This window comes from Pristiophorus japonicus, chromosome 18 (genome assembly GCF_044704955.1).
Source record: "Pristiophorus japonicus isolate sPriJap1 chromosome 18, sPriJap1.hap1, whole genome shotgun sequence".
In the NCBI taxonomy this organism is placed as follows: domain Eukaryota; kingdom Metazoa; phylum Chordata; class Chondrichthyes; family Pristiophoridae; genus Pristiophorus; species Pristiophorus japonicus.
The window spans coordinates 24,819,875-24,964,053 of NC_091994.1; the positions used below are offsets into that span (position 1 = coordinate 24,819,875).

The window sequence follows — 144,179 nt, forward strand, 5'->3', positions numbered from 1 at the left end:
CATACAGGCTATTCTACAATGACCTTTATAGTGCGAGAGTTTGTCATGAAAATTACCCGAATATGTACTTTTATGTGCTTCCAGACCCGCATCAACAGCCAGCGACACAGTGCAACTTATCTCCCGACCAGCTCCTTTATAACCCTGCCGTGGAGCAAGGTGTACACGTGTCTCCGATTTGATTTTCTTTGGAATTTATTTATTTTAAAAATCGTGTCTTTATTTGGTTTAAAGCCTTTTTTTTTGGTTTTGGTTTTGTCTTAATTCCAGAGTGCAGTAGCAGGCACGACTGCTTGCCTACTATTCCCTCTGGGTCATGCTTTGGTAAAAGTGCTTGCAGCTGTCGCTGGTGGCCCGGGGGTGGTAGATGGCTCGTCCAGCCATCTGTCCATGCTGCGTCTGCGGGCGTTCATGAAGAAGTTGCTGACCGTGTTGAGCTCCAACCCCAGCTGCTGGGAAATGGTAATCTGCATTTCTTTGGATGGCCGTTTGTTTTCCTTGAATATGGCAATCAGGGTGCGGCGCTGGAGATCAGTGAAGACAAGCCGCTGTTTTTTGGGCGCGGTGGCTCGGTCCCGGTTTTGCTCTTGCTCTTTACGCTTGCAAGCTGGAAGAGAAAAAAACATAGAGGGGAGAAAAAAAAAACACAAAAGATTTTAAATGAAATCACAATGATCAGAGCGATACATTGAGGCTGTGGATCAGAGGCCAGTCGGATACTAGTTATTCCAACTGGAAGTAAACTCATTATGAGGGTCTCCTGCATCACCTGGGAGGAAGGTCACATAAAAACAGAAGGATTAGGAGCAGAAGTAGGCCCATTCGGCCCCTCGAGCCTGCTCCGCCATTCAGTAAAATCATGGCTGATCCTCTACCTCAAATCCACTTTCCCGCCCGATCCCCATATCCCTTGATTCCCTTAGTATCCAAAAATCTATCGACCTCAGTCTTGAATATATTTAATGACTGAGCATCCGCATCTCTCTGGGGTAGAGAATTCCAAAGATTCCCAACCCTCTGAGTGAAGAAACCTCTCCTCATCTCAGTCCTATATGGGCAACTTCTTATCCTGTTACTTGTTACTAATTTACTATTCATTGAACTGGATTTTGCATGAATAGCAGTGAGGCGAACAGCGCTCACCGTTATTTACGTGCAAATCGGACGGCATCTCCGGCGACCGCACATGTGCAGTTGTACGTGGAAATCCAGAAGTTCCTGTGCCCTGCTCCTCCAAAAGCTGTGCAAAAAAAGGCATCTCATTGTCTGGCTCACCATTCAAATACATTGAACGGAATGACTTTGCTGTACTTACCTCATAGATACAGACTAAACTCACTAAAAAAGTTAGGGCTTGTCCATTCCAGTCTAATTATCCTTTTAATGAAGTGGTAAGTCTTAATTGTTGCCAACCAACCTCTCTGGCACTGAAAATTAACTTTTACAAGTGTGGCGTCCCATTCCTCTAGATATTAGTTATTGCTGGAGATTTTTTTTAAATTGTAAAAAAACTAAAACTTTTTCGGTCTCTTTTATCTCTCTCTCTTAATCCAATCTTTTCTTGCCTATTTATTTTGTTTTCTGTACCTAATTTGACTTTCCAACTTACACGTCCTGGTTCAGACTCTGCGCTGCTCAGTAAGGATTCTTCAATCGGATTGGTTAAGGACACACACAGTTGCTTGTCCTGTTCACAAAGTTCGCGGATGACCTGTAGAGGGCACTATGCTCTTTGGATGGTTTGGCTGACAGGAACTTGCCGTGCAAAAGGCCATAGAAAATCTATGGGAAAGTGCAAATCTAATGAACTCATTCGCCACTCAGAGCAAAATCTGGCTGATTATGTTGAGCATTTGATAAGACTTGTGATATCATTCAGGCCCTCCCCAGTGAAATATGTGATACAGTTCAAGCCCTTCCCAGTGAAATATAAAACACACTTATTCTGTAGGTTATCACAGGTTTCCAAGTTTTCTTTGCAAATAAGACACTCAAGAACAATGCTGAATGATGGACTTCCTATATTATTCCCGGTCCTAGAAATTTGGCCCATCAATTTCTCCTTCAATATAGTCTGTCTTTGCCTTTACTGAAGAACCTTCATAAATCAACTTCACAGAACTCCTCAACAATGACAACCTTCACAGTATCAACAGAAAATGCTGGAAATCTCAGTGGGTCAGGCAGCATCTATGGAGAGAAGCTGAGTTAACGTTTCGGGTCTGTGACACCTTGTCAGAACCGAAACGTCATCGACCCGAAACGGTAACTCTGTTTCTCTCCAAAGATGCTGCCTGACCCACTGATATGTCCAGCATTTTCTGCTTTTATTTCAGATTCCAGCATCAGCATATTTTGCTCTTGCTTCACAGCATCAAGGTGCTTTAGTATTCGATTAAGCCTGTCGCTGGACCCTGCTTTCCACAATATCTTACTGATATTTGTGACTTAAAAAAAAACTATCTGGGGTTCTGTTTTAAGCCATGTAAACATTTACATTGCAGTTACAGTAAATGATCTTGAACTGGTGTGCAGTGAAGCTAGCCAGAAGCAGAAGTTATACTCTGCATTGCGACTTGCATCCTGCCCACCAGGAGATAACTCTGTGCTTGCGTGCTTACATGTATGCACAGAAACTCATTTCCTTGATGATTGTTTCTTAATGTTAGAAGATGAGGGAGGCAGCAATGACTTCCAAGTCGTGTTAAAAACACTCAATACTCAATTTATACAGTGCTCAAGAAATCCAGGCATGAGCACTTTTTAAATCCAGTTTCTCACTATACTGGAGTGACATTCCACCTGGTAAGAAGCCCACGCTCTAGGAAATGGTTTTCCGTAGAGGATCTCATTCTACTGGCTTTCATCAGGGGTCAGCAAAGGAGCTAATCCCAAGTTATAAAGCTACTTTCATATCAATGGACTCTTGAAACCACTTTGTATAAGTACTGAAATGGAAATATCGCTGTAACCAAGAAGAAAAAAAAAACTGCAGGAAGTGAAAGAAAGCTACGACTCAAGAAAAAAAGATCAGAAAACTGAATAAAATAAAACAGTCATGGCATAAAAAAAAATTGGAGTCAAATTAAAAAGATAAGTGGGTATTAGCAAACCTGCATTTACCGGGACAGAAAAGGTGAGCTTTATTCTAACTGTTCACCTTCTGCTGGCCCCGATCCCCATCTACATTGTCCATGATTCTGTGGCCCTTAAATGTTCCGCTTGTGTTCAATGAGAAAGTTAACTATTTTAGATCCATCGAAAGCAGGGTGTGAACTATCCTGTCATACTCATTGATTGTATTAATTTCAAGTCAATGGTCAGGTTGTTTTGCTCTGTACCAAGAGCTGCATTGTAAATTTACATACAAGAGCTGAAATTACTCTGTTAATTTGTAAGAAACATATTAGTGCATTTCTATGAAATTTTGCTAAGCGCCAGTATGATGAATCAGTAAACTATTAAAAATAAAGCCAGAATATTCAATCATTTTTTGCTGCTAAAATTTTTGAATTGTCCAGTAATTTGAATTTGAATTCAGTGACTTCAAATGATCAGAGTAGACTGTAAATGGATTAACAAATGTGTTAAAACAGTGCACACAGTTTTTCCAGAGAATGCAATATACATTTCTCACAAATGTCGCTAAAGTAATTTCAAGCCCATTGCTGTCAAAAGAATGACTCTTGTAACTCAACATTACCCATTCTTAGCATGTGCACCCAATACTTTCAGTTAGGCCAAACTTATGAACTGGGAAATATGCTTTATCAAAAACCCTGATTTCCATTAATATTAGACACGCCTCTTTGGGCCACATTGATTCGAGAGACATGTTACCATATTGGGGCATTAGTTCGGTCCCAAGAACAGCCTGCTCAGAAAAGCTCATTGCCTTATTGCCCATAGGAAAAAGCTTCTGACACAGAAAACACATTTTCCGTGACAGGATCATTACAATCATTTTTAATTGTAAATATTTACTAAAGATATAGCCATGTCTAATATTAATGGAAATCAGGGTTTTTGATAAAGCATATTTCCCAGATCATGTGGATTACCTGTTGTTACCTCAGTTCTTATTGAAATAGGGGAAAAATGACATAGTGTGAACAAATAGCACACCACATCATTGCACCTCCTCAATGTGCAGTACGAGTCTCCAATATTTTCATGAAAATAAAAGATTTCTGTTTTGATCATTCATAACCATTGTGTAAATTATTAGATTAAATATAAACAGACCATTTATATATGTAAGACATATAACAATTACAAGACATGTTTAATTGTTGGAGCTGATTCTCCCGTGTGCTGGTGTCAGCTCTGGCTCAGCAGTAGCACTCTTCCCTCTAAGTCAGAAGGTTGTGGGTTCAAGCCCACTCCAGAGACTTGAGCAATAAAAGTCAGGCTGACATTTCAGTACAATGCTGCAATGTCAGAAAAATGGAGTCCTCATATGCCTCCTCAAGTGGATGCACAATTTAGTTCATGGCACTATTTGAAGAAGAGGGGGCGAGATGGCCTGGCCAACATTTATCGCTCAACCAATGCCACTAAATAATAGATTTCATGGTTAGTTATCTCATTGCTGCTTGTGTGGCCTTGGAGTGTGCAGAATGACTGCTGCGTTTTCCAACATTACAATAATAACTGCATTTCAAAATATTTCATTGGCCGTGATCCACTTTGGGATGTCCTGAAGAAGTGAAAGGCGCTATATAAATGCAAGTGCTTCTTCTGGGTAGCTAGACAGGATTGGATTCAGCATCTGTCAGTCAACACGTGCGCAAAATCAACGGTCATCATAGAATTCCATTTTAATGTTGTAGAATTCCCACGAACAGTACCAATAAAATGTACAACTTATCAATTATTAGTCAGCAGAGAGGAGCACAGCCCTTTTGTTGGTTTAAGGTAAGTGTTAGCCCCAGTCAAGGACATCTATACGGGACAACTAAAGGTGCAAGTGAGCAGTTTAACCATGTCTGTAGCTCAATGATTTATGTGAGATTAAAACTTGCAGGTACAATAATCATGGAATGATAGTTTATTTTTAAAGCAGTGAATAAGCTACCATTAAAAGATTTCAACTAGTACAATACCTATCTTGTGCTGTAGTAAATGTTCTACTGATCTGAGAGTGGTGGCAGCAGATTCCGATTTATAGCCAGCAACCCAGAGTTATGTATGGGGTAGGTACCAGGAGATTGCTCTTTGCATGTGTATTCACACCTATGTACAGAGCTGAGCACCTGGCTAGTAAATATTTAATGTTTTGAGAGCATGGACAGGAGCACTGGTTTTCTTAAAAAAAACCCACCCTGATTAAATTTATAAAACTTCCCTGCATACGTTGTGAAGCTGGCTTGACACCGCACTAAAGTTATACACCACATATTGTCAAGCCCAAATAGTGTGAGGAGGTCTTTCTGTGGGGGTCTCAGGCCACTGTGTTCTGTGAACTGCTCGACAATGACCAAGAATGACAACCTTATTACTCCTATTGTTAGTTTTTCTAACACGACGTGAATTAGTGTTACTATTATGGTTTAGAATTCTTTGGCCATTTTCCGATAGAAAGGATTTGGGCATGAGATCTTTTAAAATGTATTTTGAGCAAAACCTTTTCTAATAAGGGTTAACATCTCAAGGTAGCTCCATGCAGATTGTGGATCCTTAGGCAGAAGAGTGGTAATTAAAATGCTGGCCGGTTGTTTCTTTCAGAGACCAAATGATGGCCAATTTGCTAATGCTTCTGGTCATTCAGAAAAACACCGCTCACCTCAGAAAGGCACCTAGCATCTTGCTGTTGAAGAACACTTTTGATCTCTGTAGATCAGAGAGAGGCTTTTAAAAATTCAGAAGTCAGGCTGCAGAAAGCTGCACTGGAGGAAGACCATTATCCTGCGTAACAGGACAGGAATATTGTCCTTTTAAGTTGAGTGAGGTGGCCCACCTATGTGTCTTAATGCTTGTGTGCTTGTTATTTTTATGAGAATATGCGCATGGCAGTTGCACCAGGCAAACTCTCACCATTCTCATTGGTCTGTGTGTTTTACTTACTGTGGAATAAAGCACATTGGCCTGGAGTTCCCTTCTGATTTGCACCCATGTTGGAAACTCCGGCCCATTCTGATTCAAACCAGGCGTCACCTCACCTAATGTTAATTGGTTCCACCTTTGAATAGATTGAAGTGTACACACGTATAAGCCATAGAGATCCAATCCAAATCACAAGGGAATTTTGTTTTTCAGACTCCCAGGTCCCTCTCCCCGTTCCAAGGAGATATAAGACAGTGGCAGGCATTTCCAGCAAAAAAAGGCATGCAGACCACTTGAGGGAGCAACTGACACCATTGACCCCGAAGAGATGATCTCTGGCAGGCACGTATTTGTAACAGCTGCATTTCTGCATAGCCACCACTGCCCTGAATGACGAAATACTGAAGTTTGGCAATGAAATCCAGACTTAAGGGACAGCAGAATAAATGCATTCCATTAGTTAGAAGTGCATTAGAGGAGGCAGGAAGTGATGCAAGCAATAAGGGAAATAATGAGATAAGGGAAAAAAAAGCCTATTACATTATAATTAAAGATAGGGATGAGTACAGGAAAAGGATAAAGTGTCGGCCAGTATCAAATATTTGACTCACTAATTCAGAAACAATTACAGCAGCCACCTCCTTTAATACCCTGGGGTGGAACTTTTGCAGGAGTTCTCCCAATCTACCACTGTAACTTTGGCAGAAACCCAGAGAAGCAGCACCAGCAGCTGTTTTCACCGTTTCTCTGTTTTTTTTTCACAGATCTCTTGAAGTTACAGTGAGGAACCGGAGAATCCTGGTGGAAATTCCTGCTGTTTGTTTTGAAGCCTGTCAGGACCTTGTACCTTGCGCTCTTTTAGTGTCCTTAGTCATGTCATTTGTGGGTGACGTTCAATTCTCTCAGCTTTTTTCTCTCTTCCTCTTGCCACAGCGACATGCATAATACTAATCCTGTAAGACTTTTTTCTGTAACATGGCTGCCCACTGAGGGGAAAGTCTGTGTGCTGCAAAATGCAACAAGAAACTGAAGTTCCCCAGACCACCGTTCGTATCAAACAGTGTAATTCCAGCTTTACGCCTATTATGTTTTCTAAAAGCATTCGGTAGCAAATGTAACTTTACAGATTGTTTATATTATCATATTTTTAATGGTTTTACCACAAAAAAGATCATGATCTTGGTGAAGAGAGATATGCAGGAAACCTACCAGTCAGTCTAGAAAGAGATATACATGCAGTTATCTTCTAACAAGAGGGCTATTCAATTCATAATTGAAGAAGTGGAATGTTTGAGTCCCAAAAGTTCTCCAATGGCAGACCTGGTGAATCACATATTGTTCAACCTCAGAGCAGAGAAGAACTCTCTCTCTCTCTCACAGCATTCCAAGCACGTTTATGAAGTTGCAAAGAAATAGACAGACTGGACTCTCGGGTCTCGCCTTCCCTTTCCATCCCACCCTGTTCCAGCTGCAATAAAGCCTCTAGATGCAGAGAGTTAATGAGCCAAATGTCCAATGGGTTTTACAAAAATGAAGTGATTCCAGAAGCCATTCAGAAAAAGATCCCAGAAGGAGAAGGATCCAGAATGTAGCTGAAAACAATCAACCAGGGGGGCTGTAGTTTGGTTCTGTAAATTGTAAGCACAGGGCCGTGCATTTCTCAAACATGTCTTCAATACATGGTATAAAGAAAAGAGACTGGATGTGAATTATGCAAGAAATGCGTACAATTTATACAAGTGGTGCAGCTAGCTGAGGTATTGGACAAATTAATATCAGCCTCTGTATCACCAAAATTCATTGTCCTGCTCTCAAATATCAGTTCATTTTCCATGCCAGGCATACAATGTAGCAGTTTGCAACACACGCCACAGGGATTAACACTGAGACACACCAAATTATACTGAGACAACTATGAATGAACTGATAACCTAGAAATTACTGAGAGAAGCTATTGTATGAACATTTAACATGCTCATTTCAAATTCATTTCCCTGCTACTTTAGATCAGTGCCTCTTTAAAAAAAGAGGAGTAACAAAGTTTGATATGACCGTGTTAAGTGTACCACAGTAACTTCTAGCTGACAACTTTCGCCGTTAGGTGTGCACTGTAGGGTGACTTCATTTTCTATCAGACCCATTTTGTAGGCAAACCTGGTACAGAAGTCACTCTTCATTTAAAAGAAATCAGGCACACATAACAGTGCAACCTAAATTCAAGATTTGTCAGTATTTTATAATTTGGAAATGGGTTCCTTGAGCTGGTGAATTACATTATTTTATACCCACTCTCAACCAGACTCTTGAGATAAACCACTTTAACAATCTAATTTGGTTGCTTTCAAATATTAATATTTTAAAAATGTGCTTTTCAAAATAGTCATCCCCTAGAATACTAAAGGATAAAGGTTTATTTCAATTTGCACTGTGTAGCCAAACTTCTGTGTCCCATCCCTCACAGGGAGAGTGGCTGGTATTCAGTGTTACATTAAACTCCAGTTCCTGCATAATTATTTTTTGTTGTAATTTTCAAACACTTGGAGCCACTTAATTCTGTGCTGAGATTGGCTTCTTGAGATTTGATTCTGTGCTCTAGAACTGCAACATCATTAGCCAAGCAGTTGTCACACATAGCAGGTAGCATCACAAGGGCACTATTGATGCAGAGGTAAGTGACTCCAAGTGTATATTTATTTATGCCGCATAAATACTGTGGCTCCAAGAGCAGGTCAGAGGCTGGGTATTCTGCGACGAGGTATTAACTCCCCTAAGCCTTTCTACCATCTACAAGGCACAAGTCAGGAGTGTGATGGATTGCTCTGCACTTGCCTGGATGAGTGCAGCTCCAACAGGGTTGTTGGAGGCCAATCATCTCAGCCCCAGGACATTGCTGCAGGAGTTCCACAGGGCAGTGTCCTGGGCCCAACCATCTTCACCTGTTTCATCAATGAACTTCCCTCCATCATAAGGTCAGAAATGAGGATGTTCGCTGATGACTGCACAGTGTGCAGTTCCATTCACAACTCCTCAGATAATGAAGCAGTCTATGCCCGCATGCAGCAAGACCTGGATAACATTCAGGCTTGTGCTGATAAGTGGCAAGTAAAATTCGTGCCACACAAGTGCCAGGCAATGACCTACAAGAGAGAGTCTAGCCACTGTGATACACTATGCTGACTTGGAAATATATCACTGTTCCTTCTTCATTGCTGGTCAAAATGATGGAACTCCCTCCCTAACAGAACTATGGGAGTATCTTCACCACACAGATTGCAGTGGTACAAGAAGGTGGCTCACCATCATCTTCTCAAGTTTCTCAACGGAGATAGGCAATAAATGCTGGTCTTTGGACAATTTCAGAAAAACCCTGTGAAATTCCTCCTTGGATCCACAAGTTAATCAAGCAAGCTTCAGGAGACCACAGGTACCCATTACAAATCACTAAACATACTTACATTACCTCAATTTCCTTAGGAGTATAGGACTGTACAGAATTGGAATCTACTATCTGCATCTATCAGATCAGTCCCTAACGTCTCAGACAGCTTACCCCACTTAACCTTTAATAGCCCTGTCTGTTGAACATTTATCTATAACTATGTTAAGATTTATAACATCTTCCTCTTCCACTGCCTCATTGAGTAGGCTATTCCACATGTTTACCACCCTCAACATGAAGAAGTTAACATAACTCTGTACAAACTGCTGCTTGCTTCAGGCTGAATCCATGTCCCTTGTGCTTGAGCTTGTGTTAATATCGAACATCTAGGATCTGGGTTATATGTCAATAAGATCATAAGATCATAAGATAATCTCTAACTGCACGTTTTGCAATGTAATCATCCCTTATACCCTTACTCTTCCTCACAGCTCAGATAATCAAATTTTATTTGGCAATGTAGCTGCCCGTCTTTGTACTCACTCCAAGACTAGGAGATCCATTTTGTGATATGGTAGCAGAGCTGTGCACAATAATCAAGGTATGGGAAGACCAGTACTTTACAAAAGCTAATAACATGGGACTTGTGCTCTTCCCCTCAAACTGTACATCATAGAATCCTTATGTCATTTTTATCACCACTGCACTGTCTTTTCCACTAAAATTCCCAGATCCCTTTCCTGCATTGCTTCCGATAGACTCGATCAATTTTGTATTCCTGTATTTGTTTTTTTTCCCAGCTTCATATTTTTGTCCTGCTCTACATTTAACAACATGTCCTACTTTTTGGTCAAATCCCCAAACCTGTCCAGAACCTTCTACAACTGGGCAGCTTGTTCCTATTATTTACAACCCAACCAAATTTTGTACCAAATGCAAACATGAAGAACATTGTTATTGTCCCTTCATCCACTTAACATCAAAAAGTGAAATGTGAGTAACTGCCTTCAATAGCAAAGCAACATTTGATCAAATGTGGCACCAAGGAGTATTAGCAAAACTGAAGTCAATAGCGGTCAACAGAAAATCCTCCAATGATTGGACTCATACCTGGCACAAAAGATGGTGGTCATGATTGTTGATGCCAAACTGTGCAACCTCAAAACATAATCGTAGGAGTCCCTCAAAGCAGCATCATTGGCCCAACCATCGAAAGGTGCTTCATCTATGAGCATCCCTTCATCTTAAGGTCAGGTGTGTGGTAGTTTGCTGATGATTTTACAGTGTTTATGCCCATTCACAACCCTGATGGTGAAATTGTCAACCTACAGCAGGACCTGGACAACACCCCCGCTGACAGTGGGAAGTAATATTCACAGCATCAAGGAAATGTGCAATCGTTTCCCCCTGACCCTCAACTGCACTACCGTTGATGAACATTAACACCATCAACATTATGGGAGTCACCATTGACCAGAAGCTTAACTGGAACAACCATATCAACAATGTGGCTACAAGAGCAGGACAGAGACTAGGTACTCTGTGAAGCGTGCCTCTGCTCCTGACCATTCAAAGCCTCTCCGCTATTTACAAGGGTCAAGTCAGGAGTGTGATGGAACAACACTCAAGAAGTTCAACACCGTCCAGGACAGAGCAGTCAGCTTGATCAGTGTTGGCACAGGAACTCCCGCCTTGCGGCTGTTACCGTCCCCAATCGGGCGGTACGCAATTTCAGCCCTTGTTATATTAAATCTACTCACTTCAGTTAACTCAGTTGTATCCACAAAAAACTGTAGTTGATTTGTCAAGCATTGTTCACCATTTTTATTATCATTCTGCCTTTCTCCTGCTGCTTTACTATTCTCCATTTTAAGATGTATTCAAGTCTATTAGCTAATTTCTTTAGTACTCTTCTTTGAAACCCTCCAGAGAAGGGAGCACTGCTCTATTTTAGTGTCCTTATTTTATCACTTCATTCTATATATGTCAGTTTTTCTTCCTCTTGCCCTTTAAATTTCTACCCCGTATGGGGAAGGCAGTCTCCAGATGCATGTGTAAATACTGACCCAAAGAAATCATTAAGAATATCTGCCATTTCTTAGTCATTCATTGCCAAGTCCCTTCGGGGAATTTCCACTGTTTCTCTAGTCAATTTTTGTAAGCTCTTTTACTCCGTCCATACCTTTAACTAAACCTGTAGCTTTATAATTCGGACGAAACTCTCTGAAACCCCACACCACCAGTGGGGCCTCGCATGTGCTGTACTGCCTGTCATTTTCCATTTGTTGATTTCAAATTGGATGTAAATTCACGGGCAGTGTCGTCGCAATTTTCTGGTGCGTGGACTGGAGCATATAAGGGCCTGCTAATGGGACGTGTCTCTGAAAATGTTGCACTTAATGCAAGACTATTTTTATGATCCCTTATTCCCTGCATTAAATGAAATAACTTGAATTTACATAGCACTTTTCACAATCATCAGAAAATTTCAAAGCACTTCTAAACCGAAGCATTGGGTTTTGAAGTGCAGTTGCTGTGATGTAGGGAAATCCAGAAGCCAATTTTGAACAAGGAAATGAGATGCAAGACGGTTTAATCTGGGCTTTCTTTGATGGCATTGGCTGTGGAAAGAATGTTGAACGGGCGCTGGAGAACCTGCTGCTCTTTTTCAAATAGTGCCATGGGATCGTTTACATCCACATGAAATGTCTCATCTGAAATACAACATTTCTGATAGTTCAATGCCTTACAGAGGGAGTGCTGCACTGTCAGCCCAGTATATGTGGTCAAATCCAGGAGTGAACCTTGAACTCTTGGGTTCAGAGGCAAGAATGCTGTCAACCGAGCCAAGATGTCACTTCCCTTGTTGCTAATGCCCTATCTCCTTATCTGAGCATTTTGTTACCCGATATAATGGGCCCAAGTTTCCACATGATTTGCGCCTGATTTTTAGGAGCAACTGGTGGAGACCGGACTATCTTAGAAATCACAATTCTCCACATTTTTCCACAGTGAAAACGTACTCCAAAGTAAAGTAGAATGGAGCAAGTGAAGATTTTTGTAGAACTGAAAAAACCTGTTCTACACATTAAAAAATCAGGCGCAGGTTACAAATTAGGCGTCCAGAACGAGGTGGGGGGGGAGGGGGGGGAAGGGAACTCATTAAATTCTACAATAAATCCTTATTTGTACCTACAAATATTATACAAATAAATCCAACCTGAATAAACATTTATAAGCAAAGAAAAGATTAAATAAACCATCTTCCTACCTGCGTGAAAGTGCATCAGGCACGGAGAATTCTGCAGTCAGCCTGAGGCGCCCGTTCTTCCCGCGGGGGGGGGGGGTGAGGCGCCCGTTCTGCCCGCGGGGAGGGGGGAGGGAGGGGAGAGGAGGCGCCTGTTCTTTCCCGCGGAGGGGGGTAGGAGGCGTCGTTCTTCCCGCGGGGGGTGGGGGGTGAGGCGCCCGTTCTGCCCGCGGGGGGGGGGGGGGTGAGGCGCCCGTTCTGCCCGCGGGGGGGGGGGAGGGAGGGGAGAGGAGGCGCCTGTTCTTTCCCGCGGGGGGGGGAGGTGCCCGTTCTGCCCGCGGGGGGGGGGGGGGAGGGAGGGGAGAGGAGGCGCCTGTTCTTTCCCGCGGGTGGGGAGGCGCCCGTTCTTTCCCACGGGGAGGGGGTAGGAGGCGCCCGTTCTTTCCCACGGGGAGGGGGTAGGAGGCGCCCGTTCTTCCCGCGGGGGGGGAGGGGTAGGAGGCGCTCGTTCTTCCCGCAGGGGGGGTAGGAGGCGCCCGTTTTTCCCGTGGGGGAGGGGGGAAGGAGACAGTGAGAAGGCTGCAAGTGCTGATGTGCTGATGGCAATGTGCTTTTATTAAAAAAATGTTCAAAAATTAAACAGCTACAAAGAACTACAAAAATGGCCAAGTGCCAATGTTTTTTTCACACTGAGCATGCGTGAACGCTCCGATGCGCACGCGCAGCGTTGCCGGCAGGAAAAAAACTAATTTAAATAGTACCCACCCCCTCCCACTTACAAAATTGGCGCGAGTGTAGGCTCCGCCCCCCTGGGCGCCGCGCCAGGCAGACAAGGAGCTGCAGAACGCTCCAGAATCGCGATTTTTTTTAGGCGCCGTTTTAGGCGCGAAAAACGGGCGCCCAGCTCGGAGGGGCGCCCGTTTTTTATAGTGTGGAAACTTGGGTCCATAATGAGGAGATTGCAGAACAAATACATTCTGTCTCCAAATATATTCCATTTATGGTTTTCATCTATCCATCTAACAGTGTATACTAATTGATCATTCTTAGTTCCTTTCTCAATGGGTCACAATAATAAAATAATTAAAAAGAAAAAATCATGACATTATATTCCGTTACTTAAAATTTTATAAATTAAATATGTAAATTCATTAATATTCTGAAAGCAAGCAGTGGATTGTCAAAGGAGGGCTACCATCAAAACAGAACACTCTCTGGTTGATAGTACATTCCAGGCCCTTCTCCAAACACTGAAGGTGTCATCTGGGGATGAGAAACAGCCTTTGCAATTGTTTAGGAACACCGTGGGTGATCTATAACTATAGTTTTAATGACCATTTGTTTGTGATTTTTATTAGCCTTCCTATTAAATTGTACACCTCGATTCCCAGAATACCAGTGTTAAAGTGTATTGATTGCTGACAGTTATTCAGCAGAAATGAAGGTTACTGCTATCCAGAGAGTGTTCTGCTCAAACCAGAGTGTAGGTTTGTGTGGCAAGAAGGTTAAAACAATGCCTCTTTAACAACCACACACATTAACAAGTCCATGATCATCGAAAAGCACTTCCTATTTTACATTGCGCTGCTGTATCTGGGGCTCACCCCTGTAAGGTACTCTTGATGTGTGTGGTAATTAAGTAAACCACAAACGTTGTGTATCGGTAGAGATTGATTCTGCACATGCGTGTTTTACTATCTTCTGACTGGCCCTGCTCCCATGGAGCGATTCGTCTGATAGCTTACAGATGAGATTAACAGCAGCTGTGGCTTCTCGAACTGCATTATGAGTGGTTGAAAATGGATACCGTCTTGGTGTTTGGGTATCAAAAATGTGGCATAATATGGTGCTTCCTAATCTTTGCATTTGTGATGCCAATTTGATCAATTTTAAATCCATTTAGCAATAAATGCTTTTGATATCCATTATCTCTTACAACACTGGCCAGTGTTGCACCAGCTGATGAGAGCTCTTGCCTATCCATCAAGGTTTATTTGGGGCACTGTGTCTCTCAGTACAGATCCACTCCCCAACACACATCGGCTCTACTCAAAGGGGATAATGCGAAACTCTCTGAACCCGGCAGAAAAAGCAAATTAAAATAATCTGAAGACAAATAATTTAATGTTGAAATCTGTCTTTTTTCACACATTAGGCCAGGAACCATTCATTTATTTCTAACAAGAAAACACTAAGCCTGGCTTTTGAGAATATACTGAGCACTTTGCTGATCAAGCTGTACACAAATCTTCCTGGCTCACTCTAATTACTGTTCTGAGAAAAATCAATTTGAGTGAGACGGAGAGCTATTTACCACCACTGTCTAACCTGTTCCCAGGCCATCTCATTCACAGCGTACATCACCCAGAGCAAATCAGTGGAGACTGTTCAGTATATTCAAAGCATTCTGTTTCCATCAGGGAAGTCAGACTTTCACATCTATAAATAGCTAGGGGTGCAGTACAATTGAAAACGTACAATATTGAATGGGTACTAATGTGTATGGAATGCTTTTACAATTTTCCTTTGATGCAGGAGATTTTCAATATGATTTTTCTTTTTTGTTAGTTATCCCAAGCTTTTGAATGGGAGCTAAGTGCTCCCATTCGAGGAATTATTTTACTTCTATGAACTGGATGGTATATGTGTGACTTATGTGGGACCAGAACAACTGCTGGAAAGAATCTCACACCCTTCCCAATACAACTGCAGTAACTCAGAAATTCAAAAGCATATTACTATAGACTAACTTTAGGCTTGGCAAAATGTTACAGGTGAACATATACCATTCTAGAGTGCCAACCCACTCCTGATCAGGTTGCGGAAGTCTACGGCAACAATAATTTAAAAGAGCTCTTTTCATTCCACTTTCTGGTCTACCCATCCACCAGCTTAAAGCATCTGTACAAATCCTACTGAATTTAGCTGCTGTATTAATTCATAGGTGTAATTTGTGTTACTAAGGAAGACATTCCAACCCATTTGAGGGTTTGCGTGTTGCTGCACAATATGGATGGTACACCTGGAGGGACAATAAAGTGACGAAGGCAGCAATTGATTGCCTGGAAGATGCAGAATTACTGTAGAGTTTAAGTTTGTGTCTGCAGGAGAAAAGAATAAGTTACTGGAATTGAGGTCAGTTAAGAGCAGTGGCATAGCATTGCATCCCGAGTAAAATTATTCAGATGAATCTTAGAAACATAGGAAGAGGAGCAGGCTATTCAGCCCCTATAGCCTGTTCCATCATTCAAATATATGAAAGGGTATGAAGTTGGGATACTTAAATGGTAGATACCCAATAATCACAGCAGAAAAAGTTAGGGCTTGTCCATTCTAGTCTAAGTTAATTTTTAACAGCGCGATAAGTCTTAATTCCTGTCAAACAATCTCTCTGGCACTGAAAAGTAACTTTTACAAGTGTGGAGTCTCATTCCTTCAGCTTTTAATTATTGTCGGAGAATTTTTTAAAATTAATATAAATAAAATATATTCATTTTACTTTTATCTTTGTCTCTCTTATCTTCCTTTCTTCATCTCATCTTTCTTTACCTCTCTCTATTTTGCTTTCTGTACATGATTTGGCATTGAATGAACTATTCTAACTTACACTTCCTGGCTCCGACTATGCGTGCCTCAGTAAGGATTCGTCAATCTGATTGGTGAGAGGAATATACAGTTGCTTGTCCTGTTCACGTACGTCCCAGATTCCTGCATTGTTTTGGATTTCTAATTACCGCAACTTCCAGTGTAAAAGCCCATGGAAAGTTTGTGGGCAAGTGTAAGTGTAATGATCGGTTAGTGCCGTTTATTCGCTGCTGGCCGCAAAACCAGGACTATTCCTTGCTTGTTCATTCACCTGTTTGTTTATGTTTGGTGAGATAAACAATAAAAGAAACTTTCAAGGTGGCAGCCAAAAAGAATTGTGTAATAAAGGTACTTGAATTAAGCTTGAAAAATAGAAATTGAAGTGTTGGATGCAGTATATAAAATTTAGCAAATAAATTCTGATTTGCAACTAAAATCTATCACTTGAAGAAGGACCTCTGCACAATTAAACAGCATGGTAGAGAATCAATAAACCTATAAAAGCATTTTAGGATCTTGCAAATTCAAACCGGTTTTAAAGGGGCACTGCCTCATGAAAGAGGGTTTATTGAGAGGAAAGAGTAGGGAGAAGAGATAGCACTGACAATGTTGAGGGAAGATTTATTTTGTGTATACAGAGGAACTCTTCCAATCTTGCCAGCAGCATGCTATGCTATAGTACAATTAGCATCATGAAATATGTACACATTTTCCCTGAAGGTAGTGCCTCTATAAGCTAATCATTTTTATTTGAATTGTTATTTAAATACATCTGGATTTTCAGTCGCATCCAGTTAATTCAAACTTCACTCAGAATTCGACAGTTCAACTCTGCTTTCAAAGCCTGGGTGATAAAAGTTGCTGGAAAGCCTATTGCTGAGCCATTAGGAAAATGCAAACTACAGACCACAGGAGAACTGGATACCTCAGACAGTCCTCCAGACTACCCAGTCAAGGGACATCTCAAACATGTAGCCACTAGACCAACGCAGAAACTGGATAGATTGAACCTATAAGAAAATGCAAAATAACATTTATAAGGAACAAAATAAACTAGCTGTCAGTGGTTCTGTTCAACACTGACATCATAAATCTGAAGCATGGATGCTGTTAGCAAATGATAAAGAATGGATATCAAGGATGGAGAGAAAGAACAAGAAAGATTCCATGAACCTAATTCCATGCACATTACCATGAAAAGTGCAATTTTATGGAATTCTTCTTTCCTCCCTTTTCTCAGCAGTTCTCTCTCCCCCACCCCCCCCACCCAACTTCTCTTGTACTAGATCACCCTATCCCACAGGTTTGCAGCTCACCGTAGTTGAATCCTGTTACTAATTTTGTAAGTGTACGAAAAACAATGCTTCATCGCAAGTGTGACAGGATTCACAGTGATACAACTGCAAACTGGTGTGGTGCTTCATGAATTTGTATAATCTTACCTGTGTGTACATGCCTGTGTCCACTTGCATTCTGTCCCAATTTCACTTAGGATTATTGAGGATATTCTGCAGTCTCAAGTTTGCTTATTAAAAGAGCATGGTCACCAGATTGAGGAGGAATTTTATTCCAGCATCATCCTGAACTGTAACTGTCTGCTGCCGGCCAGTCTAGAACACATCACACTAGCCTATAGAGGAACTGTAATTTCACTCATTGTCTGTAACATTTATCCTAAGTTATTCCATGGCAGTGTTAGAGTAGACACATCCAATGCCCTATATAGGAATAATGGTAAAAACTGTAAGACATATCAGTAGCATTTTTAAGAGTATGAATTTACAATTATTTCACTCTCACTTAACAGACTGCAAAATGTGTTGCTGATTCACTTCATGGTACCATAGTATTTATACATTACACTTTTACAGTGTTGCTATTCTAAATGCAGAATAGGATACCCCAGCTTCTTATGGTGAATTCACACTACAAATTCAACATCAGTGCAAAGCAGTTTCTGCTTTACATCAACACTAAACGTGCATCACGTAAAGTGAGTGTGAAGGCTGAACTGACTCTGAAGCAAAGCGGGCAAGATTCCCTTCTCCAGCGAATAGCGCTCCATTTCTCTGGAGGTTCCAGCAGTCCCAGCTGAAGTTACAGCAGGAGACAGGGAGAACCACTGCAGAATTTCAAGGCCATTATAGGGTTTTCCTGAATTCACTTGAGAGGTTGCTTCCTTAAAAATGTTAAGGAGGTTAGTGAGACAAGATTAGCCCCTTCTAAGACCATGTTGATTGCCACTTACCAAGTTATTTTTATACTAACAGTAGTATTTTGGCCAGGCAAAAACCATTGATCCATTGAGCATGCCCTTTGAAAACCACCACCAGTTTCATTACCATGATCCTGGAATTAATAGCCCTATGTCCCCTTTCCTAATTTATCCAGTCCCTTTTTAAAAACATGCCATGGTTTTCTGTTACACAATCCAATGTTAATTTGTTCCACAATTCTAGAACTAAAAAATGTTGCCTAAACTTCCTACTTTCTTTTGACACTTTAAATTTAGACTTGGAAATATATTGCCGTTCCTTCATCGTCACTAGGTCAAATCCTGGAACTCCCTCTCTAACAGCACTGTGGGAGTACCTTCACTACACAGACTGCAGCAGTTCAAGAAGACGGCTCATCACCACCTTCTCAAGGGCAATTAGGGATGGGCAATAAATGCTGGCCTTGCCATCGATGCTCACATCCCATGGACGAATAAAAAAAAATATCTCCTAGCCCTTGAATTTTATGTCCAACTAAAGAACTTTCCTGGATCCAATTCTCCATACCCTTGAAAATATTAAAGACCTTCATCAAGTCTCTCCACATCCTCCTCTTCGGCAGAAAGTCCTTGAATAAGGGGTTATGGGTTATGAGCAGTGGAAACACTAAATTGATTGTATCGCACTTATTCTTCATAGTCCTCTAATACCTCAGTGTATATTCGTAATTATCTCATAATGTTTCTTGGTTTTTGTTTGAAAGGCAATATTTCTGTGGTATCCTGTGTTGAATGGGGAAAGGATGGTTAACAAGCTGAGATATTTACTGCTGTGCATTGCACATCAGTGTCTCTAGGGGCTTAGTCTGTGGTTACTGGGTCCACTATTCAAATCAGGAAGCACCATAATATGGACAGCAGTGTGGTGAAGCAGTACATGAGATCAAACAGTGGTGAGAATGAAAGAAAGACAGCTCCATGCAAGGCAGCAACATACCGGGAAACATAGAGGGAAATGATCAAGAAAGTGAGTGAATAGTACAGGTTAGGACATTTATGCAAATAGTTTTTCAAAAGTAGCAAGTAAACCTATGCAAAGCACTCCATTACAATATGTTTGCTGTATTACTGCCAAAGAAAAAGACAGTCTTATAAAGATTGTCCATTGCAAAATGATCTGTAAACTATTATGTAAAGAGGAAAATTAAATTATTTCCAGTGCTGCTCATAAGAAAAAAAACATGCATTTATTTGGCACTTTGCCACAACTCAGGACAACCCAAACTGATTCCCAACCAATAAATTATTTTTGAAGTATAGTCACTGTTGTTATATAGGCAAATGCAGCAACCAGTTTACACACAGCCAGGTCCCATAAAGAGCAAATGAAATGAAGGACCAGTTATCTTTTTTTAATGGTGTTGGGTTGAAGAACGAATGTTGGCCAGGCTACCAAGAAAGCTCCCTACTCTTCCTGAAATAGTGCCTTAAGATCTTTTACTTCCACTTGAACTAACAGACAGAAGTGCTCCCTTAGTGCTACACTGAAATGTTTACCTACATTATGTGCTCAATTTCTGGAATATGGCTTGTATCTACAACTATCTGACTCAGAGGCAGGAGGTCTACCAACTGATCCAAGCTCTCACAAGCTTGCACCACAAACTAAGATGAGACCATTATACTTTGGTTGACAGACTTCATTCTGCAGTGTTTTCTGGTGTGATCATTTTACCAGTGCGTTCACTACACAGTGCTTTATTTCAGTGACATATTTGTGGATCGCCCGTGGCTGTGGAGTGACCTCAAGCCATTGGTGTATGGGGTCCAGATGACAATTCTAAGTCATTCTACTTTGTTACAGTTCAGGATGTGACCTCAATCGTTACTGCCTTTCCACCACCAGCATTTATCTATGATGACCATAAAATAATGCCATGGGATATGTATGTACAAATGCTCAACATATTTGTCTGAAATTTCCCATCGGTTATTTTACACAGGAGTTAACCCAAGGGTTAAGAATTTGTATGCTTGCACTCCACAGTGTGATTTCATGGCCTGTGGAATTAACTCTTTTCAGAAGTCAACTCTTCATTTATAATCATTTTGGTTAAGAGCCATATTTCCAAAGGAAAGTATGCAACGATTAACCCCAATGGTAATTTTTATTATTATGGACTAGACTGATACCAACTGCTGTGAGTGCAGTTCTACTGCCACGTCTTAGGTTAGTATGAAACGGTTTCTACATTGCAGTGATGCAGGGAATAACTTTAGTGCACTGTCAAGCTGCTTGTGTAAAGAGCTAAAAAGGTTCATAGACTTCATAAACTTAAGCAGAGTCTTCAGAGTTTCCACCTGCACTCTCATAAAGGAAATTTACCGGTCAAGAAGCAGAGTTCTGCGCACACATGTTACCACTCTTCGACAGAGCACTGTCCTAGCCATGATAGAGCAATTCCAGCAGACCGGATAAATTAGGTGTTGCCAGCCACAGATCAATTTCATTCCTATCAATCTTAGACTGGTAACTTAGTAAAACCATAGCCACAGTTGAAGCAGTTAAAAGGAAAATGGAAAGATTCTTGATTCCACTGACACCAGAGGGATGTAGAGCCAACAACAAAATGAAAGTGGTTTATGGGGGCCCTGAACATGGCCCTAAACAGTAGAGAGAGCTTGCTAGATGGACTAAGCATGATTTTGCACTTCTGATCTTTTTAATATGTAAATATCGCGCATTTGTGCTTTCTCCATGAATTCACTGCAGGGTTGAGCTTCTGCATGTAACAAAGAGTCAACGGATCAGAAAGTCGATTTCAATATGTAGTTGAATCCTATTGAATGCAGTTTATAAAGAAATGTAGCCTGACTCAGATAAGTTTTATACGGTGAGGCTTCTGATGAAGAACCTGGTTTGTTGGGAGCTTGGATCAGAGAATTAGACTTGGAGGTCAGTTGCCTCATTCTCAACGCACTGACCTCTGTGACCAATATTGCAATCCACACTCCCAGTGAACGAGACACTGCGTTGGGAGGCTTGCCTCACAAAATTGATCCTTATTTATTTTAAAACAGCAGTTTACAAATCTGTGTGACACAGACCATTCCAAACCAATCTGTACGGAAACAACAGAAAACATTGAACAAAAACACATTTTATACAATTGTGATTAAACTTGTACAATGCTGTCCTGATTCTGTCCCTAACACCCATTCGTTTTCATTCCTCAAGGGAATGTATATTTGTTGTGAATTATGAATTATTTCTTTAAATGTTTACCATTGCTTATCTACCATCATATCTTTTCATCTAATTTCATGATGCATGACTACCACTGCCAAATTATTACTGCTAGATATGGACAAAGGTTGAGAGTGAGAGAGGTATTACTTCATCATTGCAGCATTTTCAAACTGAAAGAGGAATTGCATTATGATTAGCCAATGAAGTAATGACTGTGTTTTCAACAGCGTGATGATGCATATGAGTCTATGTTCAACAAGGTTTGTACGACAAGCAATTATATGCTTTACACACTCAAAACTTGCTTTTTTTTTTACACATTGAGTACTATATCTAGAGAACAATAAATTTTGCAAGCAGACGGAATAGCAAATTCCAAGGTTCTTGATGTGAAAGTACTGTTTGTACAATGACGAGCATTCTGAAATGTTGATGTATCTCCCTGAATTCATTTGTTGTACTATTGATGAGTATAATAATGTGGCCCTAGGTCACATTATTATACCACAATGTTAACTATTCAGGGGTGTACCACTAACATCACATTGAATACAGAATCACTTATAATGCAAATATGGACAATGTAATCTGTGGTACTTGTTAGGGGAGTAATACTGGGCTGGAGCGGAAGTATTGAGTGGATTGCTGAGAATGAGTGCTGAGCCTCCTATTGCTTTTACTCTATATCAACAATACGGCATTGAGTTTTGCTCACCAAGTAACATAGAAATATAGAAAATAGGTGCAGGACTAGGCCACTCAGCCCTTTGAGCCTGCACCATCATTCAATATGATCATGGCTGATCATGCAACTTCAGTACCCCACTCCTGCCTTCTCTCCATATCCCCTGGTCCCTTTAGCCATGAGGGCCACATCTAACTCCCTTTTGAATACATCCAACGAACTGGTCTCAACAACTTTCTGACGTAGAGAATTCCATAGGTTCACAATTCTCTGGGTGAAAAAGTTTCTCCTCATCTCGGTCCTAGATGGCTTACCCATTATCCTTAGACTGTGATCCATGGTTCTGGACTTCCCCAACGAATTTTATATGCTTCTATGAGAACCTCTCTCATTCTTCTAAATTCCAGTGAATATAAGCCCAGTCGATCCAGTCTTTCTTCATATGTCAGTCCTGCCATCATGGGAATCAGTCTGATGAATCTTCACTGCACTCCCTCAATAGCAAGAATGTCCTTCCTTAGATTAGGAGACCAAAACTGCACACAATACTCAAGGTGTGGTCTCACCAAGGCCCTGTACAACTGCAATAAGACCTCCCTGCTCCTATACTCAAATCCTCTCGCTATGAAAGCCTACATGCCATTTGCTTTCTTTACTGCCTGCTGTACCTGCATGCCTACTTTCAATGATTGATGTACCATGACACCCAGGTCTCGTTGCACCTCCCCTTTTCCTAATCTGTCAACATTTAGATAATAATCTGCCTTCCTGTTTTTGCCACCAAAGTGGATAACCTCACATTTATTCACATTATACTGCATCTGCCATGCATTTGCCCACTCACCTAACCTGTCCAAGTCACCCTGCAGCCTCTTAGCATCCGCCTCACAGCTCACACTGCCACCCAGCTTAGTGTCATCTGCAAACTTGGAGATATTACATTCAATTCCTTCATCTAAATCATTAATATATATTGTAAATAGCTGCAGTCCCAGCACTGAACCTTGCGGTACCCCACTAGTCACTGCCTGCCATTCTGAAAAGGACCCGTTTATTCCTACTCTTTGCTTCCTGTCTGCCAACCAGTTCTTTATCCACATCAATCCATTACCCCAATACCATGTGCCTTAATTTTGCACACTAATTTCTTGTGTGGGACCTTAAAAAAGCCTTTTGAAAGTCTAAATACACCACATCTATTGGTTCTTCCTTATTCACTCTACTAGTTACATCCTCAAAAAATTCTAGAAGACTTGTCAAGTACGATTTCCCTTTCATAAATCCATGCTGACTTGGTCCAATCCTGTCACTGCTTTCCAAATGCGCTGCTTTTATATCTTTAATAATTGATTCCAGCATTTTCCCCACTACCGATGTCAGGGAAACAGTCACACCCTGGAGGCAGCGTGGCAAACAGCCATAAGGTCGACCCTTCAGAGATTTGAGAAAAGAAAGACTTGCATTTATATAGCGCCTTTCACGACCATCGGCCGTCCCAAAGTGTTTTGCAGCCAATAAAATACTTTTGAAGTGTAGTCACTGTTGAAATGTAGGAAACGCAGCAACCAATTTGTACACAGCAAGCTCCCACAAACTGCAATATGATAATGTCTAGATAATCTGTTTTTGTTAATGTTGATTGAGGGATAAATATTGGTCAGGACACCGGGGATAACTCCTCCACCCTTCTTCGAAATAATGCCATGGGGTCTTTTACATCCACTTGAGAAAGCAGACAGGGCCTCAATTTAACATCTCATCTGAAAGATGGCACCTCCAACAGTGCAGCACTCCCTCAGTACTGCACTGGGAGTGTCAGCCTAGATTTTTGTCCTCAAGTCTCTGGAGTGGGACTATGAACCCACAACCTTCTGATTCAAAGGTGAGAGCGCTACTCACTGAGCCACAGCCAAGACTAAAAATACAGAGGCTCTTTAATATTTAAATGAGGTGACTGAGTGAAGCCTTGACATGGTACTTTTCCTATGTCCGCATATAACATATTAAATTGTATAGATAAAATAAATCTCAAGCACTACTTCAAACCAGTAGAACAAGGGAGCATGATCTAAAACTGGTGAAAAGTCAATTTAGAACCGATGTCTGGAAGAAATTCTTCACCAATTGAAATGGTGATCTAGGGAAGATAATAAAGACAACAATCTTAGATTTATTTAAAATTCAGTTAGACATGATAGAGGATTATGAGACTTTTTCCTGGATGGATTATCTAAGAAGGGCTGAATTGCCTACTTCATTTATATTTATCTTATGATCTTTAGCAATTACAATGCTATATGCAATTCTGTCTGTCTATAGCCTCATGGTAGTCTTTTGTTGTCCTCTCTTGTAATTAAATTATAAGGAAGTGAAAAATTTAACTTGTCAATTTGGGAGACAGTTAACTTGTTGGTCTGGAGATTGTTGTTCATTCTATTCGTGGGCAAACTGTGGCTTACTGAAAAGTTTTGAAATAATTTACTCCTGCTGGTTGTCTCGCAGTTTGTGATCAGTGGGCAATACTCTGGTCCTACTCTCCCACACAGTTGGCCAGTTAATGAAGAAGGAGCAGCATTAAATCTTCTAAATCAGCTATGAGCTGCAACTCTTTTTGGGGAACAAAAATAAACGTTAGATCGAGTGCCCCCCAATCTGGGGGACACTCCAGACACTTAACTGCCCCCAACAGCTCTACAACTCTTTTGGGGGGGGGGGGGGAGAGAGACAAAATAAACATTAAATCAAGTGCCCCCCAATCTGGGGAACACTCCTGAGCTGCAATTAGGAACCTGTTAAGCACCTGAAGTAGCACAGGGAGAGGATTACGCGCCAATTTGCCGTAGATTTGGGCATTACTGACTGAGAAAAGCTGCTCTAATTGGCTAGGAGCTGCAAGCTCTTCTGCAAGGATATAGACAAAGAACGCAAATACTGAAATTAACTAATCCCCTCCCTCCCACCCACCCCATCCTTTCAGAAGTATGTGGTGCATGAGACATGGGAGGAGGTAACTTAAAAGAGCCAATCATCACAGATTTGGATGTGGTTGACCCATATACACTGCATCAGAATTTGCTGTAGCTAGACATCTGACAGCATCTGCCGTTAGTTAGACTTGCTCTTGCACCCACCAGCTCATTAAAATTTAGCCCACAAAGTTGCTGAAAGTGCGAGCTGATAACGGCGCAGCAAGGGAAACAGGGCATCTGGAACCCTAGTGAAAATGGACAATCAACAGGGTATCTCCTTAACCAATGAGATTTAAGGATTGGGAAATAAACAGTGGAAGGAATTAAAGGGGGTGAATTCAATGCCATATCAGGTACAGAAAGATAAATAAAGAAAGAGAGGGAAAGAAAGATTCGATTAAGAGAGAAAAAAAGACAAAAAGGAAAAATAAGAAAAATAAATGTTAAATTTGGCATTTAAAATCTCCCTGAAAAATTCAAAACCTGAAGGAATGAGACTTCACATTTGTAATAGTTAATTTTTGGTGCTAGAGAGGTTGACTGGCAGTCATTAACACTTACCATGTTGTTAAAAGGGTACTTATGCTTGTAATTACTAGCCCTAAATATCTGCGGCAGTTTAAGTGCGTATCTACCTCTCAAATACAGAAACGTCACGACATTCAAGGCAGGTCAATGGTGAGCCAGACATTTATTGCTGCTTTCTCAAAGCTAACGATGCAGCGACACAACTTGGACAGCAATTTTGGATATCAGCATTTAACCACGCATCTGCTCTCGCCTGAAGTTGCTGCACCATTTATGCATAAATAACGCTGAGCACCATTACCCTCACCGTTATTTTGACAGCAATATCTGGCCCAATGATTGGCAGCCTGCAGTCCAGGAAGACTTAAGAGCACCAGGCTGTCAATATCACCCTGCAGCCCACCAAGACACCTACTCCCTCTTCAAGGGAATCACTTAGAGGGAATAGATTAAGTGTCGCACATCTGTAACAAAGCACAGCACATCAGTCATGTTTTAGGGGTTTTTGTCTTTTTTTTTAAACAGAAAGGATTTGTGAATGTGGTGCTTTAAAACAAAGTGAATTTGTACAGATTTTTAAAAAGCAAAAGCTGCAGAGATAGAAGGTCAGACAAGCCAGTACATGGAATGTTGCCGCTCACAATCTATTTTAAACTGCTATAATGCTGATCAATTGTCTCATTCCAGGTTCATCCACCCAGGATGACCACTTTTCAGTTTGTTACCACAGGAGATATTTTCTTTAAACCCACACCCCAAGGGAAGAGGAGAGGATTTATTGACAAGCCAAGTGGAAAATATTGTTGAAGGTGCAGTCTTTTAGATGAGATATTAAAGCAAAGACCCATCTGCCTGTACAGGTGGATGTAAAAACTTTAAAAGAATTCACGCACAGGCATCTTCCACCCTTTAAAATGAAGTTCGGGACCTGGCATCAGTCACTAGAACTCGTTTTAGTGTGGACGCCAAGGCATCTTCGACTCCGAGGGACTGCCTCAGAAGAAGGAGAAGAAGAAGAAGGAAAAAGCAGGGAATTCTCCTCGTGGCTTAACTTTCATCTCTTAACTCATACCACCAAAGCAGATTAACTGGTCATTTAACGCTTTGCTGTGTGCAAATTGTCTGCTTGTTTGCCTGAAAAGCAATAGTGACCATATTACAAAAATGTAATTCATTGGTTGTGAAGCACTTTTGGATGTTCTGAGGATGTGAAAGATTCGATAAAAATACAAGCTAGCTATTTCTCATTCTTACGTGGGTACAATTAATCATCTTTTATATTCATAGAAAACCAGCAATACAGGTTGGACCTCTCTGGTCCGGCACCCTCGGGACCTGACTGGTGCTGGAACAGAGAATTTTCTGGTTTACCGGTACCTGGTGACAGTGACTCCTGGTGACCTGGTGACCTGGCTCCTGAACGCCTCCACCATGCTCCGGTGGCGAAACTCAGGCCTCGATCTCTCTCCGTGCTGGTTTGCTGACCTTTTTTTTTAAGGTCATGTCTCCCTCACCCCCTCCCCTCCCCAGCTCCAGGCAGATCAAAACAAGGTGAAGGCAGCTGTCGGGTCCCGACCCCAAAGCTGGATTTGCATGGTTTTTGTGCGCATGCGCAAATCTATTCAATCCAGTCACGGGGTGTGACGCGGTTGGGACCAACAACCCAGAAGTGTTCTGCGCATGTGTTGTGCAGAAGGCCACTGTGCAGCATTTAGTCATTGTCTACATTCTTCACTGAACAGCACGGGGAACCGGGACGCCACCCACGCCGGGACTGATGCCGAACCACGGATGTTTCCGGATTAGAGAGTCCTGGACTGGAGAGGTACAACCTGTACAACAGAACTGGATTCTGTCGCTGTTGGCCAGTAACAAATGCGATGAGGTCATTATCCCTCCTAAGTAAAGCAATCACGTTCTTTGATGCATCTGTGGGCAGCCAACAGGATAACATTTCCAATATAGCCAGCACTAGTCTGAAAGTAGCTGGAAGCATAGAAACTATAGGGCAGAATGATGTTGACTGATTTTGGTAGTGCCATCCGGATTGCAGATGTTGGCTGGTGGTCCTGCTATAACAGATCTATAACCTACTCCATACTCAATCCAGGTAGCTATGCCTGGGATAATATGTGATGGGTGGCATAGCAGTAGTTCTGGGCAGTGCACTGATGCCACATTCTGACTCCTGAGGCAGCGAGTGCCTTGTCCAGATCCTGTTCATCCACCCTGCCAAATTCAGTATCAGGCAGCACTGAGTGCAATGCCCATTGTGCAACATCTGCAGATCAACCTTCTGGCACAAGGACATGATTCTGCAACCAACCCAATGATGACACCAACAGAAACGTCTCAGAGCCCCACTGTGTACTGTACTCCCAATGTCCACTTTCACACTGTGTACTGTACTCCCAATGTCCACTTTCACACTGTGTACTGTACTCCCAATGTCCACTTTCACACTGTATACTGGACTCCCAATGTCCACTTTCACATTGTGTACTGTATTCCCAATGTCCACTTTCACACTGTATATTGTACTCCCAATGTCCACTTTCAATGAGGATAAAGAATGCGTTGCATGCGCAATACACAAGGCAAATAATAGAGTTCTCTTCCCCATACACTAGCAATCGAAAATGGTGCAATAAAGAACATTGCTAATTTTGCTACATCTTCTTCCTCCCTTACCACTGACATATGCTGACAGGAGTTTCCAGATTATTACATCTATAATATATTTTTTAAAAGATGAATATCAGAAATATAATTAAATTAAATGTTCTAATTTTCTATGTCAATGAGGTCAATATAGCTGGAATTTAATTTTTTTACTTGCTGATCTTCCACGGTGTTCATGGGTAGTCTCAGGTCATGAATACTGTTGTATGAAAACTAGCTGCCTTTAAGGCCACTGCTCAGGAAGTGGGAAGTACTTTAATTAGTCACATTCTGAGGTCAATTAGAGGCTAATTGCTGTGATAGCGCTGTAGATGGGCAGCTGCTTGTAAATATCCCACTCCTGGGCTTGGGGAGAAGCCATGATATCATGTTCAGAAATGCCAGTGGCAAATGAGTGGCTTTCCTTTTTTAAGATTTGTCAGTTCGACTGTGATGGCAGAATTGTGATATCTGAAATGTGATGATGGCATACTAGATGCAATAACAGAGCACTGTAAATATATGAATCTATTTCCTCTGCAAATCAGGAGTGATGAAGTAATTGCAACCTTTCTTTCCATTTATCTTCCCATCTCTCCTGAAGCTGGTACCTCTCGCTGTATATGAATCCACAGGTGCTGGCCATCCTCCCATTCTTCATACAGGCATTATATTCTGGCAAGCTTTCTACCATAAGCAGCTTGAGAACCATAAGGCCCTCACCTAATGATCAAATACATGTACTTTCCAGCACTTGGCAATGCATAATAAGTCAGGACTGGGAATCCATTTGATTTGCCCAAGGATAGCCTTAGTTCTGATGCCCATCTGTACAACCAGTGATGTAGTTTTACACGACTGGCCCCCCCCCCGACATTGAGAAAGAGAAAGCTGCAATTGCAATCTTTCAATAACTCTGTATGTAGAGATGTACAGGTGTGTTTTTCAGCAATGTTGTGAACCTGCTCCGCACCGGTTTCTCGAGCTCCAGTAGTTGAAAGAAAATGACAGAATGGCTTCAGGTAAAAGCAATTTCACAATATAAACAAAGCATTAAGTCACTGCTTCTGACTATTGCTTTGTTGCTGGATGATGATACGGATAGACCAGGAGTGAAATCAGCCTCCTGTACTCATTTGTATCTATTTTTTAAATAACCTGCTGTTGCGATTACTAGATACATTTGGTGCATTTTGTCTGCTATCTGATCACAAGATTAGTGTCTGTTAAGGGTCTGAAGGCATCCTTTGCTGCAGACATTCTCCTCACTAGTCTTTAGCTAATGATCCTTTTTTCATACAACATATCATCGACAGACTCCAGAAAGATCACACTTGTACACATATCACCAGAATATCAAATACAAGTTGTATACCATCCATGTCGGAAATATACTTGCCGATTAGACAGAGCGCCTTTTCTCCCTCTGCCTATCAACGGCACTAGAGAAATGCATGGTGACTCTTCCATCACCAACACAGCTTGTCTTGCAACCAAGTATTGGCACTGCTGCTATGACCAGTATACAAACAGCTGCACAGAGACATGCGTGAAGTGCACAGTACTGAGGTAGAGACAAATGAACTGTCTTCTTTTATCTGCTGTGCATTGTACAAAACCATTACTTGCATATAATATATGTTGGATATTATGAAGGACAAAGAAATACAAAGAACATTTTTATACTTTCAATATATTTAAAAGCCTGTAATCTTGTTATATTTTTTCTAAATTTGTTCCCGCATAGATTTAAGGTAAGCAATATCCGAACAGGGCCATCAATTTTATTAACTGTGCTCTAGTTTAAAGATGATATTTTTTCAACCCAAAATGTTTTATTACATATGACACAACTAGAGATCTCAACATATAAAATATTTTACTCTCCGCCTCTTCAATGTGTGGTGGTGTTAGCTATAATTAGAAAAATCAATATCAAAGACTGTCTTTTTGACAAAAAATACTTGCACGTCAGCATTTGAAGAAACAGCTTGTACGCCACTGTCAGCAGAGGCAAATGCTTTGCTTCCCACAGAGAAAAGTGCTCCTCTGGGATATGTACAGTGTCTTCCAAGCTCCAGATTTCCTTGTACTTCAACAACCAGGCCTGCCCTGTTAGTAAATAATTCATATCTGCAACAGAAAGCAACCAATCTAATAGCTACTAACTAGGTATTTTCTTGCAACGAAACAATATGGAGGAGGACAGTCTTTGTTTTCACTTTCCATAGTTAAACAAGAAAAAAAAGTTGCTTATTTTTCCTTCTTTCCTTTAATATGTTGCTCACACTTGTTTCCTTTAACCATGAGGACACGGCAGACTGAACCATAGAATTTGCCACAACTGCTTGCTTCTTTATCTGCTACAAGTTGACAGGAGATACAGTTGGGAAGAAGCAGGCAAGCTTCTCACTACCCCTACCCAACCGCCCCCTCCCCGCCCATCACAAACGATAAATGCAGTTGGCCAGGCTACCAACTAAGGACACTTATTGCAATGAATTGGAAGACTGAATTGCATCAGGTAGCACTTGGGTGTGAATGTCATTGTCATACCAAGGCACATTACATAATGTCACATCACTCATGTTGTCATAACGATACTAACTGTCTGCAGGATCTCCCAAACTCAATAGCACCCATGGCCTGTTGCATCTGGTTGCATATACCTTCAATTCTCCTACTAGTTGTGTACACTAGAAGGGGAAGGACAGGATGGTGGCTTGCACCAGCAATTAGATAGGACGACTTTAATGTACATCATTACATTCTGATGTGTATTGATTTTCCTGGTGCATTGTGGTGGCTTCAATGTTTATACTGTAGTCAGCATGTGCTCCAGTGGCAGACAATCGACTCTCTGCAGTTCACCTTCTCCATGCTAAGATACCACTTCTGGATGGTGAATTGTGCTTTCATGCCTCAACTGCTTGTGACAGTTTCTATTTTCATGAAAGTGTGCTGCCTATAATTCCTCATGTGTGTTATCTGTTCCCAGCACTGTACTCAGAATACTGCAGGATAAACAGTTATTACAGTTTGTAAAAAGAACACCTGATACTCCCCATTTTATGCCCAGGTGGGTACAAAAACTTCTCTCCCACTTCCCATTCTCCAGCTACATCACATATTAATACTGTACAAGATGATTAAAGATATAAAAGTGTTTTGTTTTATTAGTGACACAAGCTGATAAAATTATATTCACTTCAGCACGGTCATCCTGTTTTTTTCAGTGAGCAGTAACATGGCAAGTACTGGATCTTCGAGATGATTGGTGGTAGGTTCATCTTTACAGTGCAAAAGGCCTTTACCACATAACGTGAAAGTTGAATTATGTCGCAATCACTGTGTTGGCGAGCGTTAAGAGAAAAACAGTAGGATACAGATCTGCTTTAGAAATCTACACTTATTGATGAAGTATACCAGATCAGAGCCTGAGTCATTCTAGATCCAGGAAACACCGGAGGCAGACAGGAAAGTAAGGTGTACTTTTAATTAGGCTGCTGAACAAATATTTTTATCTAAGATTGCAAATTGGAATTTACAGTACATAGCAAACATATAAATAAAAAAAAACAAATGCACAGTATCCACTAATCATGTTTGCAGATAATGCATTTGTATTTTTCCATAATGAAAAGCCAGCAAGGTTGCAAAATCCCACAGTATTGTAAATTGTCATAGGTCCTATCAAGCTTTTCTTTCAAAAATATTTCAAAACTTGAGTGGAATCCTATAGGAGGTATTACAGAAACCTATAAGAATCCTTCGGACCTTATAGGTCAGGGTAAAATACAAACAACATGTATAATTTCTCATTATATCATTAAAATCTCCGTCTGGTCTGGGCAACAATATAATTGACTGGACCGACAGGACTGGTTATTTAAGCAAACCAGACTAACGTGAACATCTGCCGTACCTTTCATCTCTACCGTGGAGGATTTTAAATCCTGTCGGCCCACTCTTCCGGCTGGAGGATCAGCATACAGTGTGAGTAGTCATGTACAGGAGGAAGGATGAGAAGAGGGAAAAAAAATTAGTGACAGAAAAGTTTAGCTTGTACATAAAATAAAGGTTGTATTCGCACACAAAGAACACGCTACAGGAAGCAACCATTTAACCTTTTAGTTCCCTCAGGAATGCCAAACTGTTCATTTTATAGCAATGAGAATCCTGCCTGTACTCCGCACACGGCTGATTAGCAGCATTTCACATCACTTTTAAATGCTATCCATAAGTCAACCATCACTTAAATATAGTTGTCTTAATTGAAAGAGCAGGTGAAAGTACATGTGGCACACTCCCTAGAACCCAATATAACTCATTTCAATTGATGTTGTACAAGGAAGTCCATGACACCCTACCCTAGAGAATGCAACAGGTCAAACTCTTAACAATTAATCTTTTTTTTTAAATTCCTAACTTCAAGTATTTAAGGTTAATTTGAAATTAAAGCAAGACTTTGTCATGGTAGTCTGGTGCTACAAGGTATATATAAACTAGCTTACCTTTAAACTTAAGTTACACATATTGCTTATGCTTTTGACTTAAGGATCATTATATTTTTCCCTATCCAGCATTACATTTCAACTGTCCTTGCAATATTTGGTAAATCTTTTCTATATTTGATGATTCTTCTCAACTTCCTCTCCACTCCCTGCCCCCACCCTCCGACTTATGAAACAAAAACAAAGGTTCCGACAATCCAAGAAATCAACAACAAATCTTCACATTTTCAAAGACTTGAATAGGGGCATCTAAGATCAAAATGCTCTGGGGGTTAAAGTGATAACATTGCTATGTGGACAGTGTGTATGACACTGATATTTGCTGTACATATATAGAAAGAAATCACAGTCTGCTTGGATTTCAGATATCAGTAGGTTCAGTACAACTAAACCTAAATGATATGTGGATGAGCTGAAAGATCACTTTCTGTTATGGACAGTTTTTACAGATGTTTGAAGAAAAATCCACTTGGCATGAATAGTAGTTGGCGAACAGACATTTTCTTTGTGCAAGGAAACAGTGTATTTGAAGACTCCCATTAAGATTAAATTCACAGTCAATGATGAGGCATCTAGGAGACTCTATAGGGAGAGAGGGGAAATTGAAGAATGACTATGCTGTTCCTGCACATTTTTAAATAGTCACTTCAATAGCAACATGTGCCAAAGCTTGGGAACATTTGCTCTCTTGGGGGTGGGAGGGAGGATATTTTCTCTGTGCATTATGTGTAATTAAATTATAAAGAATTTGTTAAGACACAGTGCAGAGAAAGTAATCAACCTTGATTGAGGAACAATATATAAAGGAACCTGAAAAGGTGGGAGAACTAACCACTTGTCGCACTGAACTGACTTGGTTCAACAGACCATACACATGTAACACTGTCATGCCCTCTTCCTAACTGCTCTGATCTTATGAGGAGGTGAGTAACCACAGGCAAAATCTCCTGCCTGACCATTCCCCCATCCAAGGCAATTCAGCAAGAATCTGCAGGGCATCAACTGATTGTTATCACAGACACAAATAAATCATGACCAGTTTTATACCACAGCGATACTCCCTTGGTCCAAACAAGACTGAAATTATAGTGTTCCATGGAGTATGTTTATCCCTACAACCTTCAATCACTTTTGCAATCAGATACCCATCCAACTTCTTTCTAAATGAACCTATTGACACTTCTTTTGGTGGCAAAATGTTTCACATATCTGCTACTTTGTGTAAAACCTTCTGCTAATCTGGAAATTGCAGTGAATGAAGTTATCTGATGAATATTTAACATATTCCCATTATATTCTTCTCTTCTCTACTTTAAAAGAAGAATTACCCACTTATTATAAACTGATTAATGTCTGAATTAAAATAACAGTAGGAACTTGATATAAACATTAAGTATTTGTACAGTAGCATCGCTCACATTATTTTCCAGGCTATGCTCTTACTAATTTCTTATTCTGGTTCTCTAATCAAACTGATGTACATCAACCTGATTGCAAACATATTATTTTCTGCATCTTTCAACATTTTAAAGACTTAAATAATATCTTCTTTCCAACTGTCTCTTCTTTATTGAGAAAAAGTTCAATTTCAACAACTTATTCTTGTGTTGTATTTAAGTACTACTATCATCCTTGACACTTTCTGAACCCTCTTTAACACATCGATAACCTTTGGAAGGTGAGCTGCTGTCCACCTCTCGCTAGCTGCGTCTTTGTTCTACAGAGCTTCAACTGATAATATTGGTCTTTTCACCAAGAATGGAACATGATTCCTTCTTCTTCCTGCAGTGTTTGTTGACTAATTACCAGACAGGCATCTCATTGACAAAATTTCACTAAGGTTACATTGTTCAGAACACTTGGTTAGAAGATATTACCCCCCTCCCTCATATAAATTGTAGAACAGCATTTTGTAAGTGCTCCGAACAAGGCAGATTGGAGCGAGAGGAAAACAAAAGATTGTCACGAGTAATTTTTCCAAGTGTATTACTTTTAAAAAGTGGAAGAAATTATACCTTTCAGGAAGAAAGCAAAGAGGATCTAGTATTCAAAAGCTTAGGTAGCAAGCTTAGGTAACCAGGTAAATTACTGTAACCCTACCAACTAGGACACCTAAGATTAAATGCCCGTTTGGAATGAAATACACACTTGGATTTCTTCTAGAGGATGGCTTTCATTAGTTTTGGCTGGATCACCTATTTTAAGGAAAGACATCCAGCTGAGGGATTGCCTTTCTATATATGGTGAAACTGCTCAGCTGAGGAATGATATACATAGAGATTATTGCAACCATTTATACCTAGAAGAATGTTCAAGGAGTGGGGGGAACTATAGGAAAGGGAGAAAAAAAGTTGGGGTGGGAGGGAGAAATTACAAAAATTAAATTGTAGAAACAAAATAAATCTGAATGAGATTTGTACAAGGTCTCAAGCTAACAACAAAGCCCACAAAGAAAGAACATCTTTTACTTCTCTAAAATTAAAAATATTCTTGCAAAGATGGCTATGTGATCTTTCAGCTCAGCTACAGTTATAATTTATGTTTGGTTGCCCTACAAAACTGAAGCACAGTATTTACAAGAAATGTATTTTTAAAAGTTTTGACAAACAGTTGTAACTCTCACAGATATTGCTACATGCAAAATAAATTAAACTAGCTTACAGTCAACTCCATTTAAGAGTATAGCTGTTAAGTTAAATCCCATTTGAATATGAAGTTAGAAAGATTAATGAATGTGGGCACACTTTCTACGAATGCATCTGTTACCTGGGTATGAGAAGGCATTGCTGTCTACAGTTTCAGTCATTGCTACAATGCAAATATGGCAGATTCACAACCCGACTTTTCCCATTGCAGTAATTCACTTTAACAGCTCATTGTCCATCAACTGCCAGAGTAGTCAGTTGAGATGTCACATTTCGAGCAGGGATGAGAATTCTTACTTACTTTGGATTCAAATTTGGATTTGGACCTCAAAATTCAGACATTCCAAGTTCAAAATGTAACATAAAATGGCACATGGGGTTTCAGCAGAGAGTCTCCACTAACTACCAGAGAAATAAACATTTTGCATGGACAGCAACCCAAGGCCACAAGTGAAACTGACACAATGGATGGACAAGCGTTCTCAATAACACCGAGGAGACTAACACATTGGATGGACATCCATCCTTAATAACACCGAGGAGTAAACACATTGGATGGCCAACCATCCTTAATAACACTATGGAGACTAACACATTGTACGGACAGCCTTCATCAACAACACTAATGAAGTTGCCACGTTAGATGGTCAACCATGCTAATAATAACACCAGGGAGACTAACCCATTGGATTGCCAATGATTTTCAAAACCATCGGGGAGATTAACACATTGGATGGGCAACTATGCTGAATAATAACACCGGGGAGACTAACGCTTTGGATGGGCAGCCATCATCAACACCACCAGGGAGATTACTACATTGGATGGACAACCACTCCAAGATTACGGGCAAAATTGACTTACTGGATGGATAATCATCCTCAACACCACCAGGGAAATACATGGGATGGACAGCCATCCCAAAATTGCTACGGAAGCTGAAGATTTCAATTGATAGCCACACACTTCACCAGAACTTGACAAATCAAATGGTATGTACCATCAAACTAGCTGGGAAATAGCTTGAACAGCTAGCCTAGGAGTTCCTTGCCACATCACTAAAATACACTTGCTGGTGGGTCAACTAGGGAATGGAATACATGAGGATCATCTTGCCCTCTGAACTGAGCAGATGGGGGAAGGAGAGTATGTTGGACAATAATCACAAAAATAAAAATGGAAAAGCAAAGCATATCTGAATGAGATTTGTACAGGTACCTAAATCCTGAATCAGTAACAAGAGCTTCCAACAAACATGTTAGCTTTAATTCCCTCAAAATAAACATGTACAATATTCTGACTACAGTGAAATTCAGGCAGATGGAATAACAATCACAGGCGATTGTTTAAAAAATAAATATTTTCTGGCTGTTGGCACCAAAATATCAGAGAAATGGAGCTGTATGAACCTCTTTTAATGCATTGTTAATGACATTCACCACAAATTTGCCAGTGGATGTTTAAAATGAAAAATTGCTCCAATGTGCAAGTGTACTACCAACATTCTTATAAGAACTGGCCTAACTGAATGCAAATAACCTAAACTGGGCCAAAATTCTGATGTTTGCATACAATCCTAATTTGGATTCCAAAATCTATTGGGAGCTTATGCTTAATTCTAAGTTCTATAATTGCCAATGACTGTTTGAAAACCAGACCATTTTAAACCCTTTTGTTTGAACTGTAATTTCTAATAATATTTTTGTGGGACCTGATTTTATGGAGTTACTGAGCCCAAGTCAGTGAGGAAACTTAATTCAGCTACACTGAAAAAGACATAATTGTGGAGGCTGCTTGGGTTAATAACTAGCCTAGAGACTTCAGTTTGTGAACTACTGAGGGGTTAAATGAATTTTGCTTAGGCGTATTCAGAGTTATTAAGCTCCCCGCTTCCTATTTAATGTTTCCTAAAGCTATGCTAAATGCGAACTCTAATGGCTGCAAAGCAGACCATCCAAAGACGTGGTTGAAGCAACAGCTGAAATTGTGCTTAGGAAGCCAGAACAGCTGTTTATTAAGCAGGACTGCTGAACAAATGAAGCATTGCAAAGGGTCAAAAGTCAGGTTTCCTGAGCAGGTGCTGGATGCCTTACTGGAAGGTGCGTATGAGACTGGTGGATCGAACTCCACCCCCCTCCTGCCCTCCCCGACCCACCCCACCCCCCAGACACATTTACACAACCTCAAAACATCTCAAAGCGCTTTACAGCAATCAAGTAACTTTTGAAATGTTGTCACTGTTGTAATGTAGGAAACGTGGCAGCCAATTTGCACACAAACACGGTTCCACAAACAGCAATCTGATACTGACCAGATAATTTGTTTTCATGGTGTTGGTTAAGGAATACATATTGGCCAGGAGAACTCCCCTGCTCTTCTCAAAATAGTGTCTATGGGATCTTTTACATCCTCCTGAAGTGCTGACAGTGGCTTGGTTTAACATCTCATCCAAATTTATGAAATAAGAAATATGCATCAACAATTTGGGGCCAATTTTCCACATGGCCGATTTTTGACGCAGTTGTAGAGGTACATCCGATTTTTTAGTGGCCGACTGCGCCCAAAAAAAGCTGCAACTTTCACTGGAATAAGCTTTCATTTTGAAGCGGCGTTTACGGTGGAGCTTAAAGTTTGCGCCGAAAAACTGAGGTTGCCAGGGTAACGAGGGACACACTGAAGGACTGAGGCTGCAAAGTGAAACGTACAAGATGCAGCAAGACATGAGCAATTGTAGTGTCCCTAGTACCGCTGCTATCCCAGGCCACAAGCCTCCCCACCACCGGTGCCGCTCGAATTCCGGACCAAATGGCCCCCCCGCCCCCAGTGCCACTCCTATCCCGGGTCGCAAGGCCTCCCGCCCCTGGTGCTGCTCGAATTCCGGGCCGAATGGCCTCCCGCCCCCCCCAGTGCCACTCCTATCCCGGGTCGCAAGGCCCCCCGCCCCTGGTGCTGCTCGAATTCCGGGCCGAATGGCCTCCCGCCCCCCCCCAGTGCCACTCCTATCCCGGGTCGCAAGGCCTCCCGCCCCTGGTGCTGCTCGAATTCCGGGCCGAATGGCCTCCCGCCCCCCCCCAGTGCCACTCCTATCCCAGGCCGCAAGGCCCCCCGCCCCTGGTGCCTGTGCTGCTCCTATCTCGGCGAATGCTCCTGGAGCTGTATGGTATTGTCATTGCTCTGTGTCCTTTCAACCCTTTTTGTACTGCTCTTCTGTGTTTGGAGAACAAGATGGCCTTTAATTGTTGCAAAAAGACTCACACAGATGATGGTCCAAAGCAAATTAAGACACTGAAATCTTTTGAAGAGGCCACCCTTGAAATCATTGGCTGAGAACATAAGGGAAAGGAGGTCTGGTGAAGCCAGAGCTTTCCACTGAATCCAGGGCTAGTGTCATAATGTTCATGTCATGTAATTCTATCCTACTAAATGAGTGTCACATAGGCACAGAATGAATTGAAGCAGTGTCACACAGAGGGCTGGATTTCCCTCTTTTTGTGGGAAAGAGGCAGGGGTTGATTTTTGCCTGCCCCTCTCATCCCACTGTAAGCCCGACCCATTTTCTTGGGTTGGAGATCACTATCAAAGCAAGGCAGGATAATGGTGAGGCTCCTGCCCCAAGGGGGAGCCTTCAGCTGCAACAGAGGGAAATCAGGCAGTGCTGTAGTGCAGCACCCGAAGAGGCAGAGGGGGCATGAAAAAAAGCATGAGCCCCAAAGAAGAATCTTGGATGAAGTTTTTAGTAGTCCTTAACTGAGACCTACAAAGCGAGGTCTTTGGAGGATGAGGAAGCTGCTACTGGGCTCTCTTCCTCTATCCTGACATCTTGGGGGTTTCCTGCTGCTACCCCAGAGACTATCACCAGGCTTCTCCTGGTTGTTCCAGAAAGCAGTCAGAACGTGGAAGGGTGGCAGGAAAATATGCCTGGAACCCAGGCCCCATCTTCCCATTGGCATTTATAAGTAGTAGGCAGGGGAGGGATGGCTCGCAGTGTTCCTGGCGGGGTCTTGGGTGGAAAGTTATGGTCTGGGAGAGGAGACAGGTGGAGGCTTTACCATCTGATTTTCTGCCGCTACGTGCCCAATTTCAAGTGGGACTGCAGAGGAAAATCAAGCTTAGTATCCCGTGCAATGAAAGTAGTGCACAAAGCATTTAGTCAGTTTGTTTTTTCTGCTTGATTTGAAAGAATGGACAGCTGCCATGTCTAGCACCTTCAAGCAAATCAACCATTCTCGGCACCCTACATCACTGTCACCACCCCTGCCAAGTGTCAGCACAGCTACACACGTAGATAGCAACATTGAGAACTGAGAAAGTGGTTTGGGCATGGTTACTTTGTGGATGTGGACTACAGCTTTAGGAAGGTATGTAGCTGCAGCACTCCTCGCAAAGTATCTTGGATTAGTGTCCGGTGCACCAGTTCCCTTGCTGCATTGCTAGTTTGGCAGTTCATTTCTCAAAGCCTTTTCAATCTCTTGCTCTGTTGTGACTGCTTCATCCTATTTGAGCTGCAATGCTTCTTTGCAGGGCAAAGTTATGTAGTAGGTGACAGTTATTCATGAAACCAGAGAGCAGTGGTTGTTCTGTAAAGGTGCCTCCCCAGTCAGAGACATCTTAGTGATTTTTAACCAATAAGGGAATTAAGGGTTACGGGGAGCGGGCGGGTAAGTGGAGCTGAGTCCACGGCCAGATCAGCCATGATCTTGTTGAATGGCGGAGCAGGCTCGAGGGGCTAGATTGGTTACTCCTGTTCCTAATTCTTATGTTCTTACGATTGCCTTATGATCCCAATATCATGTTTGATGGTTATCCTCGCTGTGGCATGAGCCTCGTTGTACATATGCTTAACTTCTGCCATGATTGACACAAGGGTGGCATGAGCCATTACCGCAGAGGGTAGCCCTGGTCCCTCTGTAGGCATCCTCTCTTTCTAATAAGAATGCCACCCTTAAACTAGTTATCATGGGAACTCCCAGGGAAGCCGGTATTCACTTGCACAATTCTGCACTGGTGATCACATACCAGTTGGAAACGGAGAGCATCAAATCCCTTTCAGTTCGTGTAAGGTGTAGCATTGTGCACAGCGATCTGAATGGTAATATGTTTTCAATCAATGAACCCTTGGACTCTCAGAATGCCAGCACATCTTTGAATAGTGTTTTCAGGTTGCTGCTGTTGGTCAGTAGTGAAACAAGCAAAGCTGTTGACTCTGTTGAGTTGCATCTATGACCTCCTTGAAACATCTGGGGAGAACTAACTGGCTGACACTACACTTGGCCCCAGTACTGGCTTGGAAGGAGCCAGATACATACAAATTGAGGGACATGGTTACTTTCGCCCTTGGCAGTGCCATAAGATTCTTTCCACGTGCCTGTGTGCCACCTGACATCATAGGAGGCGCTTTCCTGCTTTTGCTGGTCTTTCTCTGCTAAATGAGGTGATAGAGGAACACTGAATTCAATGTCCATACTGTTGAAAAGGAGCGTAGCTTTCAGATGAAGTAAACAGGAGCTCATCTTGCAATCAACAGTCAAGCATACTGCAGCCTCTGCAGCAACACTTAGGGCTTGCAAGTGTGATGCGTTAGCATTGGAATAAAGTACGCCTTCTATTTATGTATTGTGTCAGCAATAACAAGATTAATTAACCTAACATATCTTTGCTGTTGTACTGCATAGAACCCACTTCCCTGGAACAGCAATTCAGTCGAATATGAGGGATATATGCAATACAGGTTATTCCCCAAATTACTGCTCAGTAACCCTTGAATAGCGCAGGCATTAGGGTTAATGGTGGTATTTATTTCTAGATAACTGTATTTACACCCTCACATTGTTAAGCTCAGTAACTCCTTTGTATTTACAGTGTAAGACATTGGAAGAATTGACAATCAGTGGCACTTTGTTCTCGCTTTAATACTGCATTACAAGACAACTTCCATGGTCTGTGTACCCCAGATAAGTGTATAATTTGTTTTGGTAAAATTCAGCTATACACTTAACAGGAGTGTGCTGCACATTTTTTAAATATATATATATAAATATATGGGCGAGCATTTCTACAGTGCCAGTTGCTAATGAAGGAATTTGTTTTATACAATGTCTGGGAAATTCAGACTCGTCAGTACCTGAGGATGTGCTTTACAACACCAGTGGCAACTCCTGAAGACTTCTTTGCATTGCGAGACCGTGTAGACACTGTATGGGGAGGACAAATTTCAGGTGACAGAAGAAAAATAGGTGGAGCCAAAGTAAATGTCCTAACAGTTGATTATTGCTGTGTTATTGTATTTTATAGTACTGTGGGTAAATGCTATTCCAAATAAAAGATACAATATATTACTCAAGCAATGATGAATTAGAAAGCATGCATTTATTGTGGGTTCCAACACACCAAAGGATTGTTTTGGTAGAAAGTGTAGCCAAGAGTTACAGGGAACCAATGACTATGAATGGGTGGAAAATCTCGTCTTGGTGTAGTGAAGGTTAAACAAACATACATTCGGGCCCAGTTACCATATGATTCAGGGTCTGTGCAGATTTTTTTCTTGATAAAATGTTCACACTTATCTTCCACTGCTCCCAGTGGGGCAGCTCAACTCTGATTCAGTACATTGAAGACTTTAAAAGCTATGTGAAGCATTTTGCCTCTCGGTCTTCACAACTGTTCTTTATATCTGTCCATAATCTAATAGAAGCCGAGTGAGGCAAGCAGCCTTAGCTTGGCTGCATATCAAACCAATTTAAAATTAAGCCAACACTGAATGTAGAGCCAACAGCAAAAGATTCCATTTTCTATACAAGAAATACAAATCTAAACAATCCCTGGCAAAAGTTTGAGTTGCTGTTGGCTGCTTTTACTTCCTCCATTCTCCTGTTTACAGTGCATTTTTAATGGTGTCCTCACCCAGTTTCTCTTTACCCTTAAATCATTCCGGGTCAGGACAATTGGGAAGATTCTAAGTTTGGATTTAAAATTTTTGTTCCCTTGGTAACACTTTCCTACCAGGCGATGGCGATATTGCAGTTTGTAAATCGCTTTTCAACCACTGTGCAATATTCCATGAAGGAATATTTCTTACACAGGAGTGAATATTCACACTGCCATTTGCAGTTGCCACTCTGCTCACGAAAGTAAGTAAGTTCACTAAAACTGAAATTGTCTTCTTCCTTCGCATGTTAGTGGCAAAGCAAATCAAATGTCAGTATCCAAGTTGGATATCCAGGCCAAAGTTTCCGGTGTAACAGCATGGATATCTTGTAGGCTGCCTGTAAATTTCCTCTGAGGGCAGTGCTCAGTGATGTGCTCCAGGGTCTGATTAGAAGCTCCACAGTCACATGATGGAGATGCTTTAATCTTCCACCTATGGAGAAGTGGCAGCATCTACCATGACCGGTTCTGAGGCGGTTGATGGTTGTCCATTGTTTGCGAGGAAGGATGGATCCTACAGGTTGTAATGAAATAGTAAAAAGGTGGGTGGAGGGCAGTGACTAATAGCAGTCTGGCAAAAAAACACTCATCTGGCAGATGAACGTTATTGAGCAACAGCCATAATGCCCCACACTTTTACAATTTTCTTTCTAAATCCCTCTGCACTGTCAGATCTCAAGCATCCTCAAAATCTTCATCTACAACACCTTCAGTCACCCATACTATCTCCTACTCTATGCCCATTCTCTTCCCTCTGGTAAAGCACCTTGGAATGTTTTGCTTTATTAAAATCATTATAAAAATGGAAGATGTTCTTAACTACAGTACTGTATTTATAAAGGAAAAAGGAAGATCTTTAAAGGAACACTGTTTCTGTTAAAAAGTAAATAGCCAACTTATTTTTGCTGTGGTTGAAGAGCCAGGCATAATATTAGTCCCAATAATGTTAAGTGCAAGAGTTGTGATGACTGATCTCAACACTATGGAAGCGGAAGGCTTTTTGTTTGCTACTGTAACAAAACCGTGAATGCATACTTTATACACGTTCACAATTTCAATAGCAAATGGAAGAAACATTCCCCCACTGTCATTGCTTTCTGCTTTGTAAACAAATAGAAAAGATTGTTAAACGGTTTTACGTCAAGACAGCGCACTGCAAGACAGGGATACTATGGTTACTAACAGCAAGGAAACAAGCAGCTAACAAATTAACTTCATGCCTGGTAATTTCTGCATTCCATGGACCACAAATGCTGAGGTTTGCAGGATTCCAAAGGTGTTCATTCAATTTGTGACTGCAAAAGATCAAAGATGCTTTCAGTGATGCTGGGCCTGTTTTTGTTAACCAGGCTCTCCGAATTACAAATAGCGGATGTAAACATATAGGCCGGAATTTTCCCCTGGAAAAAATGGGTGGGTTTGGAGCGTGGGGGCAGTTAAATTGTAAAAAATGAGAATCCTAATCTGATCCCGCGTCCAACCCACCCGCTTCTGGTTTTAACAGGGGGCAGGATGGTACCTTAATTTAAATATTATAATGAGGCTGGAAGCCTCTTTTAAACCTCCATTTTATATTAAACTGCCTGTGGACGGATTTGACACAATTCGTGAAACCCAGCAGTTAAACAGAGACAGGGCTGCTGGATCCAGGCTTGAGACCTACCTCTTGGATACAGGGTCCCTACCTAACCCAGCCTCCATGATTGGAGATCATCCCCAGGCTCCCGATCACCACCAGGAGGCCCCCACCACTCCCCCCACCCTACCTATGATGCTGAGGCCACCTACAATCTGGCCGGCCGGAGCATCAGCTGGGGGCAGGGGAGAGGAGCAGGGCCGGCCACCTTTCGAACCCCCCCCCGCCCCCCCGATACCCCCCCTCCACGATCCCCGACTTAGCCCATGCCAATCCCCAACCACCACCACCACCACGCTGCTCCCGCCGATCACTGACCCCTCCCCCATTCCCCGCCCATGCTGATCACCAAGCACCCCCCACCCCCCACAATCTCTGTCCATGCTGATCCCCTCCCCCCCCTGCCCCCTCCACGATCCCCGACCATGCCAACCCCGTGATCCCTCTCCTGGACCGACCCCTTGCTTTGAGGCCTACCCGCCCACAGCCAGCCAGTCTTTCAATCTGATTGGCTGTGGGCAATAATCCGAGGCCTCGCATTCAAATCAGACCCCGCCATCAAAGTTGGCATGGTCTGCGGGAAACCTGGCCTCTCAGGTTTTTTGCCCACCTTGGAGCTCCCCCCCTCCCCCCCACCCGCTGCCCCAACCGCGAGAAAATTCAGGCCATCAATTTTATAATAATACTTTTGAAAAACTTTGATGTAGATGTTGCTCAGTGAAAAACGGTGGAAATTCCATTTTCTTTCAGGGAAATTAGCAACTAGCTACAAAAATTACAGGAATGCTCAAGTTTGGAATGTGTGGTTACTAACAGTGCACTTTCATTAGTAGCAACAAAAAGCAAGCTGCCAATTGTGACACATTTGTCCTAACGGTCTTTTTATTTTGTCGAGCTTCTAATGAGCTACTTAAAGCAGTATAAATATCAATAGTTGTTATCAATGGCAGAAGTGGAGTAAACTTAAGGGAAATTCCAGGGGAACAGAAATGGCAGCTTCAAAAAAGCTAATTTGCCAACCAGGTCCTGCACATGCTGGTAACTTCGATTATGGAGAAACACAAGCAGGTTTCTGGTGGGAAAGATAACCATACATGTCAACCTAGAAAACTGGTAAAAGCTGACAGCTTTAAAAAAAAACACACAAAACTGGTATAGGCTCAAGAAGCTGACCATCCAAGAACAGCTCAAACAGATAAAAACAAGTACAGTGGAACAGTTCTGGGAAAAATGGTCTCTACAAACAGAAATTCCCTGATTGAAATGACAGTGCATGAAGTGACCCTGAAAATAAGCATAAATTATCACAATGTACATTATTCAAATACTTCAGACTCTTAACAGAAGGATGGCTACTGAATGTATATCCCTCTGGGAACCATCATCCACGTCAGTAGCATTTAGTGTAAAAACCAAGGTTCCTTTTGGATAAATTTTCGATCACACAAACCAAATACACTGTCTCCAGAAAATCAAGCTTGTTGTCTTTAGCATTCGGTACTAAATTTATTATTTATTTCAGCAGTTCCCGATCTTTCAAGGACTCCTCCATCCTTGGCAGTTAGCACTAATATATGAATCAATTGCCATTCTCTGGCCCATGGTCTCCCCAGTACAAGCCTGGCAACTCCCCATCCTCAGTGGTTTTTGAATATTTAGGATAAAACAATCATTAACAACCAGCTGGTAGGTCTGTCGGAAGTTAGTTCTAATTGTTGGATTGTGCACGCATTCCATTATAAAATGCATTCCCGGCGCCATGACCCGTGAGATTTCTCTCTGGGATCATTGTCATTTACATCCAAAATCTTCATTTAACATGATACAGATTGAAAAGCTATTCAATCATGGCCTCCAAAGAACATATGCAAGAAGACTTCGTCCACAAAGTTCATCGGTCATCTTTTTCCCCATTACAAACAAAATCCCAATGTTTAACTATAGGTCCAAATACTGTTTCCTGCTAATTACAAATGAAAAAATTAGACATTTATTTTTTTAATTAAACAATTCGATATGATCATCAAGAGCCTGGATGTGAGTCACATTAAGCCAGCAGTCTCTCATTGGAAATTAATGACCTTCCAGTCAAAATATTACAGTTGAGGTGGTCTCATTAGAGGAGTATTAAAAGATGTTCACTGAGTAGCACTGTCTTTGCAACATGAGCTTGCTTAGGCATAACATTCCTTCACTTACATAGGAAGGACAAAAACATAGATACATGAAAACATGAAGGGGAAATCCAAAGACACAAAATCTGCAGTGCATTTCTAGAGAGGGTCCTTTTGAACTTTTACATTCACTAATGTGTTCATATTTACTTTAGGCACTTTTATACTTCACAATTAATAGACTTGTAATCTGAAAAAAGGAAAATACAAAATGACATTTGGATTTTCAATCAAGCAACCCGACCATCGCTTACCGAAAAGTTACCTCAGCAGTCCTGTAATATTTGCACCTGTGAACATGCTCACAGGCTTGTGGAGCTGTTGCACTCTGAGTGGCTTAGCCCGTCACGTGATGTTCACAAGACTCAATAAAACCCCAGTTAGTTGAGTTCAGGTTCTCCACGATGAGGCGTGCGGTGGTGAGCCTGGTGGATGAACTGGTCGTGTTCAGTTTGATTGTTAAACCTTTGCTAATAAACCAGCTAGTTCTTTACAGCAAATGTGTAGCTATGAATTCTTAAGCAAAGAGCCCTTGAAGCAAATACACTACAAGTTTAACCACCATTGCTCCAGTTCACAGAGACACAGTACGCTTTAACCCAATTAGGCTGTTACTCTTCTTCCACTCTCCCAGTTCAAGCTGGCACGCTTCCCATTGATTTCATTGAACAGCAGCACACCTGAGATTTCCTGATCTGTAGTTCAAACCACACTTGCATCACAGGGTTTCAGAAAATGTATCCCTTTGTGCTAGTCAGTGCTAGTTAAGGCTTCCTATTCAACAAACTATGTAAAATATCTCATAATGCATTTTCTGATATACTACAACCCCTGATTCTTTTTAAAACGCATTATTAATGACTCCCTCACGTATAAAGTAACCTTGCAAAAATGTTTCTCAGATGGCAATAGGGGGGTCACCTGAAACTACATCAGCAGGCTGACTCTCACACTTGACTGGCATCTGCTTCTCAACTTGTACTAGCCTTGTGTTATTTATTTGAAAGGGAGAGGATATGCCAAAAATTACCAAAAATGCTTAAATGTACCTCAGGAACAGCACCGATATAATTTATAAAAATGTTTCTGAACTTGTCCAGTGAATACATTAGTAAAATGTGAGTGTCTATTATATACATATAATATATAAATTAATCTGTATCTCAGAGGATCACCAAGATTGGAACTGGATTGTTGCCATGTTCAACGCATTCCCAATCAATTCTTTCTCTCGGCCATCCTTAGAGTCAAATATTAAGCAAATTCCCCCCGTTATAAAAAGCCACTTGCCTGACCACCGCAACTGAGCCACCACACTATTCACTCTCTTATTTTCCAACCACTCACCCACCACCCACTCTCCACCCACCCACCACCCACTCTCCACCCACTCCCCACCCACCCACTCACCACCCACCCACTCTCCACCCACCCACTCTCCACCACTCTCCACACACCCACTCTCCACCCACCCACTCTCCACCCACCCACTCTCCACCCACTCACCACCCACCCACTCACCAACCACACACTCTCCACCCACTCTCCACCCACTCTCCACCCACCCACTCACCACCCACCCACTCTCCACCCACCCACTCACCACCCACCCACTCACCACCCACCCACTCACCAACCACACACTCTCCACCCACTCTCCACCCACTCTCCACCCACCCACTCACCACCCACCCACTCTCCACCCACCCACTCGCCACCCACTCTCCACCCACCCACTCTCCACCCACCCACTCTCCACCACCCACCCACTCTCCACCCACTCTCCACCCACTCACCACCCAACCACTCTCCACCCACCCACTCTCCACCCACCCACTCTCCACCCACTCTCCACCCACTCACCACCCACCCACTCTCCACCCACCCACTCTCCACCCACTCTCCACCCACCCACTCTCCACCCACTCTCCACCCACTCACCACCCAACCACTCTCCACCCACCCACTCTCCACCCACCCACTCTCCACCCACTCTCCACCCACTCACCACCCACCCACTCTCCACCCACCCACTCTCCACCCACTCTCCACCCACCCACTCTCCACCCACTCTCCACCCACTCACCACCCAACCACTCTCCACCCACCCACTCTCCACCCACCCACTCTCCACCCACTCTCCACCCACTCTCCACCCACCCACTCTCCACCCACTCTCAACCCACTCACCACCCACCCACTCTCCACCCACTCTCCACCCACCCACTCTCCACCCACTCTCCACCCACTCTTCACCCACTCACCACCCAGCCACTCTCCACCCACTCTCCACCCACTCTCCACCCACTCTCCACCCACCCACTCTCCACCCACTCTCCACCCACTCTTCACCCACTCACCACCCAGCCACTCTCCACCCACTCTCCACCCACTCACCACCCAACCACTCTCCACCCACTCTCCACCCACTCTCCACCCACCCACTCTCCACCCACTCTCCACCCACTCACCACCCAACCACTCTCCACCCACCCACCCTCCACCCACCCACTCTCCACCCACCCACTCACCACCCACCCACTCTCCACCCACTCATCACCCACCCACTCTCCACCCACTCTCCACCCACTCTCCACCCACCCACTCTCCACCCACTCTCCACCCACTCTCCACCCACTCACCACCCACCCACTCTCCACCCACTCTCCACCCACTCTCCACCCACCCACCCTCCACCCACTCTCCACCCACCCACTCTCCAACCACTCTCCACCCACTCACCACCCACCCACTCTCCACCCACTCTCCACCCACCCACTCGCCACCCACTCTCCACCCACCCACCCTCCACCCACTCTCCACCCACCCACTCTCCAACCACTCTCCACCCACTCACCACCCACCCACTCTCCACCCACTCTCCACCCACCCACTCACCACCCACCCACTCTCCACCCACTCTCCACCCACTCACCACCCACCCACTCTCCACCCACCCACCACCCACCACCCACTCACCACCCACCCACTCTCCACCCACTCTCCACCCATTCACCACCCACTCTCCACCCACTCTCCACCCACCCACCACCCACTCTCCACCCACCCACTCTCCACCCACCCACCACCCACTCTCCACCCACTCTCCACCCACTCACCACCCACTCTCCACCCACTCTCCACCCACCCAGCACCCACTCTCCACCCACCCACTCTCCACCCACCCACCACCCACTCTCCACCCACTCACCACCCACTCTCCACCCACCCACCACCCACTCTCCACCCACTCACCACCCACTCTCCACCCACTCTCCACCCACCCACCACCCACTCTCCACCCACCCACTCTCCACCCACCCACCACCCACTCTCCACCCACTCACTCACCACCCACCACCCACTCTCCACACACCACCTACCCACCCACCCACCACCCTCTCCACACACCCACTCTCCACCCACCCACTCTCCACCCACCCACTCACCACCCACCACCCACTCTCCACCCACCCACCACCCACTCTCCACCCACCCACTCTTCACCCATCCACTCTCCACCCACTCACCACCCACTCTCCACCCACTCTCCACCCACCCACTCTCCCCCCACCCACTCTCCACCCACTCACTCACCACCCACCACCCACTCTCCACACACCACCTACCCACCCACCCACTCTCCACCCACCCACCATCCTCTCCACACACCCACTCTCCACCCACCCACTCTCCACCCACCCACTCACCACCCACCACCCACTCTCCACCCACTCACCACCCACTCTCCACCCACCCACCACCCACTCTCCACCCACCCACTCTCCACCCACCCACCACCCACTCTCCACCCATCCACTCTCCACCCACTCTCCACCCACCCACTCTCCACCCACCCACCACCCAATCTCCACCCACTCTCCACCCACCCACTCTCCACCCACCCACTCTCCACCCACCCACTCTCCCCCCACCCACTCTCCACCCACTCACTCACCACCCACCACCCACTCTCCACACACCACCTACCCACCCACCCACTCTCCACCCACCCACCATCCTCTCCACACACCCACTCTCCACCCACCCACTCACCACCCACCACCCACTCTCCACCCACTCACCACCCACTCTCCACCCACCCACCACCCACTCTCCACCCACCCACTCTCCACCCACCCACCACCCACTCTCCACCCACCCACTCTCCACCCATCCACTCTCCACCCACTCTCCACCCACCCACTCTCCACCCACCCACTCTCCACCCACCCACTCTCCACCCACCCACTCTCCACCCACCCACTCTCCACTCACCTACTCACCACCCACCACCCACTCTCCACACACCACCTACCCATCCACCCACTCTCCACCCACCCACCACCCACTCTACAACCAACCATACACTCTTCGACCAATCACCACCTACTCTCCAATCATTGAATTAACAGTTTCTTGCTGGTTCGCACATGCTCAGCTCCAGGAGGTCAACCCATGCATGAACACTGCAAATTTGAGTGGATGCCGACATTTTTTTGCGCGGGTGCTCAGTGTTTGCGCATGGTCTCCTTTGGGCGCGAGCTCTGGCCTGGGTTGCAGAAACATTGAATGGGAGGGGAGGGGAGGAAGGGGCTGTTTCAGAGGGTGGCGAAGGGACGAAGAGCAGGTACACACCTACAAACACAGGATGAAAAGGGCTACCCCGCTATTCCCCAAACCCCCGTCCCTGCTTTCAAGTTTAACTTGGCGCTGAAAGTACATGTCTTGAGCTTTCACCCTGTTTTCTGGCCCATTGCAATCTCCAGATCATTTCTTGAGTTTACTCAGTTTCTCGACATTTTGCCACTATTGTAATCTGAACATGCACTGCAGTAAACGTGCAGGCACTATTTTCTGTCTGATCTTGCAGTCAATCTTGCCTCCAGCCAGTTCCCAGATTGTGTAGTGACCAGGCCCCACTTCCACTTGAACATCTAGCCTACTCTTGCTAGCTTGATTCCACAATATATTTTTCATTATTATTTGTTCTTGGAATGTGGGAGGCCTTAACCAGTTGCAATGGCTAATCAGTTCAGGTGCTGAACTCAAAATCCATTGAGCTTTCCCCGTGCTGGCTCAAACCCTGTTGGCAGCAGACTAGCTCAGTGGTTCAAAAGGTTCATGATAGACTGAGCCTTTGGCTTTGTGGTCACATTCCCACCACTAGATCAGCTCTATTGGGTGTATTGATTATAGGAGCCCATAAAATCCTGTCATCTTATAGGACTAACCACCCCTATCAACTGGTATAAAGATGGGCACGGTCATGGAAGGTGGTCATGGCATGGCCTGTCAGACATGTTTATCATTCTGTGAATCCTTAGACTACTTTACACTATTTTCCAAGGGTGTGTAAAGGAAGCACTTATTGCCCATTGCTGCTCTGAGTCAATCACATAGTGTGGGACTGGAGTCATGTGGACCAGACTGATGGCATGGTCCTTTCCCTGAACGACATTACTGAACCAGTTCGGCGTTTAACAACAAAACAACAGCTTGCATGGCAATTTTTTGGTGTCAGCCCACAAATTCAAATTTATTGAAATCATTTTGTCACAGTGGGATTCTGCTTACTGACAGACAAAAACGTTATATGTAGTATTAACTATGAGGAAACTGCAAAATGGCACAAAACTCTTTACAGTGCTGCGGATTATGTATGCATTCCAATAAACAAACCTGCTTTTAATTGACCAGCACCTCTGAAGTGAGTATTTAGTGTACTGACTTCCTGTAAGAATTTCACTCTAGCCCAGTTCCGATGGCATTTTATGCTTTTTACACCAATTCTTTTCTACCTTCCTCTCCTGAGGGGATTGACTCATCCTGAGGGGAAGAGGGGACAGAGTGTAGTGTAACAAAATTTGCAGCTGACACAAAGGTTAGTGGAAAAGCGGGTTGTGTAGAGGACACAGAGAGGCTGCAAAGAAATTTAGATAGGTTAAGCGAATGGGCTAAGGTTTGGCAGATGGAATACAATGTCGGAAAATGTGAGGTCATCCACCTTGGGAAAAAAAAACAGTAAAAGGGAATATTATTTGAATGGGGAGAAATTACAACATGCTGCGGTGCAGAGGGACCTGGGGGTCCTTGTGCATGAAACACTTTTTGGAGTTTACCTGCAAAACAAAAACATTAATCGGTGCCACCCGCCCTGGATGACACGGACATTTACAAGGCCCTCTTTTTTTCCTTTTTTTGGTTTTTTTTTTTGGGCACTAAAATCAAATTTTCCTTTTTCCAGTGCCCCCTATAAAAGGGGAGGGGGACACTAAACGCACCGGCAATTAAAACAAATTAAACTTTAAAACGTAAAATCAAATTAAAATTTGGTTGCCGGGCGTGATGATGTCCTTGTGCATGAATCCCAAAAAGTTAGTTTGCAGGTGCAGCAGGTAATCAGGAAGGTGAATGGAATGTTGGCCTTCAATGTGAGAGGGATGGAGTACAAAAGCAGGGAGGTCCTGCTGCAACTGTACAGGGTATTGGTGAGGCCGCACCTGGAGTACTGCGTGCAGTTTTGGTCACCTTACTTAAGGAAGTATATACTAGCTTTGGAGGAGGTACAGAGACGATTCACTAGGCTGATTCCGGAGATGAGAGGGTTACCTTATGATGATAGATTGAGTAGACTGGGTCTTTACTCGTTGGAGTTCAGAAGGATGAGGGGTGATCTTATGGAAACATTTAAAATCATGAAAGGGATAGACAAGATAGAGGCAGAGAGGTTGTTTCCACTGGTCGGGGAGACTAGAACTAGGGGGCACAGCCTCAAAATACGGGGGAGCCAATTTAAAACCGAGTTGAGAAGGAATTTCTTCTCCCAGAGGGTTGTGAATCTGTGGAATTCTCTGCCCAAGGAAGCAGTTGAGGCTTGCTCATTGAATGTATTCAAATCACAGATAGATAGATTTTTAACCAATAAGGGAATTAAGGGTTATGGGGAGCGGGCAGGTAAGTGGAGCTGAGTCCACAGCCAGATCAGCCATGATCTTATTGAATGGCGGAGCAGGCTCGAGGGGCTAGATGGCCTACTCCTGTTCCTAATTCTTATGTTCTTATATTTATGTTCACAGTTCCACAGATCCCGACATCCCTCCAGTACCTGCCTAAGTGTCCACTGTTCATGTCTGAGCCTAAACAATGTGTATAGGTAAGTTATTTGACTAAGGTGGGCATCACATAGCTCAATCTTGACCTCACTCAGTATCCTCACCTGATGTTCACGCATTCATACTTTTCAGCAGGAGTCACTTGATAGAATGCAGGAGCGGGAGCTTTCCTCGCCCACAGGAGCTGCAACCAGTTGTAGCAGTTCCAACCACTGAGATTAGCAAACGCAGCACAGAGCAAGAATTGAATCTGAGCCCTTCTGCTCTGTATGCCTTCGACGTGGATTGAATGGTACCCTTACCCATTGACCATTGAAGGAACATTTATCAAATAATATGGGAATAGAGCGGGAAAGTGGCGATGAGTCGAAGATCAGCCATGATCTTATTGAATGACAGAGCAGGCTTGAGGGGCCGTAGTCCTACACCTATTTCTTATGTTGTTATAATCTCCCTCATTAAATTACCAAAACAATTATCTGTTGTACTTTTTTAATAACCACTATATCAATCTATTGGTAGATAGAACCTTTTGTTCTGTTGTGTACTGGCCTTCCCTATTTTTTTTTTCCTGCCCCATACTGAATGAGAGGATTGATGTGGCTTGAAGACTTGACTGCTGAGCCTAGTGAGAATATGAAAAATCGTTGGCATATCTTGAAAAAATAATGTGTAGTAAGCCGATAATTAAAGTGTGTTGTGGGTTTTGGGTGGGAATTTTTAACTCTTCCCCATTGGGTGGGAACAGAGTGGGCAAGCAATTAAAATGGAGTGGCACCATTTGCCAGTCTGTTCTAGACGATTTCTGCTTTCTATTGATTTTGGCAGATGATGATGGGCCTGCAGAGTCAGGCGAGAGTCTCAAGCATAAATGCTAAGCAAGGTCCTATTAGGTCATTCGGACCCTGTTAGTATTTTAACTGGGGCCTGAGCGACAAAGCCACGGCTGCTTCCCTGCCAGGTCAGCTGTTGGTGGGAAAGATGAAAGGGCCTCCAAGTTATTCAAAAAAACGTCATTTGTGGGGCCAGGAGGAACTGGGCCCGACAAGGAAAGTCACGGTCTTCCGTTCCCTGACCCTCTCTTTCCCATGAGACCCTCCCGAAACCCCTTTCACACCACTTATATCCAATGTTTCCTGTCATTTTTGAATTGGGCCGCAGGGCCCATTTAACAGGCTGCATGGTCCATTCAAAAGTCAGCGCATGCACATTTTTTCTGATTTAAAAGCCAGCTCACTGGCTGCGCGTGATCCCTGGAGCTCCAACGGCCGTGCAGCTTAAAGGGGACATTGCTTATATCCAAGCCAGCAGGCAGCTAAGGGCCGCATGATCTTCCGCTGCTGGTACCCTCTCTGTGCTTGCTTCCTGACGGCAACATTTAAATGAGACCCAGACGTTTCTGTGTTTCGCAGTCACCCGGCCCACCCCACTATTCCCGATGAACATCCATCCCTCCGTCTTTGAAACAGGTGGTCCGGTTTGAAGGTTTCAAAACGTTGTTGAGTGTGACTGACTATGTTGCCAACTTTCAAAGCTGCAACACATTTTATGAGCTCATTTTGTTGTTTGGAAGCTTAAGCTTAGTGGTGGAAATGGCTTTAGCTATGGAGTGGTGGTGTTCAGCAGTGCTGTTTAATGGGAATCACCAGCGCTCCAGTGACTAGGTTTTGCAGCCTGCTCTTAATTAAAAAAACACATTAAGTAGTTCAGTTGATTTGTATCTTTTGACAAAACCTTCTCTAGGTTCTCCTTATTGACTCATCAGTGTCAATTTGTTCGTATTTTCATCAGCCATCAGGGGTACTGAAGAGTGGCTTTTGTAGGCAGTTTATAAATCTGCAGTGGCTATGTCAACGAGTGATAATGAAAGCACTTAAAGAGGTAAAGATGATGATGATGTAAAGATGGCTCCAGTCTGCATTGTACCTTGATGTACTCCCTACCATGCACTATACTCATTCCTTCGAGTAAGGTGGTTCAGCTTTAAATCTTTGCCTCAAAAGATAAAACCCAATTCAAAAGCACTATGAGAACATCAGGTACTATAAGACTCAGCCACTGTGCCAAACAAACTGCCAATTTTAGGCTTTCCTTTTCCTTTGCTGCTTCATTTTGCTTTTCTGCAGTATGTTCAGTCATTTATGATTAGTCGGCTTATTCGGGCAATTCGTGGCTGTGGTTCATGCTCCAGTTGGGTTGTACCTTGTTTACACTGCCTGGCTGGAATTGCTATTCTTTCCACAGAAACACATGATGTGCAGTTCTCTCAAATACCAAAGGTAGTGACTAAATTCTCTAAACATTCAGTGTAGTTCTGGAGAGGGCTTACAACGTATCCAGGAGGCCTCTAAGTGCTTTTAAAATCTGATTTGGCTCCACATTGGAGTCACTGTCCATGTGGCATGAAGTCCAAACGTTAAGTGACTCCCATTTCCAGGGTGCCGCACACTACTTTTCGCTGGAGTTGGCTTGGGCCCCGTCTTCAGATTTATAACGCAAGTTTCGTGCACTGTGAAGTGGAAACCACTGCACAACAACTTGAAGTTTAATGTGTAAATGAACCCTTAATTGAAAGGAATGTTTATTCTCAGTGTTACCTGTGGCTCAGTGGGTAGCACACTCTCCTCTGTTCAGGTTCCACTCCAAAGACTTGAGCACGAAACATCTAGGCTGACACTCCAGTGCAATGCTGAGGGAGTGCTGCACTGCCGGAGGTGCCGTCTTTTGGATGAGACGCTAAACTGAGGTCCTGTCTGCTCTCTCAAGTGGACATAAAAGACCCCATGGCACTATTTCGAAGAAGAGCAGGGGAGTTATCCCCGGTGCCCTGGCCAATATTTATCCCTCAATCAACATAACAAAAACAGATGATCTGGTCATTATTACATTGCTGTTTGTGGGAGCTTGCTTGTGTGCAAATTGGTGCCACGTTTCCTACATTACAACAGTGACTACATTCCAAAAATACTTCATTGGCTGTAAAGTGCTTTGGGACATCCGGTGGTCGTGAAAGATGCTATGTAAATGCAAGTCTTTCTTTCTTTACTGAATTGTTGGGCCATCCCAAGTATGTTTCAATCATCCCTTGTAACCTTTCTTTAGAAGAGCCACTTCAATGCAGCCAAGGAGCAGATAAATTGTGACATTAGGAAGTTATGTTCCAGTGACATCATGAATGAGGAATGGTGCTTACAACTCATTCATGATGTCACTGGAGTTGAACTTTATATTGTCACACAAAATGCTGCCAGGTTAGTATTGAGCAGTAGTTCCAAAGCATGCAGGAAGAAAGAAAGGCTTGCATTTATATAGCGCCTTTCACAACCTCAGGACGTCCCAAAGTGCTTTACAGCCAATGAAGTACTTTTAAAGTGTCATCACTGTTGTAATGTAGGTAACACGGCAGACAATGTGCACACAGTAAGCTCCCCCAAACAACATTGTGATAATGACCAGTTTTAGTGATGTTGATTGAAGGCCTCGGATTAATGTCCCATCCGAAAGATGGCATCTCCGACAGTGCAGTACTCCCTCAGTACTGCACTGGAGTGTCAGCCTAGATTCTTGTGCTCAAGTCTCTGACCTTCTGGCTCAGAGGCAAGAGTGCTATCAACTGAGCCATGGCTGAAAAGGAAGGCCAAGGGTTTGATTCAGAGATACTGAACTGTGTAAAAATCTCCTTTATTAGCTTTTTTGCGGATCTGTAAGTAATTTCCCTCGAAGAGAAAACATAAAAATGAGAGAAGATCACAGAAAAGGGATTAACAGCTGATAGAGAAATGCTTGAAAAAAGTAAGTTGGTCTAGTACCAAAAGCTCAGACTACACAGAGCTGTGACTGCCTGAAGTCACGATTGTTGATTTTGTTTGTCTCCTTTACTCCCCTATCCTGACTTTAAAAAAAAATCTCTTGCTTTAGTTGTATATATTCTTTTAAAATGCCTTTCTTGATTCATGCTCTCTCAGTTTTTGACATTTTTTAATCATTATTATGGCTTCCTCAGTTGTTCTGTTTCTTGCCTAATCCATTTATACATTTAGGGCTGGATCTTCAGTTATCTAACACCTCAGTTAGCAGCCAGAGGGGACGCTAATGAAGCGTAAGAGGTTACCGACCGGGAGTGCAGCGTTTAGTCCCCCCGACCGAAAATTCATTAGGGGCTCACTGGGGGCACAAAGTAGTAGTGCCTGGCTGCTGATGATCAGTGCGATCATGACATATTCCTGGTGCAATGCCCACGCTTGGGCCCGGTCGGAAAATCAGGCGTAGACGCCGCATTAAGCGGCCACCAAGAACAACGTTTGGAAAAACTGTGGGTACAGGCTTGCAGAGTCGTTAACTGGTGGCTAATCAAAGGGATGATGAAGCACTTCCGTCGGAGGTCACAGTCAATGCAATGTTTACACACAGCACACAGCAGACAGAAATAAAGTTTAGCTTTAGAAAAAGTGATTTTGAAAACTTTAATGGGTGCATTACTATGCCACACCTTTAGGACTTGGCTTTTCCCGGGATCTGAATCGGAGTTTGGCGCAGTAACTCTGTTAAATTTAGCACCAGCATTTTTGTTAGCGGCCCCCAGCTCTGGTGTGCAACGGCTGATGTAATGCCCATCAGCTCTTTGACCGATTCTGACGAATTTCTGGGCGGGAGGTGCAATCCTTTTCAAGGTGCTAAAAGTACCGCTCCGCCTGGGTTACCGCCCCAAATGAGGCGCGACTGAATTTCCACCCCCCTAATGTCTTCACTTTCCTTGTGCTTTGTTGACTTGCGAGTCTCCATACTTCCCAATTACAGCAGCGCAGAAACCAGCACCACAAAGGCAGCTAAGTGCTACAGCAGGATGCAAGGACAGTACTGGTGCAATAACTTGAGGGAAGAGACATCGAGAGGGAGAGATAGAACAAATAAACACAGAGGATAGAAAAGAGTGAAAGACACTTAACAGCTGTTTTTCTAATTGGACCAGAACAACAATGAATCACAAAAAAGTATTTAAAATGATAAAGTATCTGTATATCTCATTTAATGTGGCTGATGAGTGATAACATAGAAAATAATGGCTTCCTGGGAGTGATTACAGGGAATAATCTAATTTTAGGGTTCCGATTATATCATATAATGTCAGATTGAATCAAGGGAGAAAGAAAGTCTAGGTAGAGTACTTTTTGTTCTTTTTAATCAAACAAAATAGTATATGATGTTTTTATAATGCCGATTTTCCTGCAGCATCAAACCTTTACAGTCTGGTCTCTCTCCCTGCCAGGTCACTACAGTGATCAAGAACATGTTGAAATTAAGCACTGGGTGTTGCGTGAGAAAGTTATGGTGCAACAGGCTCTCTGATTTTCTCTTCCTCATGTAGAAAAGGTGAGGACCAATAGGCTTTCCAATTTTCTCTCTCACTCCCAGTAAGGTACTTTACCTCTGGCTCCCTGGAGCACCAGTTGATATGGGAATTATATATCATTCAATCGGGGGAGAAATTAGCCTGGTTTATGCCTCCTGCTAGTGCCTGTGGGGGGTGGTAATGGGATGCTAAGAGCTTACCGACCAGGCGTATCGAAATCACCGACGCCCGTGAATTTCCCTGGCAGTTTTGCACTGCCGCTAAGTCTTACTGCCTCAATCTCTTGTGCCTCATAGATCGTGATGTCATCCAATGCGCAGCACCTCGTCACCACCCAGGATGTAATATTCGCTTCCGCCTCTTGCATCAGCACTGGGCGTCAATAATGGCAGCTGCAGGAGGCGCTGTCACCTCGGCTGGCCACTTGGGGAGCAATATTTAAAGGCAGTGATGGTCAGGTAGGGCTAAATGTATTTATATCCCCATTCTGGTGTGCCTCCTGCTTTCTTTATCCCCCACGATTGCTCAGCACTGCACTCTCTCAGAGTGCTTGGGGCTGCTATGCATGTAGCACAGGTACCGTTGCCCAACACACAGCCTGAAGATTCCTTTAACGCAGCATTGGCTCTTCCCTTTAGAGATGGCAGTGCTGCCCTGAACATTGCTCTGCGCTCTGCCGATTCCGCCCCTCTCACTCCCTTTAGCGCTCTAAGGGAAGTGGTCACGCTTGATTTAGCGCTCCACTTCCCTCTTGGAGCGCTAAAGCGGAAGTTCCCAACAGAATCAAATCTTTACCGCCCGGTGATACTTATGCACTCCATGAAAAGTTATCGCCCCAAGCGGGGAGCTACGCAATTTCTAGCCCTAGTTCTGCATTTTGAATGGAACCTTCATTCTGAAAAGCATATTTTTTAATGCTACCCTTACTAAGGATGTATTACATAAAATATGCTTTTCTCTTTCACCATATTGGTCTGTTTAGCCCTTTGTAGACTAAGGTTATTCATTATCCCCCCAAAAAATCTTTGGAAGAATACTGCCAAAGAAAAACAGATGAGTTCTGTGCACTTTTTGTCGATTATATAATGCAATAAAACGGAATGACATTTATTTTGAAAGGTAATTATATAACTGCTTGAAAAGGGGAATATCAAAGGCTTTGGGAAGTAAGCAGGAGAGTTGTTCATGTGGAACGAAACACCAGCAGAGGCTTGATTGGCCAAATGACCCATTTCTGTGTTTTACTCCATTGGGCTAATTTTCCAGCCCTTCCCTCCCCAACACTGGACAGACACAGTATTCTCAATTGCACTGTACCTGCCCAGGTACAGGAGTGCTGGGATTTTCTATAATGACTTGGTAGCACCCCCGCCACTAGTCCAGCTCCGAGATGGGCGTTGTACTGCAACGCAAGGCAGGAAAACAGAAGTGCAGCCCCAGACCTGCAGCTACGTTCCTGGCCATCTGCACTGGGGTCCTCTAGCTGCTGCTGTCGAGCAGCAACAAGAGGCCTCAAGCCCCAAAGATTATCTGGGGGAAGCTGATGGCCATCTGTGTGACATCACTGACTCTTCTGTACTTTGCAAAATCCAGAAATGGAGTAAAATTGCAAAGTCATGTCATTCTCCTGTTGCTGTTCAGTGGGAAAACGGAGAAAAAAACAATCCCTTCTGAACAATGCATCAGCCATTTGTTTGATACATCTATGGGCAGCAAGTTGGGTGATACTGCAGAGTAATCGCTTTACCAGCTTGGAAGGAGGTGAAGCATAACTCTAATGTTTGCACCTGTGAGGATGCTCACAGGTTTGTAAAGCTGTTGATCGTGTTCCATGTCTATGTTGAATGTGTGAGGTTGCAGCCCCTATTCCATTATTTGAAGGGGCTGTTCCTCAAATTCTGGTTGCACTTCAGTCCCACACTCCTGGTCTTTGGGCACCCTGTGTGGAGGGGAGCGGGCAGGTCGGAAGGCCTCCTCGTAGAATTGCTCCTGGGCACCGCCAAGGGGGCCATCAGCCGGTCCAGGCAGCGGACGATTGAGGGAATCGTTCAGCCCGACTGCCTGCCTCTCTTCCGCGGTTACATCTGAGCCAGGGTGTCCCTGGAGATGGAGCACGCGATGTCCACTGGTACGCTCGCGGCCTCCCGCGAGAGGTGGGCGAAGGAGGGACTGGAGTGCAACATCACCCCCGGCAACCAAATTTTAATTTGAACCATGTAATGTCTAAAGTTTAATTTGTTTAAGTTTGTTGGTTTTAGTGCCCTCTCTTTAATCAGGGGGCGCTTGATTTAATGATTTATTGTTTGCAGATACAACAAAATAGTTGTAGAGCTGTTGCGATTTATTGTTTTTACAGGTGCAAATAAAATAGTTGTAGAGCTGTTGAACGGGAGTGGCTTAGCTAGCTATGTCCATAAGACTCCATAAAACCCCAGCCAATTGGGTTCGGGGAATCCACGAAGAGATATGCGGTTGTGAGCCTGGTGGATGAACAGGTAATGTGTGGTGTGATTGTTAAACCTTTTGCGAATAAACCAACTAGCTCTTAGTAGCAATGTGTTGCTATGATTCTTAGGCAAAGAACCCATGAAGCAAATACATTACAATAGCAGGTAAGGGAGGTAGATACATTGACCATCATTCACAGTGTTATCCGTTTGGTGGATGTTGTCAGCTTGCAGCAAATGACTGGTGTTTTGCAAGAGCTTTTGCGCTGACTTGGAGCCTGCAGAGTAAGCTGCCTTTGGTTTGTGCCGGGGCCTTCAGATACAGTTCATGACATAATGGAGTTTGCAGGCAGGCTGGCCATGGTGCCAATTGATTTCACTGGCACGCCTTTTTTTCATTTTGTAATACTTCAACCTTTACGTTTTACACTGACATGCCAATGGCACAGTAGGACATTGTACTCTGTTGTTTGCATTTGGATGATTCATTTCTCCATGGCTTGGAATTAAAGTTTGCATTTCAGAAGCCACTTGACAGGTTCCCTCTTCTTCAAGGATCTTCTTATTCTGCTGAACATTTTTAAATGCTTTATTGACTGTTGGCACGTCGATGATGTTGGAGACAATAATCCAACTCTTTCTCTATTAATATAATAGAATAAATCAACAAAATAGAAAAAAAACTCCAAAATGCTCGGACTCCACCAGCGAAACAAATAGCAAAGAAACAACAGAATTATCTGCATCCCTTTAAGAATTTCCATACCACTATCCTTTAATGCCAGGTTTAAATGGACAGGAACAACCCAGGGTGAGACTTCTTTTAAGCCTTTGTTTGTATGCAGGACCCATGTTTTAATGAAGCTCTCAATCATTCTGTGTAAGATCAATAGACGAGCGTTAAGCAGTCCTATAGGAATATAGCATGAGCAGAGGGGTTTCCCAGGACCTGCACACTCAAATTAAAATGAAAAATCTGGTCCCATGTAATGAATGGATTTTCAGAAAGAAATTCTCAAAATATAAGCATATTTTGTAAACACCCATCACAGAGACTTGCTTGATGGGCTGGTCATAGACCTCTGCCAATACTGGTCTCGAGTCAGGTAATTGGGACACACGCTCATAAGTTGCCAATACTGGCATCTCCAAACCATTTGGGACCTGTAAGCAGACCCCGCCCAATGCTGATGTCACTTTCCATTAAGATGGACACAAAAAAGACCTGGGCACGGATTTTGGTCTCTTTACCTGAAATGGGCAGGAGTTCCCTTTGCATTTTTAAGAAGGAGTCATGAAGGGTGCTGTGCCATTTTCTGGCCCAAAGGCATCCTGGCCGCCAAGTTCCAAGCACATGCTTGGAAACCTGGCAGGAAAGGGGCCTGAGATAGTCAGGAACACCTTTAAAAGGCAACAGATTTTAAATGAAAGATTATTTCTGGCCCGTGAACGTTTTGTGATGTTTTTGTACACTGCTGCCACTTAGATTTTGATGAACTTTTGTGCCAGTTGCCATTGTACTTTTTCCATTCCATCTCTTTTTATTAACACCAGAAGCATTGTCAATAGGGATCCTCTGAGCTGACATGCTTGCATGAAGAGTGGGATCTGCAACAAGATGGCCGGCTGCCTGAGAGGTGTGCGTGCCCCCTCGCTCCTCCACATCTGCAGAGAGGTAACATATCTTATTTCGACAGATGTTGTGCTGGTCGGGGTTCCTCTTCCCAAAGGAGACTGTATCAGCAGACACCCCCAGTGTCATCACTTTGAGATGTGACTAAAGATCATGCTGATAGGTTCTGAAGCACCCTAATTATAACATGCTATATGATACTTTATGAAAAAAGACCTGCTAGAGCGATCAGGAGCCAGTTTCGCCTGTTTGGCCATACTTGCCAAGATGCCACCAACCATTCTGAAAGCCCAGAAGAACTTACCTGGGAAGACCATGAGGAGCTGCCTTCTCAGGGTTTGGGTCAGCAGGTGGAACTGTGCCAGCTGCTGTAAGGACATTGCCTGTCACGCAGCAGAGGGCTTATAAACGTGCAGGGACAGGAACAGTCAGCTGTGGTGTGAAACTTGGCTGCATCATCTGGCAGGAACTCTTCATTGCTGACCTAAGGGATGATGCAGTGACACAGAGGACAGCCCTGCTCACAAGTATCTCACACAGCATCGCTTCAAAGGGGAAGCTGATTGCTTGGCTGCACTGTCGCTTGTCCACAGACAAATCACCGTCACTTGGCCACCTGCACCGAAAGGCCCCTCATCTTCCATCTTGACTTGCTACGTCTTCATTCCCTGCCCCTTCAGCCGTGATTGGTTGAGAGGCGTATTAATGCTGTCAAGCAGCTTTTTGATCCTTGAAACTTTAACCAGAGAAAGTGACCATGTAAAGCAATAAATAACACATTTTAGTATTTATGGAGAGTAAGAAGAGGAAAGAGAAGCAGCAGACGACAATGGATTGGGGCAACAGGAAAGCAATGATCTGGAATGGGAGGAGAAGAACCTAAATGGTATTATAAACTGGTGAGCTGCTTTTGCCTTCAAAACTGTCTTACCGGCCCACCTCTTCCTTAATAAAGATCACTTAAATTACTTGCAGTGGTTAGAAATGTAAAAAGTGGTTCTTCACGAGCTATGGCTATCCTCTAGCAACTTTAGAATATGGTTTTTTAAAAATCTTATAAAGCCCTCAACAAGCTGCTCAGATTGCAAAATGATGAAGCTAATCTGATAAAGAGCAACGCCATAGTAATCTGCATCTTAATAAGCTGAGTGCTAGCAGAGGCACCTAACCAAGCCTTTGTTACACTTGTGAATCTACGCAGCCCGATACGATCGATGGAATGTTTTTAAATCTCATGGCAACCAAATTAGTCGTTTGAGGATTTTGCACTATAAGTCATGCCCTTCACCACACATACAAATCTACGGGGAATTCAAGAAAAAAACGAACTGCAGAAATTTAAACTCTATCTCCTTTTAGTTATATTGATTGACTGGCAACCTATCATGTGATTGGAGATCACGTATCAATCAATACTATCCACAGTCTTGCACATATACAAGAAACAAAATCATAAACCCTTCGAGCTATCATTGATCTACACAATGGAAAAACTTCAAAATATCATAAACCATCAAACAATGCCACTCGGTGATTAATGGTCATTGCATGGTGCCCATTTTGTAGATTTTTGTCTCGTTGGCAATGAAGACTTTTGTACAGCTGTGATGTACCTAATGGTCATTTCATTATTGTCCATCGGTTCCAGAAAAACCAGGTGGCCAATAAAAATGTGTCTTAAAAAGCATTCTCATTCCCAGTGGGCAAGGTCAGGAAATGAGCAATGACAGCAACAAGTTACAGCAGCTCAGGCTGTTACCAATAGCAACAGCAATGTTCAAGGTGGTGCCATAACTGTAAGTACACCATATATTTCCACTGTCTCTCTTTTTTTCAGTTTCCCCCCTTATTTTCTCCTCTACTGAAGGTGCTGACATTTGCTGGATACAGTATGGCAGCAACCCTCTAATGGCTTGCCCAAGTGGTCAGTTATTATCTGTGAGCACTGTTGGCAGGCTATTCAACCAAAGACGGCATCACAACCAAATCCAATTCCTATTCTCACCCACATACTTTCCAACAGGAATCATGATCAGTAGCAGGAGAACTTGAATGGTTTTCCCCTTCATAGTCCAGGGTGCTGAGGGCAAATTAGTGCCTCTATCACTCCACTGTCTAGGATCAGCTAACTTAGTACAGACCAGAAATCAAATCTAAGACCTTCCTAAAATGTATGATTCAGTACTACATCAGACACTACATTCAGCCACTAAAATTTTCGAATATCAGAATTTGAGTTTTGAACTAAAAAATAATTTGCACTTATAGATATCAAAAAGTCCCAAGGCACTTTAAAAACAGGGCTCAGGTATGGAGGAAAATAGAAGAGGTAATCCAAGACATGGTAGAAGTGGTTTTGAGAAGGCTTTTGACAGTGGGGAGAGAGGTAGAAAGATGGAGGACTTCCAGAATGTGGGGTGGAATTGGAGGCTGTGGATCAGTGGAAAGTACAGAAGGGCAGAACCAAAGGAGTGGAGAGTGAGCTGAGATGCAGGGCTGGAGGAGGTTTCAGAGATAGGCTGGGGCTAGGTTATGGGGGATTTCATAGACAAGGAAAAGATCGATATTACCTCAATTCGCATCCATTGTAAGAAACAAATTAATATCATTCCACCTCTGCCTAAGAAGATTGTTTTCTACAGCAGGCAAAGTGTCAGCAAAGTGTCAGCTGTGGCTCAGTGGGTAGCACACTTGCCTGTGAGTAAAAAGGTTGTGGGTTCAAGTCCTACTCCAGGAACTTGAGCACATAAATCTAGGCTGACACTCCATTACAGTGCTCAGAGACTGCTGCACTGTCGGAGGTGCCGTCTTTCGGATGAGACGTTAAACCAAGTTAAACCAAGTGGACGTAAAAGATCCCATGGCACTATTTCGAAGAAGAGCACGGGAGTTATCCCCGGTGTCCTGGCCAATATTTATCCCTCAATCAACATAACAAACAAACAGATTATCTGGTCATTATCATATTGCTCTTTGTGGGGGCTTGCTGTGCGCAAATTGGCTGCCGCGTTTCCCACATTATAACAGTGGCTACATTCTGAAAGTATTTCATTGGCTGTAAAGCGCTTTGAGACATCCGATGGTCGTGAAAGGCACTATATAAATGCAAGTCTTTCTTCTTTTACAGGAATTCCTGATTTGCAAACTAGAGCATTAGTACTGTACACAGCATTATCGGAACAATATTAGAGCAGTGGAAAGGGTTCAGTGAAAATTCACTAGAATGATACCAGGAAAAAGAGGTTATAGTTTTGAAGAAAGTCTTGAAAGAGTGGCTTGTCACAAGAACAGAGGATTTAATGAGGTGGGTATCTAACAGAGGTTTTTAAAATGATGAACAGTTTGAGAAGGTGTATAGTGAAAGATTGTTTCTACTGGTTAATGAACCAGTAACAAAGGGCAAAGACTCAGCTATCACTAGAAGAATGAAAGAGAAAGTTAGGACAAATGTTGTCACACAGGTTATGAAAACAAGGACACCTGGAATTTCCAGAAGGTTCTCTTGTGGTGTTGCACAAATTGAATTGGATATTATGTGTTATGGGGCTGAATTCCTGCGGGAGTTATCCTGATCATCCTCTGTAACTTCACCAGAAGTTCCATTTTCCAGGGTTTCTGTGGCTCTTCTGCCAAAGTTATGGTCGATGATCAGGAGAACCTCTTCAGAAATTCAGCCCCTATATGATTTAACATTCCTGTCCTTATAAAACATTGTATAAGCCAATGTATGAGTAGTGCAACAGGAGATCCACTGGTATATAAGTTACATTTTTCATATAGCATTTCATACATTCAATTTGCAGGGTGACACATTAAATCTACCTGTAGCAGTAAGAAAATAATAAGAGTACTGTAATGTATGCCCTTGTGAGTATGCTCACAGGTTTGTAGAGCTGTTGCATTGTGAGTGGCTTAGCCAGTCACGTGATGTTCACAAGACTCAATAAAACCCCAGTCAGTTGGGTCTAGGTCATCCACGATGAGGTATGCAGTTGTGAGCCTAGTGGATGAACTGGTAATGTGTAGTGTGATTGTTAATAAACCAACTAGTTCTTAATAACAATGTGTTGCTATGAATTCTTAAGCAAAGAACCCATGAAGCAAATACATTTCCAGGTGCAATTTTCTTATTGGCATAAATAAGCAGTTTAACTATGATGATATCACTGAAATACAGATCAGCAAAGATCTCACAGAAAGTCAAGAAAAGCAACTACAGCTTCAATGCTTGCAATTTCATATTGCCGAATTATTTTTTTCAAAATGGCTGCACCCACCATTTCTAGTCCTGATCCAGTTGAATGTATAACTATCAAATAACAATAATATAACAAACACAAAATATTAAATAATCCCCCAAAAATGACTAAACTTACCCACATAGTTGTCAGAATTTATTTCACATTCCTAAACTATCATTTGTTTGCACAGGCCTGTGATTCATTTCTCTTCGACACTCCTTCTTTGCTTTTTCCACCTGAACATTGTTACCCACTCAATTCCTTTACAGTCAAACCCGATCACACATGCATAGCTTGGTGCCCTGTTCTCTGCACGTGTGCAATGTTAGAAATTGCATTTTTTTTGCTTTCTTTTAACCTGATTTTTGATATACATTATTAATATTTATTTTCTGCATTTTTCTAGACAATCCCCCATCTCCATTTCATATTCGGAGCGATGGTGCATGTATTACTGCCCAACATTTCACTGCTACACAGAGAGACAGAGGCAAAAACATGTGTGATATGCAATCATGTTCTGAGGGAGAACAGAATTGGCTAAACATTTAAAAGAAGTTACAAAGTCCAACTAGAGCAGGCAACAAAGAAAACAATAATAGTGAGGAGGGAAAAAAGCAAGTGACAAATTAGGAGAAAGAGCCAAAAGAGGAAAACAAAGGACGATTGGGGGGGGAAGGATCAGGAACCAGAGGATGGTCGGGGGCCAGAGAGGGGAGGCCGGGAAGGCCATGGGGGGAGGCCAGCGGCCTCGGGATGGAAGTTAGGGGGGAGATTGGATGCCTTGTCGGGAGAGATTGGGGGGGAGGTTGGAAGGGTTGGGGGGATGGTGTCCAATCATGGGGGGTGGATGAGGCAGAGATGCTGGATCCAAAAGATAAGTGTAAAGGCACTGACCTCCTGGATAAGGCTGTCCTCACCTCCCCTTAAGCTCGTGGGTACCCTGAGGCCCAGGAAACCCGACCAGCCAGAGTTAAATTTGAAATGGTAGATCACCATGAGGCATGTCGAGATTCTGTTTTCTAACTCTTTAACCTCTCATCTGACCCCAACCCACCTGTTTTTTAGGGTTAAAATTCTCCCCATATAAAGAGTAACACAGAAAGACTTGAAGACCAAATAGAAACACAAAGATTAGAAAGAGGGATACAAGCAAAGAGATAGCTTCATAAAGAGAAAGAAAGATTTTCTTTTAGTCTGTGAGCAATACCATAAGAAATAGAAACATAGAAACATAGAAAATAGGTGCAGGAGCAGGCCATTCAGCCCTTCTAGCCTGCACCGCCATTCAATGAGTTCACGGCTGAACATGAAACTTCAGTACCCCCTTCCTGCTTTCTCGCCATACCCCTTGATCCCCCGAGTAGTTAGGACTTCATCTAACTCCCTTTTGAATATATTTAGTGAATTGGCCTCAACTACTTTCTGTGGTAGAGAATTCCACAGGTTCACCACTCTCTGGGTGAAGAAGTTTCTCCTCATCTCGGTCCTAAATGGCTTACCCCTTATCCTTAGACTGTGACCCCTGGTTCTGGACTTCCCCAACATTGGGAACATTCTTCCTGCATCTAACCTGTCTAAACTCGTCAGAATTTTAAACGTTTCTATGAGATCCCCTCTCATTCTTCTGAACTCGTGAATACAAGCCCAGTTGATCCAGTCTTTCTTGATAGGTCAGTCCCACCATCCCGGGAATCAGGTCTGGTGAATCTTCGCTGCTCTCCCTCAATAGCAAGAATGTCCTTCCTCAAGTTAGGAGACAAAACTGTACACAATACTCCAGGTGTGGCCTCACCAAGGCCCTGTACAACTGTAGCAACACCTCCCTGCCCCTGTACTCAAATCCCCTCGCTATGAAGGCCAACATGCCATTTGCTTTCTTAACCGCCTGCTATACCTGCATGCCAACCTTCAATGACTGATGTACCATGACACCCAGGTCTCGTTGCACCTTCCCTTTTCCTAATCTGTCACCATTCAGATAATAGTCTGTCTCTCTGTTTTTCCACTAAAGTGGATAACCTCACATTTATCCACATTATACTTCATCTGCCATTCATTTGCCCACTCACCTAACCTATCCAAGTCACTCTGCAGCCTCATAGCATCCTCCTCGCAGCTCACACTGTCACTCAACTTAGTGTCATCCGCAAATTTGGAGATACTACATTTAATCCCCATTTAATGAGTTATATATTTATGTAAAACCTCATTCATTGGTTTCAACTTTAGTGTGGCATGAAAAATGATTTGATTCATTCCAATGCCTTTTCCTCAGATTGAGAGTGGGTTTCAGTAAAACTGCTCACTATAAATCACCAGTGATAATCCACTAACAGTAGCAATTTATTATTAACATAACTATTAAAATTAGTCGTGGTACAGTGTCTGTAAATGTGCCGATTGTATTGTCTTTCACTTACCAGAGACCAATTACTGGGGCATAATTCGGGATGTCAGAGGCACTAACCCAGTTCTCACCTTTGATCTCAGAGTCACTTTAAGCAGCAGCAATACTGATAGTAAGGAGACAGACGAACACATGAATGTGACTTACCTGTGTCTCTGAGCCTCTCTGCCTCCCCCCTCTTGTCTCTCCCTGTACAAGTAGTGAAACAGTTTGATTGAGCTTATGTGGCAATTTGGGAAGCTGATGGATCAAAAAGACTTTCAAAACACTTTGGCCTAAAAATTGACTCCCTTAGCACCTCCTGTTATCACCTCTGTGGGGGAGCTAACGTTGCACTAACAACTTACCGACCAGGCGCGACGAGATGAACGACTCCCGCTAAATTGGCTGAGGTTTGCGATGGCGGTAACACATTGCGTCATGATCGCCTGCGCCCGGAGATCACGACGTCATTGTCCTGCACATCGCCTCGGTAGCACCCCGGACCAAACTTTTGTTCCACCCACTGCAGCATTGCCGGGCGACAACACCGACAGCTGCAGGAGGCGTTGTTCGGGAGGCTGGGCACTCTGGGGGTGCACGTTAAAGGGAATATTGGTGTGGTAAGTACAAAAATTGTTCAAATGCTTATTTTCAATTGTTTCGCTTCCTCTTCGGCCACGATCGGTCCGCCCGGCGCTCTGCTGCAGTGCATTGTGCTGATTGGCCTGAATTGCGGCTGCTGTTGGGGCCCAACTCACCGGTCCCAATGCAGAGCCTGCAATGATGACCCTTCCCTTTAAGGGAGGGAAGGCGTCTCGAATCAAAGTAGCACTACCGCACCGCTTGTGTCTTTTAGCGCTCCAGGAAGGAAGTGGAGCACTAAATTTAGCGCTCCACTCCCTTCCTGGAACGCTAAAACCGAGATTTAAAGACTTCTGAGAAACATTAGCGACTGGCACTAAATTTTCCAGTGTTCAAAAGTAAGCGCAGCGCTAATGAATTTCTCTCCCTTTATTTTGGCATCAATAACTTCTCTGATCAATGATGACGACCTGGTCAAGTAAGCAACGAAGAAACTGCTTCACACAAATCTAGCAATAGCTGAGAGAAATTCAATGAAAACATCCAGGGAGAATTTCCACATCGCCCTGAGGACAGAAGTAAGACAGAAGCCCAATGAATAATTTAAAATACTTTGCATGAAAATAAAATGCAGCACTATATTAAAGAAAGGAATTTCTGTGTTATGGGCACTGGGTAGCACAGTGATTTAGAATATTGTCCTTCACCTTTGGGACCTGGATTCAAATCAAGGCCAAACTGATGAGTATGAGAATGCTATGTAAATTGCCACACAGTCTCACCCTAGGCCCTAGTGGGTGGGTACACACTACAAAACTGCCCATTATTTGGAACTAATTGACACTAAATGATCAATCTTATTCAGAAAGGTGACAAGGATGGCTGATGAGGGAAATGGAAATATTGCACTGCTGCAGTAGAGTGAACCACTCTTGTGAGATTAGTGGCAGGGCACATTTTGGAGCAATATAGAGGGAGCTCGATTCTACTATTCTTGACTCAAAAGTGTTTAATTTTGACACCAAGTATAAAACGATCATAAAAGCCAATTGTCCAACGTTGACTAGATGAGTGTAACAGTCACTTCTCCCTCCAAAAATAATCCACAGAATGCCTCAAGGGAGCCTTCATACTGGAATTCCTGCTCTTGCCAAAAGGCTAATGTTCAGAACTGCCGAAGGCAAATGATCTTTTCGGGGAGTTCTGTAAATGTTAGAATTTCAAAAACACGCACAATTGGACAGAAGCATAGGTGATTTGAGAATTTAGTGGGCTCCTTTTAAGACAGTTTTTCATAATGTACAAAAAGGGCAAAATTTGTGAATGGGCACTGCCCATGCAGAGCCTCGCCCATTGGGAGTGCAATAATGAGAAATCATGGTTTGCTCCCTATGATACTCCATCCATTGGCCAGAAAATTGTAGGGAACATACCTTCTATTCCCCATTGTGCATTTCTGGCAGATGAAGCTCCATACCAAGAGCACTATTCAAAAATCGGGCTTCTTATGTGAGTTATAACCTTTAGCAGAATTTCCGTTAAGCGGTCTTCCTCTTTTGATGAATACTAGAGGGCCCCTAAGAAGAGCACATCCCTAAACACAAACCAGTTCAGTCAACCCCAGCCAGTTAACAGAAAGATGGGAAGAATTTTTTTCCACAAAACACAATAAATAATTTACATGAATCCTTCACTGGAGAAAAGACAACTGCTAGCAGCATAAGAAATCAACACAATTCAAAGATATACTTCAGTGTTGTAACATTATACCTCCATTTTGGTGCACTGGGACTTGATGTGGTGTGAAAATTCCTCGGAATCTGCTGATGTATTTTCTTTGAATCAATAAGGTAGGTACTTAAATGTTACAAGTTCTGATGATTATCAGACGTATCATAATTAATGAATGGAAAATTATATAATGTAATGTTACTTGCAAGGCAAACAAAAGCAAATGGAGCTCTTGGCAGCAGCCTGGCCTCTCGTGTATTTAAGAAAATGCTTGTGCAATGAACTTATTTACAAAAGCTTTCTGTGTCTGCATTTATGTATTAATGATTGATTATTCAGAAACTGACTAGGCCATATTTACTGCTATTTTGACAAAAACATTAATTTAATTGGCATAGTAATGTATTGCTTATTCACCAAGGCAACTGCCGTTCAGCCAATTGTATTTAAATTAATTAGTGAGAATTGCTACTAATAAACTGTTAATTCAATATTTACTGTTTAATTCTGTGTAGGCCTGGCACAGTAAATACTCTTTCAGTGCAAGTGTTACCTCTTTGAAACCTTTGTGTGCTCATTAACTACTGAAAATACAATCCAAATTGAAAAATAAACTGCAGAGATATTTGTCTGAAACAAAGCTATTTTGCTTTAAACCATCTGAAAGATGATTACATTTGTTCTAAGGCATGTTCATATTATATATTAAATACACATTCAGATATATGAAAATATTGCATTTATCAACCAGACAAAGACACTAATGCACTTGCCATTAAACTATAACATCCACTTTCAGTTATTTCGGGGGTTCTAGTACTACCCTGTATTTCAGTGATGTGTTTCAGTAGTTATTATGCTATGTCATTTTGTTATATTCATAAAGTTGGAGAAACATTATATTGGAAATGGGAGTTTCACCAATTCATATGACTCATTGGAATGGAATAAATGAGTGTGTTTGCATGCTGAAATAGTTAGGCTGGTCACAGAATGTCAAGACCAGCATCTTCATCAACTAAAAAATTCTCAGTTCCTCCAAAGTAGACACACATCATGTATATTGCATTTAAATGCATATATAAAGTGTTTAATAAAAAGCCTACTTTGCTGAAGAATTGACCCATTATTTGCATTTTAAAAATGCACCAGATTTATCAAAGGCACGAGCTGCTTTCACTGTACGCTCACAAAGACATCGTCAATCAAGCATTGAAAGACGTGCAAAGGCCAATTTGATCACTGGGGCATGATTCATTGTGACAGCAAGAGCATGCTGATAGTTTTACGATTGAGATAGGTTGGTTAGTACTGAGCAAACTGAACTCTGTACTCCTGTGTGCACAGTGACTTACGCCTCTCATTATACCTCTCCTTAATTATTAGTTTTTTAAACAGTGGCACTTATCAACACCAATGACCATCAGTGGACCCCACAGAAGGTAACTTCAGGGTCACCGTCTGAGGTGTATTCGAGTTTGTGAACTTGCCTTATGAGCAAAAGTGGGCTGTGAATCCATGGCACAGTCTGTTAGAGCTTTAGTGTGCAATCCCACTCTATTCCACTCCATTTCATTTGCTTCTTAATTACGTCTAAAAGAAATAAAGTTGGACAACTCCAGTTTTAAGATCATTTCAGATCGCACCCAATAGTTACAAACCGACAATCTGTGAGAAACCTTTTATAGTACTTGAATAAATATTCCCACTTATGCTCAAGTAAGAGATCCAGTCTTAACTTGCTAATTTAAACTATTTTATAAATAATGTGGCCAGGAGTTTCCTCTACAGTAGAATCCTGCTGCAACTTCAATGGGTCAGGACTTACACCCACCCTTGATCCCAAGTCAAGGTCATTTATCAATTTTAAGCAGACGCCTGGCAGGATTCCTGGCTTTGTCAGGCAGCTTGCCTTGCGGAGGGAAGGAGGAAATTGCTCTGACAGGCCTCGGGCAGGTAAGGAATCTATGCTAGCTGAGTTTAAGCAAAGAAAGAAAGAAAGACTTGGATTTATATAGTGCCTTTCACGACTACCGGACATCTCAAAGTGTTTTATAGCCAATGAAGTACTTTTTGAGTATAGTCACTATGCAATGTAGGAAACACAGTCTCATTATTGTTACTAACGGGCATACAAATCTATCTCTAATTCAACACTATTTGGCAATTACACGCAGAGGTGCCACAGGATGGTTGGTGTGGAATATGGACAAAATGTCACACTGGTGCAGCAGGAGCTGATCGTCTGAAATGGAACCTGAGGCATGTTGTTGGGATACAGTACAGGGAGCTTTACGTTGCATCTGTGTATGCTATGCCTGACTTGAGAGTACTTGATGCTGACATTCGGTGCCTGAAATGGGAAGAGCTTCATTCTCCACCACTGACATTCTTCACCTTGATTAACACAAAACAAAATTAGGAGAATTTTTTTTTTAAATATTAAAAAAAAAGACTTAAGTTAAATGTAATTCACCTCTAGGGCGTTTGATATGCTGAACAATTATGGAATTGTTATGGAAGGAAATTTGAAGGTGTTCATTATTGATATTGCCACATCTTCAATGCCATTTTTTGGCATCCATCCACCATGTTACAAGGTGCACTTATATGTGTGGTCACGACTTAATACAACTATGGATATTAGGTTAATGAGGGTCGGACATTTCAGTAACCATGCACAACTGATTTTCTGGTTTAAGAGGTTGTGCAGTGATAGGGAGCAAAAAAAAAACTGTAATACTGCATTGAAGATAAGGCCGCCTGAGGAAAAGAGTGTTTGAAGACCAAGCCCTCAAAACTACCACCAAGCTCATGGTCTACAGGGCTATAGTAATACCTGCCCTCCTGTATGACTCAGAGACATGGACCATGTACAGCAGACACCTCAAGTCGCTGGAGAAATATCACCAACGATGTCTCTGCAAGATCCTACAAATCGCCTGGGAGGACAGGCGCACCAACATCAGCGTCCTTGTCCAGGCTAACATCCCCAGCATTGAAGCACTGACCACACTCGATCAGCTCTGCTGGGCAGGCCACATAGTTCGCATGCCAGACATGAGACTCCCAAAGCAAGTGCTCTACTCGGAGCTCCTTCACACCTTCAAAGCCTCCCTGATAAAGTGTGACATCCCCACTGACACCTGGGCGTCCCTGGCCAAAGATCACCCTAAGTGGAAGAAGTGCATCCGAGAGGGCGCTGAGCACCTCGAGTCTCAAAGCCGAGAGCATGCAGAAACTAAGCGCGGGCAGTGGAAAGAGCGTGCGGCAAACCAGTCCCACCCACCCCTTCCCTCAACGACTATCTGTCCCACCTGTGACAGAGTCTCAGGCTCTCATATAGGACTGTTCAGCCACCAAAGAACTCACTTCAAGAGTGGAAGCAAGTCTTCCTCGATTCCGAGGGTTGTTTATGATGATTGAAGATAAGAAAGAAATTATTATTTTAAAATGTTAACCCCTGGCAATAGCTAGATTTTGCCCTCGGGAAGAATTCCAGGCATGTCATTGTTAAAACTACCTCCATCCATTACTTCCCTGTTGTATCAGAAGTCTGTATTTCCCCTGTGCTTTGACAGCATTCTTTAATTCAGATCTTAAAAGAAGAAATTAAAATAAATTGACCCTTTCCTGGAAAGACTAAATAAAAGCTCTGGCAGGGCCAACAATACATTTCAGCTGGGGAGCCCCAACATACACAAATCGAAAGACTCCCTCCAAGGGGTGAAATTCCTCTTCTAATGGAAAAACAGAATATGCCATTTTCTCCATAATTAATGGGCCACTAATGAAATTGCAGGAAAGTGTGGCTTTGAACCATGTGATTGCTGAGAATAGAATTTAGTGGGTCACTAATTACAGAGAAAAAACAGACTTCCTCCCACTTTTAATTTAACAGCTTCGTTTCGTGTCTGTCTGAGCAAAGCTAAACATTGTACAAGCCATTCTGGGTCATAAGGAGAAATTACATTTTGCTTTTCATTAGAGCTAAGTACAGGAAGTTCCCGCCCATCTCTTCCATTTTTTTTGACTATACAAAGACAATAACAAATTTAAAAATATACAGACAAAAAGACTCACCTCTGCTGGGTTTGTTCTGATTTGATTGCAGAATTAATCACTTTTTTAATTTTAGGAATTGATTGCACCATCGTCTTTATCTGCCTCATTCATTGTTTGTGATGTGTATAGAGTGCCAAACAATCCAAGTGTGTACAGATGATTTCATAAATCAGCACTGAAGTTTCTTGACGAGCTACAAGCATTTGATAAAATTCTAGCGAACAATCTTAAAAAGGAACTTTTAGTCTTACCAGCAGTAGGTTTTGTGGCAGACTGAAATCCCAGGATGTTTGTGCACAGCCTGGTGTGTAATTGCCACAAAACACTACCATTTTGCTTAGTAGGGAAGGTTGCACTGGAGCAAACATCTTTGCCTACTGCAATGTGGATTTTTCCAGTACAACGTATGCCCTTTGTAGTAGTTTTAACAATTTTGGTTTTATAAATTAAAAACAATTGTACCAGCAGATGAAATAAGTGATGAGATAATTACATTGTGTTATCAATTGCATCTTTACACCTCCTGGAATGTATTAATTCTCAGGTAAGACAATTGGCCAGATCACAATGAGCATACTTACATTGCCAGTTTCATGTTGATGTGAAGCAGTTTCAGGGCAACACAACAGTAGCAGTAAAACTTGAGACTGATATTGATGAACTGACTCCAGAGTGCACAGAGATGAGAAACCAGCTTGAGTAGGTAATATCATACCTCATGGAGTATGTGTTGTATCCACACAATTGTATAATGTATGCATTGTAAATACACTCTGGTGCAAAGCTTCATTCTAAAAGTGTCCAGGCAGATCATTAGAGGCCATAGAGACAGTTTCAGCCACGCACCCTGAACGCCTATATAATGGGCGCCCAGGGTCTAATATGGCAGGCATTGTGTATCTACTCATTCCATGTTGGAAATGCGCCACTCAAGAGTACATGCAACCAGAGGGTCCCACCGGCTGTTTCAAGGCCCTTTGTCAAATTGATCTGTGAATGACTGCAGCATGCGCTGTGCTTGCTGCGGTCAGTTTCTTCAGATGCACAACAGCCAAACCAACGGCCTTGAAAGGAACTGAAAAGATAAGGAACATGTCTTACTTATCTTATTGTGGAGCCAAGAGGGATAAAAGTGCTCCGCAATAAAACCACAGGTCGCTGCTGGCCACCAATCCCACTGCAATTGCTTCCACTCCCACCGGACTCTCCTGCGACTAGCGAGCTACCTCTGGGGCCGTGACTGGCGCCCGCAGCTCAATTACACTATCCCAATAAAATTATATATATAATATCCTGTTGGATTCCACTGTTAAGAGCTGTAATTCCCTCTTTGGTAAAATTATTATCTTCACTGAATATTGTATATGACTTATTTCAGATTTCCAGCATCCGCAGTATTTTGCTTTTGTCTTGTATATAACTTCTTGGTTGTACATAAACTTGGTGTCATATTTGACCCCAAGATGAGCATGCAACCACATATCCATGCCATCACTAAAATTGCCTATTTCACCTTCGTAATATCGCCTGACTCCACCCCTGCCTCAGCTCATCTGCTGCTGAAATTCTTATTCATGCCTTTGTTATCTCTAGACTTGACTCTTGCAACGCACTCTCGGTCAGCCTCCCACGTTCTACCCTCCCTAAACTTGAGGTCATCCAAACCTCTGCTGCCCATGTCCTAACTCGCACCAAGCCCTATTCACCCATCACACCTGTGCTCGCTGACTGACATTGGCTCCTGGATAAGCAGCGCCTCGATTGTAAAATCTTGACCTGGTTTTCAAATCCCTCCATGGCCTAACCTCGCCTTATCTCTATAATCTCTTCCAGCCCTACAGCTCCCCGAGATCTCTATACTCTGCCAATTCTGGCCTCTTGACCATCCCCGATTTTATTCACTCCACCATTGGCATCCATGCCTTCAGCTGCCAAGGTCCTAAGCTCTGAATTCCTCCCTTAAACCTCTCTGCTTCTCGTTCCACCTTTAAGACATGCCTTAAAAGCTAACTCTTTGACCAAGTCTGTGCGAATATTTCCTTATGTGGCTTGGTATCAATTTTATTTTCATAATGCTCCTGTGAAGCGCCTTGGGACATTTTATTATGTTAAAGGCGTTATATAAATGCAATTTGTTGTTGTTATTGTCTGTTGACGCATGCTGTTTGTTCTGCAATACAGTTTTCTTTACAAAAAGTTATGATGCATAAGTCTTTAAGTATAAATTCTAATGTTTCACTGATTTGCCAAAGAGGGCATTACAGCTCTTAACAGTGAAATACAACAAGTTTAATTGAATCATCATAAGAAGATCTGTTAGAAGATAAAGCAGATAAAGGAGTGCATCTGTGATTTGGGATATTTGCAGAGTGCTGGCGTCTATGTGAGTTGTGGTTGGCGGTGGGGTGAGATGTGGTCTGTGAACTCGGGAGTGGTTGTTGGGCAGTAACATCTCTCTCTACTTGTGTGCGGGGGGGGGCAGTGGCAGATGGTCTTCGCGAATTGTAGGGGGGAGGATTAGGTGGAAGAGAGACTCTGAAAAGAGGAGCTAAAGGAGGAAGAATCCCTCTTTGAAGAGAAAGTGGCGGTCAGGTAGCTTTTGAAGAAGTGATGGTCTAGTTGGTCTGTTGAATATGGATAAACCTAAATATCACCTATTATTTCCTATTATTTTTGTATTAAGTCTATCAATTGTGAAGTTAAAAAATGTCCATAATTAGGCAGGAAGCACAATATTAATGTTAAAAATTAAAAACTTTCTGGTTAAGCATTCTCCAGACCACTTTAAAAATGCATGTAAGTGGGGATGGGGGAGGCATTTGGAATGATTGTGTACAATTCTACAATTATCTATGACCCTGGTGATTTATACAATATTTTCACAAGGTATTTTTAATTCCACAATTTCATTTACTTTTAATTTTGTTTCTCTTCTCTCCTTTTTTCTGGTTTGGCTGCAGCATGTCTTTTCCCACCATAGTCCTTAGTCCTCTGATAACAGGACCAACCACTAACAGAGAGCAGAGAGTCGGGATAAATGGTTAATTCTCTGGTTGGCAACCAGTAACTAGTGGGTTGCCGCAGGGATCAGTGCTGGGACCCCAACTATTTACAATCTATATTAACAACTTGGAAGAAGGGACTGAGTGTAACGTAGCCAAGTTTGCTGACGATACAAAGATGGGAGGGAAAGCAATGTGTGAGGAGGACACAAAAAATCTGCAAAAGGACATAGACAGGCTAAGTGAGTGGGCAAAAATTTGGCAGATGGAGTATAATGTTGGAAAATGTGAGGTCATGCACTTTGGCAGAAAAAAATCAAAGAGCAAGTTATTATTTAAATGGAGAAAGATTGCAAAATGCTGCTGTACAACGGGACCTGGGGGTACTTGTGCATGAAACACAAAAGGATAGTATGCAGGTGCAGCAAGTGATCAGGAAGGCCAATGGTATCTTGGCCTTTATTGTAAAGGGGATGGAGTATAAAAGCAAGAAAGTCTTCCTGCAGCTATATAAGGTATTGGTGAGGACACACCTGGAATACTGCGTGCAGTTTTGGTTTTCATATTTACAAAAGGATATACTTGCTTTGGAGGCAGTTCAGAGAAGGTTCACTAGGTTGATTCCGGGGATGAGGGGGTTGACTTATGAGGAAAGGTTGAGTAGGTTGGGCCTCTACTCATTGAAATTCAGAAGAATGAGAGGTGATCTTATCGAAATGTATAAGATTATGAGGGGGCTTGACAAGGTGGATGCAAAGAGGATGTTTCCACTGATGGGGGAGTTTAGGACTAGAGGGCATGATCTTAGAATAAAGGGCCACCCATTTAAAACAAAGATGAGGAGAAATTTCTTCTCTCAGAGGGTTGTAATCTGTGGAATTCGCTGCCTCAGAGAGCTGTGGAAGCTGGGACATTGAATAATTTAAGACAGAAATAGACAGTTTTTTAAATGATAAGGTGATAACGGGTTATGGGGAGCCAGCGGGGAAGTGGAGCTGAGTCCATGATCATATCAGCCATGATCTTATTGAATGGCGGAGCAGGCTCAAGGGGCCATATGGCCTACTCCTGTTCCTATTTCTTATGTTCTTATGAGATGTACAAGAGCAGCATTGAGTGCCGAGCCTTCTCATTTTCTCTCTATCCCTGTAAGGAAGCCCTTGACTTTAATTGGAGGTTCCTCCTGCTAGCATAGTTGAAATTAGAAGCTTAGCACACGGGGATTCATCTGCACAAACCCGTATCTGCTATTCCATAACACAATGCAGACGCCTACGCCAAATGGATTGTGTGTGCCATTTTAAATTCAAGCACATCCTCTGCGGGCAATGTTCGCCGCCCATGGTCTACCGGATGTCTTGGTCAGCGACAATGTCCCGTGCTTCACAAGCACTGAATTCCAGGACTTCATGGCAGGCAATGGAATCAACCATGTCAGAACGGCACCGTTCAAGCCAGCCTCAAACGACCAGGCGGAACGAGCAGTGCAGATAATCAAACAGGGGGTGCTCAGAATCCAAGCTGGTTCCCTACAAAGCCGCTTATCACACCTCCTGTTGGCCAATAGATCCCGACCACACTCGCTCACAGGAGTTCCACCCGCAGAGCTGCTAATGAAAAGGACGCTTAAAACCAGGTTATCCCTTATACACCCTACTATGAAAGAAATTGTTGAGAGCAGGTGTCAGTCACAATGTGACTACCATGACAGGAATGCGAGGGCGCGAGATATTGATGTCAATGACCCTGTTTTTGTCCTTAATTACGCTGCAGGGCCCAAATGGCTTGCAGGCACTGTGATTGCCAAAGAGGGGAATAGGGTTTTGGTAGTTAAACTTACCAATGGACAAATCTGCCGCAAATACGTGGATCAAACTAAAAGGAGGTTCAGCAACCCCATAGACGAAGCAGAAGAAGACACAACATAGAGTTTACTCCTCCACAGGTGACCAAACACCGGAACCAAGTGGAGGAGAGCCCAGTCACTTTGGGTAGTCCGGACAGGCCTGAGGCACCGCAAACAGCAGACACTCAAGCCAGCGCCCAACAACCGGAGCCCCAACTCAGGCGCTCTACAAGGGAGACTTAACCTGTGACCCCAATAAGACTTTGCGGGGGAGGTGATGTCATGTATTCAACTATCATTGTAACCCATGTATAAGCTGACCTAAGTTGTACACCTTGAGAACATTGACCACAAGGGGGTGAGCTTGTGGGAGACACTCCTAACCTGGACTTTCAGGTATAAAAGGGGAAGCTCCACCCACCTTCATCACTTGAGGTCTTGGTAATAAAGGTAACTGGTCACAGAGTGACCTTCTCTCAAGTATGGGCCTCTTGTGCATTTATACTGTATAGTAAGGACATATCAATCTTTAGGCTAAATAAGGTTATTAGTTGGTTTTCAAAGAATTTCACTATTTAATGTCCCATGATGGAAAGATTTTTCCCCTGATAAAACTGCTGAGAGAAGAACTATTTATTTCAATTCCTCAAATTCACAGCACCAATTTGAGTCCTTTGCAGCTTTCCAAATACATCTATGTTTTTTATATTGTATAATGACTAAAAAAAAATATTCTCACAGCTCTCCCAATGACTCATCTGGTTTATCTAGAGAGTAGCTGCAAGGTCCCAGATTTGATCCACAGTCCAGGCTGGGCTTAGCTGACCTAGTGGTGGTCGGGATATTACACTTAGCTTCATGGGCCCTGGGTAAGAGAAGAGGAAAAATAGGTTGTGATTCGTGCTTGCGATCCAGCAACCCTTCTGGAAGTGCGCATAAATGAATTTTAAGTGAGAAAAGATCGGGCCTCGGTGGTGATGACCCTCCAAAGTTGAATGGCTGGCTGACACTCTAGCCTGATGAAAGTTCACATGTGAATGATGACCATTTAGGCAAGGCACTGGCGGCAGGGGGGGCAACTGCCACCCATCCAACCATGCTCCAGCAATGAACCGATGCCTTCCGGCAAAAAGAAGGGGAAAGAATTGAGAATTATAAAAAATAATTATTCTCTGCCCATTTGTGTTGTGGAATATTATAATGCAAAGATAATTTTTAAGTCACATGAATTCTACAATGAAAGACACTTTAAGGCTGAAAAGAAAGAAAGACTTGAATATATATAGACTGCCTTTCACGACCACCGGATGTCTCAAAGCACTTTACAGCCAGTGAAGTACTTTTGGAGTGTAGTCACTGTTGTAATGTCGTAGCTAACTTGCACACAGCAAACTCCCACAAACAGCAATGTGATAATGACCAGATAATCTGTTTTGTTTTGTTGATTGAGGGATAAATATTGCCCAGGACACCAGTGATAACGCCCCTGTTCTTCTTTGAAATAATGCCATGGGATCTTTTATGTCAACCTGAAAGCAGACAGGACCTCGGTTTAAGGTCTCATCTGAACGACAGCACTTCTGACAGTGCAGCACTCCATCAGCACTGCATTGGAGTATCAGCCTAGATTTTTAAAAAATGTGCTCAAGTTCCTGGAGTAGCACTTGAACCCACAGTCTTCTGACCTAGAGGTGAGTGTGCTATCCATTGAGCCCACAGCTGAGTGTGGGGAGACCATTATCACAAGGAACGATAAGGAATCTGAATAGAGCCTCCTTTTTGGTTTGCTTCAAGAAACTCTTCCACATGCTGCCTACCTCTGTCAGAAGTAGGGACTCACAGCTGAAAGTTCACATTAATAAATAGACACAGTGCCTGAGCAGTGATAGCAGACAGGCTCACAACCAATGTTCCTCACATGGTGAGTTATCACTCTTTGGTCATGTCACTACCCTGAGTGGAGACCAACCAACTACTGATGAGCAGGGCAGGAAAATCGGGGAGACTGATGTTCTGACACTACATTGGCATGTTCTAATAGCCAGTTTCACAGTTACTTAGTCGGGGGGCTGGAGGAGATGTTGTGTGCTACAGAGACCCGAAGGAGAAAAGGGGAAAATTAAACATAACTGATTTCTTATTATAAACACATATTCTAGAAAAATAGCATTGGTACAGTAGAAGTACTGATGCTCTATATTTAATACAACTTGTGGAGTTCATTATTCTTGTGTGTGGTCAGTTATATTCACTGTTAAGTCTATTACAGCACCTCAGAGGATCCTCTATTTAACTCAAATATTATAGTTGTAGTTGTTACCATTTATTTTGTGCAGTCCTCAAAAAGCATGAACGAGCTTGGTAAAATTGGTTGTTACATCAGCAAATCGGGTTAACAATCTATTTGTTTAGTTAAAAAATAGTTGTTTTATCAAAAAAGCTCCTGCCTCTTACTGCCACGGCTCACACATTGGTCGCTTGGCTGCTCCCAACAAGAAATTAATGCCTTCAGGGAAATGGAAAGGGGGAGGAGAAAGTAGCGGAATAACAAATAGAAAGAGAACTTTTTTTTTAAAACTGCTGAAGCATCTCTTTGCTAAAAAGGGAACTTCTTTTTCAGAAAGCAGTCTGCAGAATATGTTGCTTTTATATGATGGCGGAACTTGTGGTAGGCCCAGAGATCGGTAGGCAGGTTTTGATTCAGAACTTGCATAGATCCATGCACAAAGGGCAGGGATTTCATCTACCGAGGCGGGAGAGAGGTGGGTGATGTCTGGGGTGGGCTGTTATCCCACTCTTGGCTCCATGTCGGCTTCCCTCATGACTTTCCCCTGATTGGGCTTGTTAAGCCCGCCCTGCAAGGTTCCTGGCCAATTAAAAGGAAGCGGGTCCGATGAGGTCATTTGATGACGCGTCATCAATCAGTTTCCTTAAAGTGACATGTGCACATTGATTTTGACAGTGGTGCTATCAGTGTGCTTCTGCTTTGAAGTTCTGCAAACACTGACAAGCACTGCACAAGGTGCACGGCTGCACTCAGGCTCTCCCATGACTTATAGACGGAGTCACAGCAAGCAGGTGGTTCTCTTCCCTTCCAATGGGCAGAAGAGACCTCCCCAGGACACCAACGCATATTGCACAGGACTGCAGTAGGGATGTGGTCAGGAGGAACTGGCTGCAGTGGTGCAAACCTTTCAATGATCTCAATAGACCACAAAATGTTACTACAAAGCCACACTCATCCTGCTGTGCCACTCATCACAACCCCAACACTCTGCCTTCCCTACCCTACTCCTGCACATCCTTACTCACACCAACTTACCTTGCACCTCCAACCAGCTGTCTCTAGCTACATTATCACATCCCCATTTCACTAGCCACCACTTACACTCACCCTCAACCTTGTCCAATCATACCAACTACCAACACATAAGCCCCACTCCTAGACCTGAGCAAACAATTTAGGTTGGCACATCAGTGCTGCATTTTAGACTGAGATGTTAAAACAAAGGTCCCATCTGCCTACTCAGGTCAATGTAAACAATTCCAAGGTACTACTTGAAGAAGAGCCAAGAATTCTGGTGCTTTAGCCAACATTCATCCCCAAAATAATTCCACCAATACAAATTAATGGGTCAACGGGTCACAATCTTACTTGTTATTTATGAGACTTTGCTATGTGCAATTTGGCTGCTGTGTTTGTCTACAACAGAGATAGCTGTGCAGTGTTCAATAACATGTTTCCAATTATGCTTTTCCTATTGCAGCAATTCCATTTTTCTTTTAAACAATTGGTTGTGAGACTTCCTTTGGCTCTACATTCCTGCTATTCATTTTCTGTTCAAAAGTAAGTGATCAGTTAAAACCTGTGCGTGGTTATTCCAAAACTCACCCTGCTTTGAACAAAGGAAATTCAGTTGTACTTCACTGAAAGTGGCTGCCTTAATGCATGTGCCATTATTGGTCTTTGAAGAGAGTGCTTGTACTGAATGCAAACTATAAAGAGATATTATTGTAAAAACTAACATATTGTACACACTCATACAAAGTACCACAATCCATTTGCTGGGTGGAATGAATTTATTAACAGTGCTGTACCATTTCATGTGCTAGGAGCTAGACCTTTTCCTTAGTAGCGAAAAACATTATCATGATGTTTAAGTTCCAAACTTTCATCAGATTCCTATTAGTTGCAACAAAGTCATGTGAATTTATTTTTGTTCCACTCTGATGGTTCAAACTCATGGTTGTATGGTGACCTAGAAGTTCAGATTTTGCAAAAGAAATCAGCCCAGAAAGTTAATGTTTAAAACATTCTGGCACAAGTGAAGAATTTATTAAAACTGTTTCTGTTAGCAATGTAACAATAACTTGCTCTTCACATAGAAGAAGCTCTCAGTATGCCTTACATGCGGAGAGATGGAAGCCTAGGAATTCAGTGGGGAATATCGAAGCCACAGTTCAAGAGATTGGTTTTTAGGAGACTTTTGAAAACAAGGAGGGAGGAACAAGTGAAATAGTTTTCAGTGAGAATGCCAGAGGCCAGAGTTATAGTTACTGAAGGATCACTCTCTGATGGTGAAGCAGAGGGATGGAGAACAAGGAGCAATCCAGAGTCAGAGAAGTTGAGGGTGAGGAAGAAATATATGATGAGAGATGTTTATTCAGTTAGGCTGGAATGTGGAACAAGACTGTAGAGAGAGTTGAAATTATAAGGACAAGAACCAACCTTGGATTCGATGGTAGTTGTAGGAAGGTAGAATATTGTCCATAACTATGTGGAACAGAATAATTATTTGGAAATGATGTTGCGATGTAAATGATGAATTGAATAGGACCAAGGATGGAACCCTGGATGTTCTGAATATTATCTTCATCCCAATGTGTAGGACAGGACAGATACCGAGCACATGGTAATACCAGAACTCATTGGAATTACTAAACAAATCCTTAATGGTAAAGGTGCACTGTTGGTATTTTCACTATCTCTGAAAGTGATACTTCACATCAGTAATAGAAAACACCAACAGTGTTGTGTTTCGGAAATTTACTGAAACTAAATCAATGATACTCAAAGAATAAAGAATAAACACACTGAACAATACGTAACTGAGAAATAAATTCCCTGATTGACATGGGACCTGCATGGCAGATGAGGGTTACGCAGCTTCAACTTCAGCAAGGGGACTGTTATTTTTCAGTATTCTACATACATAGGTACTTGGAAAATATTTATACAGTTTCTACTACACCTGCGGCAAAATAAAATACATTTTAGGGCAAGGTGATATTTATAACGTCAGGTAACCTGAGCTGATGAAATGCCAGCAATATTGCTTGCAGATGGAAATAACCATAGGTATAGCATCACTAGCATATTCCATTAGGTCACAGTCAATTCCTGTTGCTCTTGCACTCTTCATGAAGGCCTGCAACATAAATTCTCTCCAGTGCTCATAAACTCCAGCGCTCTCAGACTTCTGACAGATAAAAGAGTTCAGTGTCACTGGTAGGTTGGCCTGTATGTGCTTTTCTCTAATGGAACAGGATGGATAGGAAAAATGGCCTTTCTCATTCTCTATTACCGTATGGTTTGTTTGCTTCTCCTATTCCTGAAAATATTCATCTCCCCCACCCTGCCCCCACACCCTCCTCTCCATAAGGTGTTGATTCCTTACTGTGGTATGGTTCCATGGGTGGCAGCAGTTCTCTGACACCAAGTCAAAATGATTTTTTTTTAATGGTTCTCAGAATGTGGGTGACATTGTTATGGCCACATTTATTGCCTATCCTTAGTTGCCTTGATCAGATGGTGATTTGCCGCCTAATTTAACCCCTGCAGTGCTAGTCTATATGTGAACCTAGATGATTAATTTGACTGCGGAGCTGTCACAGCCAAGCTTGATCTGGTGTTCATATGACATCTATATACATGTATTTCCAGTAAGGGTAACTGGATTATGATAAAGAACAGGAATATAATTCAATTAAATAAATCTGGTATTAAAAAAAGCTAGTATAAGTAATGTTAATCATGAAACTATCGGATTGTTGTAAAAAATCCATCTGGTTCACTAATGTGTTTTAGGGAAGGAATTCTGCTGTCCTTAACCGGTCTGGCCTATATGTGACTCCAGACCCACAGCAATGTGGTTGACTCTTAACTGCCCTCTGAAATGGCCTTGCGAGCGGCTCAGTTAAGGGCAATTAGGGATAGGCAATAAATGCAGGCCAACCTACCAGTGACTCTGAACTCTTTTATCTGTCAGAAGTCTAAGAGAGCTGGAGCTTATGAGCACTGGAGAGAATTTATGTTGAAGGCCTTCATGAAGAGTGTAAGAGCAACAGGAATTGACTGGCCTTGCCCACATCCTGTGAACAAATTTTAAAAAAGGAACACTGGCCAATTTTCCTCTCTCTAACTCAGGGGCACTGAAACTGATTGTAAAGTGCCTACTGGCCCCTCCTAAGATTAACTAACTGGGAACAGATCAGGCCTTATGTTTTATAATTACTGGTCATTATTGGCCTGTGTTGTTTAGTTATATAAAGTCTAATGCAAACTTGAGATTAAGGCTTTATCCCTGGTCCAAAGTAACCTCTTTGGTCTAAAATATGATCAATAAGATCAATGTGAGCTCTTCTCTATAATTCTGAAGGAATAAATCGTTCTTCTTCTGAGAGCAGCAAGGAGCTATCATAGTCACATTCCTTAAATGGGAAAACTCCCATCATGCCTGCTTGCCTCCCAACAGGCCTAGTTTGGAATAACTTTCATCAACCTCTTCCATTCGTATGAACTAGCAAATGAAAATCATAGGCAGGGATGTCGTACAGACTCCTGAAGAGAAAGACATTTCCCATCCTACCTCTGACTGAAACTATTAACAATTTATTAATGTTCCTTCATATGAAGAAGATTCTGTTTAAGAAGCCTTCGTTGGAAACTGTCATCTTCCAGGCCCAACAGACAAACCTGCTAAGGTTCTCATGTTAATCACATCTAACTAATGAAAATGAGTAATCTTGATCATTTCAGGTAAAAAAAAAACTCCAGAAAGAGGACTGAGGAGATCTTGGGGAGGGGAGTAAGAACTAGCCAACCATTCAATGGCAGATTCATCAAACTGAGACCTCCCCTTCACCCTGCTCAATCCAAGCTATAGCTGAAAGAGGATTAAAAGTGATGTAAAGTAAGAGACTTGTGTAAAGAAGTTGAGGTGCAACTAATAGTGAGCAAGGACAGAGAGATAAATTTGACCAGTTAAATCCAAAATAGACTGTACAATTGAGAAAGTATTTCTAAGTACAGCTGCTAATTTCTATTGCAGTTGATATAAATACAAGTTGTTGTTGTTTTGTACCAGTTATATTATGGTCTTTGTAATTCTGCTGTTAGGAATGAGTGCATTTACCTACATTCACATGTATAGGTCTACTCCAACAGGTGTCACAGAAGCAGTATGTCGGTGGCATTCAAGGCAGTGAGTAAATGGAGTATGTTGACAAAATGCTATTCGGCAATCCGTTTGTGATCCTATTATCAGTAGAATAAAATGGATGTCGCGGTTTGTTAGAAAGCTTTTTAACTGTTTCTTGGCCTGTGTTGAAGCCAGTCAAGGCCGGACGACAGAGGGTCATCTTGCTCCCTCTGTAATGAATGCTAAAGGGTCCACAATGAATTGAGCCTGATCAGAATCTGTGTAAGGTCTCAGTGGAGAGCCTTGGAGTGTATCTCTAATTGCACTCATTTGATAGTCTTGCCCAGTTGGAACACAAAGACGTGGCGCGGAGAGATACACAAATGTCAAGCTAATGCAGTAGAGGGAGCTGTTGCGACACTGAGGCGGAAGTACATTGCTGGAGCAGTGCAAGTGGACCTCAGAATTGCAACTGAACGATGGAACAGGGAACCTGACAAAGCTTGATACCACTTCAAGTAAAGGGGTAAACATTCCATTCCCCGGTACTGTCATTCTTTACCTTAAAGAAGTAGCCATTAAAAAAAATCAATAATTAATGGATTGTCAACATTATTTTTACTTCACAATTGAATCCTGTTTTACTCTGCAACATCCGTGACTTTCTATGATAGTCTTCCAACTACCAAGACATCAGCTAAATCCTGCAACAAATTCAGGAAATATTTTCACTAATTTAAATAACATCTGATCTAGCAAATAAATATATATCTTAATTAAATTAATACAACTGAAAATTATAATCGAATTAAGCTGCATTTCTATAGTATCAGAATCGAAACAGATTAGCAAAAGCAATGCATTAATGTTATATTATGTAGTTTGTTGAGCTGGTACATATTCAAATAATTAAAATAGCTCTAACACAATCCAAAGGCCCAATGGCTATAATAAATAATTAAAATAATTTCGGGGAGTCTTCACCAATTTAAGTAACGACTTAGACAGGCCAGGAAAGTATTTGTAGGTTTCATTTATTGCAGTTCTGCGGGATTCCGTCTGATGATCATTCTAAAACTGCCGTCTTATTTTTCTGAACTTTAGGATTTAAATGCATTCCAGGCGAATTCTTGATTTATTCTGGCTGACTGCATTCACAATGCTTCATTTCGATAGGTTAAGCAGAAAGATGAATGAAAACCTGGGGTTTCGCATATTTTTTAGAACCTTTGGCTGAAACTCCTCCGAAAACGAAATTCAATTTCTCAGACAAAAAGATTATTGATGTAAAATAGCGAATGTCAACACTAAGCAGCGGAACAGGCTATAGTGAGGATATTTACTGGCGATTTGTGTTCGGAATTAAAATGTTAAAGTGGGAATCAGCTATCAGACCAATCTCACAATTCATACTTGGCGTGTGGCAATGTGTTCAATGGTCATACAGAAATGCGCCAATCTTAAAATACTTATGAATTATATAGAAAGATACATAGACAAATAATTGTTTTGAGTGCACATTGACATTTAGTAAAAAAAACACATGGATGTAGATTTTGTACAGATTTGCTAGAGAGAGATCACGTTCTTTAATAAATCTAGAAATCTGGGTTCAGGCCGGTCTACTGACCTTATCCCTCTCTCCAATTGGAAATGTTTTAAAAAGTAATGTTCATTTAAAATATTAAAATACAAAAGTTGGATTTAATAAAGTATTATATTTTAATTCTCAACACCGCACACACCCCATCTAATAAGATATCTAAATAATTCGTGGCAAATGAGATTTCACAGAACACCCAACTATTCCAAAGGAGGAGATTACCTTTTTCTCTCCTTTTTAACTGACGCACGACAGGCCTACAATGATGTAGACTTCTACCTGGAGTCAGTGTTCAGACGTTCAGTGCAGTGTCATTTCGCTGGAGGTGGTTTTGAACGGGACAATTTGTCTCGATTTAAGACAACGGGACTGGGGTCGGATTGCACTGAATAATAAAGTTCAGTGCGAAGAGTTTGGAATGTTTAACCACAGACAAGTATGCAAATAAAAACACACGGAAATCGCCTCAAGCTTTGGGTTGTAATTACAAATCGATTTAAAATGTTGTGTTCCCATTTCTAACCACAGAAATAGGCCACTGCTTTCTGGAATTAACGCTGGAATATCAGATTCTGCCTCCCATCCTTATTAACACAGCCTGATGAAATATTAAATATCTAATCTGAACGTGCAACAGAGAATCAGCTGATTTTGTAGGAAAACTGCAGGATTTTTTCGTTGCATTATAAGTGCTTATTGTTTTACATCCGAAATGTGCTGGCGCATTCTTCATATAAAATGGCAGTTTCTCTTTCTGGTAAGTTCGAGGCAAAATTCGACTGGTTCCTTGTGTGTGCGGCGCACGGCTTTCTCTGGTTTTAACTCGACTTTCCTTGAGCGGGATTGGGGAGATTGGGAGACAGATCTCACTGGTGGCAATCACATGCTTTGGGAAATTAAACATCGACGCAAATGAACTGGAGAAGAAACTCAAAAGCACGCACAGCCCTCCGCCGAAAAATGTAGACAATTCCTTTATGTGAGACGTTTGCCTAAGCACTAATTGATTTCCAGTGTATTCAGATCAGAGCTGATGGGCTTTCCTTAATATAGACATATGATAAATGTTACTGTCCCAGTTAAACTCTGCCTCCATAGGGAGAGCCCGATCAGATGTTAAAAAGGAACTGATTACACTGCCCATAGGCTGGATCAGCCAGATTTATATTACACTTCAGATCTAAACAGGACACGGTAGAATTCTAGTTGTATTTAATAAAATTTCACTTCTAGTATTTTGTTGTCAAGGACAATAAAGATTGCTGAATACACTGCCCGGGCTGCACTCCATAACACCAGGAGTCACTATTTTGCCAGAACGCCATTTTGTTACGGATGCCATATTAAAGTGTGCGTTATTTTAACATGTAGACATAAAATGATTCTATACAGTGTATGTATTTTATAATGCAATATGCATAGGGGTAACCAGACATTAATAAGTGGCGTTTAACTCGAGCATCTCTGGATGTGTCAGAATGTCACTTTCTGTGTGCTGAGCTGTTTGGGGTGTACAGTATTGCATCCAATGGATAGGTTTGTGGGGCATACTTAGCATTATATTCTTTGACGGAATTCGAATTCTAGTCGTTAAAAGCATTAAGAATGTTTGTAATATCATTATTTCTCAACTGTTGCTTCTTTATCTGAACCTCTCTGCCACGCTGGGGTGTTTTATTGTCGTTGGACGATGGTCAATAATGAACTACATTTGATACTCACTCACGCTGCCGAGTAGCTGAGAGAAACGGTAGCTACCATTTTCCGCATCGTTAAACGAGCTGAGGGGGATACCTATTCTGATTCATTTCACTAATATTTTCACGGCTGTTCATTCCCGATGTGTTGGTTACAATGTTTATCTTGAAAGAAAGTTACTATTCTCAGTGTTGAAACCACACACCGGAACTCGCATTATGTCCAAAACGTTAGGACACTCTACATGTAGTTTTATTTCCCTTTGGCTTTTGGAAACAATTTATAAATCAAATATAAATGTTCACGGGTCATTAGAGAAACGGTGTAACGCCGGGACTAAAAGGGACAGTGTAAGATTCAGAATAGTGTCTGTTGGTATAATTGGGTCTGAAATCTAAATGCTCATATGATTAAAATCCTTTTTAAATCGCAGAAATCACCACCACGCATGGCTGCAGCGTTTTCAACAAGGCTCGCCCGTTAACAGGAGGAATGGTTACTTCTGATCCCCGTGTTCACAGCAATTCGAAGCCCGGCCGGTTCACCTCAATAAATCCGGCCCACCGGCCCAGTCCTCCCAGACTCTGGCATTCCACACACGGCTACCTTCCATATATTAAAAGGATTGTCTTTTCACCTTGCCGCTGTAACAAAGGGAATCATGAGACCCTCCTGGGTAATGCTAATGGAGTGCTCGTTAATCGGATTTTAACAACTTTACACGGCTTTTCCGTTCTGCTTAACCAAATGAGGTTAGGTGCCGATGTTTAATCATGTCCTTGCAGTTTAATGTAAAACGGGGTGCGCTGCGCTGGGTTCGTGCCTGGGATTCGCTGAAAATACATTTATCTTTACCGTAAAAAGTGTCCAGTTGTTATCTGGTTTCTTTCACATGCAGTTTGTATTTGATGTGTTGTCATTATTGCAATCATACGCTAATATTCTGTTATTACTGTTAGTAATACAATTTAAAACTCGTATGTTTTCAAACTTAAATTCACCCGCTACGACATGGTTCCCAACACTTATCGGTGGCTAGTTTATGCTTGTATTACACAAATGTTATATTTTAAAATATATTTTAAATACAACACCTGAATTATTGTCCAGAATTTATTCCAATCTTTCGAAACCGTATTAATGTCCAATGCGAACACCCCATAATATTCCCGACTGGACCAGAACTCCGCGCGGTAAAGAAATACCGAGACGGATATCTGCTAATTTGTGAGACTATTTAAGCATTACAATTTTCAAATCATACGTCCTGCCTTGTAAATGATTAGTTCTTTGAGTATTATCAGAAACGACATTATAATCTAACCCCCAAAATAATCTAATCACGAACTAATGTGTCTCTACGTAGCCTAGTTTTACTAATAATTAACGCCATGTTTTATTGAAGTGGCCTCTCAGAGTAAACTAGCCCCTGTGTCTTTCACTTTTCCCATTTATTGCAAACCAAACAACAATTGCCCTTGTCTGTTTGGGCTGTGGTGGTGAGGAGATACGAACGGATGGCTGGCTGGCTCCCGCATTCAACAAAAACAGCCAGAATTAGACTGGAGTGTGTGTATATGTCTCTTTCTCTCTGCACCCCACACTTGACTCTGGCGCGGAGAATCCCGTCCGAAATGTTAATTTTATTTGTTCCATGTTGTTACTATTTAACTTTCGTTCCGAACCAGCCCGACTTCCACCAGACTCCTCCGAATTCAGCAATTTAAAGCCAGATAACAACTTGTGGCAGCAGCGACCTTTGTAACGAATTCCAAAGCTCCCTCCGCAGCAGTTTGATAAGAGTCGGGCAAACCCCATTAATTGAGAATTTCAATATCGCGCCCTTCACTTAAGCTGCACTTAAAACAAGACCTGCATCCAGCAGGCATTCTGCCTGGGCCTTGTCACACGGCGCTTTTTGTTTTTTTTTGTTCTACCAGAACATGGCGCTTGCTAGTTATAAATTGTATTACTCTAACCGAAAGATCTTCAGAAATCCTGATCATTAATAGACTAAGAATCTCATTAAATGTAGGCAGCGCCTTAAATGGTAAAATTAAAAAATTTCAATCGGTTCCCAACGAAAGGTTAGAGTGTGGTTCATAATGTATAGGGGATCAATATGCAAAGTGGGCGTCACTTGGATACATGCATATATTTATATCTCTCTATATATACCTACATATATATTTCTACATATATATATATATATATACCTGTATATATATATATATATATCTATATTTATATATATACCTTTATACCTATATATATATAACGTTTATAAGGACAGACCTGTCTATTTAAGGTTCTATTTAAAGCGTTTCTATGTTACTTTTCGCTTTCCCAGGCCATCTCTATCAGCACCCCTGGATTTACAGCGGTTATTGGCATTGCTTTAGCTCGCTGTATAATCCCCATCCTGGTAACATATCGCAACAAATGGCTGATAGGTTGTCAAAAATAGTTATTGATTTACTCTCTTTTTAACTACTGGTGAAACTTCATCAATCGCAGGCGAGTAATGGAAAAGCCAAACGGCTCTTTTTGTATGTGTGTGTGTGTGTGTGTGTGGTGGGGGTTATTTTTCCAATAGTTGTTGTGGCAACCGTTGGTCAATCGGGATGTTTGGGGCCTTTGCAGAACAATCCTGCCGACATCTTCTATGTAAGGCCGGAATGAACGGTTTTGAACTGGTTGAGTGTAGCCTAAACCCATTCTCAGTGGAACTAAAGCTGCGCTTCCCAGCATCATCCCAGCTGCCCGCCCTATGTCTATACCTCCAGCTTACCAACAAAAGTCGAGCCCTGCTGTAACGGGGCAGCTCTCCACCCCTCCGTGCAGCATGTGGAGAGCTGCTCCGTTAAAGTTAAGGAGCTGCTGCCAGCAGCAGATTTGATTTCGTTCACTGGAACAATAGAGATGTGTGGAAAGAGAATTGACTGCAGCGGGCGCCGATCGGCCCTCTGGAAAGCTCAGTCGAGATGGTTTGGGATTGCAGGCTTTTGATCACATTTGCGAGCAGAGAGTGTATCTCCCAGTAGCAAAGGCAGAACTGCTGTGTGATCAATATTGACTCAGTTCAAACTGCACAAAGCCCTCTCTCTCTCTCTCTCTTTCTCATTCCCTCCTTCCCTCCCTCTCTCCCTACTGCCGCAACACATCGCACCGCCCACCCCGAAAAAATGGTTATTTTTAACCACTGAAAAATCGTCTTAACCTACAACTCCTATTTGATAGTCCTAATGGACAATAATTTCACGTTTATAGATACCCCATTATTACTGTGTCGTTTGCGTATGGCCCAGTACGGACTAGATCCCTACATATATGCAATGCATTTGATGTGTGTGTATATAATGCGTGCCTTGTTAAATAATAGATGCACCTTTATGTGGAGGATTTGCAGACCTGCAAGTGTTCATGCTATTGCTTAAGTAGGACTTTCATTTGGAAGAAAATATCTGGGAAAGATTCGGCATACACAGTGAGAGATATGAATAAATATTATGGTCTGTAATATGTGATCGCATATATATGGGACTGTGCATAAATCTGTATACAAATCTACGTATCGAGTAATTATTGTGTATATCTATATGTTTACAATACCAGTCCTGACTAGGTAAAAGATTACTGCATTATCTTTCAACAATTCTTAAAGGAAGGCTCCAAGCAATGTAGATACTGCTGTCTGCAAAACACAAGGAGATCTGTTCATTTTCGTTCATAAATGATATCAAGCTCGCCACTCGTACAAACAGTCCACCAGCGTATAGTTCCAAGCACAAGTAACGCGTTGGAATCCTTTTAAATAATTGATTGTTAATCTACAGTCCACAGGCACGGGATAAGAAAGTGAAGTGGAAAGGGTTAGATCCGTATGCAAACGCCATTTCAGCGTCCAGCATGTTTATTGATTGTATATTTACCGACTCGCACAACCACATCAGGATGGAGGGTTCAATTAAGTCACAGCATCACTCCTGCTTTGTGCTCTGTCCTGCTCGTGAAATCTGTACCGGCTGTGGGGAGGGAGGCAATACATCGGGTACCTGAAAATGTGTACCACCTCACCCTGAATGCAACACGTATAAATGAAGCTCTTCTAAGTGCATCTTTACTAATGCCTGGGCTTCCTACCAACACTGAGTATTAAAGCGCCATTTAATGACTAAGAATTCCCCCACCACTCCCCATTTCAAACGTCTGTCATGTATGATCCACCGGATTTGATGTGTGGCTATATTATTGTTGGTGATATCGTATTTGCATAGATACAGTCTTAGCCAAATATATATAGCAAAACTGCTGCTGAAAGCAGATCCATTCTCCTTTAGCACGAACCGACCTACTCAGTCACCAGCTGCAATGAAACTCACCTTGTGTGAATCTAGAACTTTGTATTCATATTACCGTGTGACCTCAACACTAGAAATGTAGACTTTGGGAGGGTCGCTGGTGTACATTTGCAACCTTTATAATTGGTGTGGGACGTTCAAATATACAATTGACAAAACACCTGTATTACCACGGCGCAGGTCAAATTAGAGCTGGTGTCATTAAAAAAAAACATGCCTGGTCGTTTTAAGCGAGTGTTTGAGACATTGCTCGAATTGCGACGATTTTTCGCGCATCGTCTTCTTTTCCTTTACAACCCTAATGAAATCGTGTTTCTAAACGCATCGATCCTCCAAGGTGTCCCAATCATTGCTGTTTAAACATGCAAATAGACCATTACATCTATAATATCTGAAACTACCCTAACACGTTCATTTGTGATTTTTTCCCCTTTTCTGCAGTCTCACCATATGTAACATTATCTGGCCGTGTACTGCCGTTTCAAAATATTTGAACAACCCTAAAAATCGATTTCTTTGACTGTGATGAATTCCGAATTGTAATTCGAAGCTATTGATTTTGTGGTTTGAAACGCGAACAATTCTGTCTCCCTTACTACTGGTAAAGAATCTTGGCTATTGCTACCGTTCATATGCATATCTTAATATCACTAGTAGGACATTGCGCCGACATTCCCAAGCCCCTTTATGATCATATGGAACAAAAGATTCCAAATAGGAAATCAACAATTATTCTAGTACAAGTAATACGTTAAAAAAGGCCCTGAAATGTCTAAATCCCAAAGTACTTGCATCTGATCTGATTGTTGGTGCAGAGATTGGGATAACAAAGAATCTTGAATCAAGGATATCCTTCAAGGAAAATGTTACACACTGCATCACGTCCATCATCGTTCAGCAGATGAATATGTCCTGGCAACAATGCATACCACATATACTAATATAGTGGTTAGGCTAGATTATGGCACAGAGGGTTTATTACCATTTAACAGGAGATCTCAAAATGTGGTATAAGACTCGCCAAGTTCTATCAGCGCTGTGCTAAGAAAATAGCCACTGGAAAATGAAAATGCTATAATTAAAAATATATATCGCAGCTCAGTGGCTAGACTCTGTATTCTTGTCAAACGCTTAGTTTAAAATGTTTGCATTTCATTTCTGTATATGTTACTAAATCCAGTAACATTTACCTCCATTGTGCTAATTTGTCCCAACTCTCCCATACTACATTTTGGAACAGAAATAAAACACAAACGCTCGATTGAGTTTAACAACAGAGACACTTAAAAAGCCAATTCAGGATAGTTTAAATCTTTATTTATCAGAGTCTTGTAAAACCAATGCAATCTGCATTACATTAACTGCTTTTCAATAGCGCATTGACTGTAACTAAAAGATGCCTCGATTCGCACCTAATTAAGGGGCAGGTAAATTGTGGGACACGTGGGTCCACATGGATTATACACCTGAGGACAGTACTGTACTGAAGATTCGTGCTTCTACTTAATGGGCAGAAAAGGCGGCTAAATGTGTCAGAGAGGGTCCAAGAGATGGTGGGTACACTAAATACATTGTCACAATGACCACGCTAGGTGGCCCACAACTCATTTTAAAAGGCCATTAAAGCATGCATGTCATTCAGTTACAGAAATAAATAGTTCATTGTACAAATAGAATAGAAATTACGTATTTCATATCAAGTATATACACCAACTGTCCTTAATAAAACGTAGCGTGATATGAGTCCCATTCAAATTTCTCAAGCTATTTTCTACCCAATAATCAAGATAATATGTTACCACTATTTCTAAAAGCAAAACGCAGCTGGGATAATGGACACAATCCCTTTCTTTCAGTATGAATGAGTTAATCTGCTGGAAACAAATTTGCTATGTGTTTATCGATACAAATCATCTAATGGACAGAAAGAGTTCCCTCGATATATCGTATATGGGGGAGAATGGGAGATTAAATAAAAAATTGGCCTTTCTGTGTGACAGCAGCAATGTTTGGAACAGGTAACAGCACATCTACTTTTATATCTGTGAGGTAACTCTATTTCTGCAGCAGATAATTATTACCATATTTACATATGCTAAACATGGGGGAGGGGAAGAGAAAAGGACAATAATGGGGAAACCCCTGGGGATCCTATAGTAAAATAACGAGTGTGAGAGGAATAGAGAACACCATGAATGTGTGCGTGTGTGTGTAATGCGCGCACACACACACAATGTCAAACAGAGAGACAAAGAAATACAAAGCGATAAATAAAATAAGAGGAAAATTAATATATAAAAATTGTGGAAATATATGTTGAAACATTTCCTCCATTTTATATAAAGGGAAGTCATTCCGTATTCTACACAAAGTTTTCTGTATTTGTTGCGTTTGTGTGTTTTAAGTTTGCATTATATGTTTTAAAAAACCGGCATATAAAGAAATCGACTGAAGCTCTGTATACTGCCCGTCCTACCTGCAAGCCTTAGGGCAGACATTCTTTGGAATTCAGGCTCCTGAAGCCACTTCCACATCCTCCTGAAGGTCTCCCGGCCGGATTTGAGTTTACTCCAGGGTTTGGGGTTCCTCAGCAGGTCTGAGAGGGTCCCCTGCGACCGGCACAGGATTCGCTGTGCAAAAATGGCCTGGGGGATGCTGTAGCGCTTCAGCTCGGCTGTGATCCTCTGGGCCACCTCCTTGGTGTTGATCTCCTCGACTTGGTTCGAGCTGTTGCCTTGAGATCCGGACACCGACGCCTGACGATCGCGCTCGGACGCCAGCATGGAGCCGTTGGTCTGCCCGTGGTGATGGCCGTGATGGTGCATCCCGTTCAGATGGGCCATCATCCCGGCTCCTGGTCCCGCCAGCCCCCTGGCAAGGTGGTCGTCGCCCCTGCCGAGCATCGTGGCGTGCGAATCAAAGCCATTCGGAGACAGCATCTTCTCGTTTGCCATGTGTCCGCCGTAAGGGGTCAGGGGCTGCTGAGAGTTGTGCAAAGTGCCCAGTCCGTTGGAGAGAGGGGACAGCGGCTGGCCCATGGTCGCCATGTCCTTGTGGTAAGGGCTGTAGAGGTTGCCCATGGATGGCAAGCCCCTCTCGTCTCGCATGAGGGTGAAGCTGCCACTGACATTGCCAGGCAATCTCTGGTGCGGATGGTGGTGATGGTGGTGGTGATGGTGATGGGGGTGGTGGAATTTGTCAGACACCGTCGAGATCGGTGGCAGGTGCTGGAGGGGCGTCAGCGTGGTGTAAGTGCTGCTCAGACTCATCCCAGGTGGGCTCTCGCAGGACATGCTCATGGCGGGGTGCAGGGGGCCAGACAAGCTGTGCTCCGGTCGGTAGTCGCCTCCTTCCAGGATGGAAGCCATGCTCGACACCATGGCAGGCCGGCCGTGGGAGGTGAGGTTACGGTGAGAAGCCTGGCGATTGTGAGAACTGTTCATCAGGTCGCTTGATTGGGTCACGCCGTGGATATTCCCAATATTCTCCATTGTAAGCTCCATGTTTGCTGTACTGGTTAGGCATCAATACCTTACTCATCCGTTCGATTGAGCATTGTGTAGGCTCGGATTCTCGAATTCTGTGTTACGGGCTCGCTCCGATCGCCTCTCTGACTGATGTGCTGGTCCTAGGGCTGATGTTTAACGGCTGCAGATTGGGGAGAGACAGAGGGAGCCAGAGTGTCAGTGCGCAATCTCACAGCCAACCTTGACGTCAGCAGTCCCACATCTCATTACTGAACTTCCGGAGCTTTTCTCCTACCAATGCGTTCGCTTTATAAAACTGGAAGTTTCAGATCAAACAATGCACGATTTCAATTATCTAAGGATGCATTATAGGTTCAGAACTCCCTGATCTGATAACGGACTACAGCACCTCACTTTAAACTCGCTATATATAGCTGCGGGCTGACGGTCGGCTCCTAATTAACCACAGCACACAGCTATCTCTGGCTGGTTGATTCTAAGCAAATGACTTTAGACCTGGAATGAGTTGTATAACTGACAACGGGTATCATTATGGAAAAGAAAGTTCCATCTGTAACATTTACTGTATCAGTTTGATATCTAAGAAAAAACAGCTCAAATTGAATATTAAAACTTAAGGACAATATTGTTTGATGGAACAATTATTAAAATATTTAGGTAATTTAAGCATCTTAGAAAGAAGTACACGTTGGTAGTCAAAGATCATTGACTGGGCAATTGGAATCTATACTTTTCGAGATTGTTAAGATGACTGGATCTTAGGATTCAATATCAAGCCTTTTGATGCTTAAGATTGAGATAGTTGACATGTTTTTTGATGCAGAACACATTCAAAACTTTCAGTAATATTTCCTTTCAGTAACATAGATTACATTCTATCTAGCTAGCTATCTATCATGTCTTAAATTCAAACCAACATCCTTAGATATTGTAGTTTTAATGGGGGCACACGTAGCAAGTCTGATGGCAACATTTGAGCAATTTTAGTATATTTTACGAAGTGCTTTATCATTTGGGAGAAAGTCCATCACTTAAATGTTTACAGTTTCCTCAAATCTTTAGCCCGGGGCGTCGACATCAGTGCATTTATTGAGGTGTTGTGAGGCAGTTCATAATCACTGCTCTTAACACACCTCGATTGTTAATACAGTATTTGCCAACACTTAGGAGTCTTTTTACACAAATCTGCCACTGCTCCAATCAATCGTTCGAATATGAAACATTCGCAGCTGCCCCAGAAGTACAGATACAACACAAACTTCAAAATACCACCGAAAGGCCTATTTACTAACAACACTTGGCAGCATTTGGAGGAGCAAGTTATCAGTAACATTTTATCACTTATATTGATAGATGCCAGCAATAGGGAAATAACGCGCTGATTAAAATTGGAAAACAGATCTTCAGTTCCATCGCACGATACCAATCAAACAACTCACAGGGATATAAACTTAGCGCTTGATAAATTAACTTTTATTTGAACTTGGTGTGGGCGGGGATTATTTACCTTGCAAATACAGTGTTTAATTTGCAATCGGTTGAGAGTACCTAAGGGGCTGTATTATGCTGTGGTGTCTAACTGTTCTGCTTACTGCCCATTGGAAAACAATCCACAATTGCGCTCTCCCCATTAAAACCTGCTAATTTTGGCGGAATAGCTCAGTGGTTTTAGTGCCATTTGTAAACGCCAAATGAGTTGATTAAAACCTCCTGGCTGACGTGTGAAGGACAAATTCTGACCTGTGGTATTGGGATCGGGGCAAAAGAAGGTCTTTGGGGAGTCAGAGCTGTAACCAGTGGTAACAGCATGAAAATATTGCATTAAGGGACTTGCCGAGGATTTGCAACATAAAGAAGTACAAAAATCCAGATGAGAACGCTTTGATCTTGAATATACTTAGGTCGAAGGTTTTCAAACAGCTCCACAACTTGAACTGCTATTTACTGAACATTACAACAATAACCATACATTTTAACAGCACAAATTTCAGGATATGCAGAAGTCTAGAGCAACGGAGAATAATCGCAGATGCACTTATGTGTAGGATATTCTAAATGCCCTGGACACAGTTCCTACAATGCACGAGATTCTCTCACACTGTATTCGTCGCCCCTGTCATTCACCCACCCCCTCAAAGAGAAGTTTATAGAAACTCTTTTTTTTAAAAATGTGCTTCGTGTGGTTTGGTTTGAACGATGAGTGGTGAACGGGCTACTTGGAAATCTGACAGTTTCAAAATGTAGCCTCAACACGTTGCATTCCTGATTTAAGAACTGTGAGCTTTAAAAGTGAGAGGGATGGGCTGTAGCAGAACTTTTGATTTGCAGCTTGCCTCCACCTGTACCTGGGGTGTTTCTCCCTCTTAGGTTCTGTAGCTCAGCTTCCAGATGTGGAGACTCTGAATTTTTTTAGTTCAATTTGCTCATTAACAATTTGTTCATTTCTGTTACAATCAATATCGAACGCAGTACCAATATTACCAGACGTGCAGGCAATGCGAGCATTGCTTTCTTTATTTCTCCTCGATCATTTTAAACAGTGCAAAAGTGCTACTTGATTGCAATGAATTTGGCTCAATTAGATGCAAATCCAGGATAATGGTGATTCTATGGCAAGAATGTTATCGCTCCTGTTTAATTGTGCTGCAGTAAACTCGTGTGGTAGTCCCTTTCATCACTTGCTTCTTGGGAAGAGCAGCCAAACCCCTCGTTATTTCTTCGTCCCCCGTTTTATAATTAACAAAATATAATTTAGCAAGCTGAATGCGCTCTTCATTCAAGCAGGGACCTGCAACACCTCATTGCTTCGCCCAAATCGATAAGATATCATTAGCCAAAGCGCAGCCAAATGTGCTGAAAATCAGAGAACAGAACGGATAAAAACATTGGTCATTTCCCATTATTACAATAAGTTGTTTTTTTTAATGAAAAGGGGTAGTGCAACTTTGAACACTCACTTCATATTAAATGTCATTGATTTACAGTGTGGAATTACAGTAGGATGATATAATGTCAGTGAAAGGCCCTTGTTAGGCCCCTTTAAAAAAAAGGTTGGATCCCTATTCTGGTCCTTACTTCAAAAAGATGGCCATCACTTGGCGTTTTAATTAATTAAACTCTAATCATTAACGAGGCTACAGCGTGTCGCTGCATTTGCTGAACTAATATTTGCAAATGGGACATTCCAAAAGAAATCTAACGTTTTAAAACAATTTCTTCCTAAGAAGCTGCTGTTTCAGCTGATCTGATTTCTGATCATTGAGAGAAGAAATTCCGCACACCGAATGATTTCTGCAAAAAATATGCCTTGATGTCTTATTAGCATTCACTTAAAAGTACGGAGTTGTAATTGTTGATTCAAATTTGCATGTAACCGGACTCCTTATTTCTCCCTGTTTAAGTGATCGCAAGCTGACGAGGGCCCTGATAGAAACAGTTTGGTTGTGCTTTTTATCTCCTAACCATCTGGCAGCTGCGATGGCCCGGCTGGGTATTGATCGTTTCTCTCTGCTTGTTCGCCCTGGCTCGGGTTAATTCTTATCCGCCTCTTCTCCAGACCCAGCAAATTCATCTCGGAATTATCTGTGGGGGAGAAAAAAACCCAGATCTGCTTCAATTATTTCTTACCAAAAAGAACTTTCCCCCGGTAAGTAAACAGGTGTTTCCACGGGCTGTCGGTGCAATCCGTGTAACTTTCATTCGCGTTGTTCGCTTTCCCGCTGTTGCCGTGTCTAGAGCAGGGACATCGGGGTAATTCCGCACCCCGAGTGTTCCATCTTTAACTCTCAAATTCGGCCTCTACATAACCAGTCCAAACAAGTCGGAGTCAATCCTAGCGTTTTAACGCGAGACTGTGACTATGATAATTGCACACCCTTCATATTACACTGGGTATCGTTGGAAATGGAGACTGCATAACTATCTTAACAAGAAACAGAAATTAAACCCTTTTAAAATGAAGTACAGAACATCATATGCATCCATAGATACCCTGTTCTCCTGTATTTACATCACCTATACAAATTGCTACCATCTTATGCAGCAGTGCAATTACAGAGATTAATAAGTCGCCATTAAAGTCTCATTAATATTGCTGCATGTGATTCCCCACGAAGCCCGATTTTTTTTAAAGTTCTGTTGCACATTATTATATCTGTAAGTGAATTTCCATGAAATCGTTTGTCCACTATATACAGCTTACAAGTCCCAGTAGTGTTGGTGCTTTTATGCAAATAGCTGGTAAAGTAAGTGTGTTTTACATACAGCAACATGGTGATGTAAAACACCCACGTATACAGAGTGACATCTTAACCCGCCGGATGTTTATGTACTGTTAACACTGAGTAATTTGTAAAAAAAAACAACGGCGAGGAGAAATGTTTGCAAGTTCGAATCACGGTACAGGGAATTTATTGTACACTGTAGGGTAACTATCAAAGGATTATGAAATAGGGCTTGATCCATTTATACCTTGTTGTGATATAAGCACTTTTGAGGCTGTAATTAATACACGCAGGTAAGAAGTAGTAACTGTTCTTGCATGTTATCTTCAAGTGGCCAAAGATTTGGAGGCCCTCATTAATTCCACCTGACTTGGCAGCGTTAAGTATGGAAAGATGTTTGCTGGGAAACGGCTGAAGGAACTACAGACTATTTAGATGTGTTTATTTAACAGGATAAATGGGCCAGAGGTGTGGCCTTGTTTATCTCTAGACGCTATATAATATAACAAAAATTCGCCACGTTTTAGAATATTCATCATACAGGAAGTTCAAACGGCTTCTTTTATTAAAAATAAGTATGATACTATTTGATGTCCTGTTTCAATCAGGTCCTTCCCTTTTGTTAGTTTGTCTTTAGGCTGACATTGGGAGGGAAAAGTGAACATTTCAGTCTTCAGCACTGCCTCACTTTGTTTTACTTCTTTGGAACAAGTTAAAATAATTCTGTTAAAATAAAACCCCAAAAGTAATGAGGGCTCATATTTATTTAAAGCGTCGTTAATGTTAAAATTGCACCGCAGCATTTAAAGCAGGGGAACGCGTTGATTTCGAAAGCAATAGTTCCTTAATAAGTCACAGCCAAAATATTTTACTTTTGAGAGCACTGAATTCCATTCTCGATTTTAAAGATGGTGTGTATTAACTAACAGTGGGTGATTTAAGTAATGGGCGTCCCTTTCCAGCTATCGATCTTTTGGCATTTAGATGGTTCTTCGAGAAAACAAGGAGCAAAAGTACTCAGGAAAACGCTTATGTGACTAATATCGTCTTTAACACAAGATGAGTGCCAGTTTCTGCCATCCAACATGCTTGGGCAAACTGGCGCAATTCATAAAATATCACGCAACACGTGAAGCCATGAGCCAGGCCACATGTGCATATGGGGCATGTTTGAAGAAAGAAATACAAATAAAAGTTAAACGACAATTAATCGTGTTTCATGTTGTATAATTCGTAAAAGCTTTTTCTAACGCCTAAGGGAAGAGATTCTGTATCAATATTCAATGAAAAGTCTCGACAAATAGTTTTAGGTACAGAAACTAAAAAGGGAGCGAGAGCATCCTAGGGCCATGTGTATAACTATTAACACTCCATGTATGATATGATTTATAAAATATACATTTCATGCCAAGTGCAGAGATATTTCTATATATATCTGGTTAGTAATGGAAATCATTTTCCGCTTTTATCCCGCTGCAGACACTTTTTAAAAACATAGAGCACTTCTTGGTGCGTTCACCTGCTATGTCTTGTTGATAAAGATCTACACACTGTCGAAAGTGCTTTGCTACTTGATAAAATATCCATTTCTGCTGGAAATTGAGCCTTGTACTTTAATATCGACAGCGTATCTATTGACATTGCAGTGGACTTTCCTTGCCAACCTCCCTTCGTCCCCTTTAACTCCACGAATGTTGCCAGAAATTGTCCTCAGGTGGACCGAAACTAAGACATGTTTGCATCTGCAGAATTCCTGGGAAATATTTGAATGATATGATTTGAGCTGAGCGCCTATGAAATGTCAGATATTCAGGTTTGAGAAAATAGAAATGAGCTGCTTGTATAAAAATCAGTTCGGTCATGGAAGGGGGAGAAATGATTGTTCTGGTATTGCATGTACTTTCCGAGCAAGGTGCTTATAATTAAATATTACTGCATTTAATTATACGCAAGACTTTCAAGAATTAATCGGAATCGTAGCGAACATTATTTATTAATAAAGTCGATATATATTTTAATAAGGAACTAAGCAACCTCTATCTACAGAATTACTAAATATTCTTGTTGAAAGATTCTCCAACGTGTTAGCATATTCAATACACAAACCACAAACTCCACGAAGAGGCAGTTGGCATCAACAAAGTATCAAGGTAAACTCTTAGATCAGTGTGAATAATCTTTTTTTAAAGTATTATGTTAACAAGTTTTAAATGTTATGCACCAAGTATTAAACATTTCCCAGCAAAAGGGTTCAATTTATTTCCATGCATTATCTTTTAAGTAGAAGAATAATCAATGTGCGGGTTGTTGTGTTGCACAATGGGGTTCATTGCACAAATAACGTCGCAAAAGTATTGTATTTGGAGTTCTTCTATTCTACTGAGTCTGGACATAAAGGGAGAAATTGCACACTTATATTTTACAGATCAATTCCATTTATGTGAAGCCACTGAAGGATTTAACGGCGAGAGAAATGTTATCAAAACTTGATGGTTAGCAGTAGAAACTATATTATACCAGCAACTCGCATGAACTGTGCACTCATTTAGTAAATAGATACATAAATTACAAGCGCTCGCTGCAATTAAATATTTAACGTGTCAAGGAGTTAAACACTTTTAAAGTAAATATGAATGTGAATAATAAAGACTAGGGCTGTATCTTGTATTCCTGGTTTATTTAAAAAAAAACATTTAGTCTGCGGACATTGCGAATTGTCATATTGTAAAGACCAGCTCCGTCTGCCTTTCTCAATGTATTTAACGTCTTTGCATCTGACTAAAATAGGACTTATTGATTTTACATACAGACCTTTAGGCTGCATTTTTTTCACGCTGTTCTCCTTTTTGTTAAGGAAAATCAGGTTTTATTGGTTGTGCCTTAGAAAACCCTGGTCAGCATTGCGAAAAGAAATCTCTTCATAAATTAATCCGATTTCACGAATATTCTACAAGCATATTAAAAACGCTCACATGGAAGACAAACTGAGCATTCTAACTTTTACAGTATTAGCAGAACACTCTTCAAATTATTTAAATTCAAATGCTCAATACATTGACTTGAATTGTATGCTATAACAAATGATTAGCCAGATGTCTAATTGATTTGAATCCAGCAATACCGAATAAATCTATTGTTTAAACAGAACTGGTTTACAATGTGGTGACTTTGGATTCTCGTGGCAATGCATTATTTAATACCCTCTTATTAAACTATTTTAATTCATGCAGAGCATTCTGAAAATTGTTCTACCCGGGGTTTTGTAACTTCAGGATAACTAAGGGCTGGCTGCCTTATTCCACAGAACACAAAAACTGTAATCAAAATTGTGAGAGCGGCTATTTTCTCAATGACGGTCATTACACGTACCATAATGTGTTAAAATGAATGTTAACCATGCCAGAAGATTGTTCAAAGTCCACATTTAAAGGGGGATATTCAAACGGAACTTCGGATGGGACAATTGCACCTTTCCCAGATTTGCAAAATCTAATTGGGAGATAATACTTAATGAGGTTTCGCTCATTAAATTACAAAGGGATAGGGACGGGAGATCTTGGCTATAAAGCGCGAGAGTATCATGTTACTGAAAACCCTCCTTGTCTTTCTGAAACAGTTTTTAACGTACCGCCTCACTTCCATCTTCACACGAATAAGCGCTGGGTGAAATCACAAGATAGCACTCGTTATTTTCGCTAACAACTATTTGAATTTAAGGAGAAAATTCAAATATTTTAGTAGACATGACTTTAACAATTTCGCTGGGCAGTTGTTGGTTGTGATGTACGGTTGTCTTTACCTTTCTGCGTGTATTGAATAGTTGGTTAGGACAGAATTTAGATTCTGCTGTGAGAGTAAAATCAAAAGAATAGATTAAATGAAACATGAGAGAGAGCTGCAGCTTTTAGCGCCTACTGTGAGTTTAAGTTTTTCAGCTGATGCCGGAATGTGCGGCGAATATATTGGTTGATTATATTCTTCTAGCAGCAATTTTAACCTGGGGACCTTTGAAAGGGGCATAATCGGGGATTTTATAAGACGCTGTGAAACTCCTATCCTGGGAATTGTAAAATTTATAAAAATAGATAATGCCGTGTTTTTTTGGAGGGAACGATTCAGTGGCCAATCAATCCCTCGAACCCTTCTTTTTATAAACTCAAAGAAAATGTCCAGTACCGCTGCCAATGAACCTCCCACCCCATATCAAAACTGTCTGAAGCCTTGAAGTTCACTGGCTTCGAATGAGTACCACAAAGTTGATCAAATAATAATAGATTTCTATCCGATTATATTTCTGCTCACACAGCGACTGTGCAAACTTCGGCTCAAAAATTCAACATTATTACTACATTTTGTAACATTACCCAAATGAAGGAGATTTTAACGGAGAACTATGTAATCCCACAAGGACACAATTCCCAGCACTTCAAAGATGCTCAAAACTAAAGAGACCAGTTTTATCTGACCTCTTCTATTAAGTAATTCTTTTAATGCATTATTAATAAAACGAACCACGGGGGGTATTTCTTAACTCATATTCTAATAACCATGTGTTGCAATATTCTTCAAATAATGTTTCACATGTATTCTAACGAATGTGCATACTTGTATGTCCCGGCCGGGGGAGGGAGGCAGGTCTAACAGGAGATTCGTTCCAAAACTAGAAAGCTGAAATAAAAATTCTGTTGAATTACTACAGAAATCCAGCTTACAGTGTAGCTGCTCAATTTAATCAGTATGTCCTGTAAGAGGCTGATGGTGCTATTAGCTCTTTGTTTTTTTCAACTTTCTCCCCATTTCTAACTTTTTTTGTGTGAAAATGTCACACTAGGAGCCCTGCGTTTTTTTGCAGGTTTAACACACACAGCAGAAGCCATTGGAATCCTAACATAACTATGAAAGGCGAGTTGTTCAACTCTTTTTTTCGCTACTATTATTTAACCGGCGGACGGCAGAAGTGAAATGTATGGTATTATTAAATAAATACGTAAACATAGTCTGCAGTTTTAATGGCCTGTTTGCAGCCCTTCATTTTCAGATACAATCCGATCTGGTGTAAACTTGAAGATTCTTCACAACCGTGAAGTGCTTTCCGAAAAAAAAGTTCGAAATATTCTTTTGATTTATTTTAACTAATTTTGAATTATTTAATATCTGGAGTAAAGTTCCACTCGACGTTATTTCAACAATCCAGTGTAATCCAGCCATGTTCTCGGAATAGGCAATTGCCGTTTTTTAAAAAGCCTCCAAAATATATAAAAACAAACATGGACAAAAGTTTATTATTTGATAAACTTATTGAATCTATCTGATATAGCAAAGATAGTTGGTCAAAGTGTAATATTTTCTGTAAAGATATATTTTGCGAATTTTGCAGTTTCAGTTACACATGCATCTGTCCGTGCATAAACCGCGCACATATATCCACCTGTTACATATTTAGTAATGATAAAGTATCACACTTAATTCTAGCAATTGAGAATATCCGACAATAAGAATTCTGCTTTTAGAAGTTTTTAGAAGTCTCCTCAACCATTTCAAGATGAAAGATGCGTGTTAAACAGCGTGTTAATTGTGTCGTGACAATCAACACACGGGCATTGCAACATTCACAGGCGACTAACAATTTAGGCTGTAATACTAACTCTGGAATATTTAACTCGTAGCCAGATTCAACCACAGTTACTAACTAACTAACTAATTTACTAACATCTTCAGTAATTGCGTCAAACAAGACGGAATTAATTGCAATGTTTTAATGGTGAATTAAACAGTTGTAAATATTACTGGCTGCACTACACAGTTTGAACACATACATGACACCAGTGTCTTGTAAACTGTGATACGATAAGAAATAAGAGAAGAGAGAAACAATTGGATACAAATATCATTTGGAAATAAACAGAACAACAAGTGAGAGGAATCCTCATGATAAATTTACATTGAGAAAAATAAATCAAGCGAAATTCATTCTATCATAAAGTTGAAGAGAGAGCCTGCCGAGAAGATGATATCCGTTCTGGCAAGCGGGTCAAATCCAGAGTAAATCAACAGTTTCATTCTGATTCAGGTGAAAAATCTGAAATCTTGACTTCTTTTCACAGAGTGAATTTCGAACTATGTTAGTGGTCTCTCGCGTTACACAGCATACTTTAGCAAAACCGGGTAGAAGATATTTGGCAATTTAGGCTACACAGAAACTAGAAGCAGAAATGGATATCTGGCCCCTTTCACAAGACCAGCCCCATCTCTACATTGCACCTTAACCCTAATAAGACCGTGTTGCAGTTTTGAGTTATTTGAATCCAAAAAGGTCAGAAGAAAGCTTTTCAACATTTATTACCGGTATCTACGGAATAGTACAAATAGTGAGGACTCCTTTACAGCAAGGAAGTAGTCGGTTATTCATAGAAAGGCTGAGATGGCTGCAGTACAAGAAGCGGGCATCATTGTCCCCATTAATCACTCTCAGCCAAAGGTGTGTAAGTAGTGAGTTTTCAAATTGTGCGTTTCCTAGGAAGTCAATTAACATCTTCAGAATGTAAATACAGCTTATTTACCACCGAATGGAATGTCACACTAGATGTATTTCGATGATATGTGTATGCGGGGATCTACATATAAAACTCCTCACCATGCAGCATTGCAACACATTCATATTCAATATTGTTCAGAGGTATATGCAGAAGGAACACATTATATCTAATGTATTAGCAAAAACTAATCATACGAACTGGATCACCGCTGCAGTGGCCTTTAACAGGTGATTTGGAAATTATTTCCAGCGAGAGAGACATCTGGACGGGTAGCAATTTGATTAGGACTCGAGTGCTGATCGTATGACACGTTGTAAGTGTGCCTGGCATTTCTCTCAGTTTCATAAATATATAGCACATTTATTTCTCCTGTCAATGAAAGTGCTACAACGGGTACAAATCAAACTCGAACTTGATTCCGTTCATTTTCTAATTCCTTGCCTTGGTGAAATATATTTCACACCTGTTAGAAAAGCTCATTGTTTTCAAAATGAAATTAAGTGACAAGAATCGTGTACATTGTAAATAGATCAGCAACAATTGGGCTGGGCGCAGAGTCTGGACAACATGTTAAGACTCGGGATTCATGCAGTTATGTATTGGCTACACAGATGGAGATTTTGCATTGGTTGTTTGCGCATCTGGAGGAGAGATTTGCAGGGTGCATTTACATTGAAAGTTTAGCGTTGGTGGGAAGCACTGTCAATCCGGAGTCTGGTCCTCATCCCACTGATGGGGGACGTGACCCCCAGGATGTTGACGACTGACACCATTTCAGTTTGACACCGACACATCAGAGCATGCAAGTCCAGCCCGGTGTCAAACCTGATATGCACTTTGTAGACCTGATCTCGATTTAATTGTCAAGGGAGGAGGAGTTCTCTCATCCCTGTCCTCCAAACATCTGCATTGCGAAAAGTCGGTCGAGAGCTCAGAGCATGCTTGTAACCAGAGTTTCTCAGCGCACTCTCTTCAGAATTCCAGCCAGGCAGGAGACAAGCAATGGTTCTGCCTGGCTGGAACCCAAATGTTAGCTACTCGACAGAAGGTACTGTGCAAGGGCACCTTCATACTGCTCAGTTGCATATGATGTAGGCAAAAAAAGTAAAGAAAGCAATTGCATTTATATAGCGCCTTTCACGACTACAGGATGTCCCAAAGCGCTTTACAGCCAATGAAATACTTTTGAAGCGTAGTCACCCTTGTGATGTCCTAAATGCGGCATTAGGCACAGCAAGGTCCCAAAACAGCATCGAGATAAATGACCAGATAATCTTTCAGGTTGACGATCCTTTGTCAGAAGCCTTCATTCTGACGAAGGGTCATCGACCTGAAACGTTAACTCTGTTTCCCTCCACAGATGCTGCCTGACCTCCTGAGATTTCCAGCATTTTCTGTCTTTATTTCGGATTCAAGCATCCGCAGTATTTTGCTTTTGTGAAATCTGTTGTTTTAAGTGTCGTTGTTTGAGGTATAAATATTTTCCCCAGCACAAAAATCGTGGCCACTTCTGCCTTCTCAGCTTTGAAAGAGTGTCCTGGGATCTTTTACATCCACCTGCGAAGGTAGAAGTGGCCACGATTTGAAATCTCATCCGAAAGACCGACGGCAACTCCGACAGTACAGCATTCCCTCAGTATTGCACTGCAGTGCTAGCCTCGATTACGTGCTCAAGTCGCTGGACTTGAACCCACAACCTTCTGACTCAGTGGTGAGAGTGCCACCCACTGAGCCGCAAGTATAAAGATGATGATTACAATTACCCGACAAGTATGTGGCATTGTGCATATTCTTACATTGGCCCGCAATTTGCGGTGGGTAATAATAGTGATCAAACAGCTCGATGCGCTGTTATTACCCCTTTCAAACTGACCGCAACTTCAGGATTTCCATGTTAGGATGCACATGTGCTAAATCCTGAATTTGGGGTCAGTCAATCACTACTCCACTACTGGCTGCCCCCCCCTCCCCCCCCCTCACACACACACCCACCCCTATAGCGGCAATCAGTGTAATCAGTGAAATTAGTGAAACTGATGAAAATGTGGGTTTTTCTGCAGTAATATCGTTTTTAAATACTCCATTAAAAGTTAGACCTTGTTGGATTAGGTGTAACGGGGGTTTTAACAGCATATTGGCTGCTAAACAAATGTTATGGCTCTGAAAAGCTGCTTTAATTTTGTGGAGTGTCAAAATTCTCCATTATAATGAAAATGTAAATTTTTAAGAAACTTATAAAAAATTATATTTCTTTTAAAGTTTCTTCATATTTATTTCAGGTTTACCTTTTCCCCATGTGAGAGCCCCAATCTTTGTTTTGCTCCCTCTAACATTTTTTTAAAAACACAATAAAAGGAGCTTCTTCACTTCCTGTTTCCTGGCTCAGAGAATTCTGCATTGTGATTGGCTGCTTAGACAGCTTATTGACGTCACAGCAGCTCGCGCTATGAAAAAACCCACTAAACTGCACTAATCTGAATTGCACGTCGAAAAAGCCAAACTTCTTGCTATAGAGATTGTGAGATCTTTGTGGGCAGCTTTCGTTGAGGCCACTGGCGAACGTCTTTGCTTTGCTGCTCACCGCAAATTATACGCCATTACTTTTTCCCCTAACTGCACCCTTTAAAGCCAACTACGGAAACTGTAAAATTAAGTATTAAAAAGCTCCCAACTTTCCTGCTTGTTTATTTAGTGAGTTTATTTAGTGAGCAGCTAGCTAAGCCCTACAGATCGGAAACATCCCAGGTTCAATCCTTTATCTGTGCGGAGTTAGTTGATCTCAACTGGGACAACTGTGGTGGCAAAATAATTGAGTTCAGCATCACTGGGTTAGGATGGGGAAATTGGCCAAACCTTCCACACCTGTTTGCTATCCACAGCCCATTGCTGTAAGTGCACATGAGGATGTCAGGTGAGGATAGTGTTGGTGCTATATTTCTGGATTTTGATCATTTTGCTCTTCACTGAAAGCATTTTGGGATTGAATTATGTTTAAGATTTATATTTTAAAGCAAAGTGAATTTGGATAGGTTGAAAAAGGAAGGTGACAGGCTGTACGCATTGAAGAATGTGTATTCAAGTCAGGTGAGCCAGTTTGGAGAATGTCCCAACCTACGATCTATTTCAGACTCGTACAAGGAGGATATTTTGGGTCGTGTCAGGTGCATTAGGCAGAATGACAGGGGCATGAAGCAATTCATCAGTTGTTCCATTGTGGTCAGGGCGATTCTATTCATAGCACGAGGTGTCTGCAGAGAATCTACTCTTGGGAGAGGGATAGTCAGTTTGGTTGCTGGTGAACCTGTATGGAAAGATGTGAGAAACATTGATCCTCTGCTTCACAGGGTTAGAATTAACAGAAAAGAAGAGAACACCCATGGCAGGGGAAACAAAGTTTTGATCCAAGAACTTTAAGATACAGTTCCTGGCCTGAAGGTGGATGGAGCAAATGTGTACGGGATCAAGGTTGGCAATTGAAAATTGACCAGAAAGGAAAGAACGCCCAAAACAATTAAGTCAGCAAGCAAAAAGTGAGTGGGCATGTGGTTTATTATTTCCCCCATTTTTCACGGAGAGCAATGAGTTTGAGTTAAGTAAGGTTTTGCTTTGATTGTTACTCTATATACTCACATGCTGTCTGTTGAATTATGCAGCTTAATGATATGCAGCTGGCCTCATTTCTCCAAGTGTTTCTCAATTCTCCTGGTTGGCTTGGAGAAATGGGTGTGAAGGCACAAGCAAGATTGCCCACTTCAGGCCATAAAGGGATCCTATTGTTACACCCTTGTATTACACGATCATATCATTTGATATTGGGCAGTACAGATGCATCCTGAAGTTAGGACACTCAAACCACTTACGGGAGTGACCAACACTGCTGTATCCAAAAGAATATCTGAGACGGATCTAAAGCTTGTAATAGTAGGGCTCGGCTGTGATTCTCCCCATAATTTAATTACCTTGAAACATTTTTTGGGATGTCTTGCTCATAAACAATGACTATCTTGGTAAATGAAGAGTACCTGGTACCCAATGAGCCATACTCCAGCAAGATTTCAGAACAATCATGGAAGGGAGAATGATGAAGAAAATAAAGAGCCTAGATGGTCCACTTTAAAGGTCTGAATGGTAGAAAGGTGCCAACTGTCTCTTCAGCACTTTTACACAGACAGTTGGCTCACTTTATGAACATATTTTAGCTCCAAATTCAGTATCCACTATTGGGGAATCTCTGGTATTGGTAAGTATGAGTGAAGCTACCACACAAGGGTTGGGTTAGTGAGAAGGGTTTAGCCACCCAAATATTTTGAAAGCTGCTTTTACCCTCCTGCTGGCATAATATAGTTCAAGGTGGTTTTTAGCAACAGGAAGGTAGATGGAAGGGGGAGGAGGCAATAAATAGTAGTTGATCCATTCAGGTGATCTACACTTCTGCATTCTCACCATCAGATTTGATTAATTAGAAGTGGAAAAATGATTTGTTTACAAGTTCTTCTGATTAAGAAGTTATTTCCATTGAAAGGAATAGAAAAAAAAATCATTCAGAGGCAAAAACCATTCTGAAGCATTAGCAGAATTATTCAGATTGATATCAAGTGGAGTTGTCTGTATTACATATGGCAACATCAAACCAGTTACGGTTTTGATACTGTAAATTGTTGGAACTGTAATAAAAATTGTTGGAACTTTCTTTGTAACGCATGACAATATTAATTCTATATAATATGTGCTCAATAGTGGGAAACTGTACCATGTTGTAGAAAAAGTCCGTGTAAAGCTACAGTATATACATGCTTTTGGAGAATGCCATTATCAGCCAGCCTTGTTACATTACTACCTACATCATGATGTCCTTGTCACAGAATTGAACAGAACTTGCCCTTTGCATAACAGTTTGAAAAGTGGAATAAGCTGTTTTAAAATAAGCTGTTTACTATTCAGCCCAAATTGTGTACAACATCATAACTATTTCTCAATGAGCCTGAGGTAGTGATTAATCCTGGGTTCTACCGATGTTCATAAACTCTTTAAGTTTCATTCTTGTGGTTTATGATGTTATCTGATCAAGCTGTATCAGATGGAAAATGTGCTTATTTTTATCATTTAAAAAATATATAACAAGCTAGAATCATACCAGGGATGAGAGGGTTCTGTTATGTGGAGAGACAAGAGAAGTTGGGATTGTTCTCCTTAGAGCAAAGAATGTTAAGGGGAGCTTTACTTAAGGTGTTCAGAAATATATGGGGTTTTGATAAATTTCATAAGGAGAAACTGTTTCCACTGGCAGGAGGGTTGGTAACCAGAGGACACAAATTTAAGGTAATTGACAAAAGAACCAGAGGGGAGACGAGGAGAAATTTTTATGCGGCACGTTGTTATGATCTGGAATGCACTGCCTCAAAAGGTGGTGGAAGCAGATTCATTGGCCCAGAAATCCCAGTTTCTCTTTCCCGTGGGCGTTCAACTGGATTCTAGAAAAAAGATGCGCACTTACCTGAAGCTGCTGCACCCACGCGAGTTCTCGGTCCTGAGGCCTCCACTGACTCCGCTTCGTAGCGCATGCACGTCAGGATGTGCGCAGGGCTGGAGCTGCAGTCACATGGCTCTGGGCAGCCAATCAAGGTAAAGTATGTTCTCATTCATAACAACGCAAATTCCATAAGTTGGAGTTCCCATTATTATGAATGAGAAGCCCCACAAAACACACAAAACATGCAAATAAATGGAAAAAATACACTACATATTTAACATTAATTTAAATTAAAAGTTATTTATGTATTATTACAAAAATATATTTTTCCGATTTTTAAAAAAGTTTTTTAAATTATGTTTTAAAATAAATTTAACATAATGGGTAGGGTTTTTAAAAATAAAATGTTTTTTTTAAATTTTATTTTTTATGTTTTAAGTGTGTTTTAAAATTCTTACGCCTATAAAAGTAGGCTATGCATCTGCTTTTATCAGGCGCAAGAGTTTTCAGGACATCCATTGGGCAAGATATGGGTAAATACTGCAATCTTGCCCATGCGAATGTCTTTGACATGGAGATGTGTTGGATCTGTCAAGCTCCAACTTGACAGATTAGAAAAGCCGGTTTTCAGCGCATGCGCATTGTGCGCTGAAAACCGGCTTTTGCGACGCCTTCCCAGGTCCGTACACACTCCTTACGGACTCGGGAAGGCCGGGAATTCTAGGCCAATAACATTCAAAAGAGAATTGGATATATAATTGAAAAGGAAAAATTTACAGGGCTACGAGGAAAGAGCAGGGGAATGGTAGTAATTGGATAGCTCTTTCAAAGAGCCCGCATAGGCACAATGGGCCGAATGACCTTTTTTTTTTGCTGTACGATTCTTTAATAAACTGGTTGCCAGATGAACATTTTTGTCCAGAACTCTCTAAAATGAGCTGTCAATCAAAATCTATCATCAGTACATTTTTCAAACTAAAAGGGATATTGCAACCATCATCTTAATAAAGAAAACATGTTTGGTGCTCTGAACAAACTGATTGCATGTATACATAATGCAGTTATCCATTTCCTATTCTGTCAATTTATTTTCTGCAAAGCTATTACATCCTTTGAAAAGTATGATTGTGATGTCTGCCTTTTCTGATACATATTGTTTTGGTGTTGCTTCATAATAAGAACATAAAAACATAAGAAATAGAAGCAGGAGTAGGCCATACGGCCCCTACAGCCTGCTCCGCCATTTAATATGATCATAGCAGATCCGATCATGGACTCAGGTCCACTTCCCTGCCCGCTGCCCATAACCTCTTAATCCCTTATCGTTTAAGAAACTGCCTATTTCTGTCTTAAATTTATTCAATGTCCCAGCTTCCACAGCTCTCTGAGGCAGCAAATTCCATAGATTTACAACCCTCTGAAAAAAGAAATTTCTCCTCATCTCAGTTTTAAATGGGTGGCCCCTTATTCTAAGATTATGCCCTCTAGTTCTAGTCTCCCCTATCAGTGGAAACACCCTCTCTGCATCCACCTTGTCAAGCCCCCTCATAACCTTATATGTTTCGATAAGATCACCTCTCATCCTTCTGAATTCCAATGAGTAGAGGTCCAATCTAGTCAACCTTTCCTCATAAGTCAACCCCTTCATCCCCGGAATCAACCTAGTGAACCTTCTCTGAACTGCCTCCAAAGCAAGTATATCCTTTTGTAAATATGGAAACCAAAACTGCACGCGGTATTCCAGGTGTGGCTTCATCAATACCTTATATAGCTGTAGCAAGACTTCCCTGCTTTTATACTCCATTCCCTTTGCAATAAAGGCCAAGATTCCATTGGCGTTCCTGATCACTTGCTGTACCTACATACTATACTTTTGTGTTTCATGCACAAGTACCCCCAGGTCCCGCTGTACTGCAGCACTTTGCAATCTTTCTCCTTTTAAATAATAACTTGCTCTTTGATTTTTTTCTTCCAAAGTGCATGACCTCACACTTTCTGACATTATACTCCATCTGCCAAATTTTTGCCCACTCACTTAACCTGTCTATGTCCTTTTGCAGATTTTTTGTGTCCTCCTCACACATTGCTTTTCCTCCCATCTTTGTATCATCAGCAAACTTGGTTACGTTGCACTCAGTCCCTTCTTCCAAGTTGTTAATATAGATTGTAAATAGTTGGGGTCCCAGCACTGCGGCACCCCACTAGTTACTAATTGCCAACCTGAGAATTAACTATTTATCCTGACTCTCTGTTTTCTGTTAGCCAATCCTCTATCCATGTTAATATATCACCCCCCACCCTGTGAACTTTTAGCTTGTGCAGTAACCTTTTACGTGGCACCTTGTCAAATGCATTCTGGAAGTCTAAATGCACCACATCCATTGGTTCCCCTTTATCCATCCTGTTCGTTGCATCCTCAAAGAATTCCAGCAAATTTGTCAAACATGACTTCCCCTTCATAAATCCATGCTAACTCTGCCTGATCAAATTTTGCTTTTCTAAATGTCCTGCTACTGCTTCTCTAATAATGGACTCCATCATTTTCCCAATCACAGATGTTAGGCTAACTGATTTATAGTTTTTGTCGGCCCTCTTTTTTAAATAGGGACATTACATTTGTAGTTTTCCAATCTGCTGGGACCTCCCCAGAATCCAGGGAATTTTGGTAAATTACAACCAGGTAGGGTCACATCATTTGGATGGAAATTGCATATAAAAATATCTGAGACACAGTTGACATGGACACCACTACAACCCCTCCAAAATAGCTGTGAACGTTAATTTGACTTTTCTCTTTTTGGATGCTGGTGGACCTGCTGTGTGAACATAATCTTAAAATAGAGCTAAGCCATTTCAGAGTAAAATTGGGAAGTATTTTTTCCCGCAAAAGGTAGTGGAATTCTGGAACCCTCTCCCCAATAGGTTTTTGTTATTTAAGGGTATCAAGGGATATGGAACAAAGATGGCTAAATGGAGTTGAAGCACAAATCAGCCATGATCTAATTGAATGGTGGAACAGGCTTGAGGGGTTTACTGGCTTCCTTCTGTTTCTATGTTTTGTTTCTGTTTCAGATATCTAGAATTTGATTTTTTAATCATAGACACAATTCAAACTGTTAATTAGACAGCTTGGGTAAAATATTGTAGCAATATAATTCCTGAACAAATTAGAATGGAAACAAATATTTTTCTTAATTCATTGGTGGACAAGGGTGAGAATGATTTCAATTTAATACAAATGTACAAAAGCAAAATACTGCGGATGCTAGAAATCTGAAATAAAAACAGAAAATGCTGGAAATGCTCATCAGGTCAGGCAGCATCTGCGGAGAGAGAAACAGAGTTAACGTTTCAGGTCGCTGACCGTCAACTCTGTTTCTCTCACCACAGATGCTGCCTGACCTTCTGAGTATTTCCAGCATTTTCTGCTCCTATAATAAAATGTATATAAGGATAACGTAAGTACTGAACCCCTTTGTTGAATCTATATAATATTTAAATATACAAAAGCAAAATACTGCGGATGCTGGAATCTGGAATAAAAACAGAAAATGCTGGAAATCTCAGCAGGTCAGACAGCATCTGTGGAGAGGAAGCAGAATTAACGTTTTGGGTCAATGAAAGGTCATTGAGCTGCGAGGAGGATGCTATGAGGCTGCAGAGTGACTTGGATAGGTTAGGTGAGTGGGCAAATGCATGGCAGATGAAGTATAATGTGGATAAATGTGAGGTTTTCCACTTTGGTGGTAAAAACAGAGACACAGACTATTATCTGAATGGTGACAGATTAGGAAAAGGGGAGGTGCAACGAGACCTGGGTGTCATGCTACATCAGTCATTGAAGGTTGGCATGCAGGTACAGCAGGCGGTTAAGAAAGCAAATGGCATGTTGGCCTTCATAGCGAGGGGATTTGAGTACAGGGGCAGGGAGGTGTTGCTACAGTTGTACAGGGCCTTGGTGAGGCCACACCTGGAGTATTGTGTACAGTTTTGGTCTCCTAACTTGAGGAAGGACATTCTTGCTATTGAGGGAGTGCAGCAAAGGTTCCCGGGACTGACATGTCAAGAAAGACTGGATCAACTGGGCTTGTATTCACTGGAGTTCAGAAGAATGAGAGGAGATCTCATAGAAACGTTTAAAATTCTGACGGGTTTAGATAGGTTAGATGCAGGAAGAATGTTCCCAATGTTGGGGAAGTCCAGAACCAGGGGTCACAGTCTAAGGATAAGGGGTAAGTCATTTAGGACTGAGATGAGGAGAAACTTCTTCACCCAGAGAGTGGTGAACCTGTGGAATTCTCTACCACAGAAAGTTGTTGAAGCCAATTCACTAAATATATTCAAAAGGGAGTTAGATGTAGTCCTTACTACTAGGGGGATCAAGGGGTATGGCGAGAAAGCAGGAATGGGGTACTGAAGTTGCATGTTCAGCCATGAACTCATTGAATGGCGGTGCAGGCTCGAAGGGCCGAATGGCTTACTCCTGCACCTATTTTCTATGTTTCTATGTAAACATACAACTTGATTAAATTTTGCTGCTCTATCTTCCTCAAAATTATCCTAAAGATAAGAAGCCACATGATTAGGAATTTTATTGTCTTCCGTTTGTCTGAAAATCCTGGCTGATTTGTATAAGGGTCCCCCGGACTCATACTAATGTTTAACAGTTAACGGCAGTTAACATCATGCTTATGTGGGCTGTTAATGCTGTGTTTAATGAAATAGCATATAATAATATAATATCCTTAACTACGTTAAATTAAATTGGACTGCTCCCTAAATAAATTCAAAAGAAACACAATAAAGCAGTTACCCTCCCACCTCTCCATTAGTTTGAAAACTGCAATTAAATTTTTTCTTAACTGTTACTGTAAATAAACTTAAACAAGGTAGAAATGTTTTGGGTGGGAAATAGTTTACACATTTGTGATTTGTGTTGGCATGAACTGTAGTTGAGTACTAAATTGGTGCTGCTAAGGTTAATACCCCTGATTCACATGTGCTCAGACTCTTTATTGCTGCTTAATTACCACCAAGGTATTGAATCATTGAATAAATCTGAACTGCTGTTGAAAATTTCATCTTTTATATTGAGACTCATTCAACTGCAGACAGTGGGATTTTGAAAAATACAAGTTAAATTGAAGACAGGCAGTGTAAGATTTTTTCACCCTAATCCATGTGCACATCAATGTTTTAACTGCCTCTCTAGTGTAGTAGAGAAACCACTCATCTATATGATCACCGCCAGTTCAAACCAGGGCATTGTCTTAACTGCATCAGACACAAAACTGTGAAATCCAAGTTTATTAGGCTCTGCTGATTGCGAGTTCCTACCACAGTCTTTTTGAAAAATAAATACTGCCTTGGTTGTTTAGATATTGAGGTTATAATATTTTTTTGAAAACTATGGCCCCAAAAAATTAAATCCTTTTATTGTGGTAAACCATTCTGTTGCAGTCATGTTTAGTTTTTATAATACATTGTAGAAATACAGCTTGATAGAAAAATGCAGTACATATAGGAATTAAAATGGTATAGTTTGTCTTGTTTTCTCATAAAAGGGAAATATTAAACAATTTCTAGAGCACAGCTCTGAAGAATGGGAATGTATGACCCTTATCACCCAAATCCCAGTTTTGTTTATGTAACGCATTTGCTGCATTGAACATAAACAAAATCCGGGAACTGAAATAGTTATTGACCTTTTATCTTACCCACAATTCTAATTACAGGGCTGTCCTTTAAGCACTTGTCTTTATTAACAGGTTGACTCAAATGATTATTGCTGAATTATATGCAACACAAGCTAAGCTGTGAAATATCACTGCCTTTCTCCTTCACTCAGCTTCTCCTCACCTTTGATTTCATTTTGCCTAGTGTGGCATTGATTTGGATCCCACAGACGGACAAACTTTGTAACATAAAAAGTGAAAGGCAAGTTATACTCTTCCGATGAAAGATATTTCCAAATTTATGTTCAAGGGAGCTAACAGCTGCATGGATTGGTAGGATGAAGCTCAGCCTATAAATCCACCTAAATTAAGTTTCTGATCTTGACTGAAAAACAGCGCTGAGGGAGAAGTGCTAAATCTGAGGGCGAATCATTCTAATTGCTGGTCCAATTAGGCAGAAGCCTTGAAGCAGGTTGCCTACTTCACTCGGCTGGCAAATGGGGCATGGCATGGGGATGAAAGGATCTCAGACACGGGAAGAAAACAAACTTAAGAGCAAAGCAGGATTGAAGCAAAACAATTACAAACCATTTTTTGAAAGTATACGTGGATATATTTCCCACGGTGATGGTGGCGGGAAGGTGAATTGCAAAGAAAATGTTAATCGCACAAACGGAAGAGAAAAGGAATCACTTGATTTACATAATAAGTAGCTATTGCTGTTAATGTTGGCCTCCTCATTGACCAGAGGAGAAGCTAGAAATGCCGAAAGCTAAAGGCCTCCTTCAGTTATCATTTCCCCTCTTGGAATTTTACCAGGGATTTCTTTGTGCCATATTTAGCCACATGCATCTATTTCAGATATGGACCTATGCTGCATTTAAGATCCAATCTCTTCAGTATTAGGATAACATATTTCTCTGCTTTCTGGACATTGTGTAATTCTAAATTGAATATATATGCTGTGCATAAATTGGCTGCCGTGTTTCCTACCTTACAAAAGTGACTACATTTCAAAAGTAAATCAGTGGCTGTAAAGCACTTTGGGATGCCCTGGGGTCGCGAATGGTGCTATACAAATGCAATTTCTTTCTTTCTCTATTTCTCCCTTTTTCTTTCTTTTTCTCTTTCTATTCCTCCTTTTCTCTTTCTAAATTAACTATCAAAGCATACTTAAAATGCATTTTGAGAGTTGAAGATCTTTTAGGATCTCCAGGAATATTTAATATCAGTTGCATGCCTGACTTTGATTTTCCCTTTTAAATTTATTAGTGCCATTATTTATAGTTCACATAACACAAAGGGGATCCAGCTCTGTGGAGTATTGTTTTTATTACAGCCCAAGGGCAATGAAAATCTATCATCACTTGTTAAAAAGACCTTGGTTATTTCTGAATATATTCTACTAATATCTGTGCAGGCCAATATGTGCAAATGATTCTTCAGCTCATAATCCAAGCATCGCATGTGAAAACATGTGCTTTAAATGTATATGCAGGACATGGTTTGAACTCACCAATGGTTTCATGATATAAAATGTACTGGAATATAAGAATATGTTAATGTTATATTACATTTTTCATAAATATGAAATGTTGACCAACAATTGTTATTTCTATCTGCATGCCAGAATTCATAGATTTGCCATTTTATTTCTTAATGTGGAACTTTCTATGATGAATATGAGGTGTCAATTGGCATTCATCAGCTTTTCAAATTAATGACATCCGATAAAAGATTTCAAACACAGCCCAACATCTTTGGCACTGCCGAGCATTCTTAATCGTTTTCTAATCCACATCCAGTTTGTATGGATTGAATCCCTCCCTTTTCAGCTGAAGCTGCAGTTCAGCTTAAGTAACTTGTGAACATGTAATATTTTCCAGCTAACACTTCCATGATCTATCAAAGCTATACAAATATTCATGGAAGTTTCTGGGTGATCTCTTAGGACTCGGTATAGACAGAGGCTCAGATAAGTGATCTCCAGCTTCTCATGAGAGCTGAGAAATGAGAAATAAGGACCACAAGACATTAGCCAGAGGCTGTGTTGCTGACCTTTGTAGACCTTATAGTATACAACGTTTTCTTAACTTTTCTCCAATGAGGCAATGGTGTCAACCATATGAGTTAATCAATATCATCAAAGAACCAAAAGTTCATATCCTGAGGTCGTAAAAAGGCTCAGCTCTTCGGTGCAGAGTGTGTGAATGAATGATAAAACTAAGGCAGGCTCTTGCTTGAGAAACGAACTCAAAATCAACTCACCATATTGATTATAGATGTTTTGTGATGTGGTAATAAATAGGATACAAAGAGAAATATTTACAATGTGAAGTTTGCACTGAAATTGATTCTTGCTTTGCGTTTGGGCTCACAGAGCAGGTACAATCAAGGGGCTAAACTTGTGAGTAGTGCTGAAGTATGCATTTGGAACCGATAACTGAGCAAATACGAATGGAATTTCACGTACGAGGTTTTGATCAAACCTCAACTGGACCCTCCTGATTATTTTCCCTTCCTCTGTCTCTGTTACTGTTCATTGATGCCATTGACAATTTCAGCAGTACTGTGGAGTTCAGCATGGCCCTGCTGTTATTGATCGTTACCATGGAAATTGTGACCAGCCAATTGGAAAATGTACTAACGCATATACTTAATGAATCCGCAGGATCATTGTTTGTGATGAAAAAGAGATACTGCCAAAAGCTAATGTTCAGCCTCACATTGAAACGAATGTGCCTTATAAGGGAAGCTTTCTACTGTTTTCCTTTTCAAACATAATCAATTGCCGACTTCATATCTGCTATGCAGCAAACCAAAAAAACAATGCTCTTCACAAACATGCATCACAGACCAGCAACACAAGAAGATGGGGGTCTATCCTTCTATCCACATTGACAAAACTGAATGGAAGCTGCAAGGATTTAAAAAAAATCCTCATCTTGTTCTCATCAAGATGAGAGGTATCAACAACAACAACTTGTATTTATATAGCAACTTTGATGTGGTGAAACATTCCAAGGAGTATTCCTTCACAGGAGTATTATGAGACAAAAAAATTTTTAAGGAGCATCTTAAAGGAGGAAAGAGAGGTAAAGGGACGGGGAGGTTTAGGCAGGGAGTTCCAGAGCTTGGGGCTTAGGCAACAGAAGGCACGGCCACCGATGGTTGAGCGATTATAATCAGGGATGCTCAGGAGGGCAGATTTAGAGGAGCGCAGACATCTCGGGGGTTGTGGGGCTGGAGAAGATTACAGAGATAGGGAGGGGCAAGGCCATGAAGGGATTTGAAAACAAGGATGAGAATTTTGAAATCGTGGCGTTGCTTAATCGGGAGCCAATGTAGGTCACCGAGCACAGGAGTGATGTGAGAGCAGGAATGGAACGTTTTTCCACTTTTGGCAGTGTGGGTTTTCTGCTCATAGCCTCCTGTTGTGGAAGTGCAAAAACAGGCGGTGGGAGCAGAAAATGGGCAGAGACCTAGGTCCACCAGAACCAAACCCACAGCTCATTTTCTGATGGGATTGCTGTTAGCCAGGAGAAACACCTGACTATTTGTGATTAATTCTATGGAAATGAAGCAGTAATGATGGGCTGATATCTTGTGTTTCATTTTCTTTCATTTCCAATTCATTTGCAACCAGTCATATTCCTGTCCATATAAAACACGCAACCAGGGTTTGTAGGCAATACTGAAAAGACAGAAGTGAAATTAAAGAAATTATATCACAGCAGATGTATTTAGAGGTTTTGCAGAATCCTTGGGCGAGAAATTCGGTTTCGCCCCGTTTGGGGGGCAGGTAATACTCAAGAGGCACGAGACTCAGTGTAGGGACAGAAGTCTCTCCCCCCTCGATAAATTCAGGCTACCATCCCCTGGAAGGAAGTGGAGTGCTAAATCAAGCGCTCCCCTTCCTTTCTGGAGTGATAATGGGGCGGACGCCTCAGGAACCACTGGGCACTTGGCCGTGAAGAGCTGCCGCGTCCGAGGAGCCCTTCCCTCAATTAAAGCGAAGGGCCCACTCTGCCCACTCTGCAAAAGAAGAAGGCATTTACCTGGACCACCAAGGAGTGGGGGTGCCACGCGATCATCCCGGCACTCAAACAGAGTACCAGGCTGAGCGAGCGCGGCCACGACCCCGCGAAGAAACCGCATCAGCAGTGGCGAAAAGGTCATTTTTTTTTGCCATTGGCCACCTCGACTTTAATCTACGCCCCAATAGCGGCCGGCCGCCTGTTACGCATCCCCTGAACCTGTTGCTGTTAGCGCCCGGCGCAGCTGCACGGGGGGAAAAGCCAATTTTGGGGCTGGGACACTTAACGGGGCGATGCGCACAGTGATGACGTCACGATTTCTGGGCGCAGGAAATCGGGGAGCAATGCTGTTGCGCCACCGCTAAACTCCTGCCCAATAAGGTGGGAGTCATTAACAGTGCCACACCCGGTTGCAAACTCATTTGTACCCTATTAACCAACCCGCCCCCCCGGAGAGGGGGGGCGCTAATGGGAGGCGTAAATGCACCGAATTTCTAGGCCGTTCTTTATTAATTTTGGTAATTTTTTTGCTTCCTTGCTATTATTAACTATCACCTGACTGTGCTATTTGGTGTGGAGCAGCCATTTTGGTTAGGGCACCATGGGGAATTCTTCTGTACCCTTTGCTTTTTGAGCAACAGAGAATCACAAGGCTGCTTAGGCAGCATTGCAGGGGCACTGCACTTATCTACCATTACCCTTAAACCAATACAGACAGATGCACTCCTATCTCTACTGGTCTGAAGAACAGTGACCGCAGAGGCTTTGCTTGACAAAAGAAGCAGCCACTCAGTCCTGCCTCATGCTGCAGCCCAATCTAGAGCCCACCTCCTATCACAGATACAGCACAGAGAGAAAAAAGAAAGACTTGCATTTATTGATGTGTCTTTCATGACCACCGGACCTCCTAAAGTGCTTTACAGCCAATGACATACTTTTGAAGTGTAGTCACTTGTCGCAATGTAATAAATGCGGCAACCAATTTGCACACAGCTAGCTCACACAAGCAGCAATGTGATAATGACCAGATAATCTGCTTTTTTTGTTATGTTAATTGAGGGATAAATATTGATCAGAACACCGGGGATAACTCCTCTGCTCTTCTTCAAAATAGTGCCATGGGATCTTTTACGTCCACCCGAGAGAGCAGACAGTGGCGTCGACTTAATATCGCATCTGAAATATGACACCTCTGACAGTGCAACACTTCTATAGCACTGCACTTGGAGTATCACCTTGATTTTTGTGCTCAAGTTTCTGGAGTGGGACTATGAACCCACAACCTTCTGACTCAGAGGCAAGAGTGCTACACACTGAGCCACAGCTGACATCACTCCTGTGCCTACTGTCAGTAGTTGTAGAAGTTACAACTGCCGTGAAATTCTATGCTATTGAGGTAATTCCAGGCAGCCACTTGGGACAGCAGTAACATTAGCCCATCATCTGTGCACAGATTTATTAAGCAGGTCATGGATGCATTGTTTGCTGAAGCAATCTCATTACTTCTCAATGAACAACTGGCAGCAGCATGACAGGATACTACAACTTTACTGATGGCAGGATTCCCTAAGGCATAAGAAGTCATAGACTGCACCCATATGGCAATACATGCTCCTTTGAATAATGCCACCACCTACATTACCAAGAAGGGATGACACTGTGCAGCAACATGATATCAGTGAATACTTGTTTCCCTGGAAGTTGCCATGATGTTTTCATCTTGAGACAGTCAAATATGCCAGCATTCTTTGACCCAAGTCTCTGAGAGGCTTCCTTGAGATCAAAACTAGCCTCTGAAACCATGGTTAATGATAAATGTGTTGTTTCTCAGGACATGAGCTGAGCACCAGAGTCCCACTGGAGCACACCACTGGCATGTTGAAGGTGCAGTTCAGGAGCTTGGAGAGATCCACCCCGCAATATAAGACCTGGGCGGATATCTGTGGTACGGGGGTCAAAGTGGGCCTCATTTAAATTTACTGCCGTTGACTCCCGCTCGAGGATGACATGGAGACCAGCAGGTGGGAGTGGAAAATTGGTGAAGGGGTCTGAAAATATGGTCCCTGGCAAGGTAAGTGAACAAGGGGGTGGGGGTGGTCTGGGCTAATTGATACCAGAGAAGGAGTGAGGGAAAGCCTAGGCCACGAGGAGCCTCCTGAAATTTAAAAATGCAATACTTATGTGGGCCTCTTTTGGCCCGATGCAGCTTGCCACCAGCTTTTGGCGGTAGCTTGGAGACTCTGCACGATTTGCACATTTCCGAGTTACATTGTCATCGGGGTCCGACATTTCAATATTTATGAGGCTACACCTGCCTGTGATGGGCGACCTTGATGCTCCCCAAAACCCACGAGTTAAAATATCGGGGGAGTGGGTGGCGAGGACACAGAGGCTTCTGCCCGGCCTCCATTTTAAACCCCACCCATACCAGAGGGCAAGGTTAAAATCAACGCTATAATCTGGTTATAGTCTCAAGGATCCGCAAGTAATTAAAAAGGCAAATGGAATATTGGCCTTTATTGCAAGGGGGATGGAGTATAAAAGTAGGGAAGTCCTGCTACAACTGTACAGGGCATTGGTGAGACCACACCTGGAGTACTACATACAGTTTTGGTCTCCTTATTTAAAGAGGGATATACTTGCATTGGAGGCAGTTCAGAGAAGGTTCACGAGGTTGATTCCTGAGATGAAGGGATTGTCATATGAAGAATGGCTGAGTAGGTTGGGCCTATACTCATTGGAGTTTAGAAGACTGAGAACATAAGAACATAAGAAATAGGAGCAGGAGTAGACTATCTGGCCCCTTGACCTTGCTCCGCCATTCAATAAGATCATGGCTGATCTGATCCTAGCCTCAACTCCACTTCCCTGACCTCTCCCCATTACCCTTGACTTCCGTATCGTTCAAAAATCTGTTTATCTCCACCTTAAATATATTCAATGACCCAGCCTCCACAGTTCTCTGGGGTAGAGAATTCCAAAGATTCACGATCCTCTGCGAGAAGAAATTCTTCCTCATTTCTGTTTTAAATGTGCGACCCCTTATTCCTAGTTCTAGATTCTCTCATGAGAGGAAACATCCTCTCTGCATCTACCCTGTCAAGCCCCCTTAGAATCTTATACGTTTTAATATGATCACCTCTCAGTCTTCTAAACTCCAATGAGTATAGACCCAACCTGCTCAACCGGTCTTCATATGACAACCCCTTCATCTCAGGGATCAACCTGGTGAACCTTCGCTGAACTGCCTCCAAAGCAAGTATATTCCACCGTAAATAAGGAGACCAAAACTGTACACAGTTCTCCAGGTGTGGTCTCATCAACGCCCTGTACAGTTATAGCAGGACTTCCTTACTTTTATACTCCATCCCCCTTGTAATAAAGGTCAACATTCCATTTGCTTTCCTAATTATTTGCTGTATCTGTATACTAACTTTCAGAGTTTCATGTACAAGGACACGATCTTATTGAGGTGATTTCATTGAAATGTCTAAGATTCTGAGGGGGTTTGACAAGGTAGATGCAGAGAGGATTTTTCCCCTCGTGGGGGAATCTAGAACTAGGGGGCATAGTTTCAGAATAAGGGGTCTCCCACTTAAAATGGAAATGAGGAAGAATTTCTTCTCTCACAGGGTCGTGAACCTTTGGAATTCTCTACCCCAGAGAACTATGGAAGCTGGGTCATTGAATATATTTAAGGTGGAGATAGACAGATTTTTGAACGATAGGGGAGTCAAGGGTTATGGGGAGAGGTCAGAGAAGTGGAGTTGAGGCCAAGATCAGATCAGCCATGATTTTATTGAATGGCGGGGCAGGCTCGAGGGGTCAGATGGCCTACGCCTGCTCCTATTTCTTATGTTCTTATGAGGATCGTGGTTATGTGCTGCCTGCTGCACAACTTTGCCTAGAAAGAGGCCTCATCATGGAGGCCCTGGAGGTGGAAGGCATCCAAGCAGCAAAGGGATCAGACAGAGGGGTGGGAACAGCAGGGAACAATCCATGGCTGACTGTAAGACTTTTGTGCTGTTCTTGTACAGGAGGACTTCTCGACTTCCCTCTCTGTCCAGTGTGTTAACAGTCCTGTCTACATCTTTCCCTTCCCTCCACAAATAAGCTATTGTCTACAGTTCCTTCTATGTGTTCAAAAAAATCTCAAAACTCGCATTTATGTTACACAATGAAAACACCTTCCAAAAACAAAGTCAGCATGCACAATAGCTTAGTATCACCATCATTTTTATTTTTAACCCATATTGGGGAATGAGCCTATGGCTTAGTGGTACGATTCCCGCTTCTGAGTCAGAAGTTGTAGAGTTCGGGCCCCACTCCAGACAACTCTGGCAAGTGGAGACTAGAATATGTCTCGTAATATTGGGTTGGCATCCAGCGGTACTTGAGTCCAGTCGGAATGACCTCTGGCTCTGTGGTAGTATTTCTGTCTCTGAGTCAGAGAGTTGGGCATGGACCACATTCTAGGCAGTCAGTGGAGACTGAATTGCCAGCTCTGAATCCCGGATTGAAATCCAGCACAGGTATTTGCATCCGATGGGCACAGGTGGCTCCCTCCATTGTAATGGGTAGGTGGAGCTCTTGAGTCTTGGTTGCAGCCCACCGTGAAGGAAGGCAATGGGAACCATCTCAGCTACTCTTCCCTAGTGAGTGGTTCAAGAATCTCATGTGTGAGACTTGTGTTAGGACCTGGAGCAGAACACGATGGACAAAGTGTGTGTGTGTGTGTGTGTGTGTGCGTGTGTGCGTGCATGTGTGTGTTCCTACCACTGTGCCTCCTCCCTTGTTGCCACTGTGTGATGCATGCATCCTGAACCCTAATCTAGTGCTCCTCCTAGATGCTAGCTGATTGGTCACATGTGCAGACACTAGAGAGAGCTGATGGGAGGTCTGGCACGTGCTGCTATCCTGAGAGATAGCATCATCATCTGTGCGTCTTCTAATCATTCCATTAGTACGGGTACTGCATGACTACTAGTCTGTGAAAACTCAGACCTAATGGTCGTAACGAATTCAGGCCGATGCATTTCTGCAAGCAATTGCCAAGCTTGTCCTTTTTAAAAAGCCAGCCCCAGTCTGGCACACCAGGCCTCTATGGCTGAATACTGAGGAAGCTACCACTGTCCATATGGCATTTGTTGAGGGGGCCTCTGTTATGTATGCAATAAAAGGTACAAACTGAGTACTGTTTAACTGAAGAAGGTACAACTTTGTTCTGCTTTATTACGGCCCAAAGTGCTTGACTCACAAAATGGCTGGCCTTTTATACCAGAGCAGCACCATGTGCGTGCTGCTCAATGGCCTCCAACAATGACAACAGCATGTACATGCATGACAATACCCTCCTCTGAGATCTTATCACAGTCTTTCGCAGGTTGAGACGGTCCGGTGCTTTAGGCTCCCGGGTTGATCGTCTCAGTTTGATTCTGCCCTTGGGTGAATGTGCGGAGCCTGTTGTGGCTGGTAGCTGGATGGCTGACTTGTTGGGGGTGGCAGTGGCCATGTCAGGAATTGCAAGTCCATTTTTATTGAACAAGTCCATGATGGAAATTCCAGGTTCACTGATGACCCTTGAGTCCACTGAAGGCTGCTGGTAGGTTGGTTGGTCATCGACGGTTTCTTCGTCCAACTGCTCTGGCGCGTCTGTGTGTCTCAGCTTTGTTTGATCCATGTGTTTCCTGCAAGTTTGCCCATTCTTGAGCTTAATAACAAATACTCTGTTTCCCTCCTTGGCCATGACCGTACCAGTGATCCATTTGGGACCCTGACCATAATTCAACACATATACAGGATCATTAGCAGAAATCTCGCATGACACAGTTGCGCGATTATGGTACCCTTGTTGACTCTGTCTTCCGTATTCAACATGATTACTTAAATCCGGGTGTACAAGAGATAACTTGGTCTTAAGACCTCTTTTCATCATGAAACCCCTGTGAGTGTGTGGGGTTTTGTCCTGTAAGTCAGCAGTATGCAAGACAAGCGAGTCTGCAGTGACCCTTGACTTACTCTCCTCATGCTTTGCTTGATAATTTGTACTGCACGTTCTGCTTGCCCGTTGGGTGCAGGCTTGAACGGTGCTGACCTTACATGTTTTATGCCGTTAAGTTTTACAAACTCTTTAAACTCCTGACTGGTGAAGCACGACCCATTGTCGCTCACCACTATTCCAGGCAGACCATGTGTTGCGAACATGACATTGAGATTATCTATGGTTGCCATGGACGTGCTGGATGTCATGATTATGCATTCTATCCACTTCGAATAAGCATCCACTACCACTAAAAACACCTTGCCCAGGAAGGGACTTGCAAAATCTACATGGATCCTGGACCAAGGTTTGGATGGCCATGATCACAGACTCACCGGCGATTCCGCTGGTGCTTTGCTGAGCTGCATGCAGGTGTTGCACTGATGCACGCATGCTTCCAGCTCAGAATCAATTCCTAGCCACCATACGTGGGAACTGGTGACAACCTTCATCATCACTATACCTGGATGTGTGCTGTATAACTCACGCATAAAATTTTCTCTCCCTTGCTTAGGCATTACAACTCGATTGCTCCACAATATGCAATCAGCTTGAATAGACAGTTGGTCCTTGCGATGAATGTATGGTTTGGCCTCCTCGTACATTTGCTTAGGTATGGCAGACCAATCCCCTTTGAGGATGCAACCCTTTACCACCGATAATATCGGGTCTTGGCTGGTCCAGGTCTTAACTTGTTGAGCCGTGACAGGGGTACCTTCACTCTCAAATCCATGATTAACATTACATCTGCCGGTTGTGGCATTTCCACCTCCAGTGTGGGCAACGGCAACCGGCTCAAAGCATTGGCACAATTCTCTGTGCCAGGTCTGTGGCGAATGACATAATCATAGGCAGATAATGTCAGCGCCCACGTTTGGATGCGGGATGAATATGGTATGTGGTATTGATATCTTTGCTCTCGGAAATGAACGGCTTCAGATCGATGTCTAATTCGAACCTCAGACTGAACAGATATTGATGCATCTTTTTAACACCGGACACACACGCTAAACCTTCTTTTTCTACCATATTGTAGGCTCTTTCTGCTTTAGACAAACTTTTGGATGCATACGCGACAGGTTGAAGTTTCCCCGACTCATTGGCTTGTTGTAACACGCAACCAATTTCATATGACGATGCGTCACAGGCCAAAACTAAACGTTTACATGGGTCATAATATACCAGCAACTTGTTCGAGCAAAGCAGATTGGTGGCTTTCTCGAAAGCTCTGTCTTGCAATGCGCCCCACACCCAGTTGTTGCCTTTTCTCAATAGCATGTGCAGTGGTTCAAGTAAGGTGCTCAATTTAGGTAGGAAGTTACCAAAGTAGCTGAGTAGACACCAGAACGAATGCAGCTCCGTCACGTTCTGAAGCTTGGATGCATTCTTGATGGCTTTGGTTTTCAGGTCAGTAGGTCTGATGCCATCAGCGGCGATTTTCCTCTCGAGGAATTCGACCTCCGGTGCCATGAAGACGCACTTTGAGCGTTTAAGTCTGAGTCCCACTCTATCCAAACACAGTAGAACCTCTTCCAGGTTGTTCAGATGTTTCTTGGAGTCAAGATCGGTGATCAGGATGTCATCTTGGAACACGACGGTTATGGGAACGGACTTCAGTAGACTTTCCATATTCCTCTGGAATATTGATGCAGCCGAGCGAATTCCAAACCGGCATCTGTGATAAGTAAACAGTCCTTTGTGCGTGTTAATGCACATAAGTCTCTTCGATGTCTCGACCAACTCCTACGTAATATAGGCCAACGTCAAGTCCAGTTTTGTGAACGACTTCCCTCCGGCTAGCGTCGCAAACAAGTCATCAGTCTTCGGTAACGGATACTGATCTTGTTTCAAAACCCTGTTGATCATAGCCTTGTAGTCTCCACAGATTCTGACTGTGCCATCACTTTTCAGCACAGGAACAATGGGGCTGGCCCATTCATTAAATTCGACCGGTGATATGATCCCTTCGCGCTGAGTCTGTCCAGTTCAATTTCGACCTTCTCCCTCATCATATACGGCACTGCCTGAGCTTTATGATGGACGGGTCTTGCATCTGAGTCCATGTGGATCTGCACCTTGGCTCCCATGAAGTTGCTGTTACCCGGTTCGAACAGCGAGGGGAACTGGTTCAATACTTGGGCACATATATCTTCCTCCGATGACAACTCCTTTATGTCGTTCCAGTTGCATCTGATTTTCTCCAACCAGCTCCTGCCGAGCAGCGTTGGGCCATTGCCTGGAACAATCCACAGCAGTAATTCATGAAATACACCAAAATACGACACGTTAATTTGTGCACTGCCAATCACCTTTATCAGTTCTTTGGTGTACGTGCGCAGCTTGGCGTTAACAGGGCTCAGCCTGGGCCTCACAGTCTTATTAAATGCCCCCTCATTCAAAATCGATTGAGTCACCCCTGTGTCCAGTTCCATCGATACTGGTACCCCGTTAAACTTCACTTTAATCAAAATTGGTTTACTCTTGGTTATGAAAGAGTACACTTCCTCCTCTGGCATTTTGGATTGCGTATCTGGATCCGCGCTAATCTGACTCTCATCCTCCACATGGTGTGTCGCAACTCGCTTGCTCATCTGCAGACACTTGCACTGGAGATGCCCCACTCTCAGAGAGCCTTTGCAATTATATTGCTTAAATCGGCACTGCTCACAACGCCAATACGGAAAAGTCGGATACATTCCCGCTGGCGGAATTTGGGCAGCCACAGGTTTCACGAAGGCAGCCGGATAGATCCTGCCATGTGCCGCTCTGCCGAATGATGAATCATTCGCGAACGCAGCCGGATAGGCCCTGCCATGTGCCGCTGTGCTGAACGCCGAATCAATCACATTTACAGTACTTGCTGAGGTTCAGTTCTTCACCGATATTTGCTTTAAACTACATACATGATTGAACGATCTGGATGGTCCTTTTTAAATCCAACCCCTCCACCGCCGGAAGTTTGCGCAGGATCACCTCGTGGTTGATACCGATAACAAAGAAGTCCCACATCATGTCTGCCAACACCATCCCGAACTTGCATGGTCCCGCTAGACGTCTCAGGTCAACAACGAATTCCGCCACGCTCTGGCCCTCCGATCGAACGTGTGTATAAAACCTGTATCTCGAGATGATGATGCCGTCATGTGGCTTGAGGTGCTCCCGTACCAATGTACACAACTCAACGTACGTTTTCTCCTTTGGATCATTAGGCATGAGTAGATTCTTTATCAGACCGTAGATCTTTGAACCGCACACAGTGAGGAACACAGCCCGGCGCCGATCTACATCGTCGACCCCCTTCGATTTGTTGGCCATGAAGGACTGGTTCAAACGGTTCACAAAGTCTGTCCAATCTTCTCCCTCTACGAATCACTCCAAAAATCCAATCGTGCTCATTTTGCAAACAAAGGTTCTTGTATTCTCGTCGCCAAATGTTATGTATGCAATAAAGGTACAACTGAGTACTGTTTAACTGAACAAGTTACAACCTTGTTCTGCTTCATTATGGCCCAAAGTGCCTGACTCACAAAATGGCTGGCCTTTTATACCAGAGCAGCACCTTGTGCGTGCTGCTCAGTGGCCTCCAACAATGACACCAGCTGGTGGCTACAAACAGCATGTACATACATGACAGCCTCCACTGCAGATATCTCTGGAGGAGCCACTTGTTCCATATTGTTAAATAGTCCTCCAGTGTGCTGCACTGTTGACTTCTGCACCTAAGTCACCATTTGTAGCCTGCACCAACACTTGATGCTTTGCTATTATCATTCTTTTAAACACAGGGTCCGTGAACTGCAGACCTCCAGGCTGTCCAGTCAAGAGTCGATGCCTCATGACCTTCTGCCAGCACCTCCACAGATGCTCTTGCTCGCATGCTCAGTGTCACCTAGGACAGTCCTCTTTTTCTTAAACTCTAACTTCCCCGGGATGGGGCCAGTGTTTAGTAGCAAATAGAGTGAATGACATTAGCTCCTACTGACCTACCTCTTTGACCAAGCTTTCGGTCACATGCCCTAATGTCTCCTTTGGCTCGGTGTCAATTTTGTCTGATTACGCTCTTGTGAAGCAGCTTGGGACATTTTATTATGTTAAAGGCGTGATACAGCTGCAAGTTGGTGGTGTTGTTATTTGATCATATAATCTAGGCCGACACTCCCAGTACAGTGTTGAGGGAGCCGCTACAATGTTAGAGCTGCTGTCGTTTGGATGAGACATTAAAGCGACAAAGTGATTATCTGCATGAACATTTTTGTGTCCTTCTGTGCATGTGCGTGGTCGGACCCGCCCCTTTCTTGCGCATGTGAGCTGGCACCGCATTCCGGCCGCGCATGTGCAGCACTCCACAATGCAGTGCAGCATGGCCCCCGCTAGGTTCAGCTCCGTGGATCAAGGCCCCAGAGAAGCTTGGATCGAAAGGAGGGAGAGAGGGAGTGGGGGAGAGAGAGAGAGAGAGAGAGGGAGGGAGAGAGAGAGAGGGAGGGAGAGAGAGTGAGGGGGGGAATTCCCTTCAGTACCTACCTTCTATAACAGGTATGTTCTGCAGGGAATTTAATGGCCAGAGTGATGGAGAGAGAGAGGGAGAGCGAGAGAGAGTTTGGGGGGGGGGTTAGAGAGAGAGAGGAGGAGAGAGAAAGGGAAAGGGACGGGGAGGGGAGAGAGAGAGAGAGAGAGAGGGAGAGGGGGCGAGAAAACAAATGGACATACGAGAAATGACGGACAAGTAAAGACCATCTAGTCCATCAAGCCTGTCCCACACAATTGTGATATCTTGTGCATCACAATATATACGCTCCACCCAACCTGAAACCTTGTGATCTCCTGGGAGAGGCAAATAAACAGATTTAAAAACCCCAGGCGAATTTGGGGGACAAAATCTGGGAAATTCCTCTCCAATCCATCTAGGTGATCGAATCAGGTCCAGATCACTCTGGCCATTAAATTCCCTTCAGTACCTACCTTCTATAACAGGTACGTTCTGCAGGGAATTTAATGGCGAGAGAGAGGGAGAGAGAGAGAGAGTTTGGGGGGGGGGGACGGGGTTTAGAGAGAGAGAGAGAGAGAGGAGGAGAGAGAAAGGGAAAGGGACGGGGGGGACAGAGAGAGAGGGGAGAGAGAGAGCGGGGAGAGAGAGAGAGAGAGGGGGGGGAGATAAGAGATGGGCTAGAGGGAGAGAGAGAGAGAAAAGAGCAGAGCGGGGTAAAAGGACAGGGGGAGAGAAGGAAGGGAGAGAGAGCGGGAGAGGAGAAGAGAGAAAGACTGGGGAGAGAAGGGGTGATCGGAGGGAGGGGGAGATCGACGGAGCGAGATGGAGAAAAAAGGGGAGATCATAGGGAGGGAGAGAGAGGTGGAAATCGGAGGAAGGGGAGAGGGAGCAATAGGAGGGGGAGAGAGAGAGAGAGGGAGAGATCAGGGGAATGAGAGGGGGTAGAGAGAGAATATCAGGAATTCAGTGTGGGGGTGGGGGTGTGTAAAGAGTACAGAGAGCACAGTGAGGATGGCAGAAGAACGTGATCCAGTTCTAAAAGGGGGGGGGGGGGGTTGAGGGTGAAAAAGCAATCCAGATAGTAAGACTGGACAAAATCCGGAAGGCACAACACTGTCACTATTCATTTCATACCCAATAAACCTGTTAACAATCCAAGACCCACACACAATGCGCCATCTATGGGGGGGGTGGGGGTGGAAGGGTGGGGGAGCGGTGGAATTGTGGAGAAGGTTAGGAGAAGGTTAGGAACTTATTGGGGGGAGAAGGTCATGAATCCGTAGAAGAGGAAGCCGGGGGAAGTGGGGCAGTGGGGGAAAAAGATCAGGCACGGGCGGGAACTTGGACGGTGCGGGGGTGGGAGCAGGAACTTCTTTGGGGGGGTGGGGAGAAGGTCTTAACCTATGAGAGTGAGCCCTTACTGTTCCAAGTGAGCTCTGTCTGTCTGGAGTTGGCAGTCAGAATGGTTCAGATTACAATTTGCAAAGAGAAACTGCTGGGTGTCTTATCCTCCAAAAGGACCAATCAGCAATCAGGACTTTTCATCAAGGGGGCCCAATTAGAGCTTAAGGTGTTACAAATAAACGCATCCTTAAACCAAGGCTGTTCTCTCAGGTGGACATTACTGATCTCATGGTACTATTTCAAAGAACGCAGGAGTTCTCCCTGATATCCAGGTCAATATATATCCCTCAACCAACATCACTAAAAACAAATTATCTGGTCATTATCATAGTACTGTTTGTGGGACCTTGCCGTGCGAAAATTGGGTTCCGTGTTTCCTACATTACAACAGTGACGACATTTCAAAAGTACTTCATTGGCTGTAAAGTTTTCAGGGATGTCTTGAGGTCATGAAAGGTGCTATATATTTGTTGCAGCCACCTCCTTTTACTGGACCTGAGTTTTCCTTGATGTCCTCCACCTGTTGATGCCAAACAGATCCTCCCCTGCTTACTTAAATTCCCGCAGGAGCTGTGACATCTACATTGGTGAAGTGAGTGTGTGGGGGAGGGGTCTCAGAGAAGGCGGAGAACTGCGTTCTGCAGCAAATGGTTTGACATTTTCCACCAATGGACGTCCTGGTTTGCAGCAAACAAAAGTTTTTCCGATGATGCCTGTCTCTTTAAGCCACCGCGATTCTTTAAAGGTCTTGATGACTTGTTTTAGCCTAACAAAAAAGATGTCTGAAGTGATTCTATTCAGTTTTTGGCACAAAAAATGGATATTGTTGAACAGTTGTAGCAGCCTTGTCAGTTGTGCTATACTTTGTGCACAGTAGGGATTTGAAACAACTCCGATCAGCTTATATTCACTTCAGGCAGAAACCAGATCAGATCGATATATAATAAACCTGCTCTGCAGGGGAGTTGTTGCAGGCTGCTTCAAGATCTACTTGTTTCTTTGTTAGAATGTGTTAAAGAAAGTTAAATTTAGCCATTTGGAGTTGCAACAAGGTTTTAGTTGTGCCTGGCGGCAGTTTGTCTGTTTACCTTCATGGCTAAGGAATGTTGCAGGGCACAGGTAGCTCCCAGGGCAGGAGAAACAATAAATAATAACTTGATAGAATGTACCAGTGCAGCAATCCTTATCTGGAACACTCCCTTTGAGCGACATAGAGAAGCCAAGTTCCTCTTAATACATTAATGTGAAGGAATTAACAGACAATTCAAGATTTCCCTGCAATCTTGCCATAGCATTTCCATTTAAATGTCTAAATTCTATATGCCATACAGTGTTATTAAATTCTAAATTCTATATGTAGTGTTATTAAGCTATAAAACAGTTGTGGAGAATGTTCTATCCCTCCGTAAATTCTCCACCAGGGTGAAACAGATAAGTTTTGGGTGAAATTTGGCTTTGCTTCATTTTTACCATATCATACTGTCTGTCCACTCTGTGTTAAACTGGGAATAAAAGCTTCCTAAACAATTGCAAAACCTGCCAATATTATAGAGACACTCTACTTTAGAATCAATGGCATCGCCTACTTAATCTTCAATCCTGTGCAAACTTTAAAAACATAATTTAAAACCACACACAGGGTGGAAAACTATTTTCCCTTTAACTATTCACTCAGAATACAATTTGTTGTACAAGGGTCTTGTTCTTCATTGTATGAGCAAAAACAATAATGACTCCAGTATACATTGGTGAGTGCCCCAATTTATAAAGGAAACCATCTCCGCATAGTTGTAGTCATGTAATGCAACATAAGGACATAAGATCACAAGAATTAGGAGCAGGGATAGGCCATTTGGCCCCTCGAGCCTGCTCCGCCATTCACTAAGATCACGGCTGATCTTTTACCTCAACTCCACTTTCCTGCACTATCCCCATAACCCTTGATTCCCTTAATATTCAAAAATATATCGATCTCTGCCATGACTGAGTCTCCACGGCCCTTTGGGGTAGAGAATTCTAAAGATTCACCACCCAATGAGTGAAGACATTTCTCCTCATCTGAGTCCTGGTCGATCCCTTATTCTGAGACTGTGTCCCCTGGTTCTAGATGCCCCAGCCAGAGGAAACATCCTCCCTGCATCTACCCTGTAAGAATTTTGCATGTTTCAATGAGATCACCTCATTCTTCTAAACTCTAAAGAATATAGGCCTAGTCTACTCAATCTCTCCTCATAGGACAATCCCCCCATCCCAGGAATCAGTCTGATGAACTTTTGTTGCACTCCCTCTGTGGCAAGTATATCCTTCCTTAGGTAAGCAGACCAAATCTGTACACAATACTTCAGTTGTGGTCTCACCAGGGCCCTATATAATTGCAGTAAGATGTCCTTGCTCTTAAACTCAAATCCTCTTTTAATAAAGGACAACATATCATTTTCTCTCTCAATTGCTTGCTGTACCGGCATGTTAACTTTCAATGATTCGTGTACAAGCTCACCCAGGTCCTTTTTAAGACCATCATTTCCTAATCTCTCACCATTTAAAAAATACTCGTTTTTCTATTTTTCCTATCAAAGTGGATAACTTCACATTTCTCCACAATATATTCCATTTGCCATGTTCTTGCCCAACGGTATTATTCAATGGTACAATCCACATTACACACTACACTGATATGAACATTTGGCAGGACCCAGAGATAAGAGGGTAACACTTGGCAGAAGATCGAGAAGCTATCCAACAATTGCACCTCAGCTTTCTCTTCCAAACTGGGCTTGAGTAGAACTTGTATTGGAAATGTAATTGAAAACTCTGTGACTAGAAAAAGTAGATGCAAGATGAAGAGGTGAACAATGGAACACTTCTATTGCCATAAAGGTGGATAAATATAATGGTATGCAAAATCAGCTTAACTAATTTGGTAAAAATTGCATTCCATTAACTAAATCATTTTAAGCTGACTCAGTTTTAACTAAAGTAAATATATCCTGCAGGCAATAGCCTTTAAGTATTTGAAGTACTGAATTATGAAATTTGCACCACTTTAAAACATAAACATGAGGAACAACTGCAAAATTGTGGTCATTTGAGGTAGATACCTTGAATATAATTCTCCTTCACCGAAAGTTTCAATGCGACATGGAATCATAGGCCCCAAGTTTCCACATGATTTGCTCCTGATGTTTAGGAGCAACTGGTGTAGAACGGAGTATCTTAGAAATCGGAATTCTCGACATTTAGTTTGCTCCAGTTCTAGTCAGTTAGAACAGTTTCACTTTGGAACAGAATTTTTTTTTTCAAAAGGGGGCGTGTCCGGCCACTTACACCTGTTTTCAAAGTTTCGTCAGTGAAAACTTACTCCAAACTAACTTAGAATGGAGTAAGTGAAGATTTTTGTACGCTTGAAAAAACCTTGTCTACACTTTAGAAAATCAGGCGTAGGTTACAAATTAGGCGTAGGGAATGGGGGGGGGGAGAGGGGGGGGGGGAAGGGAAGTTATTAAATTCTACAATCAATCCTTAGTTATACTTATACAAATATTATACAAATAAATCCAACCTGAATAAAAATTTATAAGCAAAGAAAAGATTAAATAAACCATGTTCCTACCTGTGTGAAAGTGCTTCAGCCTTCGAGCTGCTGTGCTTCAGGCAGGCCTTTCATGTTGGAGACAGGCAGGGGTGTGGCGTCAGTGTCTCGACGGCAGCAAGCTTCGAACTGAGCTGCAGTGCTTGAGGCAGGCCTTCATTCTCTTCGTGGCTGGCTGCGAAGAAGCAACACCGGACGGACCCGAGGCCATTTGGCCATGAGATATCAGCGGCGTCAGAGGCTGGCCGGCAGCCGAAGAATCAACACCTGACACACGCAGCTCTTTATGGTGCTTGAGGCCATTTGGCCACGCTTTAGGGGCGGCGTCAGTGGCTCGACGGCAGCCGAAGATACAGCAGCAGCCTTCGAGCTGTGAGGGGGACTGAGGCCATTTGGACAGGGAGAGGCAGCCACATCAACAGTTTTATATTTAAATTTGCAGAATGGGTGCTGCATTGTCAACACCACGTATTATTGCAAAGTTGAATTGGCACTCTTATTTCTCCAAACACACAGTCCTTAATTTGCATGCACCAATGCAGCACCAGTTCTGCAAGTTTAGCAATGAAAAGCTGAACTCACTGATTTCAGCAGGTGATTTATTCAGCAGTGCTGCTAAAAGCACTCCCTCACACACAGAAATATAAAAAAAAATTAAATTACAAGCCTTTGCAGGGGTCCAAGAAACAAATCTTCACTTTTTCTGCAGTCTTTTTAAAAATGGCCGAGTGCCAATGTTTGTGTGAGACTGCGCATGCGCGCACGCTCCAACGCGCACGCGCAGGGTTTCCGGCACCACGAAGGCTAATTTAAATTGTACCCGCCCCCTGCTACTTAGAAAATCGGCGCGAGTGTTAGGCTCCGCCCCCTGCTGCGAAGAGCGCGCCGCGCCAAGCAGACATCGAGCTCCAAGGAGCTCGAGAATATCGGACTTTTTTTTAGGCGCAGTTTTCGGCGCGAAAAACAGGCGCCCAACTCGGAGGTGTGCCGTTTTCGCCGCGGGACAAAACTTGGGGCCATAGAATGGTTACAGCACAGAAGAAAGCCATTTGGCCTGTCGAGCCCGTGCTGCTCTCTGCAAGAGCATCTCAGCTAGTCCCACTCCCCCACCCTTTCCCTGCAGTCCTGTAAATTTTCTTCTTTCAGGTACTTATCCAACTCCCTTTTGCCATGTAGAAAGTGTGAAGAGCTTTGGGAAAAATCCTCCGCAGAGGATGGAATGGTGCATCTTTTACAGTGCCATGAAATGGTACCTTTCTCTCCAGATTACCTGTTCAGAGTTAGTGATGAAGGTGACACTATGAAAGTCTGAATGGTGACATTGTAGCATAATATAGAGACTGATCATTGCCGAGAGATATGACAATGGGGCTTTCTGATATTGCAAATGACTCTACAAAGTATTTCTGATCTGTGCACTTGGTTGAAGCCATATTCAAAGTAACCACAAATATGTCCAACCGTTAACATATTGGGCTAGATTTTTCACGTTTTTTGCATGCTTAACGCCCAATTAACGTCCATTTTACCGCCGAAATGATGTATAACGCCCATATATCGCCCATTTAGCAACAAAATGGAAACTGACGGGTATTTTTCAGAAACTTATTGCCGAGCGTTATTTTCCCCATGTGCGTAACGGCAGAAAAAAATAATACTGCCCGCCCACTTTTTTTGGGCAGAATCATCAGAATGGGCGAAATCAACGCCCATAATATCGCCCAGCGTTACCTTCACCACCTCACACATATCGCCCACAATGCCGCACACCCAAAAAAACGCCCAGAAAAAGTGGAACTGTTCTGAACTAATGCCAGCTGTGTGGCCGCCCTTTTTTTTTGTCGCAAAGAGCACATTTGGCGAAACTAATGCCCAGGAGATCACCCACCGTCACTTTCACCACCTCACACACAGATCGGCCACAGTATCGCTCGCCTATAAAAACACCCAGAAAAAGTGGAACTGTTCTGAACTAAAGCCAGCGGTGTGGCTGCCATTTTTTAAATCGCAGGTCGCTTCATTCAATAGGCTGCTTCAACTTCGGGGAAGTTTGCATTGACTCTGGAGTTCTTCTCAGGTGAAATGACCATCTCAACAGACATATTTTCAGACTCTGGACTATTGGGGGTTTACTCTAGGTGTATTTTAGTGAGGAAATTATTGCTTCTGATCTATCGCTATTATGTTTTCATTGCAATGGGGCCAGTCATTTCTCAGCCTGCATCGATTAATACGCAAATGTTGCAGTGTGCAGATGGCTCAATGTGTGATGCACATCATTATGTCCCCAATTTAAGACGTGCAAAAATGAGGAGGAGGGCCAGACCATACACACTCCGCATGTACAGGGAAAAGAGGTCTTATCTCGACATGTCTGACCACACCTGCCTTTGGAGACTGCGCTTCCACAAGGTGGTGATCAATGAAATATGTGAGCTCATCAGGCCACATATGCAGCCTGCCATCAGGACATCAGTGTCGGTCGAGGTCAAGGTTACCACGGCACTGTGTTTCTACACGTCCGGTTCCTTTCGGGCCTTCGCAGTCGAGATTTTCCCTCTGTCTCACCATGCAACCCATCGCTGCATTAGACAGGTCATGGAGGCCCTGTACGCGAGAAGAATGGACTTATCAGCTTCCCCATGACCATGGAGGCTCAGACTGACAGGGCTGGAGCATTCTACTGCATTGCTAAGTTCCCCAGGGTGCAGGGAGCTATAAAGTGCACTCACATCGCCATGTGGCACCTTCTCAGAACCCGGAGCATTTTCGTAACAGAAAAGGATTTCACTCCCTGAAGGTCCAACTAGTTGTCGACCACAACTAGATCATCATGGCAGTAAATGCCAAATGTCCGAGCACCTTCGATGAGGCTCACATCCTGCGTGAGAGCGCTGTCTCTGAATCTGTAAGAGTCAGCCACAAGGACAATGCTTGGTGATAACTGATATGGCCTAGCCACCTGGCTGATGATCCCCCTGTGTGACACCCACACCGAGGCCGAGAAGCGATACAACCAGAGCCACAGAGACACACGTAATGTGGTCCAGAAAACAGTAACTGTGCTTAGCAGCGCGTCAAATGTCTGGACCACTTGGGAGGTGAGCTACAATACAACCCTGAGCAAGTAGGTAAATTCGTGGTCGTGTACTCCATGCTGCACAATCTGGCTATCATGAGGGGCCAAGAATTGCCAGAAGGGACTGATGCTCCACCTCAGGAGAGAGAGGAAGAGGACGATGAGGGGCTGGATGCTGACCTAGGGCCAGACAATCAGGCTGGTGATG

General features: G+C 42.5%; 1 protein-coding gene across 1 annotated transcript; it reads right to left on the reverse strand.

The window, feature by feature from the left end:
* Positions 1 to 314: 314 nt before the first annotated feature.
* On the reverse strand, positions 315 to 99,447 carry LOC139229165 (hepatocyte nuclear factor 6-like). Its single transcript, XM_070860825.1, has 2 exons — positions 98,421 to 99,447; positions 315 to 607 (listed from the first exon to the last, which is right to left on the reverse strand). The coding sequence occupies exons 1-2, from the start codon at positions 99,445 to 99,447 to the stop codon at positions 315 to 317; spliced, it is 1,320 nt and encodes a 439-aa protein (XP_070716926.1).
* Between the last annotated feature and the right edge of the window lie 44,732 nt (positions 99,448 to 144,179).

Excerpts from the sequence above, each read along its gene's own strand:
- LOC139229165 (XM_070860825.1), bottom strand. The coding sequence starts at position 99,447 with ATGGAGCTTACAATGGAGAATATTGGGAATATCCACGGCGTGACCCAA. Across the intron at positions 608-98,420 it reads GTCTGCCCTAAGGCTTGCAG|CTTGCAAGCGTAAAGAGCAA; the intron begins GTAGGACGGGCA and ends TTTCTCTTCCAG.